The 144,179-nt window shown below is 37.8% G+C and overlaps 2 protein-coding genes across 2 annotated transcripts; both read right to left on the bottom strand.

Moving 5' to 3' along the window:
- Positions 1-48,335: 48,335 nt before the first annotated feature.
- efnb2 (ephrin B2) lies at positions 48,336-82,076 on the bottom strand. Its single transcript, NM_001100239.1, is given in 5 exon segments — positions 48,336-51,819; positions 53,475-53,585; positions 54,169-54,261; positions 64,231-64,511; positions 81,487-82,076. Coding segments are annotated over 5 exon segments (990 nt in total). The 5' UTR covers positions 81,609-82,076; the 3' UTR covers positions 48,336-51,436.
- A 16,563-nt stretch (positions 82,077-98,639) lies between these two features.
- Positions 98,640-112,324, bottom strand: arglu1 (arginine and glutamate rich 1). Its single transcript, NM_203949.1, is given in 4 exon segments — positions 98,640-99,962; positions 100,897-100,980; positions 106,821-107,046; positions 111,924-112,324. Coding segments are annotated over 4 exon segments (798 nt in total). The 5' UTR covers positions 112,247-112,324; the 3' UTR covers positions 98,640-99,797.
- Between the last annotated feature and the right edge of the window lie 31,855 nt (positions 112,325-144,179).

Genomic DNA, 144,179 nt, shown 5'->3' with positions numbered 1-144,179 from the left:
GAAGGTTGGGGGAAAATTAGGAGTGCATTAACATCTAGCTAAAGTGTTAAATAAAAAGTGAAAGCAATTGTAGACCTGCCTCTATGACTCTATGTCTGACAGCAAGGATTTTTGAATGCCTTTATAATGGGTATGGATGTGTTAATAAAAAAGGAATTTAGGTTTCATGTTTAGATTGAAAAGGACTTTTATTTTACAGCTTTTTATATCTGGGTGAAGGGCCCCTTTAAGGGACCATCCACTGAAACCACCTCATGCTTCTGCATTGCTTTGAAGGGTCAAAAATCAAAATGTATTTCTACTTTTATTGTAAGCAAAGCAAAGGAAAATATCACAAGCTACATTATTTATGAGCTGAGCACATAGCTGTAACAGGATCCCTGCAGAGAAGGAACTAAGTAGCAGGTTTAGAAGCTTTTAGGGGTCCAAGAGCAAAAAGGGCCCTGCAAGTATCAGGATCCCAATAGTTTCTGTGTGAAATGGATCATCTTTCCTAAGGTATAAGAGTTGGCACCCTTAAACTGAGTTGTGTAGACCAGTAGTGTATATTACCTTGTTTGCTATACTTGACATGCTTTGCACAGATATTATTAAATTATGGCCCATCCTTTAGCAGTGCAGAAATGTTGCTTCTCTATTAATAAATAAACCTCTCTTGCTTATTTAATAACATTGGAGCAAACCAACTGTTACGCCCTACCTGCTCCCCCCCACCCACAGAAACCAATGAGCTTTGAGCTTGAATCAGTCTCGTCCAGATTAAATAATTTAGATAAATTAAGAATATGTCTAATTCGTTCTAAGGTTTTTTTGCACTATGGAAATGTGAATGTAGGTAAGAAAATCCACATTCAGTTAATTACAGAAAGTAATTAATTCACGTTTCAATGAAGAAATGTAAAAAGTGCCATTTACCTCTCCTCTATGGGATAATGAGAACCTAAGGGGAAAAAAGACCTGCTTTTTCTCACTCAACTTGTTCACATTGTCAAAATGAAGCCTGTCTCTAGGCTTTACTAACACCACCGGGCTTCAGAAATAAGAGGCCTGGTAAATCTTGCAGGATTCATTTCAAACAGGGACAGACAGATCTAATCCACAGGTCACTTGAAACTCCAGATGTGAAGTAGCAGTTTACTTCGCTTGTAAATTGAAACAGCAAATGGATTATGTAGCACCTTATTCACTCTGCCTTCCCTGGAACTAACAACCAACTCACACTAACAAACAAAAGTTGAGTTGCTTGAAACAAGGCCACATCTTAAGGAGCTGTTCTTGAGGCTGACAAGGAATAGAAGCACTGTATATAAGAAACAATTACTGGTCGTGATTAGTAAGCAGGCATGGACGGTTTATTTTTTTTTGCTGCAAACTCTTACAGCCTAAGATGGTAATGGATAAAGTAAACAACAAACGACTGCCCTGCTAATGTTTCATTAGTAAATGTGCTAATGTATATAAGCATATGGTGCCCGTGATCATAGTAGAAGCAATATGTTCTAACTGTGACTGCATGCTTAAAGTGAGAATTGCTGGCAGTAAAAATTAAATAGTATTTGTGGATGTTAATATATGGGCATAACATAATTTTCTTATGGACAGACTGGAAAGAATTGCCGTTCGTCTATCAACTAAGTGAAAAACAGCCCATGGTTAGCTAAAATGTCTGAGTAACTTATAAAAAGAGGACATAGAATGTTTCTTGCAAATCTGCTGACATATTGCTTTATGGTATTTTCAGAACTTCTGTTATTCTGAACCATTGTGTTTTATGGTATGATTTTTCTTTTTTCCGTTGGATCAATATTTTCCCCTCATTGTAGCACCGATCAAAAGACTGAACCCTAAGGTATTTCATATTGAAAGAAATGTATTATTTTGCTGAAGCACTAAGAAAAAAAAATCAAGACTCTTTCCTCGTTTTTCTTTCAAAACCTTTGGGAAAAGTCCCAAACTTAGCTCAGTAACATTTAAGCTGGAAATGTCATGAGGTATTTAAAATAAGATCAATGTGCCCAAGGGAAGAATATTTGTATTCAAGGATACCTCAACACTTTTCTATCATCTCGTTCAGCCTTATTGTCATCTTCAGGTAGATTTCGTTTTAAGATACAGCAAATATTTTCTTTTTTAAAGGAACAGTAATGCATGCTTTCTCTGCCTATAACTACAGGTATGGGACCTGTTATCCAGAAAGCTTAGGACCCACGTTTTTCTGGATTAGGGGTCTTTCTGTAATTTTAATCCCCATACTTTAGGTCTACTAAAAATCAATTAACATTAAATCCAATAAGATTGTTTTGCCTCCAGTAAATATTAATTTTATCTTAGTTGGGATCAAGTAGAAAGTTATATTTTATTATTACATTAATTTTTGAAAATTAGTATTACTTAATTAAAATTGAGTCTATGGTAGATAGCTCTCCCATGATTTTGGAGCTTTCGTGATAATGGGTTTCTAGATAATGGATCCTATATCCGTACAAATAAAATTGTCCTGTGGCAAACATAAATCTTTACTCACCTAATACTGCCTAAAGTGATCTATTCAGCCAGTTTTTGGCCCAGTAAACAGTTCGAGGGGTGTCAGAAACTCCCTTTGGTTTGGTATTACAGGTATAGGATCCCTTATCGGGAAGCCTGTTATCCAGAAAACCCTGAATGATGGCAAGGCAATCTCCTATTGACTCCATTTTAATCAAATAATTCACATTTTTAAAAAATGATTTCCTTTGGAACTTCCAGCTAAAATATAATTAATCCTTGTCAAAGACAAGACAATCCTATTGGGTTTATTTAATGTTTAAATTATTTTTTATTAGAGTTAAAGTGTGAATAGCAAATTACAGAGACTCCTTATCCAGAAAACCTCAGGGCTGGAGAATTCTGGATGACAAGTCCCATACCTGTACATAATGTGGCTGTATGTCTGAATGCATGCATTATAAAGAACATTGCTCCAATTTGACTAAATTCACACTTAGGGGTTGATTTATCAAGTTCGGTCTATAACATTCAAGTTCGAATTTAAGAAAATTGAATAAATTGAAAAAAAAATTGAATAAATAAGCCCCCCCGAGTAAGGTAATTTGACAAAAGAAATTACCCTGACTGTTCACAATTCACATTTAAAAGAATGAGACAGTTTCTGCCTATGGCAGACAGTTGTCTGCAGTAGCAAAACCACAGGTGTGCCATAGCAGTTAGAGTTACAAGAGTTACACATAAATGATATACAGATTTTTACATTGGCTCAAAACCAGAACAGTTGGAATGCAACAGTTTCTATAGAAATAAAAAAAAACCCCAAAAACATTAAACTCACTATTTTAGCATCTCGAACAGCAGCTGGGCACATTAATGAAGTCTGTGCCCCAAACGGCCTGCATTCCAGTTGCTGTGATCCAAAGGGCCCAAGGACCGGATCAGCCCAATATCATCCACCTCAATTGGATCTGCTTTAAAATAAATTGAAGTCTAGGGGTGTTTATTTGCATCAACTTCTGCGCTGACTTTCTGTATACAATACTTTGGATTCTATGGGCTTTTTTGCCCTGCAACCTTTTAAGCACAAAAAACATTAGGGTATATGGGCATTTTGTACTACATTTTTAGGGGAAGAACATATTTTCAGTGATATTTGGCAGTGGTTGAAAATATTAACCAATGGTGAAATTCCGAATTTCATAATGAATCCACACTGTGGGATAATTTCACTCATCATTAAAGACCAGTAAATAGCAAACAAACACTGTATGTGTGTAAATAAATATTTCATGTATTTGTAAGTTATATTCTGGAGTTTACATGTGAACTATACATTCACACAATCTGGCGAATTTATGGAAAATGACTGTATATAAAGCTGAATAGTATAAAAGATTATTGTCATAGATCTTCTCTACAATTTGTCAGTTGTGGTTACCATTTGTCATTCCCATAAGAAAACTATATTGATTTCCTACATTTAACAGACAACCTTTTTATGTGCCAGGCAGGCAGCTTTTAGTACATAAATACAAGACCTGGCATTTTTTCTTGACTTGGGCAGTATTTTTACAGCATATACTTTAAGTATTTATCTTCATGTTGACTAAGGTTTTCCCCACTGATTTTTTAAAATGCAATCTACAAACACCAGGTCTAAATTCCCTATCATTTTGCTATGTAATAACCACAGACTTTGCTCAAAAACGAGGCAGACAAAATAACTGATTATCAGGGTATGTGAACTGTGCTGGATTAGAGACATAACCTTATTTCCCCATAGGTTTCATATAGGGCTGGTTTAATTATGGTTTTTTTTTTAAAATGTTATTTTTCAATAGTAGCTAGGAAATCATTACAGGGAATCCTATCTTCCTTGACATGCCTATTGTACTGCATAGGCTTATGATTTCATTACTCTGGGACATTAAATTGTTCAGAGGACTGAGCTCATTCAACTCTCAGCATGTTGCGTCATGAAACTCTATTGCAGGATTTTGGAGACTTAATTTTCTTCAGTAACCTCTATGACACGGCCTTTTGACTGGCTGGCATTTGCACTGTGTGAGGCTAGAGAACCTCAAAGCTTTTGCTCCAAGGAGTTTTTGTAAAGGCTTCTTTTAGAAGTCAAACTGTGATTCGCAGTTATGAAGAAACTTGAAATCTTTTCTCTTTCAAGCTTTCACACCGTTCTGTACGAGATGATTTCTGTCTGGTTAGTCTTTTCCGGACTGTAACAAAGAAAAGATATCAAAGCAATGTTAGATAAAATGAGAACTTAAGTTAAATGTGAGATAATCCAAAATATTGATAGTGCAACTCAGCGGCAGGCATTGGTAGAAGATTACTGAAAAGTAGCAATTTGCACTAATTTGCACATCTTTAATGTGTGCTGCTCTAAAGTCAGTGTTTTTTTCTTTAGTACTCCAGTTGAATTACAGATCCCAGGATCCTCATGATCTGATAAAATTCAGATGCCTGATAAAAATGCCAGATAAAAATATATGGAGTTGAAATTGGATAAAATGGCTGCCTGAGGCTCACTTTATGCAATTAGGCATAGCTGGCCTTTTGCATCTAGAATTTTTAAAAATACAAACCTTTTTTAACTACAAATCCCACCATAACAAGGTTAGGGACAAATGCTTGCCCCACTACCCCCTCTACCTTCTGGCCTAGAAATAATGGACACCTTTAAAAGTTTAGATGAATGAACTTGGCCAAGCTTTATTAAATACATCACTATGCTTTAAAAAACAATAGCTTATCAATAGGTACAGCATATTATGTAACCAAATAACATTTGTTAACCTAAGTCCCAGGCAATGGTCCTTCATTAGAGCACAAGCACTAAACCAGTCACCACCACAGCGGGTACTCAAAGGGTTTTATGCATGATTACAGAATAAACTACACCACCTGCCAGAGGCCCATTGGCTCTTAGAACTTGAAGGAAACAAATTCCAGACAGAGTGCCACACCTGGCTATCTTCTGCCTGCAAAGACCATTGCCGTGGACCTGGTCACCAGCTATGACATTAACCTCCCCCTTCTCCATCCCCCAACCTGGCCTGTGCCCCATCAATCTCTGCCACAATTGTAACAACTAAAAGTGGCCATACACTATAAGACCCAGTCATTTGGCATTTGACAAGAATAGGACCTATTGTAGAGAGGACCACATCAATGAGCAGATGTAGTTCCCAATCTGATGGCAAAATCAAACCTGCCCAATCGATATCTGGTCAATTTTAGGCCATATAAAGATCAGGTAGGCCATTCGGGGTGCCCATACATGGGCAGATAATTTGCCAAATCGGTCCAAAGGACCCAAATCGGCAGCTTAAATCTGCTTGTGTATGGCCACCATAACACAATCAACTGAATCGACACAATCAATACCAAATTAAAGACAGGAGAACAGGTGGCACTTGTGTTTTTCTTTACTTAAAATGCACTTCCTTACTGTTAAAAGGTCAATTCAAATTCACTCTAATTCTGCCCCCCCCCTTTCTCTGAAACTCTTCTAATCTTAGAGCAAGCTTGCCCCACCCTGTTATATGCCCTAATGCTGCATCCTCAGCTTCAGGATGACTTTCCTTTAATCAGCGATTTATCGCCTTGAACCATCTGGAGTGATGGTTGCTAATGTCTGTCTGAGACCCCCTACTTGTGCTGAGTTATCCCACAGTTTTTACACAGTCTGAATCATAGCTATGCAAACAGGACCTCTGGTTATTCAAACACAAACCAATATTCAGTAGCACAAGTAAAAAAAAAAAAACTTTTGCCCCTTTCCATTGCTACTTTAAACTGATTCTTATAGGCATATACATTTAAAGTTGACTGCAATGTGACCTTCCTATTAGTATGGGCAATCATTTTGTGTCTAATTCTAATATTATGCCATGTGACATATTTTATTTTACCTGCATATAGTCTGCATTATTAAACTAACTAGCAGTACAAATCTATGAGCTGCTGACCTCTGGTGCCTCTAGCATTGTTCAATAATGCAGGTCTGCCCTCTGTTATATCCTTAGCAAAGTGCAAAGACTCATGTACTGAAATGTCATATATTGCCACCATGCCTGCAGTCTTGTTATTCTAGGCCTAAGAGCTCTTAATGTGCGGTTTGGAAACATGGTAAATATCTTGAAAACTTACCATGCATGAATATTCTTTATGCTTTTCTAATCTTTGAACAATTTCACAGTAAAACATTATAAATTAAGGCCAAAGGCCGGCCAAATTTATCATGAAATGGGGGGTAGATTTTAAATAATGCCACATGCTGGTTCACTATCCTTAATAATGAAAAGCATATTTAAAATTTATGAACAAGCAAGCACCTCCTAATTCCCCTTGTGAATAATCTTTATCCAGTCGTCCATGTTTTAACTTGTAAGTTTCAGCTGATGATATCAAGCCAAATAAATAGTCCTGTGAAGGAGGATAATGGCCTTAAGCAATGGTGATTCCCTTTGCATTAGCATGACTCTTCAAAACTGGGTCATTTAATTCAGCGGTGCTTCAGTGAACGCAACAGAAGGGTGAACAGACAACTGTTCAAAGAGATGCAGGCATTAACTATTATGTTGCTAAGTGGTCAGTCAATGTTCTGAAGGCTCCTATACAAAAGTGAGTTATACATGGTCAGTCTACAAAAACGTTACATGCATAAAGAGGATAGCAAGTAAGACAGCAATCATTTAGCAGCAGAAAACCTGAGCCCAGTTAAGAAATGCAACTAAAACCTACAGATTTGTTTGGCTTGATTGGCTCATAAATGATTGAAATACAGCAAATCCATTTTCAATTGTTTGTAACCTAAATTGCATGTACTTTCCATTTCACTTTGCATATATTCATATCATTCCAATTGCAGGCTCTTGGTATTTCTCCATTCAAAACAGCTGGGGATTTTAGTAAGGATTTGATATGAATTGATAATTATCCATCTTTTATTCTCATTTACTTGTCAAAGGAGTGAAAAGGCTGGGCATTTCTGAAGCAATTTACATATATGTAATCAAATGCTTGATTTATTGATAGACTGACTATTTACAATGTGAGTTTTAGGCTTAACCCTTATATATATAGGCTAAAATAGATTTATTGCTCAAGCATGGCAATGCTACCATAAATGAACTCAATTAGGGGAAAAAACTAACTAACTTAGTAGCTAAGTAAATAACTTAGTAACTTAGAAGGTTATTATTTGGGAATGATAGAGATGCTAAAGTGACATATTTCTAAAGACTAAAAAAAGGTTTATGTTTGAATCCGTCATTGACACTGATTAACTTCTAATTTACAGAGCTCTCAATTGACCCCATGTCATGAGGGAGATAATGATCCACTCCAGGTTTTTTGAGACCTTATTTCATGTTATAATAATAATTCAGGCCTAAAAACAACAGGACTGGATCATTATCTCCCTCATGACATGGGGTTGGTTGACAGCCTTGAAGTTATTTTCTGAAGCAAACAGAATTCTACTGCGGCACTACTCAGTGAGATCCAGTATGGTAGCAACTATGCCACATTTCTCCTCTATTTAGGGAGTTTTGGGGTATGTTTGGTTTTCTAGAAGGCAAGGCTATGTAACAAACAGAACTAATGATCCCTGTTGACCTCTTGCACACTTTAAAGTCACTGGCTATTGCAAAGGAAATTCAAGGGAAGGGAATGGAAGAAAAAAAAAGTCACTGTTGAAATCATTGACTGTTGAAAAGTCACAGAAATAAAATGCAATATTCAAATATTTCAATGCTGGAGATATATTTCCCATTAACTTCTTAAGTATCTTGACAGATTTTAGGCACCATTAATTCAAATGTATGATCTTTTGCGATTGTACTTTAAAAACTTTTAAAAAAAATGCATATGACCATGGTTTTTAATAAATCTAAGGGGCACATTTACTAATCCACGAATGCTCCGAATGCATCCGAATGCGTTTTTTTCATAATGATCTGTATTTTTGCAACTTTTTCGTAATTTCCCCGACTTTTCGTCACCTTAGCGAAATGTTCGGATTGATCGAAAGAACGCTCGTTGTGCAACGAACGTTCTTTCGTGCGCAAGTGCACTGATCGAGCCCATGCGGACATGCACTGAAGGATCAAAGTCAGAAAGGTTTTCCCAGCGTTTACGATCGTTCAATATGAAAAATTTGCGATGAAAAGTTGTGAAAAATACTAAAAGGTCGCGACGGCGAGGAAAAAGTTCCAAAATTTTCTTTCCAATCTGAATTTTTGCCGTTTGGGATTCGAATTCGTGGATTAGCAAATGTGCCCCTAAGTGTTTGTTTGTATTTTAACACTAGAGAGGCAGAAAGACAATTATTTCTTCTGTGGAAAACAGGCATCGGCCAAACAAAAGACATTCATGCAAAGGCTAAACTCACATTTAGGAACTGGTGTAGCAAAACAGAAGATAAATATCATTGCTAATGTTACCCATAGCAACCAATAAGAATTATATTTAAACAGTCACCAACAAGTTAGAAAACGAAATCTGATCAGTTGTTGTGGGCAACAGCACCAGTGATCTATCTCAAATGTTAGTAAAACCAACCCTTTAGTCTATTAAAGGAGAATTAAAGCTAAACTAAAGAAGTAAGCTAGAAATGTTGTTCATTAAATTGTTCATTATGTTCTGGGCTTCTGATCCAGTTCAAGGCAACCACAGCCCTTTAGTAGTGAAGATTTGTGCCTCCAAAGATGCCCCCAGTAGCTACCCATTTTATTATCTGCTGATTTAATTCTAACAGAATGGAGAACTTTTTTGGATATTAAAGATGGGGAACTCCTGTGACAACTGTAACATATCTGGATTGTTACTACAAAATGATGCTGAACCTTAAGGCTGGTGTAGTAGGTTCAGTATATAAAATATGGCATTTCTAGCCATATTTATTTTTAGGGTTTAGTTCTCCTTTAAAGTGTTCTGTATTGTTCACCCCTAATATGCTGCAGTCACATGAATAAAGCTGGCTATACACTTAAAGATCCACTCATTTGGCTAGGTAGCCAAATTGATATCAGGATTTTACAGAGGTTCATGACAATCACAGCAAAAAGTCACAGTGAAAAAAATATTTTTCTCCATGACTTTTAAAAATGTATAATGTCAATCAATCATAAACTCGCTACCTACTACCTGTAGTGATGCCATGAAGTCAATGGGACATTACACTGAATTTAATTGTTAATATACTTTTTCTTTGTCATTTCCTTTTTTTTCACAATCACATTTTTTCCCATTCAAGATTAACCCGCTAACCCTGAGATTTTTTGTAAATATTAAAATCCCTACAAAATACGGTTGTGGGAAAAGTCGTGATCGTGGTGTGCACGTTTTTAAACTAGAAAACATAATTTTCAGTAAATATGGCTCTGAATTAAGTCACTAGAATATTTTAGTATTATCTTTCTATATCCTTGTTATTCTCCATTTCTTCTGCTTCAGATTAGATACAAGCTAGCTGAGCTTTATTTTTCTGTAACACTTCACATCATTTCAGCCTGACAATATTCCTTTGGGATAAAACTGACTAAAGTGGTAAATTGCTCATCTACAAGTGATTCTTCATTTTACTTTTACTCCTATTTCTTCTTGACAGCTTGACTCTTATTATGAAACAAATCCTAGGCTAATGCAACAAAGCCTGGCAAATACAAGCACAATTCTAAAGTGTAATAAATGTGCAAAGGATGTGTTTATTTAGGTATATCTATATTTATATAGTGCTATTGTCTATATGGAGCAATGTACATTTTTACAATACAATTATAGTACAAATGGAAGACAAGTACTGCAGTAAATGAAGATAAATACGTAACACTAGACAGTAACAAATATTATGTAGTTAAGAATTACAGGAAGAATGTGTTCCCTGCTCATATAGTATAGTTGTTTTTTTTTTAATTGTGTGCAAAACATTAAGTTGCAGATCAAAAAACTGATATAAGCAACGTCACTATCTATAGGCTAAAACAACACTGGAGTTTTGCTGAATGCAATTATATATACAATATATCTGCAATGTATCCAAACCCCTCTCACTTTGTGGGAATACACCCCATTTACAGCAGCCCCCCGCCCCTGTGTTTGAGGTATACACCTTTCTATTACAGTGCTGTGGAATATGTTGGTGCTTTATAAAAATTAGAATAAAACTTTAAGTAGAAGACATTATGATTCATTTACAACCATTGTAGTTTTTCTACTAGTCAGGTCCCTTTTAAGAGGCTACATAAAGATTTTTAAATTGAGCGCTCTCCTTCTCTTGGTACTTGGCCGTAACAACTACTTTACCATCTCACACTAAAAAACTTACAATAATTCAATCATGTGACCAATTAGCATTTGAGCGGTTTGAAGTTTAATTGAAGCAGCGCTCAGTTGAATAGTGAAACATTTTCAAGAATACTCAGAAAGTCCAGTTGCTTTAGATATATCTCATATAGATAAACTTGCATCTAATTGCAAAACACATACATTATCTTGATAAAAGTGCATTAAAAATAATTATCTTTATCAAACATGGTAAAAACACCTTTAAAACATTTAGGGGCCAATTCACTAAAGGTCGTTAATGCCTATCGCATACTTTTTTGCGTTAAAAAGCATACGATAAATAAGTACCGTTTCAAGTCATTTCGCATGCATTACTACGCATATCGCATGCGCAAAAAAACGCATTATCGCAAAACGTTATTTTTATCGCATCGAGGTAATTATTGCATAGAAATAATGATGCATCCTCCAGTTTTCAGAGAACTGGTAATTTTCAGAATGGTAGTCTTCAGAAAGTAATGGTTACGTGCGTAATATCATGCACTAATATTGAGTGCTGCGTAATATATCGCTTGAAAATCAGTCATCGCCAGATAAATAACGAGAAGAACGTCGCTTCTTAATTATGACAAGTGTCCTTTTAGTGAATCGATCGTTAACTCTAAAAAAATAAGAAGTGATAATATTTTTAACGCATGCCATAAATAGCACTTGTTTTTCGACCTTTAGTGAATCGGCCCCTTAAAGTTTTTCATGTAAAGAACAATAGGCTCACAGGTTAGCAGAGATGGACAAATGATAATGATGAGTTCATACATTGGAGTTAGCAAGTTAATAAATAGATTTTTGCAAAAATGTTTTAGGCAGGATTTACTTCTATGGCCACATAATAAGCAATGCCTCAGTATGTAGTGACAGTCATTAAGAGTGACAAATGTGGTGGTCACTAAAAGGTTAAACATGCTTATCCATAATTAATGGTAACTTTCAACAATCTTACATGTTATAGCTTCACTTTCCCCTTTTGGCTTCTCACCCACTTAATAATTCATTACATCTTCATTTAAATAAAAACCCAACAAAAATAGGTACTAAGTATAATCAGTTTTTGCTTGCAGAAACAAAACATTCCACATTATTAATTGTATTGTACTTTCTTTTACAACAAAGGCACTTAGAGTAGTACTCTTTCATATAATGCTTCCATCCCTGTTGCGGAAGCAAGAATCATATCCATGATTGCACGGCCATGTAATGTTAAGGGATTATGACATTACGTGTTCAGCGCTGTAAATAAAATCAAGTTGAAAACACTCTCCTTCAGGGATTGAAGGAAGCACATTTCCTTGTTATGTGCAGGTTAGCAAATTAATGATAGTTAAAAAAACAAAATTAGGCATTTGGATTAGGCTTTCATTGTTATCATTCTCATCAACAGTGGCATTGTTGAAGCAGACATTTGAAACCAGGCAAATATCTAGTTATATTAAAATACTGATTAATTAAATCAGTATTTAATTGCAATTTTGTTTCTTTGGTGGGGATTATCATATTATAGCTGTAATGTTTCTAAAATTATAAAGGAGTTGACATTGTAAAAAAACTTGTGGATGTTTTCTGTAGGCAAAGCTGCAGTGGATTTTTTAGTCAAATATTATATCTACTGTTATACCAGTGTATTACTAGCGTATTAATACTAGTGTATTTACCTGCCCAGTTTCAGAAATGAATCAAACCATCAATGATATACATATAGTAACTGGAGACCATTCAGATAAAAAGTACATGTTTAAACTGATTACATTAAAAAGGAAATAAATCTTTATCACTAGAATAAGAATAAGGTTTAGATAAAGCCGTTATAAATAAGACAGCAAAACAAGAAATATTGCTAAAAAACATTATTAACTTTTCTCAAACCCCCAAGATCCTAATCACCGCATTAGAAATCTAATAATATATCTTTCTCAGCAGTTTTCATTGCTGAGGGCACCTTGGGCTGCTGATGCGCTTAATTGTTATTTTGTAGCTCTGCTCACTTTATAGAGAACCCGTTTAAGATTGCCAATCCATTTCAAGATACAGCCCCACTAGGCTCAATAAGATGCAAAGCATGATCAGATATGTAAGATAATCTTTTAATATTAAAATGTTTTTCTTCTTTTTTTTTTTTTTAGCTAAAACCCATTATCCTGTCTAAACAGAACAATTTAAAATGCAACAAATTTTGCAATGGTATGAACACAAGAATTAATGAGGCCTGATATCCATATTATAAATCATATTCATCCTATTGTATTTTACATATGGGTATTTCTATTAGGAGGGTTTAACTAGTATTTGAAATAAATACACAATAATTTTTATTGAAGGCCATTGACACTTGATATGGACACTACCATCAGACCTGAACTGGCAATCTGTAGTTTCTGGCAAATGCAAGAGGGGTTGCTGTAAAATGCCACAGTCAATATCTAGTGGGCTGATGGGGGGGCTGTTTGGGTCTTTGTGTACTTGAAATTCCATGGCCTATTTTAAATCGCAGTCCAGACCTGACAGCCAATCTTTGCTCTCTAAAGAGCCATCTAGAAGCAAATTTGACAGCTTTTTATTTCATATACAGAAATGTGGAAATGTACTACAAACCTTCTGTAAGTGGCCATTAGATTGAAATTTAGTATAAATGTTGTTGATAGCTCTTTCACCTGGATATTTCTTAGCATTAGTGTAGCTACACAAAAAAAGTAAATCCTATCGGATTCTATAAACTTACATAAAGTATATGTTTGGCTTTTGCATCCTTACTGGTTTTACTGATTTATTACCAAACCTGTGTAAAAAATATTGTAACCCTTGGCTAAATGAGGCTATTTTCAAGCTAGTGAACAGTAAAACAAGGGTCACACTGGACTCTCTCCACCTACACCTCTCTTGCTGGTGTAAAATAAAGATAGAGAATGACAGAGGTCCTTGCTTAACAAAGTAACAAGAGGATTTATTGTCAAAGGTAAATAACTTAAACAACTCTGTCATGCTATGATCCTAAAAAAGTATGACACAATAAATACAGTTCCTAGATAGATGCATCACCAATGATATTGCTTTAGTAATCAGCCCAGTTGATCTATGGAGCATTTTTCCACATGTAACACAGTGTAAACTGGCATAGCCTGGGTGTATTCTGCATTCTTTAAATTTCACTTGTAGATTTATGGCACTTCATTTTTGTTTATGATCCAAGAGCAAGTAGATCAGTTCACAGCCCCTTGTAGCAACTGGCCCAGAGTTTTATTACTTTTTCCTTATCTGACATGTAAGCCTTGGGCAAGGGTTGGGTTGCTTAGTGTGCTGAAATAAGGCTATTTCTGTGTCTGAGCACTGTTGCCTTGGGGCATTATGGAAGCAATATGTTTAGGGAAACACTTGTTTCTTAGTTATACTTTCCCTTTATGAGGAACAGTCGGTTGGTGTCAGGTATCTTCAATCAACTCTAATAAATCAGGAGTGTGTTCTGCTGTCATAACAAATTAATACTGTGTTGGAAATGTTATCCCATTGAAGCCAACAGCTCACAGACCATCTAGACACCACAATTACTGAAGTCATATTTACATATTAGTCTAGCGCAAGTACAAAACAGTACAGATTGTTTTAATATATGATTAAGTTTCTCAGGCACCATCGCCTGGGGCAACAGCCCTAATTGCACATCCCCACTTGCTTAACTTGATTGTGCTCAGTACTGGGCAAGGGAGGATTCATCATTAATGAAGATTGCACAACTGCATATTAAAAACAGAAAATTGTCTCCAGGGGGTTCTAATTGCCACACAGGTAAAGTGCCAGAGGCAAATTATTTAACATGCCTCATGGCAAAAACACCTTTGCAAATCCAAATTGTATATTGTTGAGGGCTTCAGGTGTGTTTCATAACAGTTCAGTCAATACCATATACTAATGTTGACACTGAATATGAATTCATAGCAACTGAATATATAGACCTATAAAGGAATAGCATCCAAGAATTTACAAATCTATTTCTAGCATTCCATACAATTTACTATTACAATTTACTTTTATTTTACCCCACAAAAAAGGAAGTGGAAGACATTACTCAACCAATAAGAAAGAGCCAGATACAAAGAAGGTTATTAGCGATCTTCTTATGTAGGTAGGCAAGCCCATGGGACAACAAGGAGCTCTGTGGTGATTTGTTGTATTTGGAGCAGGTGTTGCCCTGTGTGAGAAGACTGTTAGAAAGTCACAAAACTCAACAGCCACCATGCCCTAGAGAGAAGGCTTGTTATCTTCACTAAAACCTTAACACCCATTTGCATGGTTTGACCAAGCTGCCTCTGCTTAACACCATAACTACCACCACCATCATTACAAAGAAAATAACATGTATTACTTTAATGAAACAATAGAAAGAAACAACTCATTCTAAGCAGAATATTAAAAAAAACATTAAAAGTGGTTATAATGACAATTTAAATCACAGTCGTTAAGGGTTTATGATGGCAATACTTTGCCTAACTTGTTAACATTCATTTAAGTCCTTGACACTTCATTACTTATTCCCTTAAGTAGAACTCTTTTCTAATTTTAAAAACTGTGTTTTGTAAAGGGAATAATGTGATTTATGAGATTAAAATGCAAGCCACAATCTTCTAAAACACACACTGAAAGAGTAATTTAATCATATAATTTTAACTTGTGGTTACTAAAATCCCATGTCATGTTGTCATGTGCCATCAGTGCACATACACATTATTCCTGGCACTGAAGAAATGAAAGAATAAACTCCCTTATTCAATATCAGCCGTGTTTTGGCCAGTGCAAAATTATATGATCCTACATGAGAGTATTTTGTTACACTTCTAGTGAAAGCTTTGCGATTGGATAAAAGGCCATTTACCAAAAATTATTTTAGAACATTCTTCAAAGTTTCTGTTCCAGGATGAGGGAATGGAGCACAAGGTTCATATGGTAAGAGGGTTTGGAGAAAATGCGCCCTTTATCAAAACACAGGTTAAGGTGTGCTATCTTGCTTTACTAGTTTTCATGCACAATGTTATATTTGGATAGTTAAAACCACCCAGCTCATCATTATTTTTTCACAAGACATTTCCTCCATTTAATGGTCAAAAAGCAATCCTTAAAAATGATTTTACATATATACAAACCCATTTCTCCTACTTTCATCCATCATATGCATAATTTACATGATTTGTTCATTCATATTCACCATCTGGTTTTATGTCTAATCCAAACATGTTTTGGTCCCACCAACATAAACTGCACCTCTGTGTTTTCTGCTCCACATCTTGTATGAAGACTTTCACTAAAATTAATGTGTTTCTGCTGCCCCATTGAATCTGATTTGATTTAAGTATTTTTCAATTATTGCTGCGTTCTGCCTTGGTGCATTTCTGTAAAATATATAATCCCTTACTGTTCTTCAGTCCCAACTGAGCAAATATTAAATCCCTGTCCTGCATGCTTAATTAGCAATACATTTACATGCATGCTGAAGATTGCACTCATTTTTGTGTACTCATGCAGTATGCATCTAAATTAATTGCTAATAAGATATTCAGCATCTGGATTTTTTTTAGCCCTGCAGACCCAACAGGTGCTAAGGGCCTAGTATATGTGTAAAATATATAGTATAATATATTTTTGTCAAAGATGCAAGGGATGTGCATAGCTAAAAATGTTTGTGTAGAGCCTAGTAATTTCTAGCTATTCTACTATTTTACAGCAATAGAGATAGCAACCCCAATTCCATTACTTTATGACTGCAGATAGATCTTGAACAAGCATAGAATCCAAGGCTATTGTGATACTAAAGTTACCTACAGTTAGTATTGATGTTGGTATACAGTATGTGGTTTATGTATGTGAGTGTATAGATGTGTCAATATAGGTTTGTGTGTGCTGGGTTTACTTGGAAGGGTTGAACTTGATGGACTCTGGTCAACCCTATGTAACTCTGTTTCAAGAACATGTTTATTCCTGAAGGTAAATAAAGGTACTAAGTAAACATTTATGAAATGGAAGACAGAGAAGAGCATTGTGTTTATAATAGTTGGCAGGATCCTGAGGGAAGAGTAGATTCTGATGAGAGTGAAGATACGAGTGGTGAAAAGTATGAGTGCTTGGAAAGTTTGATGGCAGGAGCACAAAATGAAAAAATAAGGCAACGCTTGTTGCTTTCTCTTGTTTGTAAGTCTTTTCATTGATATGCCAGGCAATCCAATCATATTCTCAATGAATTGTCTACAATATGATGGTAGGCTGTTGAACTGTGTACAGACCAACTAGATTGCAAGATTTGCAAGCTTAATATTGTTATAGGATCAGAGGCTTTTGTGAATAAGGTGCATGGTACAAAGTACAGGAAACACAAGCACAGGGGATTTTACTTCCAGGTTTCCCTTTGCATGTTACACCTACACATGCAACTTATTGCAGCTAAGGAATTACACCCCAACACTACTTTCAGTTCTGCAAGTAAAGCAGCATGCAACATGACATATAGCCTTATTTACAGTATGATTGCAGTGCAGTATGCAAAGTGCTGGTTTTTTATGCAAATTTGCATTTTCCCCACAATGCAGCAATATCCCAAAAATCCTAAGCACACTTCCTGTTGCAAATTTTCAAACATATGCTATTGCACCTGTACATTTTACAAATAAGGTGTATTAAGGTTAAGGTTAATTAGTGTATAATGCAAGTCTGTGGTTCTTATTGACACATCCTGCTGTAAGAGCCCTGGAATAACTGTCACATTCAGAAGGTGTTAGCTCCAGGGACCCCCAGCACACTTCCACACATTTCAGCAGAAGAGAACAGATACATTGGTGAGTAAGGAGTGTGTTTGGACACATGAACCTTGAATGAATAGCGTGATTACACACACAACCTGTGTGGTAGCAATTTACCTTTACATTTCCGATATGCAGGCTCTTTTCTGTGTCCCTGCTATTATGCTAGAATTCTGGGGGGGGGGATGCTGAAATGTGGGTAAAAAACATGGCATTTTGCATGCATTTTTGTTCCTAGTACATTACAATTGCATTTGTAAATTAGCCCTTTTGAATATATAAACAGGTTTGAATTGAAGCATGCTGATAAAGTCATTTTCTTTGATGAATACTGCACATTGGTGAACATGACTCTCCACACGCTCCCCATCAATAATGCATGTTATAACCAAAATGTTCAAAGCAATAAAAGTCATCTGTCAACGTTAGCATGTAAAAAGAAGGGCGATATTGTTTGTCCATTATTAATGGGTGGTTCACTGTAAGTCATTTCACTTAGAATTAAAGTCTTTGTAATGTGCTAAGACACTGGAACATCTGTGTCACAAATCCTGTAAATCTATGGAAAACGCTCTTAGTTAACAGGCTGCTGCTGAAAAATGTGAAAATGATAATATTCAGAGATCCAGCATTAAAAATAAATCTCATAGATTTGCTTTCTAGAGATAGGAGGGGTCTGAGCAGAGAACAATCAAGGCCATGGATAAGAGGAAAGAATGGTGAGAAGAGATAGGCTGAATAATATTAATGGCTTGTATGAATATGTAGGTAGGCACAGTGCTAAAAAACTGTCTCCGTTAATCAGCATGTGGCTGAGCAGATGATCACTGTGTCTGTGATTGCAGGCTGGTAGCTGCCAAATGCTTGTGATAACTGGTGTAGAAAAAAATATACGAATACTCTTGCATTTCCTATAAAGTGAAAATAGTAGGATTAATATTTATTGATGTTTCTATAAATGGCCAGTAAAACTTATTGGGATTAATCCTTGTTCCTAGGAAGCCTTAGTCATCTGCATACAAGGGGAAGCTGTCATACTGTTCTTTAGTAGAGCCACCAACGACATCTCATCTACACACTTCAATAAATTGCCCCCGTCCCACACACTCACACAAATTCTTAAGAAAAATCACCAACTGTTTGCATGGATTTGCCAAGTGATTACGTTTAGAAAATGCTCAGCAAGAGAAGCTAAATAAATGTTTATTGCTTTTTTTTAGTGTAGAATTGATCAGGGCAATACCCATTATTTATTTTTACAATCTCTCCATTCAAAAGCCTAAATGTGAACACATTTCCTCGTCATCATGATTATTATGGTTGTTATTAGGTAAAGTAACTAAGCCTTTCTTTTAAGTTGGGATATTAACTAAACATGATGCTCATTTCTTGCTTGGGTGTTTTTTACCTTTTTTTTTTGCTAGAACAAATATAATTGTGTATTTATATATACAGGTTGCAGGTACAGCATAGTCCCTGTGAAAAAATTAACAGTAGAATTCAAAATAAATCAGATTAAAGTCAGTGTAGAATTGGCTACATCAGGGATGAATATGACATAGGTGTCTAGCTTCCATATATTGCAATATATGGACAAGCAATTCCTGTTTTGTTTAAATAGGAGGGCATATTTTAAAATAGCACAAGAAAATGTCCTTTTATATATATATAAGGTCTAATACTCTATACATATTATATATTTATAAATATATATTTAGAGAAACAACAAAGAGTAGTGCTACTCACTTTTCAGATGCAAAGTGCCTGGGTGCGCATAGGATAACTTAGTAAAACAAGGCACTCACCACAAAAAAGAGATACAGTTTATTTAAAGCACCCATTCAGTTTTCTTTGAAACCTTTGTCAAGGTAAGAAATGTGTATACAGACATAAAACTTGTACCCCTCCCCTTGAAAGTGGCGCCAAAAGTGAAAAGTTAGTTGCAAAGAAACCAACGGTAGGTAAGAAGAATAAACATTGGTATCAGTAAGGCTGCTAGAATGTGGACATAATACTTTGTACATACTTTGTACTTATATATACAGTACAGTATATCTAGCTCCAAAAAGTTAAACAGGACTTTTGCATAATATTATAACAAACAGGATTCACAGAAGTTAAGAAACAAGAGGCAGAAGACTTAAAGAAATCTGCTCATAGGAGGTCACATCCACACTCAAAACCTATTCTGTACTTATTTAAAAGCAATTTAGTGAAATGGGTGCAGTCTAAAAAACAATGTTAATTAAAAATAATATATCAAACCACAATGACTAATACCTTCAACCATTTGTGATATAAGAGATACTTTTTTTTAAATATATGTGCATGTTTCTCGAAGCAGAGACAAAGTTAATTAACTGCATAATTAACAGTTACATTAAATATAATTTTCCAGAACAAAACAGATCACATAATTCAGAAATGCCAATAAAACTTTGCTTATAGGAGGACAAATAACCTTATGTTTAAACTTGTTTTCATGATACAAGGAAATAATCTTGATAATAATACACAAGATGGCAACTATTTTTGAAACACTATCTCCTCATTAAAATAAATAGTATTTTTAGTACATTAATACACACACACACACACACACATATACATACATACAGGTGTAGGGACCCATAGGGTTAATCTGCTCCTATGGCTTTAAACCCCACCACTTCATTATTTCTGCCGTTACTGGGCAAAGACCCATGTATCAGTTTATAGTTATGCACTTATACCTATTGGTTAGGTTGATCACACCTCTTGCAAACTCATATAGGGGCCGATTCACTAAAGGCAGAAAAAACGAAAATTTATAGCATGCGTTAAAAATATTATCGCTTCTTATATTTTGAGAATTAATGATCGATTCACTAAAAGGACACTTGTCAGAATTAAGAAGCAATGTTATTGTCGTTATTTATCTGGCGATGACATATTTTTAAGCGATATTTTAAACCATGCAATATATTTATGTGTTATTTCATAGCACGTGATATTAGCGCACGTTATCAGGGTGATCACATACTTGAAAAAATCCGACTGCAAACTCCATCTTGTCACCACAGACAATCACCAGCTGCAATGTTGTTTAGTAGCGCCTACTCCTGGGAGGTGTTAAGTTTTACAGTAATTATCGCCACATTTTATGCTTTTAACCCTTCAAATATGTCTGTGAATTATGCGTTAGTATTATTTCTATTCGATAATTACCTCAATGCGATGGAAATAACTCTTTGCAATAATCAGGATTTTTGCACAGGCGATATGAGTAGTAACGCATGAGAAATGACTTTGATGAATCGGTACTTAATTATCAAACACTTTTTAACGCATAAAAGTATGCGTTATGCGTTAACGACCTTTAGTGAATCAACCCCATAGTGTTTAGCAGGAGGGTGTTGCTTCTTCTTTGGCTGCCTCTGTGTCTCAGGAACAGCTCCACTGAGCCTGGGTTTAGAATAGGCCCCGGTAAAGCCTTATTGCCCTAGAGTACCCGTCCTATACTCTAGATAAGTCGGGGACAGGGACCCCTTGAATGAGGATCAGTTAGATAGTTACTCTTGTAAGAGCACTCTATAGGAGAGTGAGATGGAGAGGGTAGGAAGCAAGAGCAGCTCAGCTCAACCAAGGAAAGTAGAAAAGGAAGTACCCTTCCATACAGGCAATGTTGCCTCAGCATAGGGCCACGGTTTAAGACATAGGAGAGGAGGCAGTATCTCAACCCTGTTCTACAGTTGGCTGCAGGACTCTCAAGCTAGGGGTTATCAACCTGAGGACTGAGGTATCTATCCTGACTACTTCCAAAGGGGTGCCAAGCTGACCAGGTGCATTTACCCTGCTCAGACTCTAAAAGGAGGTGGGATAAACCGGTGTGCATTCTCTCTTTGCTGTCCTCAGAGATTACTATCAGTATTCAATCTGTATCTGCATTGAATAACCCTGAATATCCATTTGCCTCTGACAATAAACCTGTCTATAGTTAAACTGCAAGAACCTTCTGGCGTCCATCTTTGCTAAATTGCACTGCACACAGCTACAGTGAGTCATAGTTTCACTACACCCTTGCTCCGCATGGTCTCTTCCATGTAGTGAAGGCCCATCCTGTCTAAGAGAGTCACATGTACCCCATGCTCTAAGCCATACTAGCCTGGGTTTTAACTATTTCATAGCCAAATAGGGGTTACACAGGTATGGGACCTGTTATCCAGAATGCTTGGGACCTGTGGATAAAGGATATTTCTGTAGTTTGCATCTCCATACTTTGTCTGCTAAAAAATCATTTAAATATTCAATAAACCCAATAGGATTGTCTTTTCTCCAATAAGGATCAATTATATCTTAGGTTCAAGTTCAAGGTACTGTTTTATTATTACAGAGAAAAAGGAAATCATTTTCAATAATTAGAATTATTTACCTATAATGGAGTCTATAGGAAATGGCCTTTTTTTCAGTAATTTGAAGCTTTCTGGATAATGGGTTTTCCATACTTGTGTAGATATATAGAGTTAAGTTTGCACTAACTGATGTATCCCAAAGATTAGGCTAGTCTAGCTCCTAGGCTTGCCTTAGCTTGCTTAGATGAACACAAAGCACATTGTGTTTAACTTTGAATGACAAAATTCAAAATCCCAAGGTACGTGTAAATGCAAACGGAGATGTTGTTAATACAAAGGATAAAACATTTATATACAGTTGTAGAAAATCAATACCATTTCCCTCATGTTGCTAAATTCCCAATTACCATCTACAAGGCTGTGTTTCTGTGTTTTATTACTCCATAAACATAGATTGCACTGTATATGTCAAATGTTACCTTGGAAGAAAGCATTTCTTGAGAGTGTTTGTAGCAGTGACATGTTTCTCTTTGATTTTACTTTGCCGAAGCTGAGTTTTCACTGGCAAGTATCATTAGCTTGAGTTGATGGCAAAGAGTATTGATCGGAGTTCTGAGCTCTCTGTGGGTTGTGAGGTCAAATTAATAAATGCTGGCTTTTTTTTAACATTTCCTAAAAATAATGTACATCAGTTGACAATATATCTATAGTAACCTGTTCATAAGTAATAACCAATAAGAACTGGATTGTTTAACTTTTTACTAAACTTCAATAAACTAGAGAGGAGGCAGTGCATCTGTAGTGTCAAAGGAATATGTCTTAGACAGATCTGGTAGGTATTTGCCTGTGGCTTACAAACATAATGCTATATTAGTTTTCAGTTTCTACTGGATAATATCACAATGTTCTCGTTTATTGCTTTGAAGGTAGCATAGCTGGGTATAATGAAAAGAGCTTTATGACACTTACTTTATAACTGCAACAACATTGGTTTAAGCAATTATAATTTTCTGGGACACAGGTTTTGCCTACTAATTTAAATGTGCCGTGTTTTTTACTAATATTCCTTTTTGTGTTTCCCCCACCCCATCCCAGCTGGTGTGATGACCCATAACAATTAACTCATCCTATCAATAAAATATAAGTTCATAGAGATTATTAACCCTTACTAACACAGTATACAACCATTAGGCATAAAGGTTTATATTGACTTTATGGGCCAGTCTACTGAACTGCCCCGCCTATGCCCAGCCCCTAGTCTGGTAATGTTTATGGAAAAGTACAACTAGTACTTAAGTATTAAGTACACTTTTTAGCATTCCCATGAAATCCCAGATCTCTCTCTCTATTACTGTCCTGGCATTGTAAAATCTTCTTGATCTCCGAATGAATTTGCATTAATGCTTTCATATTATTTCTAACACAAAAATCATTAATATGTTAATATTGTACAAGTGCTTTTCAGACATAAATTAGCAAACAGCTTGCACTTGGAGTAACTATTTAAGTACAGATAGGAAATTGTAGATAATGCTATATTGGAGTAAGCACTGAGCCATGAATGATGCCTGCGAGTTACTGTAAAACTGAAAAATCAAGAGTTCTTGTTGTGTCAAATACACAAATTTAAAAATTTATGCAGCAGAGTGTACCTGAAGGTTTTGCAGATCACAAGTTAAAGTGAATAGAGTGTGTAATATCAGTAAACCTTAGAGAGTGTAGTATCAGTAAACTTTAGGTTTCTTAGCCTTTTGTCGCCAAAGCATTTTGCATCTTCATGGGAGGGGAAAACACCTGTCATATGACAGGGCATGGAGGTGCCATTACTTTTGAATGGGGGTGAAATGGCATTCTTTCCCCTGCCATGAAGCTACAATACAACGAACAAACAAATGCTAGAAATCTCTGTCTGCCAATATCTTTAGGCAGTAGTGTTAGTGCATGCATTGGATAACTCACAAACAATAATATTGTTGTAATAAAAAAATATGTAACAATAATATGTAACAACATGTCATAAATAATTAATCACAATAATGCTATGGAACTCATTCTTATTCAGAATTAGCTTCTTATACATTTGTGAATTAGATACCTATGAATGATAATTTTGACCCATTAGCTTTTTACACCAATGTAATAGAAAAGATGTTTTTCACCAAAACCACACACAGACTTCTTATGTGAAATGTTACTTTAGATACAAATTCAATAGTCAACAACCATACTGGGTGGGTACCCAATAATAATATATTTTCTCACTTGCTAAAAAGCCATATCTGATTATTAAGACCTCCTTCCCTCTAATTGGAATGGATACCCTCATGTCTGTTCAGGGCCGGAACTAGGGGTAGGCAGAAGAGGCAGCTGCCTAGGGCGCAACGATTGGGGGTGCCAGACAGGAGCCTCTCCTGCCTACCCCTAGTCCTGCTACTGGTCATTGCCCCCGCCGCTTGATTAGCAGTGGAGGCAATGACCGATCGGATCGCACCCCCCCCCCCTTGCGTTTGCTTTGGCACGCATGCGCCGTTCGGGGAGAGGGGGAGTGGCCGAATGCCTAAGCACACGCAAGGGGGTGGGGGGTGCAGGGGGGGTGGCCGACCGGGTTGCCTAGGGCGCCCGGTCGGCTTGGCCCGCCCCTGTGTCTGTTATATACAACGTTCTGATATTCTTATAATCCAACCTGCACTCAGAATGCTGTGATTTTTTTGTGGGTTGGTTACATCTGGCTATAAAGAGAAGATGCACAAGTATTTCAAGATCTATGGCTGTCAGATGTTATGGTGTGTGTGTGTTTCAAGTGATAATGACAGGTCATAGGATACTGGCAGCGTTTCCCTTTGTAGTCAATATAAAATCAATGTTGTTAATTTCAGCCAGAGTATATTTAACCTTGGTGCTTAAAACATCAGCAGGAGCAGCAGTGGCCAACAATAGCACTTTTCCAATGAAATATGCCTGAGAGCTTCTGTAGAGACCTGGAGGTCATGTTTTGAACCTCTTCTCCCTGCAATGTGGGTTGGAGTATTAAAAATATTTGAACACAGAGAGCCAGGACCTACTTATAACTAACCCTTATAGGACATGTAAAGCCTACATTTTCTTACTATATATATATATATATATATATATATATATAACCTTGGGTTTATAATATAAACCCAAGGGTTTGTCCCTGAGGAAGAGCACAGATTGTGCTCGAAACATTGGAATTTTTTCAATAAAACCACTTTTTCTTTTGTATCAAGTCCCTATGTGTGCGGCACTCTTTCTATTATAGTTTTGTTTTTTGACCTGCACCAAGGGCATTTGGACTTGTATAGGGTGTGCTCCTCCCTGTATACTATATATATATATATATAAGTTGGCCAAATCTCCCCCACCAAAATGGCATTATTTGTACTTCATATATACCTTTGTTTGCTAGCACCATCACATTTTCGTAAAACAAATAGCTTTCACCTGCTGGCTGTTTTCCCTTTAACATAAACAGTGACATCTACATCTGCAAACAGCACATGTGGCTAAAGTTCATGTAATGCAGAATGCAGGCTTGCACATGCAGAACTTACTTTGATAGAAACAAGTCCTGCGTGAATTGAGCACTGTAATTGTTAAGCTAAGCTCAGGAGAGGAGGTTAGGAGAAAAAATAGGAGAAGACAGCTAGAGCAGAGTTTCTATGGAAACTAGCAAGGGGTGCTAGCCTGGAGGGCTTGTTTAGTAATTTGAGCTGAGAAGAGCTGAGCATGCCCACTAGCCAACAGCCAAAGTAAATTCCTGATGGAGAGGGCTGAGCGGGTTATAGTTGGAAAATAATCCAAAGTGATTTGGAGGATGCTGCAGCCTTACTATTAGCCTTTAAACAACTGGTGTGGCAGGTATTTAAAGGTTTCAAAAAGGATGTTCACTGGTTAACATTTCGTTGGGGGGGGTCACATGTCCTTTAATAAGCAAGAGCAATTCAACCCTTCTAGTGCTAAAATGTCCCTAGATTGCTTATTGACTGCACTCTTTTTTTATCCAGAACTGGCCTAGTTGTTTAATAGCATCCCTCAAGGCAGGTTGCAAACCCTAAGCACAGCCACAAAAATCAAGAGCAAATGAATAGTTATTCTGCAAAACAGACCAAAGTTAAATTCTACTGTTAAATACTGTGTAGTTTTCCTATACAAAAACTGTAAATTATGATAAATGCTCACCTTTTTCACGCGGGAGGTCTTGTTTTGAGTAAAAGACATGATTCAATAATTAGTATTGCTCTGATTCAGGAATCTCAGTTCGGGGCTCTCCCACAGAGTTTCTCTGCCTGCAGCCATTTCATAGGAGATTATTATCTGTGTAGTTTCCTGCAGGTGAGCACTTTCAGGAGGGAACTCTACTTACCCCCCCTAAGCCAGATGGGACCAGTTTATACACAGCTGCTTAATCTGCCCATATGGACCCATCATGACAATCCTCTGTCACACATCACTTAAACATTATGACTGAATTATCCAGGTGTAATTATAAGTACAATAAGCTGGAGTTTTCCTTTCAAACTTGAGCAGAAATACAAAGCAGGAATCTCTTTGGACACATTTTGTTTTGGCTTTGGGATCTTTTTAGCCCCCAATAGAGTAGATATAGTGACCATCTTTAATCTCCCAAATTGTTGCAGTAATCATTCACCGCTCCCTCGGCTTCCTCTGTAGCACGTTCTGAGGAAACCCAGTTGCCAAGTGCACAACGATTTATTTACTTTATGTATTTGTTAATTTGTATAATGCAGCGCTTGTGTACACAGAGATTCAAAAGGCAGGAAGTAATGACAGAATTAACGTTAAACAGATTACAGTACAGTTGGAAATGTGATAATTTATTAAACAAATACAGTTCAGCACATGGAAGGCCTGGCTGCAGGTCTTTTGGATTCTATTTTACACATTAATAACTGAACAGCAGCAAGAGCCAGTGGCATAACAGTAGAGGAGTCCCTACCTGAGAGCTGGCAGGCAGTAGGGGCTGCGAGGGGCAGGCTGGCAAGCAGGTCAGTAGGGGTGGGGCCTGGTAGGGGTGGATGTGCACTTCAGGCCCCTCTGAAAAAAAATTCTGCTGGGGGTCTGGCTGCATATAGTTACACCACTAGTAAGTCTAAGTACTGGGACCCTACTTGGTATCACATTTGTAACATGACATGGATTTTAAAACCCCTTGCTAAACATGAAACTATGCCCACTTACCCCATAAAAATATACACTAGACAAAGTCTTTATTGGGATTCAAATGTCACATTAAAAACAGTTCAGTGTATCATTAAATAAGTTATCATTAAATATGATAACCAGTGTATAGATCAGCAAAACATAGCCAACATTACATAATCTGCCAAGCTGACCTGATACCAGCCTCTTCCCCCAAAAATATGCACTTCCCAGGGCATATACCTACCCATGAGGTGCCAGCCCTGCCAGACACCCATTATGTCCACTCAAAACACACCCATTGGGTCACAGCCTTTCCCTGCCGGAATCTGACAGACCAAAATCCCACACAACAGGAAGCTGAGTAACCATGGGAAAGGAAGCGGGTCTGAGGTATCAGTTCCCTACCTCTTCTATCCAACCAGCAATAGGGAATTTCTTAAATCCACCAGTCAGCAAAGGATGGAAAAAATGGAGATGGGAGCAACTTCCTAGCCCTGTTATGCCTCTAATTCCCTATGCTGTTGTGCTGCAGGTCACCAGGACACTATTTAAAATACACATTTACAAAATTCCCACAACTACAGTAACAGAAAATGTATGTATGGCAGAATTAAAAGCAAACTATAGCCCCTGAACATTTCAGGACTGTATAAAATATATCACATAAACAACCCACTGTTTAATAATTAAATGTACTTGTACAGAGTAATTATGTCCCCTCGCAAGCGCCTTTTTTCCAGAGAAAACAACCCCAACCCCAACAACTCCTTTACCAGTTTAGTTGCACATCTCTGCACTCTCTCCAGCTCATTAATATCCTTCTTAAGGACTGGAGCCCAAAACTGCACTGCATACTCAAGGTGAGGCCTTATCAGAGACCTATAAAAAGGTAAAATAATGTTTTTTTCCCACTGTAATGCAGCTTCTTTCTGGAAAAAAGGAGAAAAGGCACAGGTTACAAAGCAGATAACTAATAAGCTCTGTAGAATACAATAGTGTTTTATCTGTTATCTGCTATGTGCCTGTGCCTTTTCTCCTTTGAATGGCTGCCTCCATGGCTACATAGCAGCTTATTTATATAAATTATAGTAGACTTTCTGAAGTAAACACACAGCTAATGATTGTAAGCTCTTTTGGGCAGGGCCCTCTTCACCTCTTGTATCGGTTATTGATTGCTTTATATGTTACTCTGTATGTCCAATGTATGTAACCCACTTATTGTACAGCGCTGCGGAATATGTTGGCGCTTTATAAATAAATGTTAATGTAATGTAATATTACTGTAGCAAACACACCAGTTTTACCAGTGCAGGGCAACAGTGCATTATATTTTCATTACATTAAAGCTCTTTCATTTTTTGGTGTTACTGTTCCTTTAAGGAGTCATTTTGGTGTGACTTTTTTTGGTGTGACTTTTTAGTCATATCAAGTTAACACTGTACCAGACAGTGACAAAACCACAGGTTTGAATGACATTAAGTATTTTTATTTTGAGTCTAACATTAAGGGGCTCATTTTTTTTATTTTAAACTTGAATTTTTTCGAAAAAATGCTGCAAGTCCAAATGGGAAAAATTTGTATTTTTTCTAATTTATAGAACTTTGTGTAATTTCCACGTATTTGTTGCAATGACAATGAAAGTTTCGGAATTCATTCAAGCTTTGGTATTGTGACTTTCTTTTTGCCAGGTTGCAGCTGCAGAGTGCCATTGAGTCCTATGGGAGGCTTCCAAAATCATGCATTGAAGGTTCAAAATCTGAATTCGACAATTCGAGTTCATGTAGAAGTCAATGGCAAAGGTCCCTTCCCTTTCTTTGAAGTTCTTTCTTTTCTTCTTAATTCGATAAAGTCGGGATTTTTCGCTGTGACAATTCATAAGGTCAAGTTTTTTTATGACCTTTTGCAGAGCGACTTTTCCTTGTGACTTTTTTAGTAAATTTTAGACATTTAGGAAAATAAAAAATGAATTGAGTCGAATTTGAAAGTAAAAAAAAAACAAAGAGAAATTATGAAGTTTTTGTAAATCTGGCCCTAAGTTATCAAAAGTACCATCAAGGTAACATCCAAGCTGAACCTATAAATCTAGCACAGCTTAGAGTAGGGATGTGACCTAAAAGAATACACATTCATGTAATTACAAGTACTTATATAAAATGAATATCCACCAGTTATATATAATTAAACTTTCCCTTGTGTGTTACAAATAATTTAATAGTGACTCTTCCCTGTAAATTTTCTTATCAAAGATTTTAACATAGTTGCTGGAGTGTTCAAAATAAATAAAAAATTGTTGTTGTGTGACATTAGTTTGAAAAATATCCCCTATATTTTATAATAAGAAACACTACTATAACAGTATTAATGTTTTTTTACACAACTTAATCCTGGGATTAACCAGTTAGCTATATACCATAAAAGTGTTCCCATTGTGAAACCATATTAAACCAAGTAATGGATGGTAATATCTTCAGAGGGATGCTGGCAGCATGGTTATTTTTACTGTACATACCTTTGCTTGAACACCTCCAAAACCTAATGCAGCACTCAATCTACAGCTTTGTCCCTCTTTCAAGCTGTCCTTTAAGACCCAGCTCTTCAAAAAAGATGTATTCCTGCTACTAAAGATGGCCATACTTGGGCTGATAACAGCTGCCAATTTGGTCCTTCCAGACAGCATTGGCTTGTTGATGCAGTCCTCACGGCGGGCATATCTGGGAAAGGGTGACTAGTTTAAATAGAGAAATAGGGCTTGCACTCAAATAAAGCAATACACGCCAGTGGTAATATCACAATAAAAATATCTTTATAAAGTGTATTCTTTAAGGATCATAACACAGCACAATATTCCTCTTATGTTGAAGTACAATTAATTACATATAATACATACCACCAGATAAGCAAATATGGAAATACAGTTAGAGAGAGAATACCCTGGCAAAAACAATGAGAAAGCCCCAACGTTTTAGCACAAAGCCTTTGTCAAGGGGAATTCTTGGCACCTTGCAGCTAAAGCGGTGTATAAATAGCTTCTTTAATTAGAGCACCAAACATAGAATATTCTCAAATGACGCTCTATGATATGGTGAAACTTAAAATAGCAATGCAAAAATAGTGTATATGAAATAATATAGAGTGGTACAAAGTAGTCAAATACGCTGCTAAAGAACCATATATGATATTCTAAAACCAAGCCGTTTCTTTCTTGTAGTAATTCTGCAGCATCATATAGTCCCCAATACTGTATATTAAATCTGCAAAAGTATAAGATGTAAAAACATATATTACAATTAAAAACACCAGAATCATATATACCTATACATCTCATTACTACAACAGGCTGAGGTCAAAAACCATTAAAAGAACAGAGTCAATTCCCTATCCTCATTTAATCTACTAGGAGATAATGTGTTTAATGTATATATTATATATATATTCATTGCAACTCATGCTGTTTCGAAAGTAACTCCCTATCTCCTCCTTGTTTCGGTGTCATCACTCTTTCAATGCCCATAAATTGTAGTTGGCTTACTTGGGTGACTTGTTTGACAACTTCACCAAACAAGCCGATATGTATAGCCAGATTTACTTCCAGTTCTCCTGTGTAATACTCCTTATATCATTCCATTTTAAAACTCCACAATGATCCATCTCAGTGGACATAGCTTGGTACTGCAACAAATCCATGGATCACGGGTCATGTCTACCCCAAATCCTCTGTAAGGTATGTCAAATTCCAATACCATAAAAGAGTAAATTAAAGGGATGTCCACCTTTGAGTTAACTTTTAGTCTGATGTATAAAGTAATATTCTGAAACAATTTGCAATTGGTCTTCATTTTTTTTATTTGTAGTTTTTTAATTATTTCAGTTTTTGTTCAGCATCTCTCCAGCTTGAAGTTTCAGAGGATATTTGGTTGCTAGGATCTAAATTACCTTAGCAACCAGGGTGTGGTTTAAATGACAGGCTGACATATGAATAGGAAAGGACCTGAATTGAAAAATAAGTAATATAAAGTAACAATAACAATTAAAGGGTAGCTTCACAGAGCCATAGTTTTTGACTCAGGGGTCAGTGACCCCCCATTTGTAGGCTGGAAATAGTTAGAGGAAAAAGGCAAATAGTTCAAAAACTATGAAAAACAAATAACGAAGACTAATCGAAAAGTTGAAGGTGAATCACCCCTTTTAGTGGCTAAAACTCATTGAGGGTGACTTTTATGTAAATGGGGTGCGTACAATTTACAACAGAGTGCATAATGAATACATTCTTGAAATGGTTAACAGCTGTTAATCTTTTATTTAATGTGCCAAAGAATACATATTTTTAATGTATTCCATTAAAAAATTCAAATTATTATATGACTCCCCCAGATCATGCAGCATAATGCTGCTAAAAATATCGAGGGCAACAGTTTAAGTGAAAGTCCATCTCTCTGTAAGAGAATGGCCCAACATAGGCAGGCGAACTCCTCAGGACAAGACTCAGCGGTCTATCTACACCTCAAAGAAAAAGGTCACTCTTTTGAGGACAGTAACGTGCATATTTTGGACCGAGAGGACAGATGGTTCGAAAGAGGTGTGAAAGAGGCCATTTATGCCAGCCTGGAAAAACCATCCCTGAACAGAGGAGGGGGCCTGAGACACCGCTTGTCACCAACATACAATGGCGCGTTGACATCCTTACCCCGGCAGTTTCACAACAGTTCACACTTCCAGTCATGTACTTTGAAGGATTAACACCTTCATCAATGAGAATCTTGGTACCATTGTGATTGGATCATACCTTCTTACACCTGTCAGTTTCAGCTAACACCTAACTGAACAAGTTCAATGGAACCATTGTGATTGGATGTCTGTGACTCTACTACCATCAAGAGTTTAAATACCGGGGAGTTCCCTACCAGTCATTTGAACTGAAGAAGCCACTCGGATGAGGGGTGAAACGTTTTCAAGAAAAGTCCAGTTGTTTTAGACTTAATTCTACTAGATACTGTATATCATGACCTGGATGAATGAGAATCTTCATAGACTTAAGTAAAAGTCATAGAATCAGTAGGGGGTCACAAAGAAAAAGAGGATCATATGTGGGTTCAAAATCTTGACATGCCTATATATAAATTATAACTGCCTGCACAGGGCCCTCTGGCATTTTGTCTTGATTTGTTTCTGTTTGTTGTATTGCTTTTCTGTTTATCAATTAATTACACATCTATGTACAAAAATGGCTCATAAATTGTTAAAAGAGAATAATTCTAATACTTGCTTGAAGAACGTAGATTCGTAATGACTTTTTTTAATTCTACTTGTAGATATAGCCTGCCATGTTTAATTCTTGTCTTCCTATGCTTAACCCTCATTAAAATCTGATGAATTTCAATAAATAATTCTTATAAACAAATTGAAATCAATTTGCTGTTACTTTAACTAAATACTGATTCACATATGCTCACAGTAAGCAGCAACACTGCCAACCCCCTGCCCTTTCTTCTTGGTTTGTTTCTGTTTGTTGCCTTTTTTTCTGCTTCTCAGTGGATTGCTAAGTGAATAAATGGTTCTTTATAAATAATCTACAATAATAATAGTTCACCACTACCCCAGGGGTCACCACTCATCCTGCAATATGTGTTATATAAAGAATTGTTTTCACATGAAATTAAATTCATACATATTTGCATGCCTATAATTATCCCATATTATTCCAGCCCTTATTTATTATATTATTGCAAGTATGTTTTGTCAAAGAAAATATCCCTAAATTTAAGATTCCAATAATGGCTATTTTTATTCCACTTGTAAAGCTGGCCTGACAAGTTCAATCCCTGTTTTGCTATTTTTAAACCTCATTAAAATGTGATGAATTTATCTAATAAACAAATGAATCAATTGCCATTACTTTAACTAACTGCTGGTTCACACACCCTGATGGTATGCTAAGTATAAGCACATTACTCTCCTTCCCGGGGGCCATGTAGCTAATGAGATATGACTATTTTTAAATCTTTCAGTCTGTTGGGTAACAATGGTCTTATTTGCTAAACTGATAATACGTTACAGAGAAATAATGGGAGGAAAAGAAAAGAACTGGTTGGATCACTTCTACATATTACTGTTGTAGTTAGTGCATTAAGTGCAAGTTAGTGTCCAAAATAATGAATCTACAACACTTAATTACAGTTTGTTTCTGACCCATTGTTAGTGCTGTTATCTGGCAGCAACACAGACTTCAGATACTGAACTATCTGGTGTTCTGAGGTAGAGGAACACAGTAGGGGTTATGTGCTAAGTGCAGGGGCATAGCGCAAAGCTCAAAACCATGAGCAAACCACAGTGTTTTTTTGTACTTTTGCACCCTGCCCCACATTCCTGAATGGGGCACACGGTCTTGTGCTTCTAGCTTGAGTACAGTCCTGCCTGCATGGTAGTATGTAGACATCCTCCATCCTGCACCGTTAAAAAATCTGTGCTTTACCTTTGAATACAGCACTGCCTGCATTTGGCAATGCTGTAGTTATAATGGGCAGGCTGTGAGAGTTGTGCAGGGTCCCCTATCCTGCCCCCAAACTTGAGCATTATTCAGGCTATGTCGATATAAAAGCAGTATAGTATTGACCAATATCTGTTTTTCAGCAACAATATGCAATTCTATTAAAAATGTGAATGTCTCTGCCAGCTTAGTAATATCATACTACGACAAAGTGTATTTAAATTAATATCATAACTTTAAAAAAAAGCCTCAGTCACTAGCCTGTATGCTTTAGAGAAGCCAGTATTATGTTTTATTATATGTTTGGAGCTAGCATTAAAATATCTCCTTATTAGCACATGTGGAATCTAGCACCCTTAATCACTGCTACATATCACCCTCCTTCTCAGCTGAGGCCTCACAGGTATGATTGATAAAAAGGGTCTTGTAGCGAAATTATAACTCTCACACACTGTTAGAAGAACTTCTGGACACCAGTGATTCTTAAACAAGAACACCAGATTAACTGGGTAATAAAATAATGGCAAATATGCTAGTTCACTTACGCTGGTAATCAAAATAGATCAGGTAGCATCAATCAGAGACCAAAGAGATGAGTTTCTCACAACCAAAATCCAAATAAAGGTATAAGCAGATTTCTGTGAAGGTTATTGTTACCAGCATGTTTCCAGACCTGGCGTATGAGATCACTTCATGACTGCATGCCAGGCAGTGAAGTGCTACCAGGGTACCTTTTCATTTAGGTCCCTACAACTGGCTGGTATCGCCTAGGAATTATTATCTGCATACTGCATCTTCTTGATGAACCACATTACTTTCAAGGCACCCTGATTATTTCACACTTCTATAGCATGCTATTACAGGAGCTGGACTGTTATTATTAATACACTGGGCCAATAGGAATACATCCCTTCTACAGGGAATTGGTTACCTCCATGGGATTTCCTTCACTGTAGGGGACATCAGGGGGCCCTCCAACTCTTCTCCAACTCTATCTTGGCAACTGTTTGTGGCTTTGTTGAAAGACCAAGCAAGTGGCAATGCCCTGTTTTTACGGAGTATGTTCCTGTCATTCTACAGTTACCATAGCAACACATAACATACAAATTTAAGCGTGACCTTTGGAAAAATCTAAAATTCACATCTCTGTCAGACAGTCATAGTAAGAAAAATACAAAAATGTCAATATAATGACAAACTAGTTCTACTGAGCAGCTATAATCACATTGCTTTGCTTAATATTCATCCAATGCATCTTTAGTTTTGCCATATTATTAAAAACCCTGGGAAATTTTAAATAACAATATGTCATGATCATAAATGCTATTAGCACAATATTTTGCAGGGGGAAGAAATAATAATTAATCACCATGTGCCTCAACTGAACTGACTATGAAGTATTACCAACCATTACCATATAGTTATACCAATACTAGCTGTGCACAGGTTTGATGATTCATATATAGGGGCCAATATCCTAGACTTCTTGAATCATGCCCTTGGTTGAGGTATACGCATATCCCCAAATAAGTGCTGTGAACTAGCTTGACAAAGTATTAATAAAGAAACCAATGAAAATAGATCACACCTTACAAATATGTACAGTACATTTATATCTGAGAGTCAGAATATGCATTCTGTTTCATTCGGGGTAAGGTAGTCAAACAGGCCTGATATCCAAAATGACCGTAGTCAGGCCCGGATTTGTGGAGAGGCCACAAAGGCCCGGGCCTAGGGCGGCAGAAACCTTGGGGCGGCATGCCGCCCCGCCGCACCAAAATTTAAAAAGTTTTGTCCCCATACGGAGCAGTGGGGACTTCTCCCCACTGCTCCGTATGCATGATTTGGGGGGGGCGTGCGACCGGGGGCGGCCTCGGGGCGGCCAATTGGGAAATCCGGCCCTGACCGTAGTACATGAATATTGGTTGGCATGAGCAGGCTACTATACAAGAAGATATATGAATAGTGATGAGTGTAATATTTTGCCAAGCATGGATTTCACATTTTGGAAATTCCACAAACCACCAAATAAATTCACCATGAAAATTTTTGCCACAAAAATGTTGCCACCAAAAACGGCCATAGACCCCAATGTATTCTGCACAGAAAAAGCCGGAAACCAGAAAAAAATTTGCAGTCGAAAACACCCATAGATTCCATTGTATTTTGCACAGAAAAAGTCGACACAAGAAAGTCTCCATGAAAAAATGACCATTGACTTCAATGCGTTTTGTGAATTTTCACAGTATTGCCAATTTTCCCATGGTTTTCTCTGTGAAGCAAAACAGGACAGATTCACTCATCACAAATGCCACAGTGGCAAGTAAATGTCTACACTACATGAGTTGTTTACCAATATACAAAATGTCTCATTGTGTAAATGCTCCACAAAAAAATGCAGTTGACCTTTTGATATCAAAGAATATTGTTGCAAGTACCTGGATTTTTACATCATATGTCTGTTCTAGTGGAGAAATTGATATCTACTAACATATTTTTTCCCCTCTGCATATGATCCTGGGAGAAGTGCTTAGAAGAGCATAGGGGCTGATTTACTAAGACACGAATTCGAATCCGAATTGGAAAAATTCCGATTGGAAAACGAACATTTTGCGACTTTTTCGTATTTTTTGCGATTTTTTCGGCGCCTTTACGACTTTTCAGAAACTGTCGCGACTTTTTCGTTACCAATAAGATTTGCGCGAAAAAACGCGAGTTTTTCGTAGCCATTACGACTTGTGCGAAAAAACGCGAGTTTTTCGTAGCCATTACGATTCGCTCGTATCTTGTCGTATTGAGCGCTCGTAAGCGGCGGACGAAAATTTTAGACTTAGCATGATTTTGGAAGCCTCCCATAGGACTCAATGGCACCCTGCAGCTCCAACCTGGCCCAAGAAAAGTCACCATACTGAAGCTTGAATGAATCCGAATGTTTCGTACTCGGCGCGAAAGCTGCGAAAAAGTCGCGACTTTTCGCGCAAGTTTTAACGCTACGAAAAAATCGCAACATTTTGCGCAACTTTCGGGATGGCTACGAAAAAGGCGCGACTTTTTGCGCAAGTTTTAACGCTACGAAAAAATCGCAACATTTTGCGCAACTTTCGGGATGGCTACGAAAAAGGCACGACAATTTTCCGAAAAATCGCAAAATACCGATCATTACGAAAAAAACGCAATCGGACACATTCAGCCCGTTCGTGGGTAAGTAAATGTGCCCCTTAGTCTTTCCCATATAGACACCTTATAGGCATAGATAAAAATGCAGAATGATAACGCCTTCAGAAAAAACCTGTCAGGTTAGAATAAAAAATTATAGCTTTGAAAAAAGTTTGTATTCCAAAAATACATCTCTAAGGGTAGGAACAAAAATTACCATGCAGCAAATCTATGTTCCAGCAATCAAATGATTTACCAGCACTAGTGACTGGTGCCTTATTCATTCAAGAAGATTTTACAGTTTAGGTGCCTTCAGGATAGCAATTTAGGATAGGCATGCCAAGTCAGTTCTCAAAGGGAGCTCCTGCCCTTCATTGTATGAATCCTATGTAAAATAAAAAATAATTGGAAGAAATAATTTATGTTATGTTACTTCAAAAATGCACATTTGCTGTTTTAGATCAGTAAATAGCAGCAGTTACATAATAGCAGAAAGGGCTTCACTCAGATTTAAATGTTAATGTTCAGCAAATATGTAAGGATGTCTTAGTATCTGTCAGCATTGCCAGACAACTGGATTACAGTGTGGGCTGGAAGCTGCGAAGTGCTGTGTAATGTATTCTAGGCCTTGTGATGGTGAAAATGTGTTTTTACCCTAATAATTCCATTGACAGGATGATAAATTACTTAATAAACTAAACAATCTTTTTGTTAGTGTTCATTAGATGTTGTGTACAAATATGCTGTAACCAAGTAAAAAGTTATTCAGTGAACAAAAGCTATCTATATGCTAAAATATAGTGAAATACTAGCAAAATGAAAACAAATTATGGAAATCAGAAATATTATTTGTACAAATATCCATGGACATGAAAGCCTTAATTTGACTGGCTTAGGGGCAATTAGTGCTTTTTGGATCTGTGACCCAGGCATTAATACACATTAAAAATGTGCCATGTGAATAAGCCATTGTACGGACACTGCTATAATGAAGGGGATAAAATATATTTAAAAACTACCTAACATAAATAGTTTAATATAATGCATATTTCATGCATTAACGAGAAACTGTTACAGTTCATAATATTGTTCCATTTCATAAATGTGCCATCTTAAATGACAATATTATCCTAATAGTAAATAACTGAAACCTTGCTTCTTTTGACTTCCTTAATTCTTTTTTTCACTCTGCTTTCCTAGTGTCACTGAAGTTTACTCTTTTGTGGAGAAACATCCATGGAGAATATACCATAATTAAACCCCATTAAGGAGCGCTCTCTGCACCCCATTCTTGGCATACAAAAGGCCGCCTCAAACAGGCAAGGGGCCCAGGTGCGCCCTCTATATAGGAAGGAAGGCACAAAAGTGATCCCAAGCGAGAAACAATAAATATAATCTAATCTATTAGATCTAGACTGGACCACAGGGCTAAAAAAAAATGTTTCTATTCCCAAGAACATCATGGTGGAACATAAGGACTAACTATATGGCTCAGTCCCAGCCAGGGCTCTATCTGCTAGTCATTTAGGATAAGGTTTAGGAAAAACATGTATTTGGAAGTAGTTTGAACCAATTGGAAAGTGTATATGCACTGCACAATAGGTTCAAGCTTTCTGAGCAAGGCACAGGTTTTGTAATTTGGTCAGTGATTCCAATAGTGCCTTTTTAGCTCAGCTTCACCTCTAGGCTATGGAGCTGCAAGGCAATTGGACACTAAATAGCTAATGTAATTTCCAGGACACTACCAGTACTTTTTACCTAGTCCTGCCCCACCCTCTAGCTATAGGCTCCAAGGTATTCCCAGGCCATCTTTACTAATGTGTTGGTTGTTCCACCCCAACCTGCTGGCAGGGGCAAATCAATTACACCTTGGTTCAAAGAAAACTGCTGTAAATAATTAGAATGATGTCTTTTTAGGAATGTTGGACTAGATTGCACAGGAAATTGATTATTTATTAGAGAGCTAGAAAAGCAACTTAAGAAGGATACAAGTTGAAGATAGAAGATAATGATTCTGTCTGCAAAACCAATCAGCTTAAAGCAGATATTGGCAATATGGTGTAAGCAGAACATTTTTGGATGTAATAGTTATTCATTTGTCTAATGACAGAATTTTTGCATACAGCAGGTCCTGCTTAATCTAAAGGAATGCTAAACCTTAAATGTTTATTTTTTCCTTGTACAGTATTTAAATTTAGCATCTTAATGAATAATCATGCCATGCTTGCTTTGTTCTTCTTCTCTTTCATGGAAGAGATTCTGAGGCATATTTCTGCATTTCCAGCTGCCAGCTTGCATGGCCACACACTTTCTGTTTACCCTCATAGCCTTCCTGTAAACCAACTGTCCTGAATGATGTGTCTACATTAGCCAATCCCAAATAAATTGAACATAATCCACTACTTACTGTTTGCCAAGCAAAAAACACAGTGTGATCCCCACAAGATGTTTGACATCTTAAACTAGAACATTGCTGGAAAAGATTATGACCCCTGTAGATGACCCAGACAGGTGGTCTGGGAAAATAATAATTAAATATCTTTATTAATCCCTTAGTGCTCTAGCACTTGTGCCAGGGGATTTCATAAATTACTTCTAATGACACTTAAATAGTGCTAGTGTCTATTGCTATTTTGCAAGGGCACATGGCATTAGAAATGCTCTTCATTTAAAAAAAAAAAAATCCAGAAATGTTGCCATAGTGACTGCCTAGATGGTGGGCTAAATTCAGTTGATATTGCCATGTAAGGTGGCCATACAAAAGCAGATTTTAGAGGCGAATTTAGGTCCTTCAGACCGATTCTGCAGCTTATCTGCCTGTGTATGGGAACCCCCTACAGGCCTACCCAACCGATATCTGGCCTTAAATTGGCCAGATCTCGATTGGGCAGGTTTGATTTTCCTGTCGGACTGGGGACCCCATCGGCTCATTGATGTGTTCCTCAGTGTGAAGGCCATATACTCACCATTTTAATTTGATCCTTCGACCCTAGAGTTAAAACTGGGGGTATATGGGCTGTCAGACCAAGGAAGGCATCAATTAAATTAGCTCGATATCGCCCACCTTAGATGGGTATATTGGGAGATGATGCACTTGTGTGACCTCGCCCATCGAGCGGGTCTTACTGTGTATGGCCACATTAAGTTGGGTCTGTGTTGATATTAACATGGGAGGCCATCAAGAATGACCCAGTAATTAGCAGACAATAATGAGACTTATATTGGCAGCATCTGTGAAACAGTGCCACACAAAGCCATAATATAAAATGAAAATGTCAGAATGTTCCCTTGGTTTCTAAGCAGTAACCTTTTCAGTCAGACAGGGTAATGTAATCATTTTACTCAGCAAGGAAATGAGTGCAAAAATGCTTTGAATCCATACATGGTCAATATTACATCCCTTTAATCTTGGTATAAATAGTGGCCAGCAATATGAATGCCATTGTAAATGTGAATAATATGAAAACATGAACATAAATTAATTATAATAAGAGTAACATTGATAAATGATGTTTTACCAAACAATTACAATAAAAATGGTAATAAAAAGTATTGATCTAGAAACATTTTTACTACTGTTTCCTTGGAATGGTTTGGCTTCAACACCGATTATATATGATTATGTGTCCAAAGTAAGAAATGTACCATCCATCAATATTAAGCTTATTATAATTCAATTTTGATTGAATTTTGCTCACATTTGGTACCTAGCATAGACAAAGACTTTCCTAACATTCCTTTGCTTATGTCAGGTAAACACCACAACATCACCTCAGCAGCTCATGTTTTACTTTAAATGGACATCCCATTGATTTACCAGATGTAATATCTGGTTATTTATTAAATTATCATGACATTTTTTCCCATTTTCACTACTCCTATCTGCAGATGAGCAAATTGATTTAGATAAATGAGGATTTGGACCAAGTTATGATGATGCCTACCATTTTTTGCTTACCAATGTTGTAGGTAGAAGTAGCATTGTGAGTGCCGCATCTTACAACATGCTTTTACAACATGTTTTAAATGAAAAATTTGTTGTATAATGAAATATTTTTTTCATCATACCTGCTATGTGAGTGTCAAATACAAAGCAAAACTCCCATTTGCTATTAACTACTCCACTGATTTAACCCCCCCTATGGGATGCATTTCTTATTCTCATGTTTAATGGGTAAGAACTTTCTGTAAAACACAATACTTGTTTCTAAATGAAGCTTTGCAGCTACATAATGCAACTGATGGACCAGACCAATTTGACTTGTTTTTGTTCAAACCCCCCATGGAGGTCCAACCAACCAGGGACCCCTTAGCACACATCAGGGCTATCAGTCATTTAGCCATACTTCCAAGAATATGAAGGATATAAGATACATTTTTGCCTTAATTTCTCACTATTTTATATTTAAGCTGTCTTTTATGTGCATCTAGGAGATCAAATAGGCATTCTCTACAAATCTTATCCAAACTCTTCACCCCACCCCTCGGCACTGTTCAAAGCATACCTCTGGGAACTAACCCCACACTTTGAAAACCACTGGCCTAAAGGATAAATAGTATGTTCCTACTTTCCACAGTTACTCTGTTGGTAATGCCATTTTAACATGAGACATAAAAGCTAGCAATTCATGATAATTTAGTGAGGTCACCAGAAAAGAGGATCTTTGCACAAATCAAACACCCAAGTCATTGTCAAAGTCACATAGTGTTAGATCCTGATTCGAAATGGATAGAAACAGGGGTACCTTTTTGTGCCTCCCAAAGGAAGATGAGAACTGAATTAGCGGTCAATATCTGTGTGGGGCCACATTATTGTGAGATTTAATTAGACATTACTCAAGAAAAGTATCTAATTAGCTACCTCACCTATTGTATGGTCCTGTCTATTTTCATGTCTGTTACACCAAATTCAATTCAGTGAGAAAAAATTTTATCATGTGTAAACTCATGGACAAGATTCAATTTGAGATTCAATTCAGAAACACTCATCTCAATGTTTATCTTGTGAAAACTCTACTGAAGTTTATGGGAAAAAAAGAAAATTAATTAGGATAAAAGTTTTTTCTCCTCAAATCACTTCCATAAGTTTTTATGTGATAAACCATGAGATATTTTTTTTCTCACTGAATTAAATGTCCCATTCTGTCCAATGATAAAATGAAACAGTAGTCCTAACTGCCATCATATAGTATATCAATTACATGCACCCATTTGTTAGATTGACAGAGATGAATTCCAATTCTAAAACCATGTTTTCCTGCATTCTTTCAAAAGTGTTTCTTCCTGTAATACACATGTTATTTTTTTTATCTAAGTGGTCTCTGCCATTATCTAGTCAAAAGCTAGGAAGAGAGTGGTTAGATTGGGGATAATCAGATTACTAAGTAGTGTCATTTTTAGTCAATTAAAGTGGATAGCCTGAGTACACAAAGCTTCAGGCATTTTAATTAACTGTTGGACAGCTGGCTCAGACTCTGCAACAGATGGTAATTTCTGTGGTATACACATTGGTCCGGTCCTCCAATGAAAGGTGCAATAAGATGTGTTACAGGATTCATGACACTGTGCTCCAGGCTTAAGCATCCTGAGTCTGGGGAGAAGGCTTTAGAGTGGTTATACCGAATAGTGCTCTTATTGTGTGGTCTTTATTTTTCATACAAGATCTACGCTTGTTAATGCATTATGGAAAAATACTTAGACTTTAATATCCATAAGTCCTGATTATGTTTACAAATTTACATTCATTAGAGTTTTTATAGCATTTTTACAGGTGCTTTAAAAACTCATGTTGTTTCACCTGGACTGATTACAACTGTGATTGTGCATACAGACGGCTGACACTGGATCAATTATTCATTAATGGCATTTTAAAGTGATTCATAAGGACACAGAATTTGTGAAAAGAAGACAAAATGTATTTGTGCAGAGAAGTGGACATTTCTGACACTACTGCTGGGCTTATCCTATTTAAATACCATATGCACACTGCATACCTTGTACTGTATATATAAAGCATACAAAGAAGAAGTAAACACTGCTACAACAAAGAAACAATTATATGTAATTGTTTCCTAAATAATGAAAATAGTAAAATTGACATAAATTGCACTAACATTGAATTACACTGGCACATGTATGGCACTAAGAGGTGATTCTAGGTCCCATACAGCACAATATAACAGTACAAATGTGTGTTTTGTGCTTCTTGGGTACATGAAATTCTAATTGTTTTGGAAAGACATTCAGCAGAACGCAGTCTGCGAGAAAGCTGGTGGAATGAGAAGTAGGAGGAAAATCTGTGATCAGGGACAGCCAAGTGTGTTGCCTGGAACAGAGCGAAAACAACATGTTTGTTAAATAGAGAATATGCATAAATGTGGGCAGCTCAGTTTCATTTTTACAAGGAATTCAATGCTTTTTGTTAAGCTTCATTAGAACGCCTAATTATTAAGGGAAAGACAAAGGCTGAAACCGGCAAATTTCAGCAATGATATGTGCTACCTCAGTATACCTCCTGCTTGTAACGTGGGCCAATGCTGGTTCAGTTGTTGGTGTTATGTAACAGCATACGGTGGCTGCAAATTGCCCATTCTTGTGATATTCTAAACAATGTGGCAAATTATATTGCTTTCATATTAAAAAATTACAGTTGATGTGTAATATTTAGGAGATCAAAAGTGATTTTGGAAAAATGTTTACATGTTAAAAAGTCAATATCAGACAATCTGAGAGTGTAATCAGTTGGTGATTGCTTTCTCTTACGAAGCAGCAGTTCTGTTATGCTTCATGACTGAAATTCTTTATAGCAGAACATTCAGAACACAGTGGCCTGCAATCCAATCTCAAAGTCACATTTACGTCAATGTATAATTCTGATACCGTAGGGTGCAGACACACAGAGGTACTAGTAGCGTATATTTTCTCACCTGCAATATACATTGTTTCTGGTGGAAAAAGTATTTTCTGGAGATTGGTCACCTGTGGTAGAGCTGATTTATGTGCCATCAGCCATAAATCAGCATATGTTCATGAACAGATAACTGAGCAGATAACCCTTACCTAAATCAATGCAAATATGTTATTTCTCGAGAATTTTAGCATACATACACGGCAAATATTGATTGTAAAATCTCAAAACTCTGTATGTTTTACATAACTATGATTTACACTCATTACAATTTACTGAGGGATGATAAATCAGTACCTTAGATTGAAAGACCTGGTTGGTTGCTAATGGCCATTGCACTTGTTCAATTTAATACCTATGTTAATAAATTATCCCTATAAAGTACTATGCCTTGTACCTGAACTGAGATATAAGATACTGCTGGCATCAAATATATTTAAATATCATGAACATCATGTGCGGCTGTATCCTTATAAAATGATAAAGTGCCCCAGCAGCAAGTGTTAGAACTTATATTTACTTTTCCCTAGATGCTTATTAATCCACATGCTAGCAGTAGAGTAGTAAGCTTTTTCTCTACATAGTAAAGCTGCGTGTCATACTAGGTACTCACCCACACTCAGAGCTCCAAATTGCTATTAATAATAGCATTGAAAAATAGCATATTATTATGTGGGATTGCATTTTCCAAAGGGAGGGTTTATTTTCTATGAATTAATGCTATAAATAGGTAATTATAATGTTGAAAATGATTTCTCCATTTTTCTCTATTTATACAGTAATGTTAATACTAGTACTAATGTATCCTCCATAGCTTCAATAAAAAGGGTCCCTCACTTTGAAGTGTATAGCATGTGCTCCTACTAGATTTAAGACTTAATAAATGGCAGTAAAATTGTTCTTGTTAATAAGGCATATTCTATTTACAGTAAATATTTGAACTCAAAACTTCTGCCCTTTGAACAAAGACTTTTTTTCCTAAACTCAGCCTTGCCTACCTGCTGATTTTCAGTTCATAATAGCAACAGTAAAATTCACATTTTGTCCTTGTTTGATAATTAATAGAGTCATGTCATCAGGAATGACAAAAATGCAAGTGCCTATTTGCTTGTGTCACAAGATAGTCTGTAGTGATGAGCAATTGCTCTTCTTGAAATCTGCTCCATAATTGCTGTCTACAGCAGAGTTTGATCCCTGTGGCACATTTAGAGTGTGCATCACATTTCTGAATAACATAGACCAGCCCTTCCAATTCTGCAATGGTATTACGGGGTGGTATCACACAGAGTCCGGGGATTTCAGTAATTTGTTTTAACCATCAGACAAGCTGCTGTTCAATAATAATTTGCTGCTTACATATCTACATATCACTTACATATCTTTGTTTTTAAGCATTACATTGCCAATTATATCTTACAACAATGAAATTTAAATTTTAAGAGATGTCAGGAATTAATGTTGCAATGCAATACTGCATTTGCAACAAAATTCTCTATAGAGGTTGTGTTTTTATGCGCAGGAGCAATATAAATGATTTTGTGCTAATGTGCCCAATATCAGAGTTATTCTATGAGGATGGCTAAAAACTGCACATTTTTCTGGAGCCATATTAAAATAACACAAGGTCACGATGGAGGGGGCTAAACAAGTCGTAGAGCAGGGGTCAAGGGTATGTTTGTTTAAGAAGTGAGATCTTAGTACAAACCTGAACCGCCATGTGTAATAAAAGGCACAAAGTTTGCACAGATGCAATAACCCATAGCAACCAATAAAATGTTTAGTTTTAATCAGGTGACCAGGAAATGCTGCCTGCTGATTGGTCGCCATAGTGATTAGAATTGAAGTACACTTTGTACCTTATTTTGCATAGCCTCTTAAGTGTTTTTCTATTTTTTATTCCCCCTCCCACCCCCTGTAGTTCAGAATAATCTGGGGTTAGTAAGCTGTTTTTGGGCAATGAGCCTCAAGATGTATACAGTATGTATGAAGATTTTCATTCACTTAAGTTATGATATATAGGGGCTGATTTACTAAGACACGATTTCGAATCCGAATTGGAAAAATTCCGATTGGAAACGAACATTTTGCGACTTTTTCGTATTTTTTGCGATTTTTTCGGCGTCTTTACGAAAGTTGCGCAAAGTCGCGATTTTTTCGTAGCGTTAACACTTGCGCGCAAAGTCGCGCCTTTTTCGTAGCGTTAAAACTTAAAAGGCGCAACGTTTCGCGCAAGTTTTAACGCTATGAAAAAATCGCGACTTTGCGCAACTTTCGTAAAGACGCCGAAAAACTCGCGTTTTTACGCAAAAATCGTAAAGACGCCGAAAAAATCGCAAAAAATACGAAAAAGTCGCGAAATTACCGATCATTACGAAAAAAACGCAATCGGACGCATTCGGCCCGTTCGTGGGTTAGTAAATGTGCCCCATAGTATCTAGTAGTGATAAATCTAATGCAATGAGACCTGTTGAGTAATCTTGAAAACAATTTGATTTGCTTGTTAAATTAATCTTAAGGGTAGGCATTCCCAGCATTTTAATCCCCTAAAGGGACAGTATATGCCTCCTTTCTACATGAGCTCAAAGAATAGGACTTGTACTGAGCATACTTTTGTCTATTGTTTAAATTAAGAAATCCCTATGGTTTATGTTATTTCAAACACTAAACAGAACATAAGAGCTGTAAATACTAATACCAGTTCACTAAGAAGCCCCTGATCATGAGCTACTCAAAAGCTGTTGCTTAAGGTGGCCATACACGTCCCAATTACAATCTCTCCTGCAACCATTTTACCCTTGGTACAGGACCAAACCGTCAGATATGGAGGTAGAAACAATAGGGATTCTTCAACTGATGATTCAGCCCTAAATGCAGATTTTGCTTGGTCGACTTCAACGTCGCCAAATCAAAAACTTTTGTCCTGCACGATCAATGAGAGGACTGATATCTGAAGCTTTTGCGATATCGGTCGTCTCGTCAATCCACCATACACACATCGAATATCGGTGTGTATATGGCCAGCTTTAGAGTGAAAACAGCCCAACTTTCAAATGAGTTCTTTATAATGGCAAGTAAATAGGAAATATGGCAAAATGTAATTTCAACTATTTACTGTGTTCAATTTTAGCAAAGGTTTTGGGCATATTGTCCCTTTAAGGGTAATACAGTCCCAGCATCCAATCACAATGATCCCACTGAACATATTCTGCTAGCTGAAACTTATATATGATCCAGTCACGATGCTTAACTACAACTGAAACACATGATGCAATTGTAAATGCTTAAAGAACATCCCAGTAGGAAGGTGAAGGTCTCTCTGTAGGTCACTGATTTTTTACAGGCACCATTCACAACAAAGTGGGACAAATAAATATTAACCTAGAGAGGGGGCCACATGGATCAGGACAATTGTGTTTTATGAGTACACTTCAGAGCCCTCTTGAATGAACAGTTAGTGGTTCAATACTGTTGCAAGTATAATATATATATTTCCTGATTCTATAATCACAAGCTAAGCCTTGTGTATCTTGTGTTTATCATCAGTGCGGTATTGCAGAAAAAGTAAATGTTTTGGAGCCAAACCCCACCTTCACTTTCCACAAAGAACACCATGTTACAATTACAACTTGAGGTAACATGCCTCAAGTTGCATTGTTCCTTTAGGGCAGAGACTTGCAAATTCTCTTTAGCTCAGACTCTCATTTTGGGTCTAACAATTGGTAAAGGGGCCTCTTAGCAATTAATAATATTACAGATAAATGAAATAATTGCTGTATCAGGCAATAAGTCATATTTGTCTAGGACAGCAGTTACATTAATTTCTTACTAGCCTTCAAGGTGGGTTTGAGTACGTAGGGTTAACTGGACTCTTTCCCACGTCAGCCAAAGCTGGACCACTTAGCCGTTGTTTTGAACCTCAGTAGGGGGCCGGCCCCCCACCTAACTAATCTCACTTACAAAGTTCTATAATTATTAATACCAAAATATAATTACATCACATGTTCAAGGGTGTTGAAATTTTCAGAGTTAAAGCATCTGGAAAATGCAGCGCTGACTCTTCATGGAGTACCCCCAGGGAATAATGAATAACAAGCCAACAACCCAGCTTTTAGGTTTCCTTGAAAAATATATGCTGGTGGAATATTTCATGTTAGTATCACTTTTATACAGAATGAAGACAAGCTCCTGTGTACAGATGACACAGCAATCTTAACAGATTATCCAGGCTTGATCCTACTTTCTCCTACTGGTTCCTAGGACCAGCTTGTATTTAATTATGTACATTTTCCCTGTGAAATGTAGGAATTGATGCTATCAATCTGCTTTAATTTAATAACTGATTACCTATTATACCACATGTCTGGGTCCGTATTATTACTAAATGATGATGAAATATTGTGTTTTAGCATACTAGTTGATGATCGCTATATAGGTAGACCAGACACAATAGCTTGGGTGTGAGGGTTGGGCTTTGTACACTCAACAGATAAAAGATGGCTTAAGAGTTGATAAACACGACGCAGTAAGACCAGGATTTAAAAAAAAAAAAAAAACAATTTTACACATTCAGGATATAAATGCTAAGTCAAATTAATGATTTGCACATGTTATTTAATGCAATACCAAAAATCAGTCTTGAGGCATAATTTCCATAGGAAAAAATATTTTATTTTTTTAAGAACAAATTCAGACGTGGAATGTGAAATTTTAGAGCTTTGTTGTCTGGGTGGGAACTGGTAGAGAGGCTAAATACAATGTGAAACTAAAGCAAAACTGTAAACCTAGGAAAGGCTATTAAAAAAGGAAACAAATATTTATAAACTCAGGCATAATACTGTGTTACTTACAAAATTGGACAAAAAATTATTTTAAATAAATATTCATGGTACACAATTACGGCACATATATGCAGCAATTTGGCAACCTTTTTTTACCTTTTCTTTCTAGTTACAGTGCAAAGGGGAATGACACTGCCTTCAGACAAGCGATAGCTAAATACATAGCAAAAAATTCATTTTATACAAAACATTTTGCTTAGACTTTGTAAAAAAATCCAACATTGCTCTATGTACACAATCTGGTTAAGAAAATCCATATTCTGTCTTTTTTCCAGGTGTATGTTTTTTTCTATATTAATATTTTAAAAAGGTGAATAAGGCTACGGACACACCCCAAATTCAGACAGACACGGTTCAATATATTTACAGCATCTTCACTTTGACATATTGGTGCAAATTCCTAAGTCAGGTGACTAAGGATCAGATGATCTATCAAGCAAGGCATTTACAGAAAAGTTCCAAACCTGAAACAACTTCTAAATTAAAAAGGAAACCATTTTGAAGATTGTCATTCGGCTTCAGACACAAAACAGACACACAAAGTGATCAGACAGTGGTTGTAGGTTGCTTATTATCAATGGATCTGAAATTCACAGCTTTAATTCAAAAGAACACTCACAACTAAATGTAAAGAAACGAGAGCATTGTCCTTGTCGTAGTGTTGAGGCACACTGCCTTAGACATGGAAAAGGTTAAAAACACTGCCAAAATGTTCTTGCAGGAACTAAAAGGAAATATGCACATAATTTAAAGTGTTTTCCTGCAGCTAAAAAAAAAAAATCAGCCAAATATGTATTTCTATATTCTGTAGATGTTAAAGGGTTGATTGACCACTCAAACCTTTTTTAAGAAGGAAAAAAAGGAAAGAAAACAGATGAAGCAATCGTTCCTATGAAAGTTCATTTTTGAAGGTGCTCTTACAGGCTCAAGAACCTTAAAATGCTGTTGCTAATTTTTTTTTCTTTCCAATTCAGACTGAAGTGTTACCATAGAAACAGGACTGTGTTGATAATATCTATTTTGCATAGCACATAAATGTAGGAGACAAAGAGGAATAGAAGAAATAGAAAAAAAAGATATTGCGCTGTCTAACCTGCTGAATTTTTATAATATCATTGCGTTAAGGCTAAAGGAAATCATAAAGCAAAAAATAAATGCCAGCAGATCCTCTTGTCATTGTTAAATAGATGATGCAGTAACACAGATTTCCTGCTCTTAGGGGCTTGCACTTCCTAGTCTGCTCTTGAAAGAGACGCCTTTAGAAGGCTTTGTTATTTTTGAGTTTTTTCTCACTATTGTATTTCTTTTGGAAAACTCTTGTTTGTTCCCCCCAGAAGCAATGCCTAATTGTTTTCTATAAGGACAATTGTAAAAGCCTATTTAACTGCTGCTAAAATGGATTTAACCTCTCTTCTTGAAGGGGCAGGCTGTGCAATTTTAATATTATATATTAGTAAAATATTTTACTATATATCCCCTGTGTGCTATACACCTATTAAATAAGTCATTTTTCTTTACTGTTCTCCATTACTAATAATTTATTTTATTCCTAAGAACTGTAAAACATTTGCCATATGTGCTTTTCACAGAAACATAGCACCAGTGGACATGTCAGCTTCTTCCGTATGTATGCCACACTTCTCTGGGAGATCATTACCACAAAGAAAACGTGTCCAAAGATGTTTTTACTGCATTAAAGCCACATAAAGTGGTTTAATCACAAAAGCTTTACGCCTTTTTTAGAAAGATCTGTGAAATGAACGTCTTTCTCCTTTGACCTTCAGCTCCTTGAACTTGTAGGTCAGATTTGGCTTTCTGCTCTTCTCATGAAAGCTTTCCTGGTCTGATGAATAATCAGTATAGCACCTGAGTCTGCCAATGAAATCAGTCACAGACTAGGAGTTTTATTCAGCTTCCATACATTTATTGCCAATGCTACTACTTGCAAGCACATAGTGTTCATGACTTGACTTTGTCCTTCTCTACCTACCTATGCACATCTCTGTCAGTACTTCTGTGTTATGGAATTCAGGACTCTCCTTTTTGATCAAAATGAATTCCTTGTTTTGCAGCCTTACTGCACAGTATATTCCTCTGCATCTCCCTTGCCACACTCCAAAACTGATACCCCCAAAGTGCTCTGCTGCCTAAAATATTTTCTTTAAGCTTTATTTCAGAGGCAGTGGCATTTAACTGCATTCAGCAGTTTATCTTATAGACTCCTGGACTTGCTGACAGTGTAACTTCTTGCTGGAAGGTTCTGTATTAGCAAATACAATTTCCATAATATATTACCCATTCAAGTGTGACTGCAGTAGAAATGGATGGAGTAAGAGACTCCAAAGGTTAATATGCCATTAGAGAAGAGGTGGAATAAAATGAAACCTTTTGTGAAGGAAGGTGATATTCAAGACGAGATGAAAATGAAACAGTGATGGACTAAAACTCTTTCAGTCTTAGACGCACAGGCCTTTGTGACAAATCCAGTATACACCGAGAAAGCTAGAAATATCGAATCTGAAAATTGCATTTCAAGATAATCCTAAAGCATCTATAATATGCTTAAATTATTAAGGTCCTTGAAAAACTCCATATTCACCTGGCTTTTGTATATGCCTGAATGCCTAGTGCACATGGCTTAAAGGAGGATGAACATGACTAGTGTATAGCTATCAGAATGGGTAAAATCGTAACAAGTCTTCCAGCTTCAGTGAATACTTTTGTCTTAACTTTAGGAACCATTAGGTTCCATATGCAATCCAGCTTAAGAAGGCGCTCTCTGAAAAAGGTTTTCTCTTAGGCCCTTTTTCCATTCAAGTCCATTTTTACGCATAATGAGCCACTTAAAACCCATCAGAAAGCAATGGACCTTTGCATGTCCTGTATGTCAAAAGGTACCACGGAATTCCTCAGACTTTGTAGTAAATATTTGCTGGGCTCTGAGGTGGCATCTCCTGGACAATGTAAACAGGATGTCCATAATCCCCACTTACTTTCTCATAATGTGGGCAGAAAACACCCTCTGCAGTCCTTAAAGGAATAATAATGTCACTTGGCTCTGAACCATTGTTATTGCCACTGCGTTTTGGAGTGGCTAATGTACTGAGTGATAAAGTTGTTGTGTGCTGGGGTGAATGCTTTCTGTGTCTTCTTCTGTATTTCAACAACAGCACCACAAGAGTGATTATGATGACAATGAAGATGATGCACCCTGAAGCAATCCCCGCAAATAAGGCCACCTCGGATCCCAAGATACTTGAGTGTCCAGCATTGTGTCCCTCTGTGCTAGAGCCTAGAAGGAAAAGAGACAGAAGAAGAAATAATTTACAAACTGGCCAAGCCAAAGCCTACATTCTTTAGGCATTCAAAGCATAAAATGGTTTTGCCTTTAATTTATTCACTTTTTAAAGTCTTGTAAAATATAGAGACAAAGCTGGGAAATGCACAATGTGAAAACACTGGTGTGCCCTGAAGTCTGGAGAATCACAGGTTTAATATATTTAATCAGTTGTTGGCTATGTTATGAGGAAATTACAGATGCCGCCAACAGTTTCAAATTACCATATCTTGTTAATTTATATTGATGTTTAACACTTTTAATACCAAATCTGCATTACTAGCCACCTGCTATAGTTTATGATATATTTCCTACAATATATTCTAATTGTGGTTAATACCATTTGCAGGGTTTATCAGAGCAGTAAAGGAATCAATCTACATTTATGAAAGCCAGAATTCATTTGGGCAACATAGTAGAAATATTAATGAATCAGCTTATTTAATACACAATTAGCTAAACAAATGACTCAACATCTGTCAGGCAATAAAAAGTGTCACATTGAGCAGTCTAATATTCAGTGCTCTCAGCACATTAGTAATTGATTAGAATAATAAGCACATACATCATCATGAAAGCAGTGGGAAACATTAAAATAACTAGTGTTTTTAATTGTCGATGACTCCTCCCAGTTTTCCCTACAGTGCCTCTGGCAAGAGTGTTCCTTAATATGCCTGTTTAGAATGATTTAGCATGTTAAAACATGCCTTAACGAAGGAAGGGTTTAATCTGCCAATGTTACTAATACATATATTGCCATCATTTAACATATTGACTGTAAGCTCTTGGTAGTGGAAGTCTCTTCCCTAATATTATCTCTTCTCATTAACCTGCTGTTTAAACCTGATAAGAAAACTTACTATTTAAACATTAATATAAAAGTAGAGAGGGAATAGCTGCTTTTTTTTTTTGCAAACGGGTAAGAAGGAACGTGCATTGCTTGAGGTTGGGAAACTAAAAAGAAAGTGCTAAAATTAATGGAATTTTCACATAAAATATTTAAAATTTGGGAGATTCAGTTGGACAATTTTAAGAGTTAGGGGATAGAAGTCTCCTGGTCCATATTAAATTCTTACAGTGACAACAGGCACCACTACGGTTGCATCTTTCTATCAGCAATTATCTTTAAGGCAAACCAGAATAGCAGTTCTCCTTACCAACATGCATAAGTACTTAAGCTTAAATAATTATGGGGCGAAATAACAGGTAGACTTCACCTTTAAGTTGCAGTAATAATGGCCCATACAGGACACAGAAAGTTTGATTTCTTAAGAATATTTTTGCCAACACTGCACGTACAATCTCTAAACAATATATAGTACAAGCTCCCAAGATAGTTTCTACTACAGAACTTCCTCCTATTATTTTAAAATCCCTGTCTCAGAGACTGGCTAACATTTACAAATATGGTTACGGTTGTATTTTCTTTTCTTGCAGGAAACACTATTAAAACATTTTGGCAGAAACTCTTGTTCACACGCAAGAGTAAAAAAAAAGGCTTTTTCTATGTAACTAGCCTTTGTAGCACAAATAAAATCAATGATAAATAAAACAAAAGAAGAAAAATTGAAATAGAACTGGTAGCTATAAAGAGTTAACTATATATGTACCTTTAGGGCCATTGACATGTGGACTAGTGGTTGAACTCTTTCCATTGGTACCAGATTCTTGATCTGGGCGTCTTGTTGAAGACGAGCCTTGATGGATATGAAAGTCGGGATCTAAAAATCAAAATAATGTATACATTTAAGAAAGAAGTCATAACATAGTGGCATTTCAGGTGACATATTATGAGAGGACAACTGTCCCTTTAAGTAATCATGCTCTTCAAGTTGTTTTTAGAGGTTAAGATTGTAAGACCATCTGCAGAAACTATAGGGATTCTCACAGTTGGCAACCAAAGCTTTGCAGATGACATTTCAATTTTGACTGAGTAAGTTGATTGGCTTGCTAAACAACATTATAATTAGAAATAAATCTTATCCCTGACACATTCATCTGGATGTCAAGACAAAGTTATTAAATCAGCAACTGGTAACAACTGTTTAGAAAAATAGTTGAGCTCCATGTGTTTGTGAGGCAAGTCATAGCACAAATCAACAATGCAAAGGAACACCCTAGGATTTAATTTTGCCCTTGTATTAGGTAAGTTATCAAATATTGTGTGAGGCTACACAATATTGGGGGCCTCTGGTCTATTCTAGCTATAGTTTGAACAGTATTTATCCTAATGTATGTAAAGAATGCGAAAAACAAATGTGATACATAATAAACTGGTTTTGTTTTAAATATTTTTGCTCATACCTTGTCCAACTTTCATGAGGATTTTCATGGCTTTTGTTACACATACTCCTCCTTCTTGATTATCCACACCCTCTAAAGAGCCATTTGATGTAGCTGCAAAAAAAAAAAGAACACAAAAGTAAACATGATGTTTGTGTTAAAATACAAACATTCATTAGGCTGAAAAGAGAATGTTTAGGTTTTCAAGATTTTGTGTTGGTCACACACAGATATGTTATATTTTGTTCCCAAGGCCCACAAATTATAATCTAGAGAGTCGAGTATCCCTAAGGCAATTTCTGGTTTAGAGTATTTGTTCAGAATACAGCAATTTATATTGTTATACAAATAAGATCAGGAAATTACAAGGATGGTGTAATGTATCAGCTAATTGTTGTCATTAACAATACTTAGCTGTTCCTTGTCAAGCTGTGAGTGCAACATTTTATCATAACTTTGCTATGTAATGCCTTCCTGGATGACAGAGTATGATTATGTTTTTGCAGTTACTATAATGCATCAAGCATATATTTTATTAAAGGTCGGACAAATCTCTGTTTTTCCTTCTTACAGTGCATAATCGGCCTCTGGTTGAGTGCAGCATTACAAATGTGTCCTTGGTATAATGTCAGTTTGAAAGCTTTAAGAATAGAACTGTGGGTTGCATTTTGATCTGAACAATTGCTTGTTTCAGAATGAAGACCTTTATGCAGCATCCACAAATTGTTTTCGTTTCCAGCTGTATAACTATGGAACCTTTGCACCACCCATCCATCTATTGTACATAGGCCCTGTTTCTATCAACGTAAATCCCTCTGATGATATACTGAACTACCCCCAGAGTATTTAAAGTTTTTTTTATCTCAATATTGCACCCCCAATCACAATGTCAAAACTATTTTTTTATCCAGAGCCTTAAAATAATGACAGTAATCTAATCTAGGAGTACATCTGGCAGCATCACACTGTAGCACAAGCCTCACAAAATAATGGAGACATAGTAGTTTTTTTTCTTCCCTTTACAGAAACAAAAATCAATACAAAGCTGCAGACCAAGACATAAATCAAATGTGTCTGTGATAAAAGTGTTTTTTTACAACCTATTTGCCAATGTAAGGGAAGCAAGATAGAGGAGAGCCTACACAGAAAAACTAAGCACAGATCTGAAGGATATGCTAAAATGTCTTTTTTATTTTTAATCAAAGCTGCAGGGAGTCACTTATCTCTATCAACCTGTATTTTTCTAAAAATTTGACTGCCGCTGTTCTCCATTCATGCTACATAGCAATGTTTCCTGGCACAAACAGCACAAAGGGTTAAGATGACAAGGAGCATTTTGATTTGGCCCTTTGATAGAATGTAACGTACATATAGAGTAACTGGTTACTAAACAGCCAGGGTGTAATTTGAACAAGAAGCAGCACAAAATAGAATGCCAATGTAAATCTATCTCAAACCAGCAAACCTCATTTTAAGAGTAACCACATGTTAAGGCTCCTGCACAGAAATACTGTGTTCAAATAAGACTCCTGCTTTTTTTAACACATATTTTTATTATTTGTATACTAGTGAGCATCGCCCTGTTTGAGAAGACATTTGCTTTGTAGAATAACCCTCCTTCCTCTAATAGCTAAGGGCATTTCACAGCTTATCTCCAACACAAAGAGTTATCTGGTAACTCAGCAATAGGCCACAGCCACATTACACCCTTAATTAAAACTGACTACTTGTAGCAGCCTCTATAGGGAAATTCAGAATAACAGCAATTTAGAAGAATTCCTCTGTTGCCTATGCAGAAAGCACACAAAAAGCCTTTTTTATTAAGCAAACACATGAAATGACTTAAAGCCTTTTCCAATATTGAAGGGGTATTCTCTGTGGCCATTTTGTGTTCTTGGCATCTGACAATGACATTTAAAGTAAAACCTCCAAAATGTCTAGTAGCATCACCATAGTAACTACCAAAGGCAAATTTGATTAAGAAGGCAACTGGCCGTTTATAAGATCCAGTCATTAGAATATCCTTTATCAAACTGTTCCGACTTAAGAAAAAGCATTATGTCGAAAGGTCTATAAGCCACTTAGGGTAGATTTACTAAAATTTGAACATGAATCCTGATGGGTTCCCAACAGTTCCAATATCACATTTATTAAAACTTCTGATTGTCAAAGTATTTACATTTGTTTGTCAGAATGTGTTCAACACTTTTAAAACACTTGAACTCCATTCTGCACTGTGATGTTCGAGTCCCCGAAACCGAAAACTTAATGCATCAATATGTGATACAATTTGAAGCCTACAGTAAGGGTAGCCAGCTGTGGTTCCCAGTCAAAAGGCATTTCTTTCCATCTGCATTTTCCCCCAAGTTGAAAAACCAAAATATTTGTACAGATTTCTAAAGAACACATTTTTGATACATTAAATGACATGGATTTCCTAAAGTCTAAGAGGGCATTAATATTATCATTGCGTTTGTTTTTACAGCAGCTATACCCAAAAACCATAAAAAGACAATATGCAAGTAGAAATGGAATATGCCATTTAAAAAGCCTTAGGCAGAAAGCTGTTCCTGCTTAGGAGCATTTGTTCTAATTATTTTTATCATTTGCTCTTGGCTTTTGTTGTCCAATGAACAACATGCTACTAATTCTTTCACTAGGCATCTTAATTATTCTGTTACATTCTTAGTACTTGCAAATGAAACTGCTTCTATTGAACATGCCAATCAAGTTTTTTCTTTTTTAAAATAATATACAAGGAATGTAAGTAGGCATGTTGCATGGCTACTGAAGTTACAACACTTTGTATATTGTATGTAGCTTTGCTAGTTTAGTACAGGACAACCAGTGCCGACAGCTCTTACAAAGTACAGTAAACTGAGAAGAGTATAACTCAGGGCAAGGGCAATAATGAATACATGAATACATCCAGAGAAGGTATGTTCACAAATAGAGCAATGATTTTGTAAGAGGGAAAAAACTGGCTATTCCATGCGATTAATCTAATCCGTGCAGGTTAAATAATATGCCATATGCCAACAAACAGTAAAAGCAAAAAGAACTTGCTATATGATCTAGTAATACTAGGCTTGGTATTTTCATTTGGCGATTAAAACCAGCATGTGCATCTGTTAAATCAGCAGGTAAAAATGAATTAATCAATTATACAGTCAAGTTTTTTTTATTTCTAAATAATGTATTTGGGGTGGAAAGCTTTGCTATCTTAGTTCCATTATAACATTGGAGTATATTATTTAGTTTATCATTATGTCCGTGCCGAACAGTCAAGTTCATTCATGCCAGAAGATCATGCATTGATCGGTTCGTGTCTGCAGATGGAATGGACATCAATATATTTATCTGCAGGCACATCCCAGATTATCAGGCTGGCCTTTCCAGTATGAGATATAATAGGAAAGGACAGGGAATGAGAGAAGGGGAAGATATTCATGATATGATTTACAGCAGCTTCAGTGGTAGAACTGTTACATCTACTTTTTTCCACTTTTTAACTTTATATTATAGAATGTAAAAACCAGCCCATTACATAAATGATTTGCTATTGGTGTTAATTCAATTTCAGTTTTTTTTTTAATTTTAATGGCATATTTTCCTTGATTAAGAAAAGAAGCAATAATGTTCAAACAAGCTAAAATAAAAACCTGAATAAAAAAAGCCCACTATGCAGACAGGAAGACTTGTTTAGTGCATGAAATACTTAAGCCAGAATGGAAAAAAACACACATTCAGCATTTGAAACAGAAGCAGCAAGCAGAAGCTGTTTCTGGCTATGATTTTTATATAGTCCCCATGGAGGCAAAGTAATATTACATTTTAATATGTCTTCATTTGATCGTTATTATGCTGACTCCCAGGAGACAAAGCTGCTGCACAGATCCTGGCTGGTTTCAGCCTATCAAGATAGTAACATTACACTAATCAGACAGAGCATTAGGGCTGGCTGGATCTGAGCCTATATATACACATTCAGTTGCATTGGTTTAATATATAAATAAACAACCTTCTACCAAAAGAGAAATACATATTCTAGCCTTTTATAGTCAGTTGGTGCAACACAACAACGTATACACTTAAAGTGTTGGTTACCTGGATATTTCATAGATAAGAAAGGAACACCTGGGTTTCACTTATCAAAAGTGAAAGCCTTTGGACTCAAGCATGAACAAACCATCTTTAATACTAGCTGTAAAGTAAAGCTGTGCTTGATCTAATGTCCATTTCATAGGATTATCAAGCTCGCAGCTCTTTTATCATAGAAAATCCTTTGGCAGAAGGAATATGCAAGTACTCTGGCTGCACCCATTCGTCTGCTGCCTCTTAGCAGCAGTACAGATTGCACTGAAATTTGCAGATATTAACAAGACAAATAACTGGATTTATGAATATGTCAATACCTTCAGAAGTATATGATTGTCTAGAATCTGTTAAAATAACACATTGTGTGTATTTTTTACACAAATACAATTATTTACAGAGAAAGAAGAAGGTGGTCTAAGCATTATAGGTAAAAATCAAGTCCATATGTCATACATTAAAGAGACTTAAACCAGAAAAATCCTCATGTAATATTAGCTCACATTCCAAAATCTCCTTGGAGCTCTGTGTACTCCTTGACTTCCTTAACTCACAAAAGGGGGTACATGATCTGAAAGTGTTATTAACAAGCATTCCACATCTAAACTTCCTTATCCTGTATCCATCCCTACCAGAAATTGTAGCTAAGGTATTTTACAGAACAAAGCACAGTGTTCCTCAACATCAGGGAAGGGGGTAGATTTCCCACAACTGGAGAATGACTACACTGTCTGAGATATATATTTACATGAGGAGACAAATGTAAAGGACTTTAAATATCTATGGGTGCAATGTAATAAAAGGTGCAAAGTTACAGGTCTACGAACAGCAGCCAATCAACACCACTAATTTAGCCAAGATAAGGTTTACACCGTCTTGAAACCCAGGACCCATAAATGCACGGTGGGCTAACTCTGCACATGCATGGTGAACACGCATCAAAAATATTTTTAGGACAAAATATCCAAATACAAGTTTCATCAGAAAACTTTAAGATTTATTCCATTAGAAAATGTTTATGAACGGACTTCTAAGAAGTGGCACTCGGTCTTTACTGGCCAGTGCTTATTTTCTATCTCACTCTAGAACTTTTTTAATAAAGTATAAATCACATTTCCTATTATGTTAAGAAGTCAGTGGAGCGTCAAACTTTATCTCTCACTGCATCGAGAGGAATTCTTGCACTGAGACAAAAGCCTAGTGGGAGCTTATGAATATTCCACCATGCAGCCATATCCCTCCCATCATTAACTGTAATTGGAGCTGTATTCTATGAAGCCTTCTCTATGAAAGAAATACAGAAAACGCTGCAGAATGTTCCTCTCCCCTTCCCTTTCGTAATAACCATTTCTGAGAGCAGCACAAGCACGGCTGTAATTATTTTTTATATAGTGGCCTTTCAATATCTACCAGGAGCACTTTAGACCAGGGCGTCTTGATTTAATGAGCGCAGATTTCACAGGCCATGGCTGTCTTTGTAAAGTGCAGTTACTTGCCATCCTTGCCGATAGCAACGAAAAAGAAAAAAGAGAGACAATGACACAAGTACCTACCCAGGCCAGTGCCCAATACGCCTGAATTCTCTCAAAAAGATCAAATGGGTCTGGCAGTAATAAACTGTGTCTCTCCTTCTGCACTCAAGGCAGAGAAGGGAGGTGTTTCCCTGTTTAAACACAATATTCAGTTGAGAGATGAAAGAAAAAAAAATGTCTTATTGCCATAGTGATCTGGTGTCTCTCTTGCCTTCAAGACTTACATTATAGTCAGTGTCATCCTTCTAATTTATTATATGTAAACACATGCTAAAAAGCACTGCTGCAGTGTTCATTCCTGGTGCAGAATTTTAGCAGTGATCATTTCCAACTGTGTTTTGCTGAGTGGTGTGGTCTAAAATGTGCAGGGACAGACTAGAGATTTTTCAGTCACAAGGTCACACTAACAAACAAGCCACTTCCTTGGAAAGGGGCAGAAAATTATATTTTCAATGAGGAGCTTGTTCATCTGCAGCGAATGTCCTGGGATGTGAAAAGCATGCAGTATATTGCAGTGTTGGCTTCTTAAAACCCAGTCAGGCTTCTGTGTTTTATAGATTAGCGTGCAACCGTTATGCAGTGCTCCTTTTGGCTGCTTTTTTTTCCACCTAAATCCTTGCAGCAGTTTTAAATAAATCTAATGGAAAATGTAATATTCAGCAAGCTAAGCAACGTGGTACCTTAACTCAAAGGCAGGACAGGAGTCTTGAAAAATCTGAACCAAAAACACATCCTATTTGTAATTACTTTCCATTATATTTAATTTCCATAGCTTGTGCCTTAGCTGATTCATTTTCCTTAAAGGGGAAGTGTTCCTTTTAATATGTTATAGAATAAACTGTGTACTAAGCAACTCTCCATTTTTTGTAGAATTGTCCTAAAATGATTATCCTTCCTACTGAAACTTTAAATGCTATTTGGTTGTTAGGGTCACTGACCACAACAACCATAAAAAGAGTTTGACTATAAGCTTTCTTTTATTATAATATCAAAAGTGATGTCTGTTTGTTAGGGTTTTTTAGTCCTTTGCAACCAGTCAGTAAATATCAATTCTAAGCCTGAGAAATGCATATCAAATAATGGAAAAAGTATAAAATAGAATATGACTGGCTTTACCATACTAAAAGTTGATTTCAAGGTGAAATACTCCTTTAAACAGCTTAAATAACATGTAACCCACAGCAGGAGGCAAAAAGGTTTAAATAACCAATGGCACATGAATAAAATAGAGCATTCCATGTGCATATTTGCTTGGTAGGAAATGCACTATTGCATTAAATGTCGTGCCCTTCTGCAACTGGTATTGAACCATTTTATTCCTAATAAACACTGCCTTGTTTTCCTTATATTCCCTTTTGGAACAGTAATTAATCAGTCAGATTGTTTCGGTCTATAAACCATTTTCTCCACACATCATGTGTGCCCTTAGCAATTTAAACTGATCACTGAATTCTGTGGCCATCCAAGGCTCACGGTAAGAAAAAAGACACACGCTTGCTCTACTGGCACTAATTGCATCCAATGATATTAATGACCCAGTAATTGCTGTACAAGTGGCACTGAAGTGGAAAACATCATTTTGAGGCAGAGTTCATCTCTTGGTGGTGAGGTTTCACTTATGACTGAGTTAATGCCAGCTGACAGTTTGGAATATAACACTGGAGATGAGAAAATGCTCCACTCTCATGGTATAATAGCTTAGATGGAAGTGACGCCATTTGCTTTGGCCGAAGGGTGGCCTAATGGCAACCCCAATACTAAATCGCCATCAGACTGTGCCCTGACAATGAACCGCATTCCTTGAAGGGGAGCTGCACTATGCAACAGCAATCTAGTGCAATTTTCTACATGCTTAATTTAATGAAAGAATTTTAGCTGATGGGCTACATCAAAGGGTTCTCTCCATTCTACAGAGACCCAACCCACCACCATGACTGAAGGCTGCTGTAAAACTCCCTACAGCATATTTCCTTGGCTCATTTACTTAAAGATATAATATATGCGTATATGTGCAAGAATCTAATCATCTTTCAAGTTCTAAGTTGTTCTTATATTATAAATAAATTGGCTTGTGTTATTTATAGCATATTACATTTTCATACGCTAAAGCAAGCTCAGGCCAGGTAAGTGGCCAAGTAATCCATACATCTAGTTATCATATAGATTTACCAACACAATGATCAGATTTACAATATCTATCCACCTGACCCAGCTTACATGGTCAGACAAGGAAAGTAAAACACGGCGACTGAAGGACCAATCCAATATTTTCCCGCTGTGTGCTGTAAAATGCCCTCTACTATTCTGATATATTTTTCTCAAAATGGTGCCAGACACATGCAGAAAATATCACTATGTCGCAGCCTAAGGGTGGTAATAATTCAAGGCATATCCATGTTTTAATCAATTGTGGGGTCTGAATTGCCTTAAACAATTACAAAGAATAATATCCCATCCTGCAACTTTCTCATGCCTTGCCATGACTCATATTAGTGCCAATTTTTTATGACATGGCCTCAGATTAAAATAGTTCCCTTACATGCAGTCCTTGGTGACAAATGGCAATGGGATTCCATGCCACAGCAGCCTTGTAATTCTTAGGTAAGCTAAACCCATGTGCATAGCCAAGGTAATGGCTTGCAATATGAGTGAAGGTCATTAATCTTCTATATCCATATTCTCTTAAAAGATTTGTGTGGTCTGGGATGGATATCAAAATAGACCATGACTCCATTAGCAAGCATAAGCCTGAGGCATCAATACATATTTAAACACATGCGGGCCTCAACATTTTCAAAACATTATTCAGCCTATTGTATATTTATATTTCATTAATAGGAACTGAGTGGTATTCTGTGAAGTTAAAACATATATATATATATATATATCTCATCATTAATGGTAACATTAGAATAGGAATATTGTTACAAGCTTATGGGATATGAGTCAACTGTCCTGAAAGATGGATTAATGGTTTTACTAATATGCTAAGAATCTTCATGCACAGCCGAGTGCATGTGTATATGTATATCAAAAAAATTATAAATTATAAAAATAATAGCAAACTGAACAAATCTTATTAATTACTAACATGTGGCCTTAGAAGTGTTGTTGGACTATGTTGGACTAAAACTCCCATCATTACCTGACAGTCTGCCAGCTTTCTGCAACTTGTAGCTCAACAAAGCTAGAGGGTTGCAGTTTGGTCATCCCTGTTTTAGATCAGTTTTAATCTCACTGAAGTTTTGCATGGATAAAATCTGACCTAGCTGTCTGTGTCCGACCTAAGGTCAGCTTGTAGCCGCTGGTTAGGGAATTAGATTGTTTGCAGCAAAGCACATGAGCAATTAATTAGGATTTGTTACTTAAAAATGAAAGGGAGGGGGGGAAAGTCAGTACCAAGCGTACATATTTGAGTTTGTACATGTCAAAGTAAATGATCATCTAACTGTAAAGTAACTAATGAGGTCCGCATGCAAGTGGAAGGGTTTTAGCAGAGTGTTTCCTGAGGCATTTCTGTACCCACTTCGCAGGTCATAAAAGAGGTTAGCAAGCTGAAAAATGATTATATTTCTTGATAGTCTGGGTAGTACTTTTAAAACTCGTAGCAACTGGGCTTTGAGGTCTGAGGAATGAAAGTGAGTTTCTAAGTTTGGAGGCTTTGATCAGATCTCAGCCAGCAAAGCCATTAATGCAGCAAATAGCTGTGTATAGAATGTATATTTCATAGCTCCCGATGCCTTTTTTCACTTTAACTTAATTTCTTCACCTGGATACAATTCTGATACCGCTGCCTATTCCAGAAGGCCCTTCCATTAGATCCAGACACTTTTCAGTTGAAATGGATTTCATATGTCAGTATTTTTCTCAGTGTGTGAGAAGTACTATATTTATTTAAAAAAAAAAAAACTCCTGTGGATCAAGCGGATATAGCATACCACTCCCTGCTATCTCCAAAGAACAGGGCAACCCACTGGCCCCAGATATATGCATCAGAAAAAAGTATTAACTCACAATGGCCCATATATTTACCTCTTTTCTGGGATGGGCCTGCAAATATTGTGTTTATATTGTATTGTGTTTATAGAAAGGGGATATGGTATTGGTGACCAACTATATAAGTGCACAGTGCTGTCTAACCTACAGCCTCCCCACATCCACCGATTGTTGAAAGTTGTATGAAGATGTTGTGTTTCAATAAGAATTGAGGGGCTTGCATAACAAAAAATGGGGCCCCACAGACAATATTTTGCCTCTGGCCCCCAAACACCAAGGTTTCAGCTCAAGTAACCAGTTAATGTTGAATGCTTAAAGTTCAGCAAAACAAGCAAACATTGAAATTAATCCTATGAGAACTATTCAGGTGAACACACCCCTTAAATACAGAGCCTTAATCGTACCAGAACTTAAAACCTCACCAGAGGCATAAAAAGAAAATAAATGAGGCTATACGTACATATGATGTAATAGTCTTTGTCTCTTTGGAATTCCAGTCCCCAGAGATTTGGGCTAAACTCTTGAAACTTGATAGTAAATTTCACATCCTGATCTGGCTTAGCACAGTTGAGCAAAGGTGTTTTGTCTTTTATACTGCAGCTGTCCGCTTGCTCTTTATCCACCAAGTAGATTTTATAATACTCATATTGGCTTGTAGATTTGGAGTCCACTTTTGGGCAAATGATGTCCAGTTTATCTCCTATCTTTGGGTACAGGATCAGCCCTTGTCCAGGAAGAAACCTATAATAAAAATACACATTGTAAGTTACTCAAGTAAAACAGTTCAACTATGGATTTTATGACAGTCAAACATAATGAAAATGGAGTGTGACAGATTTAGGACATGTTTACCATGAAGGAATGTTTATAGGAAATGGTCAGTCAGTAGCTCCCATATGTTGAGCGGTAGTACTGGTAATCCTCAATTGCCACTACTGGCTAATGAAGGATAATGGGAATTGTACTAAACACCAACAGGGTTATGGTGGTTAGCAATAACACAGATCATGATGCTAGAACTGGGAAAGTTGTATTTTCATCCATACTCAAACAAATTTATATCATCCCCTAGGACAGAAACTATCTGAAGTCCAGAAGGCACATTTACGCTTATGGCAGGATTTTAAGCAAATTATTTTTTTTAATTAAGGCTCTTTTTCAACTGTAAAAGACATTGATCCACAGCAGGATCTTGGAGAATGCACAACATTAATTCACTTAAAGAATTATCACAAAGTGGAAGACAAAAGATGAAAGCAAAGACACAACTGGCAGGTGACTGGACGACAGAGGAAAAAAACAGGTACTTACTCATTGCACCCAATCTTATTAAATGAATCAATTTATTGAGGCAATCCAGGTTTTATTTATTTTACAAGCAAGTTGCCATTAAAGAAGGTAGTATATAAATGTCACAGTTCGCATTTAATCAATTTCTAACTTGACAGTTCAGAATTGTTTCATTCCTACAGCCTACACAAGACCTTTTTTAATTGCAACCCATGGCCTAAGCTATTCTTAAAATGGATATCTACCCTGTTTCTTAGTAGGCATTATCTTATATTCATGCTGCCGCAAAGGGGCAGTAGATTAGGAGAGCATAGTTATTTGTGCAGTAATTATTCCCCCATATATTTTCTTTAATGGGTGGGTAATGTCATCTTGCTTTTGCACTTTCCATAAATGCCAGAAGAAAGGTTACCTCTAGTGGTCAAATGGATATATGCAGAGCAGGGCATTCTCTGGACACTGCCATTTTACTATACTGTATGGAGAATTAAAGCAATAATCATTGCTTAGAATACTGTACATTTTCCCAGTAAAAAAAAAAAAACGACGGAAAATGCTAAGCATGGTAAATGTAAAATTCATACCCTTAGCACCTTTCACATACAGATTTCTATTAATAACCTTGTCAAGTCTTTACATTGCTTATGTCTATTTTGAACCAGGAAAATCATCTTCTTAATGCATGGATTGCCATGACAAGCAAAAGATTCAGGCACCAAGGACTTTACACTGTATCATAAAACACATGGAGCCCTCAAAGCTGTGCTTAACAGTATGCTAAGGGTATAAATATGCACAGAAACACGCAACTGCACACTGTTGCATAACTCATTTTATATAAAATTGACAACTATGATTTCTTAAATTTCGCTTATTTATAAAGCGCCCAACATTTTTCACAATATGGTACAACAGGGGAATAATGCAACACAAGATATTGCAATTTACAAGTGCAAATCCCTATAAACTATTAACAATCTTACAAAGCTAGTCGCAGAACTAATTTAAAAATGTTACCTATGCGGCATATTTATAAAAGTGCACATTGACATACACCAGGCATGGGCATTTTAATACCATGGTCTGCCATGTAAAACCATCTTTTTATAGCCGAGTGTAAAAATTCTGGCATAAATAGTAAGTATAAAAAAAGATGCATAAAAACATTAGGTTCTGCTGCTTTTTTTTTACACAGTAATTTAAATCACTTTATATGCCTGAAACTTTTTGCAGCCTGAATGTGTTTGATAAGGCATTATGTGTTATTCTGGCTTAACAAAATACACACATGTAAAATACATACATAATACATAATATAAACAATACAACAAATTACATACATGTAATTTCATGTAATCTAATTACGGTGCATAATAGTAATTTATGTGTGCTTTAATTGTGCAATATGGCTTTTAAAATTCTGTTGCTAACTTTTTCCATGTCAGGGTCCCTTTGATCTTGTACCGTGTTGTCTGTAAACACAGGCATAGATCAAAGGGTTGCCCTGATCCATTGAATCTACTGTTTCGCTATGGTGGTACTTTTATGTCAAAGCTGAAGGTTTTTTAGTATGTGCACTAAAAAGGGTTAAAATATCCTTTTGGGGTGAAATGAGGAAGCAAGTTGGACACACTTTTTTTCCAAGGTGTCAACAATGAATTTTCTTCTTACGGGGAATTAGGGCTTTGTTTACCTTGGTAAACCAAATACATATTTTACACTAATCTCAGTTACAGAGCTAAGCAGTTTTTGCATAAACAGTTTACAGTAACAGTTTATGTTTTACAAGGGCCTATAGGGAGTATATATTTCATAGTCCATAAATGCTTCCTTCCATACAATGACACAAACTACTACAGATAATGTTAAACCCGACCTGTAACTTTCTCTAGGACATGTGCCATGTAAAATGAGCCCCTTGACCTGCTCGAAACACAATACAGGCACAGCCATTTATCTGTTATGCTATGGTAACTCAATAACTGAAAGTTGCATGTCCTTTCATGTGAGTGCAGGTTGTTTTAAGCATTACTAGCCATTTAATTGTAAACAGAAAGTGGTTGGAATAGCCACAACATTAGCAGCACGCAGATAAGTGGTTCTTTCTAGCCTGGATGCTTACTGCAATAAGTCCTTAAGCCTACTGAACAGAGAAGCATCCCTGGATCCAAGCTTCTCTATGTATTGCTTAAGGCGGTATGCCTGGGGGAAATCGAAACAGGAGTATTCTAATCAACATCTTTTGCAAAGCAGAAACATTAAACACAGCACTTAGAAACCTCTACTCATTTGTAAGCAGCCATGCCTGCAGACTCATTAAAATATTAAAGGCTAAAAACAAAGCTTAAAGTCAGAAATCCCTACAAATTTAACTCAAGAAGACCACGGTTATGTTTATTAATTGAAAGATCAGGTTCAGGCCTGTTGTCAGCAGAACAGCCATGTTTGACCTGGAAAAATATAAATAACAGTCAGGTATATTTTATTGTCTTTGTCATATGCTAACAAAGAAAGCGTCATAATAAACAGGCTCTCTCATCATACCTGCATTTATACACATGTACTGTACGTGGAAGATGCCTATGAATAGACATCTATCATTGAAATGCAAGGAGAAATTGAGCTGCAAACAGTGGGACAGATCACAAACTTTACAAGCATGCCACACACACTGGCCATAATGTGCCCCTACTGTTTACAATAGCTTGAGATGATGGTTGTTAGCCACAAGTAGATTACCAACACACTTTTGTGATATAAAATTAAACGATTCCCTTAATGTGTACCTTCCTTCCAAACAACTGCTATTCTTTCAAATGTTTTCTATGACTGCAAGCCTTTTCCATTTACCTTACCTCAAAAACTCCAGAATGCTTTTCATGGCTATACAGAGTATATTTCTCTGCACAGCTCAGTAAATGCCAACTTTGCATGTATCAGTTTAACAAATAGCACAATACAATCTATTCAACATCAAATGCAGTCTCATTCCCAGTATGACTAGGTTTTGTTTTTACACATAAACATAAAGAGTATTAATATTCTAAAATAATAAACTTACATTTCATTGGATGACCATAGAGTTTGGCCAATCAGTGGTACTAGTTACTCAATCAGTGGTACTAGTTACTCACACTAATGCCAAGTTTTGGAAGGGGAGTAACCCCTTTGCAGCAACATATATGATATTAACATTCCTTAGTCATAATATGGCCCCAATCAACTCAAGGGTGGGGATTATAATGAAGGAACCTCCCAACTGATAACCGAACTGACTAATATATTTGCATTTCTCTATCAGGTAAAATTATAGAGGTTAAATACAAACATGAATGCAGTAAGTGAGCCAAGATATAATAAAATATGCAAAGAGGTCAACAGCTCAGTGATGCCCCCTTAGGATTTGGAATCAATGCATTTGAAGGCTGTTAGCCTCCTCTCATGGGTGGACAAATACTAAAAATACTGCAGAGAAAGGTTTGCTTTTAATATTCTAGAAAGTTCTTTTATTTGCCCAACTTCCAACTGCAGGAAGGAAGGGAAGTAGTAGCTCACAAAATATGCAAAGGTGCTGAGTATAACATTCTAGTAAAAAGGTTATTTAATAGCATTTGGTTCACATATTAAAAATAAATATATAAAAACAAAAACTGGCAGTAACAAGAAAATGTTTTCCCCACTGAATACAGAAGGCAGGCAACAAACCAGTCGAGTGAGTTCCTCTGTGACTTGTTCCAGCACATTGCTGTGAAGTCTGGAGGTAATAAAGTTACAATCTAATATCCTCTTATTTACTAAATGGTAAATTATGCTGACATAGGTAGTGGGGGCTGATTTTTGCCTTGGTGACCTCAAATTCTATTTGACAAAAGAATATGCTGCTGGGTAGGGTATTATTTGATCCTTAATCAATTTCCCTCAACCATCTCACAATTACTATGGAGGAAAAAATAATATCACATTTCACAGCCTACAGCAATGCACAATTGAACTTCAGCTCATATGTAAGCGGACTCCCTTTGATATATTTATTGCTGTTAACCCATACCTGTAGACCCTTTGCAGAGCCAAATAAAACTGGGTTCCAACCCACTAAAATTGATAAACTAATTCCTCTTACATTAAGGTGGATTAAAAGGGAAAGTAAACCCTATGTTTCAATAGTATTTATTATCAATATAACACAAATGCATAAAATATTTTTCCCTGTATATTTGCATTAATACATAAATGTGATTATCATCTCCTTGGCAGATATTTTCTCTGTAGTAAACAACAACAGCCCTCCAAATGGTTATAAATATATTGCTTTTTAGGGACAAATATATAAGCAATATGATATTAGCAAATGTGTATAGATGCAAATGTAATGGGCACACTGAGGACTAATTTCCCATATTTTACTAGTGATATATGAAAATATAAAAAACATATAAAACCGTATTGTATATTTTTTCCTTTAAACCTTATTTCTATAAAAATGTCATGCAGTAATTTGTGCTGTTTTTCTCCTGACAGACACAAATGCCAATCCCCCTTCCCATTCTTTATTTAGAGATCTGTAACCTTTAGTATGTAAGCTATAACAGGAAGCAAAAACCTACAGAGATGGATTCGCCAGTCTGCTGAAAAAACAAGCATGCTACATTATACAGTACATTATATACTTTAGCAAACTAACTCCTATCCAGACAGTATAATGTTTTATTTCAGGATACATTGTAAACAAGAAGTAATGCTCAAATCATATTATTCATTACTACTTTATTGTATGCCATATTTGAAGAATGGGGTCCTTGGAACTAAAGGTTTAGTGGCTTTTGGCGGATGCTGGGAATTACAGCTGCAATTTAAGTAAAGCAGTGCTCTCACTAATGATAATAATATTAATGATAAAACATGACCTTGGGAGGAAAAAATGCCTCTTGGTGTCTGATGAGGAATAACTGAATGAAACTATCAGTGCCTCTAACAGAACATACTGGAATGTTTTCTTTGGTTAACCAAGACCAGCTGGCACCTGTTAAACAACTGGCTGTACGTAAACACCATAAATCAAAAGATAAAATTTACTGACAGAAGAGGAGGAACAGAATAGTATATCATTTGGCTTCACCAAACTGCCTAATCAGAAGCCCTAATCAGTTCTCCACCCAATATTACACTGGGGTTAGCTGTCAATTCCACCCCAAATTACATACCCTGGTTCCCAGAATCCCTGCTTTAGCAGACTGGTAGAGGGAGGTGCCTGTCGTATTGGTGTTCAAGCAAGGCGTTGGTCAAACAAACAATGACACAGCCTTTTAAAGCTAATTTCACATTTCATCTATTACCTGAGACTTGGAGAGCATTTTTCTTATATACAAATCATACATCTGTGTTGCCCCCTTTTGAATACATAAACACAGTCTTGACATGCTCTGCCTATGGCAAATTGTATGACAGCCATTAGTATACAAATGCATATGAGGTATGTTAAGTTGCATGAAAGAAATATAATGATGGCTGCAGGAATATAAATAAAGACAGGGGCCACAACTTTTTAACCGTACACTTTTGCAATCTGCCCCCCTTTTCTTCTACATAAATGTAGGGGAGATTGTGTTTCTGACTATTTTTCTAATACGTTTTGCTTTACCAGAAAATGCGCTGTTTGGCTTAACCCTGCATTTGAACATTGTCCCCATAAAAGATAATTATATAGCATTATCGGACTAATAACTGGGGCATTGATAATCAGGGCATTAAGTATTACAGTGTGTAAAAGCCTTGTGTCAAGAAAATATTTGGCACCCTTTACACCCAAAGAAACACTACAATTCTACAGGACATATTTATTAAAATGTAAGTTTAGCACTTGATACATAAAAACTCGCCAAATGTTCTATTTATTCCTATGGCATTTTTAGAAGAATATTCATCAAATTGTGAACTCTTACTTTCACCCATATGCTTCTAAAAATTCCATAGGAATGAATAGAATGTGGGAGAGTTTTTATGCATTAAGCCCTAAACTCACATTTTGATAAATCTGCCCCCAAGAGTAAGCTTGTAATTGTATGAAGGTGTAATTCACATACAGCTGCAACAAACCAAAGTCCATTGTTATGGCTATAAGCCATCTGTAATGCCCTGAAACCCTAGTATCTGAAGCAAAATAAAGCACTTTTTAGAAAAATATCATTACATTGCTCATTTATAACCTCACAACATAATTACATTTAACCACAAAGCCTAATTAATACTATTCAGATTCACTTGATATAAAGATGATGTGAAAATGGGTGTATAAAAAGATCACAAAAGGTCACAAAAATAAGGTATAAACGTATAAAGTGCACTTTCTTAGTCTACTGAATACAGGTAAGTGAGCTAAGCTTTATGTTCTGTTTAAAAAGCACCTGAATTATATGTAAACATTAAAGTAAAGTTGGCCCCACATAAAATGTATAAATAAAGGCAGCTGGCAAATGGTGCCCATATCAATAAAGCGTGAATGACCAACTGAATAGCATACCCCAAAGTGAGATGCTTTCTCATGTCTGTTAAAATGCCTGTCTGTCTCTCTGTGACTTCATATAGAGTTGTTCATCATACAGAGAGTGGTTCCCCAACATTATCAGCATCTAGGATAACATTAGTGAAGTCAGAAGCGAGCAGTACATGTGTGTGTTGCACATCTACAGAAGTGCAATGTCAAATGCAACGTTAATATCCAGTTAGGCCCAGCTGAACATATCTATAGGCAAGCAGCCAGAACTCTAGTATGAGAAGAAATAGGTCTGGACATGACTGGAAGCCTTTCTCAACAGTGACAGACTGAAAGTTGGCAGAACTCCCGAATCAAAAATAAAATGACATTTAATTGTGACTAGACGTAAGAAAAATAAGACATCTTTTTTTACACAGCTCAGTTGCCCACCTAAGCCTAAACTAGACTGACTGCTGACCTCATTGCTTTAGATATGTGAATGAAAACCCGGCTCACAGTGAGAAAGTGATTAAAACCCCTTCCAGAGACATCACAAGACCTACCGCTATTACATATTCAGTCTCCAAATCTTTACAGATCTACATTAGCTGCAACTTTGTGTGCCAAAAATAAAATCTTGTTTCCATTCCTACTTAGTGTCACTTTTAATAAAATGTACATTTGCATTATGCATGTTACCAGTGCTTCAATTTTTTTTCCAACCAGCATTGCTTTCCATCTGGCCTCATTGTCATATTCTGTCCTCTAGCCGTCTCCCCCTTAATATTCTCTCTAGACAGCTGTGTGGCCCTCTGTTCTTTGTATGACATCATACTTTGTATCATGACACTTTTCAAAATTAAAGGAGGTCATTAATCTAAAAAATGACAAATTTTGAATTTGATCCCACATTAGCCAAGAATCTCTGTCGAAGACCAATACATGATTATCTGCTTGATAACAGATATATATTTTTGCAAGATCCAAACTGCAAAAATGGAGTTAAGTGGTGAAATCTTTGAAAGGCAAAATAGTTGAGGTCCACTATATTTAATAATATTATATTTGATATATAAAAATCAGGGATAGGCACCAATGGTATACAGTCGCATAATCTGTGTGCATAATTAAATCTGATAGAGGATGCTGGGAATTGTATTTCTGCAGTTGGTGGAGTCAAACTGGTTGTCTGGCCCTGATTTACATTTGTAAATGCAAAAAGTCATACAAATAACCCAGGTAATCTGTGGCTCACAATAATCAAAACCCCTTTATCTATCAAGCAAATATCTTAATTACTTATTCACCATAAAAGTGTGTGTGGGGGGGGGTTAAATTAAAAAGTTTTGTTTTTTTTAACTAATATTCTCTGCATATATGCATAATCTCATGCAAGGATTAAGGAAATATTCATTATGGCCATTCATTTCCTAAATGTTCCAAGGCTGATTGAAATCATACGTCTTTTCCTCTCTCTCACTTGTTAAGTATCTCATCTCCATTTTTCTTCTTTGCTTCAAAACGCAAGAATGTTGTTTTACTAGCTGCCAAATCTAGTGCACTGTAAGAATCTTTAAATTAACACAGACAAGCGAATAGCAATGCAACAGCCTGCCTGTGATTTTCCGTGGGCAAAACATAAATAGGATTACCTAGACTTGCACTAAAAGACCAGCATACTGAAAAGCTTTCATTCTGCGGACCTACTGTGGTGCTCAACCAATTTCAGGCATTCTTATGGAACTTACAACATTTGTGATAGTGAACATGCCAGATGAACTCGGCTAAATATATAAGGAGCTGCAGGAAATGAGGGTTGCCTTTTAAGTGCAGTAACCCTTTTTATCCTAATAATAATAAGCGTGGGGCCAATGTAATTCGACTTTCCCTTTTGTCATGCACAAGGCTGCATTTCAAAAGCAAAAGAGGCTGTAAACTTGCTGGACACTCATCAGAATGGTCTTTCCTCCATACTCCATAAATACTTCAGCTGAATGCCGTCTTGCTAAACACTTGGGCTTGCAAAGCAGTTGAATGCAAGCAGCTTGCAACTTAACAATTTAGCAGTTAACTTTAGTGTTCTATGGACAATGATGGCTTAGTTAATTGTGCATATAAATACAAAGCCACCTCTAGCCATTTTGAAAACAGATTTTATATATATATATATATATATATATAATTTTTTTTATTTATTTTTTTTCCATTTGTAGGTATTTTGCTAAAATCTGAGAGTAGCATTAGGACAAAGTAAAGTAAAACTCAGGTATCTGTGCTCGAATCCCCACGAACAAAGAAAGATGTAAAAACCTGGAAAGTTCTCCAAACCACCCTGCCAAGAAACATGATTTAATGAAATCATCTGAGACGCAGTTAATCAAAAAAGTGTGTTTGGGATTATTCGTGCAGACAGAACAGTTACTGTTGGCTTCTGTGTTTTCTCTTAGTCTGAGCTATCTTTCCATCATAAAGAATTCTGTTCTCCTAGCACACAAGCAGTCAAGTCATAAAACAAATATTCTTTATTTGTCCTGCACCTGTAAAACTACAGCACAGCATGGCGTTTAAAGAACTCTTTAGTGTCATTCCTTCTTGTAGCTTGTGTCTACGGTGACAAAGTACAGGGAAGAAACAAAAGTGAAACAGCTTTGTCTTTCTCATTTTAAAGGGCTGTTTTCAGCTGAGGAGCAAATGTCAGGAAATCAGCTTTCTTTTTTTGCTTTTTTACTGCTTAACTGCATGACAAAGGCAATGGCTGTAAACCAATAAATACTTGATATGCTATCATAGAAAATCCTTCCCTCTGTTTAAATTCCATTTACATTACAATACAATTATTAGAATTATAAGACTTTTTATAACAAGAACGCTAGAGGGCAATTATCAACTTCTACCCAGGTAAAATAAAGACAAGATGGCATTTTATGACTGATTGCCCCAGGATTGTGTCTGTTTGTGTGTTGGTGTACACTGAAGACAAAGGTAGTTTAGCAATTTTACAGCAAAGTGAAACAAATGAGAGTTCCAATGCTGTTGCCTGTGTGACACAGATGTCACTATTAGTGCAGGTGTTTGTGGCAAATGTGCTGGGGTAAAAGTGATGCATCTCCAGGAGGGCAATGTGTTATGTCAGGTGGCGAGCACAACAGCAAGCTGCATTATTTGCAAAAAAAGTGCTTGTGAACCAATACAACAAAGTTAAAAACCAAATCCAGTGTTTTCCATGCAGTGAGTAGACTGACTACTCATTTTACCATATTTTTGGATTTGGTTATATATAAAATAAGACACATAAATACAGTATGGTGCTGCTAATACACATATAAAATGAATATTAGAGGAAAAGCCACATTAATGTGAGAAATATCAGTATATGTTTTCATATATGAGATCATTATGGAGGCTTGCACTGTAAGCAGTATTACCCTCTCCAAGTTGTGCTTCTAAGTTTTGTGCACTGCCACCATTAATATCCAACAGCTTGAGGCAGGGCCTATAGTTCTGACATCCATTTGAGAAGCGTGTCACTTCTAACATCAGGCTAATCTACATGTTGCCATGGCAGCACCCTTTCTGTGCCTTTACCTTTTTAGGCAACTGTATGGATTTAGTGTATTTTTTTCATGGACGGAACAAAAATGGTGGTGTTATTGCCACACAATCAGATTACTCCTGTTAGTTTCTCTATGGCCTTTCCCCCCCTCACTTCAATCAAAAGGGATCAGTTTCTTTAGAGCCTGTCGTCAATTTACATTACCTCTGTGTAGATCGAGCAGGGTTTGTAATCCCCTTATTAACTATGACCATGGATTGATTTGCCTCGAAATAAAAGCAAATTGTCTCGGCTTTGTTTTTAAATGGAAACTACAAAATGGATTACTAAAGAAATTTTCAGATTTCACACAGCTTGTATGGAGCTGAATTTAAAATGAGAACGAAGCAAGTCAAATAGGAAAGCTGTGTGAACGCTTTGCATTTTCCACCATGAGAGAGGGAGCCGAATTGCTTAGGCCTTTGTCTTCTTGTGCTTTGGGTGAACAATGAAGCCACAGGAGTTTCCAGGCTGTGCTTATGGTGAGGTGACCATTTGCTGTTCCCCCGTTTGCTTTTCATATACCATATGGGTAAAATCATTCAAAAGATGTGAGGGGTGAAAAGGACAGAGGCTTGTTGCTCTGCATATCTAAATCGAAATGCATTAAACAGCTGAACACACCCATTTCTCGTCTCCCACGTAACCGCACAAAGAAATAGCACACAAGCGAGTACACTAAAATTCATGACAGATGACCTGTAAAACAGGTTTGCTTAATGTCAGCCACTACGGAAGGAAAAGATTAGGCCCTTATGAACAGCAGACTGACTCAAGGAATGTTTCTTCCCATTTACAAAGGGGCAGTTGTAACTCACACCATGCCTACTTAACAGTAGTAATGCCTACCGAACACTGACTAGATTTGAGTATACTTGTGCACCCCTTTCTGTTCCCAGAGCCTTCAAACACTACTTTTAAAAGTGATGTGAGTTAGTAGCTCACAGTTTTATAAATTATTGCTTTGCTCTATAATAATTTTAATTGACTTAAGGGTCTATGCAATCAAGAGTGGAAGCGGGTTATGGTTTTCTCTTTTAGCAATGAACAGGTGGCAGATACGTTTCATTTGAACAAAATGTTATTAGGATTTGCAATTGTTTTTGTCAGGACATTTAAGACTAACACTATGGGGGCTTACATACTACTACAGAAGGCCCAGCAGAGGTTGGAAGCGGGGCAGGAATACAAAGGGCCCAGTAGAGAACCTAAATGATGACCACTTTCAATACACGTGTGCAAAACAGATCATGTTGTAGTTAGGCCACTTTGAGGTAAGAAGTGTTAAGTAGGCCAACTGCTATTTAAAGGTGCTTAAACTAACACTTGTTTAGACATGTTACACGCAACAGGTTGTAAAAGAATTTAATAGCCAAATAAAAAGTAAATTACTATTCAGGTAAAAGTAAAAGCCTTAGTACCAGGAGTAAAAGAAAAGGAGGCCCAGGGCAAGGTGTGAAGGCTGGGACCCAACTTCAGAGAAACAACTTAAATCAGGTTATGTCTAACCTGCAACCCCACAGCAGCTGTTGCAGTAAAACACACAGCAACCTAAGATTTCACAGGTCTCTAATCAATATCACGGCTTTCTACACTTTTACACCTTATAGTAAGGGGCGCAGATATAAGAAACAGGATTCTCAAAAATATAAGCAGATTACCAAAAAAACAAAAAGGACAGGGCAGACTGATAAAAGATGTGCAATGTGATTCAATGTTTAAAATGCATCCCTAATTATCCATGTACAAATCCAAGCACTGTTAAAAGTAAGATAAGTAAACTGATATACCATGAGAGCAATAAAGGTGCCTGGGCCCAGTATTCTTGATATTACATCAAGGAAAAAAAAATTAACTGACATAAATGGAATGCCAGCTTTCCTATCTGCAAAGGCCTGTAAGCTCTGTTACTTATACTTAATATGTGTTTTATTATTTGGCCACTGGCTACAATTCCAATACATTCTGAATATGGTATCAAATGTATTCCATTGCTAACACTTTTTCCCAAACAAATGTAACATTTCTCTTCTTTAAACATCCTTTGGTGCTTGTATATTTTAGTATTTGGTTTGATGTGACTAGAATTGTACGGATGCATTTTCTATTGCTCTTAAATAGCAAATAAGGGAGAATGCAGACGAGCACGTTCACAGCGAGCTTTCTATGTCAGAACCTATGGCTAATTTCATATATCTTTGAGTTAATTGAGGCATTTGGAGTTTTCAGGCCAGCTGTGCTGCAACTGCCATTGCTGAACTATTAAATACAATATAGCATTCAGCCTTTCCCATAATATTCCACTGTGAACAGAATGGAATATAGCCAAGAGCAGAAAAAGTGTGATGCCAATATGCTGTCTACCAGCGATGTCCAAAATATTGGTTTCCAGCTGTTAAGCTGCAGCTCCCAGCGGCCTTTCTGGGAGATTTAGAGAAATCATGCTTTGACCCTCTTATATGATTTAGGAAAATAAGTGATTTATTTAATATATGCTTCACTGCCTGTGATCCTTACCAATAAGAGTAGGTGTGCTCAGCTATGGTGGCGCTTTAACTTCAGTCAATATTTGTATGTCATTTATATGTTCAATGTACAGCACAGTGGAATATGTTGGCACTTTACAAACATGTGTTAATAATAATAATCTATGACTGACACTACATAGAAGAGACAAAGGGTTGACAAAATAAACACAGTGCCTTCAACCTGTCCTGCCACCACAATATAAAGCCAATTACTGCTCCAAACAAAGTGCTGTACCTGAGCTGGTTTACAGATAACAGGCTTGAGATAATTACTATAGATAATGTAACAATTAAACCCCAGATGAACCATAGAAGAGGGATAAGACAAATCAGTAGATCTAAACCGTGTCCCCTTCTAAGTATACAGCATGTCAGTAATTTACCTGAGCTAATGCCCCCCACCCCCATGCAGGTGTGGAAGTCTCGAGAACAGCAACAATTTCTGCCTTTGTTTGCATTTGCCCACAAAGTTTCAGCCTTGGCTGGGCCTTGATTTAGATGCAAGAGCACAGCCCAGTGATTTTAGCATTGGGCCTGAGCTGTGTGATTGTAAGGGTTAAAATGGCCATCCCATGGGGAAAGGGTCCTTGAATAAATTCTTGTCTAGGGCACTTTTCCAGAAACTGAGATATGGTTACTACAGCAGGCACTTTGTTCAAGGGCTGGCTCAGCCGTCCCTTGGAACCAGGACCATTACCTTCAGTTTATCATCCTGACAAAATGTAAAGAATGAGCAGAGTAAAAACACTAACAATTCATCCCCTGGTGATTTCTCCATTCTTTCCCTTCTATATTAAAACTGACAAGATTAACCTAAATGCAAACTGCCGAGCACAGTTCAAGGGGCTATTCACAGACCACTGAATGTACATTTGTTTACTTACAAAACTAGGCCCCTAAAAAACAATGCACAGCAGGCGGGGGCACCGAGAGCGGCTTTCAACAGATTTACAACCTTAGCATATTTTGCAATATTAAACTACTACATTGCCTTGAACATCCAGGTTAAAAAAAAAAATTAAAACAGACATTTTATATTTTTCTTAAATTTTCAATAAATAAAATCAATCTAACAAAAAAATTCTACGGGCCTAAATATATATATATATTTTTTTTATTTATTTATTTTTTCTCCTAGGTGAACAGAATGAAAGGTCACACATATTTATAACTGCGTTGCTTTTGCTGTTACCCAGAATGCTTTTCTTCTGCCTCCATATCACTATAAGGTAGCTGTGTTCTGATTTCATCCTAATTTTATAGTTAGCGGCCTAAAAAAATTAACTTTACGTTTATTTTTTTTCCCCTTGGGTCAAGTGCAGTGCAATTTATCTGTAATACTGGTTTCAAGGGCTGTACTCTAAAAGAAGCAAAGAGCAGGCACTCTATAGTCTAATTATATGGGACTGTGAGGACTTCATGAATAGAGTTATTATCCTGCTATTCCCTATAGTGATATTTATATGTTTAATGTTGCACTGAAAATCATGGTGGAAATTAAAATTTGATGCTAAAAGCTATGACATTCATATTTCATTAGTGACTCTTAAGTTGAAAAAAATGTATTTCCATAATGAAGTGGGAGATGTATTCATAAAGGTTCCGACTAATGAAAATCCATGATGCTTTTCATGTTCCTAACTGATTTTATAGCTGAAATAGCACATTGTGTCTCCTGGGTAAAATTCCTGGATCATTAAGTACAAATAAAAATAAAACCAGCAGGGCGGGCGTCTGTTTTATGGGAAAAAGGCAACACTGCTATGGTCAGTCAAGTAGGGGCATCAATCCTAAGGCAGACTGTAATACAACTCCAAAGGCTGTGTTGGGACTGTGGCAATTGTTGTGCAACAATAGCGGTTAGAGAAATGACGTTAAGTCACAAAAAGGTAGGGAGAAAGATGCCACCTGCAATTGTTAGACAAAAGATGTGGGTTTTATTTTGCAAGAAAAAAAAGGGGAAGAAAATCCAAAGTGCGATGATATGATCAAATGACTAGATTAAATAGGCTGGAACTGAAGGACTGGGAAGGCTGAGTGCATAATCAAGTTGTGTGCATTGAAAGAGTGACCTCTGTGGGCCTGAAATGATCATGATTTTAGATCCACCATTTACTTTCATTCAGCAAGTGAAGCTTTTTGAAAGCAGTGCCTCTGAACCCACTACAGTGGTAGACCTGCCAGGACCCTCAACATGTGCACAGAGAATGGGCCCAAATGCACAGCAATAGATAAACACTTTGCATCTTCCCTTCCATGAATAAGCAGTGATTTAGAGTACAGCTTGGGTAGTTAGCTGTGAATGCAGAGCAATGTGCTGCTGTCCAGACTGGGGACAGCTATTTGGCTCTCTTTTGCTTATTATGAGTATTCCCTGTTTCATGGAAAGCATCAGAAAACGATGGCAATGCTTGCATTTGAGCTACCTGAGGAGAGAAACTGCTTTACAACTACTGGGTGACATTGGCAAGCAGTGCTGCAGCAGCCACAGGGCACATATTATCTACAGACACTGCTTAGTACCATGCTCAACCATTTACCCTTCTGGCAGATACCATAAGCCACAAAGAAATTAATGAATATAATTTTCATTGAAAGGCTTAATAATATAGTAAAGCATTTGATATTCACAAGCCTCTCTTCATAGTTGTATGTGACATTCTCATTAACCTACATGAAATAATGCATCTCTGCCTCAGAAAAAGCTTTGGGTAGAGCATTTCAGATGGCATAGATAGTACATGTATAAAATATCTGAACCAATACATTCTAGGGGTGCTGTGAGATTCCCATGACCCACTATTCGGGGTGGGAGCAGGGCTAGAGTTAACATGTATTTATGGATTCGTATTTTACTCTGAACCACCTGCTCTGCCATACTGGAATGGCATGGTTGTTACAGTTGCACACCCTTCTGTACACACTGCCCGCTCAATGGTAACAATCCCACGGGAGTAAAAAGAGATATATGGGCAGTTATAGTTATAGCACATATAGCGATAATAAACAGCAGCACTGTAAGAGTAGGACAGTCGTAAGTAAGGCTGCTACAGGGGCGCATTTATTTCTATAGCACCGGCATAGTGGGCAGCGCTATACTATGATAGAAAATAGAAGAGTACAAACAACTGCAACACCAAGCAACAAAGGGCCTGCTCGTATGAGCTTACAATTCAAGGGAAAGGGCCCATGCTCAAAAACGTGCCAACCTGCTCCTACAAGTCGCAACCTGCTTCTATATGGTAGCTCCATACGAGCATTTAGTGGACACACATAATCCTTCGGGACTGAAAGCTAATTGCAATAAATAGTAGCTCCCTACATTTCAGCGATCGGCAGCGTCCCCTAGACTCCAGAATCCTGCCAGCCTTGTGGCAATACCAGCCCAACCGGCTAGTTTATCCAGTAGCTGACTGAGCGCAATCATTTGCTCCCAGCACCCACAGAACAATGGGAGTACCTTGTACTGGGGTGACCCGGACACGTCACTGTTCCCGGGGCGCCCATGGGACACTAAGTTATCTTACTGGGGGTATCAAAAGGCGGGTACCCCGGGTTCTAGAGGGCTCTAAGGTCAGCCATTCCTTGTCAGTACAGGGGTATCTAAACTGCCGAGTACGGCCCTCCAGCTGCTGTTGAACTTCAACTCAGTCGGGAGCCCCGTTTAATCCCCCCAGTACTAAAGAGCGGCGGGTAGATTGTCCCTGCATGGCTATGGGGCACACATCCCAATAATACTTGGTTTTATCGCACAGAGTACTGGGCTACAGTGTCGCACTGTGTTTGTATTCGGCCCACACACTGACACAAAGAGTAAAAGAGATAGGGACTTACCTGGCATTGGACGAGTTCCAGTATATAGGATCCAGCACTGTGGACCAGGAGATCGCAGTCCTGAGCAAGAGAATACAAACTCCTAGGCTGTACTTCCACACCGAGTCCCCGCTCAGTGCCATGATCTGGGCGCCCCCCGAACCAATCACTGACCAAACGCAACGTTTCGGCTCCAGTCAAAGCGGATCCGCTGACAGCAAAGAGTCCAACCAGCGGGGAATATCCAACTCCCTGAGTGTGGGTGACTGAGTCAGGAGGAACCCCTGGCTGCGCTGTGCCAACAAATCAACTCCAAACGGCAAACTCCTGCTCAGATGCACTGTATCCTAAGGTACCAAAGGGGGCCACACTGGTAGCAAGGGGACCCGTCATCCGGCAACCCTTACTGCTCGGTGCCTGTGATCCTAAGCCAAAGAGCCCGCAACGTGCACTGCATTAATCCAGCTCCAGACAGTCCCAGTGTATCCTATAGGTGCCGGCAGATAAAAGCTGGTGCAGATTCCTGTTTGCCTGCCAGTGGCTGCTGGGAACGACGGTATGTGGCACTGCTGCTCCGGGCACAGGACTAATGAACTCAGCTCCAGATCCTCGCACTGCTTCTTACTAAACCCAAGTCATCTCTCTGAGCACAGTGCTTAAGCCATATAAACTCAGCCCGCCCTCTCCCGCACGTCCCTCTCATTGGACGAGATGCTGAAGAGCGCACCGGATAGGTGGCGCTTCACGTCAATCGATTGCTAAGGCAGAGCGCGTCTGCTCTATGGCATCGTATTGTGTGTGACAGGTACAGACCTCCCATACAATAAAACATGAACTCATCGGTGGCTATTAATATTCATTAGGTGACCCCGTGACCCTCGCAGCTCCTACCTGTACCCTACGTGCAACATAGACAAACTCCACTTTGTTTTATGGCTTCTCTTTCAGGCATGTTCATTTTTAGAAAACTGAAACTTTAAAGCCAAACCTATGTATAAACCTTTGCGGCGATATCATTAATCTAAAAGAATCCTTTTTGTAGCGGTAATTATTTTACAAATACCACATTTTAAGTTACATACGTATTTTTACTTAGTAACAATGTACTTTTCAACGTTAATGATTATTGCAAAAATCTAGGCATTGAATAGTTAAACAAAAAGATGATTTCTGTTTTAAAAAAATCTCTTAATAAATAGAAGCCCTAGGCTACATAAGTTCTACAAATTTAATTGCGATAGATATATGATATATGTATGAAAAAGAGCCATAGCCGAAGCTCCTGGAACATAGTAACCGGTGTGACCTCCCTATCAGCCTCCAGGGACTGGACGGAGAGATTTGCCACTTCGGGCTATAAACTTTTATTTAGTCAGAAAATAGTCATCCCTGGGGAGCAGAGAGTAAATAGGTTAAAATGAAATCTGTATCCTCCGCAGTGCAGGGGGGTCCTGGTGGGAGTAAATCAAATATACACTTACACAGCAAACCATCTCTTTCCAGAGCCCAGCTGTGTATAGTCTAGTAATGGATATATTATGGTAGGTGGGGGAGATCTAATGTAACTACTGTCTAATTATACAACCCAACTGTTTATATGGAGCTAGAGAGTTATTATTGGTGTATTTGGCCTTCTCTATAGCTTTCTGCGGTGCCTTGTATTGTGTCAGGGCTCTGTTGAGAGAGAAGGGAAAACTAAGTGTAACACCTATTGTGGGTCCCTACATAAGTAACAAAAACTAGTTTATAGTTGGAATGAGCAGCCACTGCCTATAAGGCCCCAAACTAGCAAAGGGAGTCCCTATGGCATATGCCACATTACTACTTGTACAGGACATAAACTCCATAGAGCCTAGGTAGCACCTTTGTATCTCATGCCCCCTGTCCCTGCTTGTGATGTAGGTGCCAGAGCCTGTTTGTGTACAAATAAGACACCGCAAAGAGAAATAAATAGAAGAGTAATAAATACAAGCTCCCAAAGGCGCACAGTGCGCTGTACACGGGGCACTATAACTAACACCAAACCTCGAAGTAGCAGAGAGCTGCTGTTCCAACTAGCAAAGCATTCATTGCAACCCATGGGGCGGGCAAGGGGTTAATGGATATCTGTCAGACAGAGATAATTGTACAGCACCGTATCTCTTGTGCTTAACAGGATAATGCACCTCTATGTTACAGACAACAGATCAAACTTATCTGTGCCAGACATCAGAATAATGTATATCAGTATGTGTACATGTGTAGCCTGCCTGTGGCAGACAACGGGTTAATGTACTCAGTCACCAGGCTGAATGTGTATCTTAGGGTTATTGTATATCTGTGGCAGACAGCAGGTAAATGCATATCAGTGACAGACAAAGGGTTAATGTCTGTGGCAGACAGCAGGTTAATGCCTACTAGTGGCAGACAAGAGGTTAATGGCCATCAGTGTGGCAGACATCTATTTAGAAGGGATTTGTCCATATCTGCCTGCCTCTCCACGTTGGCCAGTCTCCAGCCCCCACCGTCGCCCCTGGAGGCTGTTTGGCTTGCTCACTACAGTGCAATAATGGTCTGTACACCATCACACATGCCAGTGTCACATTTTGCAACAAGCAAAGAGGTGATAAAAAAAAACCCTAACCCAGATGATGACTGGGCCCCTTAAGTGCTTTGCAGCACGTCTGGCAAGTAATCTTGCTTGGCTAAGAGAGGGCGATAAGCCACGAATATGTTGGGATCCACTTCATTAGTGGCCCCAGGAACAACTCCCCTTAATTCTACAAGGTACAGAGAGTCCCTCAGCACAGTAAAGTGGCATATACAAGTCCAGCTAGGGCACCATGCATGCACTACGCACTGCCGCAGTAGGGAGCATATAAACTTATACTTCTGGTTTTCCCAGGCTTAGAGAGTGGGGTGGATGAGAAGGGGATGGTTTTACTAACGTTCCAGTCTGCAGCTGCAGGTTCTATGCTAAGCAGCCTGGCGCCGCTCTATTTCCCACGGAGTCACAGCGCCCACTAGCGGCAGCGCTCCACTAGCATGAAGAACTCCGCTTGGCCCTACAACTCCCTTGCTAACCTTAAGAGGCTTTGACATTTTTAAATTAATTCAACAAGGTTTGCCACTGTAATTGTGCCCTAATGTAGTTTTCTATATACGCTGTTATATCGGAGATAACCGTAAGCATACACCTAGGTCGGGGGATTCGACATTTAGAAATGTGTTTTGTTACAGGAGTCACACAGTATTATTGTAATGAGTCAGAACTAGAGAAGCTGGGATTTATAAAATGTATACGTTTGTATGACTGACTACCCGAGTGCGCTTGGTGAGTTAAATAGGGGGCTATATACTATTGTCTGTGTATAGAAACACAAATCCCTGTCTATCAATAGAGGCACCAATGTGACTTCTGCGAGTGAGTCAGGCGCACTTTGCTCCATTTCCACCCCCATGCGAAAGTGACTTGTGCCGTGAATGACAAGTGTTTGCTAAACCTGCCGAATCAGTGACACAAAAGACACAGTGAAATGATGAAATGATTAGTTTCCAACCCAAATTTAATAGAGAGGAGGGGACTATAAAAATCCATGGACCCATTTGGGCAGACATGCCTGAGCCCTCTTCTCCGTACACATGTGTTGGGATTAAAATGCTATTTGTAACCCAGCGACCTAATGCCAGCCACGATCTGATTGTTATCCCACCTATTCAATCAGGGAGGAGGATAATGTGTATTTTTCTTATTCTCATAAGCTGTGAGGCCCCCAGATTGTCCTGATCACATTTCCAGCTTTCCCTTCCCTAAATGCGGTTTCTTATCTCAGAAATGTGTTTTGCGCCATCAAAGAGAAAAAAAAGCAGTTTGTCTTTCACACTCCATTTTCAAAAGGTCTCTTTTCTAGCAAACTATTAATTTAATTTGCAGTTTCACAAAGGTCGTGGATCAGGTTTTCATCAGAAGAAAAGAGTCTGGCTGCCCAGGATGGGATCAAATCACATTAAGTAGCAGACAGACAGGGTTTCTGCTGGACAGATATCCATCAAGTGGTATACACAAACCAAGGAATATCCAAACACAAATCTCCCCCCAGACCATGAGGTATGGGCAATGACATGATCCTACAGGAGGGGACTGATACATATCTGTGAGAACCATCCATGCCTGTTATTACACAACCTAATTGCAAGTCCTCGGTGGCACAGGCCCTTTGTGATTTGGGAAAAATATCTGTGAAATCCACGCAATTCCTGTCTTCTTTCTTATTTGTTTTCGTTTTAAATAGCGCCCGTTGTGATAGATGAGTGAGGGAGGGTGTGAGTCAGTGCTGACCTCTGTCTGCTGCATCCTTGTTTGGAATAAAACAAAGGAAACGGGAATCCTTGTCCTGGCTCCAAATAGAACCGAACTGCTAAAAATACAACAGCAAACAATTGCTCTGATAAACATACCTTGGGAGAAAGCAAGAAGGAAGATGCATTGCAAATACTGCACATTTTGAAACATAATTGCAGTGTGTGTGTGTATATACAGTCACACACACATATATGCATATATATATAGATGTATTTGTCCTATTTATTAAGCTATGTGTATATGTGTATATATACATATATATGTATAATTTTTTTCTTATTTATTTAGGTTTATATGAAGTTATTCGGTTGGATCTGCCAGACTGCTGCAATAGTGCAAATGACGGATTCACATGGAATGAGCGATCTGTATACCTTACTAGATCCCTAGTGCTAAAGCTGTCACTTTCTCTCCCATTAATTGTAATATTCCCTGCTAGCAGTGTAAATGTCCAGCCCGGGAGTCATGTTAAAGCAGAGCAGACGCCTCTTTATACAAACACTTCTCCCAGAACCCAGTGCTGCTGCTCTGCTTCTCTCCCAGGCTCGCCTCCGATTCAAGTCGAACTAGCAACTGTCTGTGCGATAAGTGTAGATTGGATATTAGTCCATATTAAAATCATATTCCCCTAGTGGAAAAAAAAACTTAAAACTATGTATTAAAAGTAAAACCTGTTGGATGTTTTTTTTTTATCCAAGTTGTCTATCTTTGTAAAAGATTTTTTACAGACGTCAAACTCAGTTGTAGCGCGATACAAAGTTATTATTAGTAACAATGTATAGTTCCACATACGACCTAGTGCTGATAAAAAGTTATTACAATTAACGGAACGTTTCGGGCGGATGTAAACTCTCCCTGTTGCTGTTATTGCCGCTAGCGATTTGATGGCAATATACAATATACATATTTAATAATATCTGCCTATACATTACCCGAAGTATCTCTCTGCCGTCTATTTAGCACGGTAGTTATCGATCGATCTACAGCGCCTCGCCGGGCGATTTATAATAAAAACGCTTACAATTGAACCCAATTACATTTTTATCCCACGAATCCCAGAGTTTGTAAACATTCCAGAGAGAGATAAAATATCGCTGTGTAGTTCGGAATGGTACAAATATTTACTCTGTAAGATTTATGGGTGGAATCCCACGCCAGACACCCCCCCACATCACCACACACAAAATGCTGGTTCTGCAGTCAGTGCGCAGGAAAGGTTTCCGGGAAGGCTCGCCCGGTTTAGCAATAACGACAATGACAAGTAAAAAGTACAAAGGAACACTTGAATGGGCCCCTAGAACCCCCACACTAAGCCCCGGCTCACCAGAAAGCCGCCATGTAACCAGTAACATCAAAGCTTGCTGATAAAGTCCTGATAATAGCATGTATTCTGTGCTGGGGTGCGCACAATGCCCCTGTCTGTTATACCATTTCAGTTCTGTATATTATGGTAAACAAATGTGCAAGCTGAAAAAAATGAACATTCATTTATATACATTAACTATAGAAAAACAGCGTTCACAAGATTGTAGATATATAGAAGTTTATTAAGAACGACCAACGTTTCGGTCAGCTCCAAGACGTTTAGGCATCTAAGCACTATTTCTCTTAATAACCATGTTTTTTGTTTAGAAAATCATAAATAAAGTCACCGTCGTGCCTAGTTTGATAGGACAAATATCCAGACATCCAGATAAGGTCTGGGCTTTTAGCCTTTCTGAGTTATTTGTCATCATTATGACCCTGCAGAACTGCTGTCGCTGGCTGCTCTCACTTTAACAACTTCTCTTCAATCGAAGAAAAAAAAAAATAAACAAATAAATGCAAACAAAAAAAGTAAAAAAAAATATGACATTAAAAGAAAGAAAAGCTGGAAAGCTCCCAAACATCTTGCTGGCTCCGGTTTTGCTCCTGTGGCTTTGCGATTGCTGGGAGTGCAAAGCTGCCTCTAACCTGCACTTTATTTATGTGCTTTCTAAAATACAGGGGTGTTTTTTCCAGTAGCATAAAAAAAGTTTTTGACACTTTAAAGTCACTTATTATTTAGCCATAACACTTAAGCGTTTGTGAGTGGGTTTAGTTACTGAGAGATTTATATTCATTGTGGAGAAGGGGGGTGCTGTAGCCTATACCGATCAGTTTCATACTGTACTTTCCTCTTAAGAGTTTGTGTGTATTAAGCATTTGTGGTTCCTGTAAGGTGATACCTGGAGATTATCAGGATATTGTAGTATGCAGGTCTCAGACACATGTGAGAAAGTGTACCTAATATATGGCTTTACCTGTGCCCCTTGGAACATAGCAGGTTACAATTACAGCTGGAAAGAGAGAAATTTTTGATATATATATATATATATATATATGTGTGTGTGTGTTTGTGTTTCTCTTTCACACATGCTGTAAAACTGTTAAAACATGAATGAAAGAAATAATTGTTTCTAAACAAAACATTTTCCCCCAATCACTCTCCTTCCCACCTGGACATATTTAACTTTACACATGGACTGTTAATTGTCTAACCTATTGTTATCCTTATTTATGATGACAGCTGATTCATTGGTGTTTTGTCCACATCCCTGTTCCCTATGATAAACATGAGATAATCACTGATGTTACAACTGTGCAAACAGTAAGTAATTAGAAGACAGACTCTGTGGTCAGTGAGTGAAGGACAGGCTGTTGGGCAGGCATCTCAGGCAGGTCCACTACAGTGTAGATGGGATAAAGTACAAAAGGGGAAACTGTCAGTTATGTCTACACAATCTGTGTTTTTTTTAAATAAGCAACAATATTAACTGTAAAATACACTTAACTTCCAGAGGAACTAGATGCGGTTTCCAGAGGAAGTCAGACCTGGTAATTTAAAAGCCAGACCTGCTTTAAAATGTTATAAAACAGAAATATTTTTACAGTAGACACAGTTAATAACTATTCTTAAAACTGAAAGTTGTAGGTCTGCATATCCAGCTTTCAATTTCATGTCTACAGTATCTATCTATCTATCTATCTATCTATCTATCTATCTATCTATCTATCTATCTATCTATCTATCTATCTATCTATCTATCTATCTATCTATCTATCTATCTATCTATCTATCTATCTATCTATCTATCTATCTATCTATCTATCTATCTATCTATCTATCTATCATCTATCTATCTATCTATCTATCTATCTATCTATCTATCTATCTATCTATCTATCTATCTATCTATCTATCTATCTATCTATCTATCTATCTATCTATCTATCTATCTATCTATCTATCTATCTATCTATATCTATCTATCTATCTATCTATCTATCTATCTATCTATCTATCTATCTATCTATCTATCTATCTATCTATCTATCTATCTATCTATCTATCTATCTATCTATCTATCTATCTATCTATCTATCTATCTATCTATCTATCTATCTATCTATCTATCTATCTATCTATCTATCTATCTATCTATCTATCTATCTATCTATCTATCTATCTATCTATCTATCTATCTATCTATATCTATCTATCTATCTATCTATCTATCTATCTATCTATCTATCTATCTATCTATCTATCTATCTATCTATCTATCTATCTATCTATCTATCTATCTATCTTGATCAATCATATCTATTGTGATACTAATATCTACAGTCTATCTATCTATCTATCACTATCTATCTATCTATCTATCTATCTATCTATCTATCTATCTATCTATCTATCTATCTATCTATCTATCTATCTATCTATCTATCTATCTATCTATCTATCTATCTATCTATCTATCTATCTATCTATCTATCTATCTATCTATCTCTATCTATCTATCTATCTATCTATCTATCTATCTATCTATCTATCTATCTATCTATCTATCTATCTATCTATCTATCTATCTATCTATATCTATCTATCTATCTATCTATCTATCTATCTATCTATCTATCTATCTATCTATCTATCTATCTATCTATCTATCTATCTATTTATCTATCTATTGTGATACTAATATCTACAGTCTATCTATCGGATCTCAATAACCCTCTATGTAACTATGTAACTATGTAACTATCTACAGTATCTATCTATCTATCTATATCTACTGTATCTATCTATCTATCTATCTATATCTAAAGCTATCTTTAACCTATGTTTTTGATAAAGTTTTGTCTAAGGCTTTGAAAAATGGTACTGCTCAAGTTATGAAAGGCTTTGTGTGACACTTCTGATCAAGGGTACATGGGTGAGAAATGTTGGGTATTATAAAGCACTAATATGTTTCCATTTTCACCAAATACTGTGCTGTACAGTACAATTTTTCAATCAGTTTAATTTTTTTCATACAGTTATTTTAAATTTTTTACATTCATCCCGGCACTTTATTCCAAGGGCAATGTGTATGTCTGCACTGTAAATTAATGGAATATAGTGCATTATTATTCTGTCATTGGAATTACAGCTATATGTCAGTTAAGGGCTCTGGCACACGGGGGAGATTAGTCGCCCGCGATTAACTCCCTGTTCGCGGGCGACTAATCTCCCCGAGTTGCCTACCCCTGCCATCCCACCGGCGAACATGTAAGTCGCCGGCGGGATGGCAGACGCGGCGGGGCGATTTGCGGAAATCGCCGAAAAAGCCTCGCGAGTGCAGGCATTGTTTCTATCACTTTGGTGTATACTTTGGGTGCCTGTCTTATCATAGACCACTACAACTGACAGGACAGGGTACAGCTGAACTGGGTACACAGTCACTTCTTCCACAACTCCATGGCTGGTGAGTTCCAATTTATGTAAACCAAAATGATAACACACTTTATTTTGATGGCTCCAATTTCTATGCCAAGTGGCATTTTTTATTTTATTAAAGAGACAGTTTTAAAAAGAAATGACAAAGCCCTAAAACATGCAACATGTTCAATAGTTTGAAATTTGGAAACATTGGCATGATATTTTTATCTAAAAATACCTGTAGGTTAGGCCTTTTTAGGCACTACTTATAAAAGTGTATAATCTAATCTAAGGCTCTATTGAACACAAAAGATGGAGTGGGGCTTTGTATAGACAACAGATAAAAGATAGCTGAACTCAGCAAAGCTGATAAAAACACAGTACAATAAAAAAACAAGACTTCTACTTCAAAGAAAGAATGTCTTAAGGCAAATGCCACACAGGGCAGATTCTCAGTTTGCAGATAATAACAGGCCCAGAATCCATCCCTGTGCTTCAAAAATCTGATTACTGTGTCTGCACCCGGAGCCATTGGATCAGCCTGGGTGCAGGAACAATAAGCGTAATTTACCACAAAACCTCTTTTGCATATGCTGAATTGTGCTGAATTCCGCTTAGGGCTCTGGCACACGGGGAGATTAGTCGCCCGCGGCAAAACTCCCTGTTCGCGGGCGACTAATCTCCCCGAGTTGCCCACCCCTGCCATCCCACCGGCAAACATGTAAGTCGCCGGCGGGATGGCAGACGCGGCGGGGCGATTTCAGGAAATCGCCGAAAAAGACGTGTCTCTTCTGTGCGGGCACATCAGATTTTTGAAGCGTAGGGGGGGATTCTTGACATGTTGATAAGTGCAGTCCCTCCGCTGACATTGGCCTTCTCCACAGAGAATGGATTTAGGCACTGAAATGCATATTCGTGTGTTAAGGTGAATACTGTGAGTGCTGTTCTTCTGCATATGTAACATTCTAAACTACTAAAGGATTAACCTAAGGGCAGTATTTGTGGATGCCTTGTGGCCACTATCACCACAATTGTCACTTTGCTGAAGGGTGGTAAATGTGATGCGTTAAGGCAAGGAGAAAGGGCCTCATATGAATAATCAACTTTTAGAATAGATAATGAAGAGGCAAAAACACTGAAGTAAATATTTGTGAATATTACATAATATTATTTTTAAAAAATCAAAAAGCAAGTCTATGTACAAATGGAACAAGATAAGTTTTCCCTTGAGCATTATTGAAGTCATGGAAAGCCAAATCTGTGTGTACCAGCAGATAGCTGGTAGATCCTGAGACACCTCAATGGCTAGGGGGTAATCAGGTAGTGCACTTGACTAAATAATATCGAAAGGGTCACAAAACCCATTGGAAAAATAAGGTTATTGCCACACAGGGCTTATTCAAGCATTTCGGTGGTGACATCTGATCCGGGTGCTCTAGGGCCAAACAATCGTATCAATCCAATATCACACACCTCAGGGTGGGCATAACAGGGAAAGATTGTTATCGGCTCAGCTTTATTCCTATCTTGTATTATACAATAGAGCAAATATCTGTCCTAACATTAAAAAGTGGTAACTATGTGATATATATTTAATATCCTAGTATGTATATAGCAATGACGCATTTTCACAGGGCATCTACAGAGATTACTTGTCATTCACATCTATCCCTGCTGCAGTGGAACTTACAATCTAAGGTCCCTAGCACATTCACTCATAGCAGGGTCAGGGGCCAGTAAACCTGTCTGTATGTTTTTGGTGCATGGGAAGAAACCCACACAGACACAGGGACAACATACTTCCAGACAGCGGCCTGGCTGGAATCAAACTCCCCCAGTGCTGCAAGGCAGCGATGCTACTCACTCAGCCACCATGCAACTGGGCCAGCTTGTCTTACACACTATACTTACTGCCTTAAATGAACATAACCACAGTCACATTCCCCATAGAGCTTAGTTATATTCATGTCATTTGTACCCATATTAAGGGCTCTGGCACACGGGGAGATTAGTCGCCCGCGACAAAACTCCCTGTTCGCGGGCGACTAATCTCCCCGAGTTTGCCTTCCCCCTGCCATCCCACCGGCGAAAATGTAGTTTGCCGGTGGGATGGCACACGCGGCGGCGTGATTTCGCACAAAATGCGCCGAAGTTGCCATCGCGAGCTTTACGGCGGTTTTGCGCAAAAATTCGCGCCGCTGCGTGTGCCATGCCCCCGGCGACTTACCATTTTCGCCGGTGGGATGGCAGGGGAAGGCAACTCGGGGAGATTAGTCGCCCGCGAACAGGGAGTTTTGTCGCGGGCGACTAATCTCCCCGTGTGCCAGAGCCCTAACTCATTTATTTTAGTATTCCCTCATTTCACATTATTCGAAAATGCACTACCTGTCCCCCGAAAACATGGAATTGGCATTGTATGCAAAGTTTCACAATACAGGCACTGTTAAAAAATGTTTATTTATTGCTGAAAAAGTACCCATGCTTTCTGCGTTGGAGAAAGGAAGAACAAAAAGACAAATGGTCGGGGGGGGGTGGGGGGGGGCTTAAAATCTGGATACAAAAGAGTGAGATGGGATTTACCCTTATTAAGGTGGTGATGGGGGGTGGGAAGCAGGGAATGCCTTCTCATGCAAGTGATTTCTGTAAATACAGTTACTGCTTCAAAGCCCTGTGAGAGAGCCTGGGAAGACTATTGACTTTGCTAAGTTGAGCTGCTAACTTCTGCTCACTGGCAGATTATTGAGTAATCATGAGGAAAACGACTTACATCAAAGAGAACAATAAATTAACTGTCTCTTTGCTTGTTTATCAATTAACCGGAAAATATATCTGTAAAGAGTTTGAGTAATTTATTGTTCAGCTAAGAAGCCTGTGATGCTATTTACATTAGTCAGGTATCTAAGAAATGCACAGATGTGCTGGCTGAACGCCTGGCAAAAACCAAAACATTGCAACTATGGGTGAAGACACACTGAGCTACATGTCGTGGCTGCTAAAATAGACAATGCTGATCACTTACTGATAATTGTCTCTATGTGTGTATTAGCAGAGGCAGTTCTCAGTATTGTCTATGGCAGGGTATTTTCTGGCATTTAATAGCCGTGACAAGTAGCTGTTACTAAGTAGCTCCGTGTGTTTTCACCCTAAAGGTGGCCATAGACAAGTAGATTTAAGCTGCTGATTTGGCCCCTTCAGACCAATTGGGTAGCACATCTGTCTTTGTATGAGTCCTTCTGATGGGAACGGAAATTTGCCCAAAAATTGGGAAGGTATTGAGGACTGCATGTGCACGTTGATGCAGTTTTTGATCCAACTGCCTAAATAGCGGTAATTATGATCCAATCATTTAGCCTGAGGGCCAAATGATCAGATCAGCCCAATATTGCCCACCACAAGGATTTTTAATTATTTTATACAATAGAACATGTAGAACTAAACTAGTTTAATTTCAACCTGTAACAAATGTCACATCCAGGTACACTTAGGAAGCCATACAAGGGGCCAATTCAATATGATTGCACCATTATTTGGCCCATGTGGTGCATCTACTAGAACAGTGATCCCCAACCACTCGCTTGTGAGCAACAACCCCTAAAGTGTTGTTTACAGTGCCCTCAAAGCAGGCACTTATTTTTGATTTCCCAGCTTATTTTCAGTTACATAAACACTTGGTGTCATGCCAAACAGAGCCTTCTGTAGGCTACCCATCCACATAGAGGCTACCAAATGGTCAATCATAGCTCTTGCCATATTTCTCCATAATATTAAGAAACAGTGATGGCAGCTTATAGAGAGAGGGGCAGGGACTTTTTATAGTTAAGGTTTTTAAAATTCAAAGCTCAAATGAAAGGTTGCTATTACAAATCTGCTTTATGTTGGTGGCGGCAAAACAAAAATATCTTTCTAATTTGCATGGGTCTAGTTTACGGTTTTTGCAATTTACAGCCTGTAAGAATGAGGAGTTTTTAACCAGGTACAGATTTGTTTTAGCTTCCATTGCTAAATCAAATCAGATGAGCCTTGATTTTATTTTGTCTTCAAAGAGGTGTGGTTGAGCATGGTTATTTCATAAGCTGCTTTCCAGGAGCAGGAACAGGAGGCCAAATGAGTGAATCAAATACAAGCAAGATGGGGTAGGAAGCAACTTTCCACACATGATAAGTGGAACAAATATTTATTAATACAGGAATAATGGAAAGGAGAGGCAGGAATGCAGTGAGTGGAAACAGAACATAATCTATGTCTATATCAATGCACCCCTCTCTGTATGTTATACTTAGGAAAATATTACTCCTACTGAAAAATATAAGGACATTAGAAATCACCAGAGAGTTTCATTATCATGAAAAGCCATAGGACTGCAGGTTTATATTTTGCAGTTGCCCATATTTTTTATATTATGCATGTGTTTTAATGAGAAATGCGGCATACCTAACAATACTAAGCTCTAAATATAACTGATAGCATAATAACTGATATTTTACAGGCCTCTTGTGATTTATATAAGAAGTAATGTAACATATAAGGATATTAGTCACCGAGCAGTTCCATGACCATAAAAAGGAACAAGGCTGCATGCTTTTCTATAGATAATAGAACTCTGGTGTCAGGAAAAGTGTTGTAAAAACACTGCATGGTAATGGCGAAAGCCAGTGCAAAGGAGCCATGATGTGAGATATAACATTTGGTGCTGGTTAGCTGGTATTTTTCTGTAGAGAAAATACTAGAATGCCAGCAAAAAAAATGAGCTGAGTGAGGAATAGTTTAAGCTTGAAAGTAGTTTTCCCAGTGTGGCAGCCATTTTGGTTAACTGGAAAACTACCATTGGTTTTGGAAAGGAAGAGCACGGGGGAGGGAAAAGGTGAATGAGATGAAGAGAAGTGAACAGAGGGTAGAGAAAGTGGCAGAATGTCAGAGGGAATGGAACTAGAGAAAATGTGGAAAGTAGGGAGGGGGAAGTCTTCACACTTTTGAGCCAATGCCCATCCATTGTGAATGCCAGTGGATGAGATACCTACACAGGAATCATGGCAAACCACTGCAGTTGGGGATGCCTGCACTACACATCACACTGGTGGAAATTTAAGTGTCATCGTCAGACATGTCTGGCTACCAGGGGCATAAATATACAGGAAGTTGGGGGCGGGGGGGGGGGCCACAGGAGGTACAGTGGGGAACTGACTAGTAAGGAGTTTCAATAAATGTTTATTCCCAAAGTTTAGGGTGCCAGTAAAATGATACTGATGATAGTTATACAACTACTAGCTACAAAGATCAAGTTGCTCCAAAAGGAGGCACAATTGAGGTGTAAGGGGATTGCAAAACATCATACAAGTGGCACTAAGCAAGAGCAGAGGATGAACAAACAGGCTAATGTCACATACAGTGTTTAGGCCACCACTGTCACTAGACCATGGTCAAAACACCTCTCACTGGTTATCGCTGCATCTCATAGTGTAGAGAAACATGCTATGTGACGGGCATGTAGATGTGACAGGCAGACATCTGCTCAAAACACCCACAGCATACAGAGCTATGCCTTGGCTTTTCTAAACTTGCGTTTTTCTTTTCACAAATGGAGAAAAGCCAATGGACTCCCATCCACTTCTGCATCTCTATACGTTGGCCTGGGCGCAGACACACAGCAAAACAAAGCATAGTTTCACATTCTCACGTTAATATTCACTCCATCTGTCTGTACACAGAATGCCATGCCTGTCAGTGCAGACGCAATGGTGGATGGGAGCAATCACATTTTCTCCACCTGCAAAGATCCAGCTCTGTGTGCCATCAGCCCTTATTGATAGCTATAAAATTCAGGTTACACTGGTATGTACTCAAGGAGTTTACTAAGGCAAATGTAAGCTAACATCACCGCTAAAACAGACAGCTTAGAAATTCTTATTCATTATACATAGTTGAGCCCCTGTAAGATAAAAGCAAAAATGCGTTTACCTTTTTACCTTCAAAACCAGTTTAAAGCTATAGATCATGTGTCAAACTCTATGACACATGCGCAGTGGGGGGGGGGGGGTGGGGGGGCAAATTGGGTAATATATAGTGTTAGCTGCTGCTGCCGCCGCCGCCACAGGGACAGATGGGGGGGGGCAATATGGCTGCTGGCACAGGTACATGGGGCAATAATATGGCTGCTTGTTACCAAAAAAAGATGCCAGGTGTCCAGCTCTGATAAAATGATATAAGAGCAAAAACAACTGAATTTTAGTGTGTTCAATAAATGTTTAACCTGTCTGGCCCGCGACCTAAGTGTGTTTTGAATTTTGGCCCCCTGTGCAATTGAGTTTGACACCCCTGTTATAGATTTTTTTTTATTTTAAAAAACTTCTAGTCTGCTTCTTGACAACTCATTTAAGGCTGTTAAACATACAGTCTAACTTAGACTCTGTACTTTTAGGTTATTGTTTGCTCTCTGGCCCCACAGCTTGCAGAAAAGGCAATTCTAAATGTAACACCCTTGTTTTTGTAACAGTTTTTATAAATTGCATTACTCACAGAGATAGTGTCCCCACTACAAGGGTATTAGAAGGTAACAGCTCTAGCCTTACACTGTATCCCTACACTGGTTATATTGAGACTTGGGTATCTTAACCAATATAAAATATAAGGGTAATATCAATTTTGTGGTGCATGTGGATTTATATAGGTGTTATGTGTATGAATTTGGCACATTACATCATTTCTATAGATTTAATGAGAAACAGCAAATACTTTTACAGTGGCTGCTGTGGGGGGTAAACAGAAACAAATGGCAGTGAGGTGAGATTTTGCCAGTGCAGTAACACAGCTATTCGCTACATAAGGCAGAAAGTAAAGCACTTATTTACTGTACAGTAGTATGGAATACATTTACCGCCCCCCCATAATTCTATGCAGATGTGGCCCTTCCAGAGAACTGAGCATTTTCTTTTATTAGGTAAAAAACACATTTGAGTTTGCATCCCCTTGATTATTTGCTCCCTGGAAAGTATTCTTAGCAAATTGCTGTGTGCAGTTGTCAACTTATTTGCATTATAAATAGCTGAGCGTAATAAAGAGCGTAGACACCTTCTGCTCAAAACACCCAATGGGTGGGCATACCAAAGCTTTCTAAAAAGGGGACCCTATGGCTTACTTCCCAAGAAAAAGACCGTAGTTTGTTTTGATGAGAGATTCTACACATCTACCCTAAAGCTTTGTATTGTATAGAAATATCTTTTTAAGCAGCGCTCCATCTTTTTATAGCGATTTGTGCATAATGAAAGAAAACACAACTTTTTAATAAACAAATTAAAAATGTTAACTGTGTATGTAATTGTTATCGAAAGCAGTATGCTTGGTTGTTTACATTCGCCACACTCCTGGATCAGAATCAAAACAATGCCAGCTGATATTTCTATACAATACAAAGCTTGAGGGTTGCAGTTTTGTCATTTTTTATTGGCATTGGCTCTATACCTCTAACTGAAGTAGATCCTTTTAAACTTTAGGGCAATAATGCACAGTGCTACTTAAGCTGGCCATACACGCACCGATAATATCGTACGAAACCTCGTTTCGTACGATATTCGGTGCGTGTATGGCAAGTCGACCGATATCGCAGGAAGCTGCCGATATCGGTCGACTCGCCGATCGGGCCAGTTAAAAGATTTTGATCGGGCGCCATAGAAGGCGCCTGACCAAAATCTGCCTTCAGGGCTGAATCGGCAGAAGGAGGTAGAAATCCAATTGTTTCTGCATCCTTATCTGCCTGTTTCAGCCCTGAAGGTTAGTGGCGGATCTGATGATCTTTCGTGCGACCATCGTCAGATCGCCACGTGTGTGGCCCCCTTTACAGCTAGCTACTTGCTCAGTATTGCCCATGGCAGAGTATTTTCTGGCGCTTTGTAGCTGACACAAGTAGCAACGTGTGTTATAGCCCTTACAGTTAAAGCAGGTTAGCTCATAGTAAAACTAAAAGTAAAACTACGCCAAAACAAAAATTTTTATATTAAAGCAATCATCTCTCTTATGGATTGTCTTTCTGCGAAACAGACTCACACTAATTTAAAAAACATGTTTCTTGGACAAAATAACGTATCAGTGCAGCATAACCAAAAAAAAAAAAAGGCGGACTAAAAAAAAAAGTTTATTTAACAGGTTTTCAGGGCATGAACACTTAAATCTTTTTGCAGAAATGTAAACAAGAGCACAATCATTTTTTGCATGAATGAAAACATATGTATGGCAGTATTGTGGAAGGAATTGGAATTGTTAAACATTTGCATTGATAGGACCGTTATTTTATAGTTCCAGCAATGTCTGCTCTTCATTTTGAGAAACATTTGTTAAGTTCCAAAACGCTACTTCTACTGGAGATGATGAATTTACTTGATTGCAGCTACATGCGTCTTTATGTTATAATTAGAAGGCGTTAGGTATTCAGGCATTTGTCTAAGGCAGTTAAGCCAACCAGCTGTTTAAACACGATACCGCAGCTGTAAAATAGGGCTCGGCCAGCAGAAGACTAACATTCACATAACAGCAAGCTTTTTCTTATAAAAAAAGAAATGATTAAATATGCATACACCTATGGGTTTTCTTGGGAAAGTGCCGGATAAAGCAAGAAGTCTAAATACCAATCCATAATAGATACCTTAAAATATTCACAACATACGTGAAGCATTTAAGACTTTATTCAGCAAATTGGTGTATTTACATTATGGGGAAAAGCTGCATGAGTCAATGTCATTAAAAACAATTTTGAACAGACAATACTGAACTACAGAGGATTTAAATTAGAATTTTGTTACACATCTGTATCCTTACCTGTACCGGAACATCAAGAGCAAGAGATATAGCATCATGGGGACAATGACTCTTTAATACACTACAGAGCATTGACAATACTGTGGTAGGTTTAAAGATGTCTAATACCATCTTATGTTTCTTTCAAATGTCATTAAAAAACAAAAAGGAAAGAAAATGATAGTAGGGTTAGTTAAAACCTTAACAGATCATACTGACTCATTAACAGTTAACTAGCCAATTCAGAACTGGCAATCAACTATTTCTGTAAGAAAAAACCATGTATGATCGGTTAAGGATTTGACGTCAGCTGAAGAAAAATTATATTAAAAAAATATGGAATTTAGAGCACAGCCCCTTTTAGAACAAAATAACATCCAGTAGTAAAAAAAACAAAACAAACAGGGAAAAAAAGGGGGGACACTTCAACATGAAGCTACCATACAGTCTTGATTTGGTGAGAAATGTTCTGTTAGCCATTTAATCTGGGCTTTTCAATGAGAAAGACAATTTTGGTCTTGATTTTCCCTTGCCCAGTATGATTTTTTGCTCTTCTTTTTGTTGTCGTTGCCTTTCTTGCTCTAGTTTCATCCTCTCCTCATGAATTTTCCTTTGCTCTTCAACAATTTTCAATTGCTCCTCAGCCTGAAAGAAAAACATAGGGTAAAAAACTTGAATATTGGAAAGCAAATGTTTATAGACAGATTTAAAAAAAAAAAAAAAAAAAAAAAAAGTGGTAAGTATGCACAAGGTATAAAGATTTACAGAACGTGTGCAATAAATAGGCAATAGTAAGATGAAAAAAAAAATCTTTCTTTCTGAATCACTAGCACAATTAATGTGCCAAATGCTCATAATTCACAACTTGAAGTATTTTCCTTCATTAAAGTTAATATATTTCTTAACTACTTTCCAATATACACCAGTAAAATGCTCAATATTGTTAACCTTATTTGCAAAATGAATTGATTGCTATTGTCAATCTTCTGGCTTTCACTACAGGAGTGCAGAGAATGTAAACAGCCAAGACAGATATCACTTTCAGTGGCTTTAAATACATTTATACATAGCATTGCAAGCATTGATACAAATAAAAACCATCAAAAATTTGTAATTAAGCATTATCTAATCCTCATGTTGATTTCACTAGTTTCAGAGCTGCCATGTAGTAATTATCTGAATTATTAACTAATCAGTTTTATATTGGGTCCCTAAGCTCAGTAAGTGACAGCAGAACAGAGCATGTCCAGTGAATCCGGAAAAAAAATAACATGGGAAGCTACTGGGGGCATCTTCGGAGGCACTGATCTTCCCTACTTAAAGGTTGTATGGTTGTCTTGGTCTGATACAGAAGCCCAAAACATAAGCTTTAGTTAGACAGGTCATCATTATGCATAATAGCTAAGCAGCAAATTTCTATTTTACACATATTAAACATCATATTCATCTGCAAGGCTTTAGCTTGTATAATTATATATATATATATATATATATATATATATATATATATATATATATATATATACACACACACAGATGAAAAAGGGAAGGAAGGATGACAAAACAAAAATAATCTCACCAGTTTTGCCTGAGCATCAGCAATTTTACGGTTATTCTCTTCAAGTATTCGCTCTAACTCCTCACGTTTTGCTCTTTCTTCTTCCTAAATGGAGGATGCAATAAAATGTGAGAAAAACATAATACCCAGGGTGTCATCTTCCTCTAATCTGCCTCAACTCATCTTGGGATTTAAGGGGCAGCTCAAGGGCCACCATTTCAAAAATTGCATTCACAGACACCATCTAGATCTAAATTCTTCTTAACCCTCCCAATCAAAAACACCAATCGCTTAAACCCTCCCTAGCCATCCTAACATTAAAAGCTTTATTTTAAGTCACACATAACAAGGACAACTACAAAACTGGGAAGCATTTATCAAAATTAAAAAGAAAAACGGAAAGATAAAGATAAAGGGAATAGTTTTTCTCACCAATAACGTATACCTACGTATTCTTTACCTATACTCCTTTAATCAGCATTAAAAGTTGAATATTTACTGTCTTGTCCAGTGTCCTGCAGAGTGTGCTCCTCAGCTGCCATACGCGCCAGCTTCCTCTTTAAAATGATTTGTACTGTTAGCTTGGCAACACCTGCCATCAGCAGCTCAACCAATTATAAGAAACATACAAGGAAGGCTGAGCTGAGGAATGCAGACGTTTATCGTAAAAGGGAACAAAAATATGTAATTCATCATTCCTAAGGCAAACAATTCATAAGAAACATACATTTATTGTTAGTCAAAAACACAGCTAAAGACCAATTTAAAGGCACTAAGGGGACTTAAATTTTTTTTTTTTTTTATCAGTTTAAAGGTGCAATCCATTAAGTCAAGGCTGTCCTATGGGTCAGATGTGGCCCTGTGAAAGATTTTTATGGCCTCAAATATGCTCAAGGACTTGATGAACATCAACATATGAATATAATCTAGCCCTTACAATAAAGGCATAATAAACAACCGGTCAGTTTTACTCATAAAAGGTTTAACAGCACCACATTAAGTGTAATCCAAAATCATCTTTGATTTAAAATTTATCATACATACTCTACGGTGGATTACCAAAAGCTGTTACATTTACATCCTAACAAGGCTTTTTTAGCATATGCATCTTTAAATTAAAACGTAAAACTCAGAAACTTTTGGATTGTATGATAGAAAAGCCTAAAAAAAACCCAATACGTTTAAAAAATTCAATAAACTATAAAACATAACTACAGATGCTAAAATAAGGGACGCTCTCTAAAACAAAAGGAGGTTTAATTTACTGAAATTTATGCCCTAATGAACAATGTACTATAGTTATGGCACACAGGGAGGAAAAACACGCAAAAGATTCAGTGCAGATAAGAAAAGTTGATTGAAAGGGGCAGTTTACACCAGCATACATTTTAGCTAAAAATTATAAAGATGCCTCTCCTGTTTTTAAATTTGAATTCGTGTTTTTTTAAATGTTATTTATTCCCGAACACCCTCCTTTCACACTAAACAGTTAATAAGGATATAATGAGCTCTGAATTTATAGGTTTCTGCTTTCAAAATAAAAAATGCCATACACAGGCTAATTTGTGGACTGGTAAGTGGTTTGCTAGCTTCTATTCTGCAAACAGTGACTTGGTAGAACCAACAAGTAGTTTCAATTTGTTGTTTCAAGTAAGAATGACAGATATTTCACAATTAAAATAGGCAAAAGGGATGCTCAGCACAAATTCTATTAAATGAACTCCTGTTGTAAAAGGGTGTATACTGCCCCTTTAAGATGCATCATTTTCAATACAGCTGCACAAAAATAACCTCATTAACAACTAAAATGTTTTCAGGGTGTGTCTGCTTAAATAGACAATGAACATTTAGGACAGCGAGACAGTATTTTGGTTTTTGGGGTATTTAATTTAAAACAGAAATGTGTTCTATCCTTCAATACACACAAATCTACTTAGAAAAGTAAACTTATTAGTAGAGATACCATTATCTCAAACCATCATACTGGGTGGTAGGGAGTAATGAAGTGATCCCTGCTCAAATACGTTAGTCTTACTCAGTACAACAAACTGTATTTGTTTATAATGCATTCTAAAATATTAAAGGTCACTTTAGCCTTAATTTCTTTCTCATGAAAACTGAACAGGAAAAGTATCTCTGATTGGATAGTTTCAGGTCATAGCTCTGGATTGCCTAGGCCAGTGCTGTCCAACTGATGACCCATGGACTCCCTTGTGTGACCCCCCATCTATCTGGCTTGTGGGACTGCGGGACGGGGTTTCGTACGATATTATCGGTGCGTGTATGGCCAGCTTTAGAGTGGTCCTGGTCAGTTACTTGAATGGTTCTGATGTCTCCTTGCAGGTTTCCCTGTCTCCCGCCCTACTCTACCCTGCCTGTGTGAGCCATACTTTCCCTCCTCTATGCTGCCTGTTTTCAAAACGCATCAGTTGAAGGGGACCTGTCACCCACACATAAAAAGCTGTATAATAAAAGTCCTTTAAAAATTAAACATGAAACCAAAGTTTTTTTTTTTAAATCACCCATACCTCTTATAAATGAATTTAAAAATCTGAGCTGTCAATCATACATTGCCAGCCCTGCTTCTATGCCCCAGGCATAGAGGTGGGGGCAGGCAGTATATGATTGAAAGCTCAGATTCTGAAATACTATTACTTTAACTTTCCATTCAGCACTACCTAGATACATGGCAAATGCATAAGATTTTGGGGTAATACAAAGCTTTGCCTTAATAACAGTGATTACAAAATGGCGCTGGCCTGCTGGCTGTGACTGTAAATTCCAAGACTGAAGGGAACAATAATAATGCATATAGTTTAAGTTTATTTTGCTCTACTCACATGAAAGAAAAGGATTTGGAATTATTTCTTAGAGTGACAGGTCCCCTTTAATGGAGCTTCTCCAGCACAATCCTGCATTGAAATCAGTTTTTTTTAAAAGCACAAATATTTTTTTATATTTAATTTTTTAATTTCATATGGGGCTTGCCATATTCTTCATTTCCCAGGGTGCCACAGCCAGCCATGTGACTTGTGCTCTGATGAATTTAAGTCACTTTACTGCTGTGCTGAAAGTCGGAGTGATATCACCCCCCTCCCAGCAGCCAATCAGCAGAACAATGGGAAGTTAGCAAGATAGCAGCTACCTGACACCTATATTGCTAAAAGTGGTAGATAGGAGATAGCACTCAATAGTAAAAAATGTGTAGCACTGACTCCTGAAATCTCAGAATCTGGCACAAATACACTGAGATGACTGCCTACACACCAATATTACTATAAAAGAAAGGAAAAAAAAAAAAAAACACACATTCATTGCCAAAAGAATAAAATTTGATATGGTAAAATTAATTATTTTCTAAGTAAACAGTGTAAATTAGAAATACAAATTACAATATAAAAATCATGACAGAATACCTTTAAATGTTCTTGTGGTGGGTATGGTTTAAAAAAAGGTAGTGGTCAACACTGGTATCCATTATCAGGCCTCAACCATGTAGGTCAGAAAAATTACGACCCTTGGTACCACAGAAGTTGTACAGCACTGGTCTAGGCAAAAGCAAAGCCTAGAGATATCTCTGCCATAAGGAGTTTCATTTATAGCTGTGTTCAGCTAACTGTTTCCACACATTGTGGCTCATTTATAATCACTGAGCAAATTTGCTCCTGGGTAGTTACCTATAGTTTTTTTTTCAGCCAGCTGCAGGCTGAACAATTGGTTGCCATCAGTTACTGCACAGGTGCAAATTTCCGCAGCTTTCAGAAATTATATAAAAAATGTACAGAATTCTAGTTGGTAAAAATCAAGGAAAAAAAAAAACATTTGCCTAATTTTTTTTAATGCTTCGTATTGTAAATATTAAGTTGTCCCTGAGCTATAATTAGTCTTCAGCTTTTAAAGAAACAAAATCCCCCCAAAATTAGCACAGCACTCAGATCCCCAAGCTCATACCAAGATCTACATCTGTCTGAAACATGAGGATTCCCATATGCCGTTTACATTACACTAAGAGTATATCAATTAACAGAGTAAGCTTTAGTCTTTATTTTCCTTTGTCATGGGGATAATACCACTTTCAGAACAACACCTGTACTGTGCAGCTCACTATCTGGCTTATGGCAGAGTAGCACTTGGTTTAATTGACTGTAGGAGTCAAGATTTTGGGATGTACTCAGTACCACAGAAGGTGGCCAAGTGATACAAATGTGATGGCCACATGTCACCAGTTGAAGTAGTACACAATGCTTTCACTGTTCTCATCTTTGGGATTATTTATGAATGAACTTTCTCAAAGAGAAAAGTTTAAAACTCTACTCTACATGTCTAACTTTGTGCCTTGCAGCTCACCAAGCTTCTCAGTGCTGCCGTTTAAAATTTCTTAGTGTCTACTCAGTTCTGAATCCAGTCACAGAAGTCCTGATATGAATCTGGGTGCTGAGAAATCATAAGAGGGTAGCTGGCTCAGAGGCTTAAATACATAATGAAACATATAAATAGGGATTGCAAGACATGCAGACTGAGCAGACCCAATAAATACTTAAGATTTGCACCATTTGTTTATAGTGGTCTTTGCCACATCGTTATGCTGGCAGAACAGGTGCCACATCTACAGATTAATAAGCAACCTAAAAAAATAACAGGCATTTTATCAAGTTTTTGTTCAGAATATTTTGCACATAAAGATTCACCCATGACAAAGAAAAAATACAAAAATGCAGGCAACAGATGTAAACCATCTATTATATGATTTACACCGAGAAGAACTGCATGATTTGTGGCTTAGGTGGCTGTGTGTTAGCGACAGCTTCTCCTGTCAGAATATATTTACTTATATCTGAACACTAAACCACTATCTGTGGTGAAAACTTCTATCAAATTAAACATGCTTAAACTGGTCAGAACATAATCTGTTTAGAATATGATTGTATTCTAACCCCAACTATATACTGAGAGAAAAAAAAAAAAAGAAAAATAGGCCTGCACCTTGTAAACTGACAAAAATAAATTATATATATATATATATATATATATATGTTTTTTGTACCAGTGCCAGCTTGAAGAACATTCTGGCTGTACAATAATCAAAAGAGGTTACGGTGTTGAGTAACCATTATAAAATTCAGTATTCAGTAGCCAATTACTCTTAGGGAAATTTTTCTGCATTGGCTCCATCTGCTGAAATGAAATATTTTAAATGAGGGCAACATATCTTCATGGAAATCTAGGAGAAAAGGAAGTTATGACTAGGTTCCCAGATCTGTTAATGATAATCTGAACAAAAGAAAAAAATGTTATTCTAAGGATAATAAGCAAATTGAATGTGTTAGTAGGTTCCCCAGATCCAGAAAAGTAGCTGTTCCCGTTCGGAATAACATTTTTCATGGATTTCATACAGTAACCCATAGGCCAGATGCAGAAAACTGTTTAACCCTTTAACCTCCATTGGCCACTTCGGCAACACAATGCATTTTTTTTATTTATTCAAATACAATGTGAAAATGTAAATAATTCAATATTCAGGTGCTTCTGTTGGGAGTAAAAGGGTTAAAAAAGCTTGGCTCATTAGTTACAGGAGCAACTGTAAAAAAAAAAAAAATAAAAAACCCTTGTTCTGGGCACAAACTATTAATTCTACAGCCATGGCAAAAGTTTCAAGACTTTTTCTAACAATGTAAATAATGGTTTCTAGGTTGAATGAAACCCTCTGCAAGCATTGTTACCAAAAGGTCCCACTATTCTTTCTACAAAGCATCTACAACAAAAACAGTTATTTTCTTTTACTGTAATTAAGCACTCACTGCTGCAAATATGTCTAGCACAGCAAAAAAAAAAACAAAAAAAAAAAACATAGTATTCCTTCTGTCAAACAGCACCACAGAAAAAAAAAGATAAAAAAGGAAAGTTTTGCCATGGACTGCACTACTTTCCAAACGACCGAGCGTTACCTCTCTGGCTTTTTGTGCAGCTAGCTCGGCCTGCCTCTGTCGCTCGAGTTCTTCGAGCAACTGCTTTTCCATGATGCGCTTAGCTTCCTCAACCCTGCGTAGAACCTCTCGCTCTATTTCATCTTTCCTCTTCTCTAACTCTTCCTCGACACGCTTGGCAACTAATTCTTCCACCCTCCGTGCCGTCTCCTCTTCTATGAGTTTTTCTTCAATTTCTTGCTGGCGACTACCAAGGGGAAGAGAAATATAAAAATCAGTCAATTCTCAAACAATAAAAAAACTGTTCCAAATCATGGGTGGGTCATCTCCCATAGACTCAATTTTAATCAAATTATTAACATTTTAATACTTTCCTGTTACTCTAATAATAAAATTGTACCTCGTACTTGATCCCAACTAAGATATTATTAATCTTTATTGGAAACAAAATAATCCTAATGGGTTTATTCACTGCTTAAAAATAGAAGACTTAAAATATGTAGATCCAAATTAGAGAAAGACCCCTTCTCTGGAAAATCCTAGGTCCCAAGCGAAAAAGTCATTTTTTTTAAAGGAGAAGGAAAGGCTAAGTCACTTGGGGGTGCTAAAATATTAGGCACCCCCAAGTGTCTTTAATCGCTTACCTTGTACCCCAGGCTGGTGCCCCTGTTAGGAGAAAACACCACCAGCCCGGGGTACCTGGAGCGATGCGCTTCTTCCTTCCGGCTTTGTTTCACTGCGACTACACAATAGGCGCATGCACAGTAGAGTGAAAAGCCGACTTTTCTGTTAAAGTTCGGCTTTTCACTCTACTGCGCATGCGCGTGTGAGCGATACAGGAAGGAGGAAGCGCTGCAGGTACACCAGGCTGGTGCTGTTCTCTCTGTACAGGGGCACCAGCCCAGGGTACAAGGTAAGCGATTCAAGTCACTTGGGGGTGCCTAACATTTTGGCACCCCCAAGTGACTTTGTCTTTCCTTTAAGCAAATTATACCAAGCAAGCTATCAGCAGAAAATATATAAACACTGCTTTATTAGCCATTCAGTATATATGAATAGCCAGACCAAAAAAAGTATTTATCCTCAAATCTCACCATAATTAAACTTCAAGGTGGGCTACCAGGATTACACAGAATAGCAAACGGGCAAGCCTCTTTTCTACGGCTATGCACATGTAAAATAAAAGAATGTTACTACTTTCCATACAAAGAAAGGGTCCATTACAGATGCTGTCCATTACAAATTTGGTGGTGACAGGTGGAACACTACTTAGAAACCACGAAGCAAGCATTTCTGTACAGTGGTCCACCTAAAACAGCAGAGAGCTTTCGATTTCCCTGTTTCCCAGCCTCACCTGAATTAGTGGCGTGTGGCCCGGCTGGAAACCCGTGTGTCAAGCAGGTTTGGGCCGATACTTGCACAAAATTTAATTCACAAAAGTAGTAGGTACATGTTTAAACTGCAACTTATTTTATTCACACGTTTTAGGCGTACCACACAAAAGTGTTTGCACAACATTTCGGGTAACAGGTGAGCTCAGGCTAAACTCTGCCTTCCACCCTTGACCTTACTGTGCCCAGCTTCTGCCCCCCAGCAGCCTCTATTTGCAGGCGAGTGCCTGCCCTGACCACTTTGTGAGATCAGAGATGGGATGAGTCGGGTACATGTCTATAAAGGCGCACATCACAGACACGAACAGATTAACTGTCGAAAAATGGGTACTGAGCTATACTGTTGATTGTAATAACTGGAAATACAGAGTTGGTTTATTTTTATTTACATAGATGTTTATTTTCTGACTTATCAGCTTCATATTGAAGCATGTGTGTTAATTCATATTAGTGTTGGGTAGATTTGCATTTGTAAAATGCAGGTGCCAATGGGACATTTAGCACACTCTATTCTGCTTTGGAAATGCCAGCCTTCACAGGCGACAGGTGGTTGCCATTCAATTAAAATGACAGGCATTTCTGTCAGGGGAAATAAACCAGTGTATAAAATACTTAGAAGTGCCATGGGCCTGAAACTCTGAGTAACAACACAATGCCACCAGCACGCTATTATAGTTTAGCACCTGAACTATCAATGTCCCTAATATCAGAGCTAATAGTTTTGATAAAAGCTTGAGAAAAATGACTACTTCTGGCACTTTGGCAACACCTTTATTAGTAGCCCAAATATATGTTGTCCACAACAGCCTTCATAATCTTGAATAGAAATCGTCTGAAAAGCACTCATGTAGGGCTTTGACTGCCTGACAAGTCATAGCCAATATGAGTGCCTGTCAGGCAAATGGAAGGCTGTTTTGGGTACATGGCGCAGTTATCTAGTTAAAATGTAGCTTTAAAAGATAAGGAAACCCCAACTAACTACAAAAGGCGTGCGCCAACGTTTACCCACCAGTAAAAACAATCAAAAGTTTTTTCCCCAAGCTGGTGCTCCTTTTCACAAAAAAGCTTGCCTTTCCCAGATGTCCGTAGAACAAGATACAAAAATGTTACTCTACTGCTCATGAGTATACACGGGAAGATTAGTTTGTTTGGCGAGGTTGCCAAGTGAGCGGATCTTCTTCCAATTCCACTGGGTGTGAGCACCATTGGGTATATGTAACCGAAAAACTCTGCAGAATATAATGGCGCTTTATCTGTTGTGTAACCTGTGCCTTTTCTTCTTTGAATGGCTGCCCCCATTACTACACAGCAGCTTTATTTATACAAACTATAGCAGTCTTTCAAAGGCAAACACGCCAGTTGCACCAGTGCAGGACAGCAGTGCATTATAATTACCTTGATACACTTTCATTTTTTGCTGTTACTGTTCCTTTAATATCAGCACATGACACTGGAACATGGCTTCTGAGGGTAAGGAAGGCCAAAAGCTTTGTATAATGCAAAAAAAATGCAGCTATAGTGTTGGGCTTTTCTGTGTGAGCAAGCCCAGGATCCCCAGCTTTTCTGTGTGAGCAAGCCCAGGATCCCCAGCTTTTCTGTGTGAGCAAGCCCAGGATCCCCAGCTTTTCTGTGTGAGCAAGCCCAGGATCCCCAGCTTTTCTGTGTAGCCCAGGATCCCCAGATTTGCTGTGTGAGCAAGCCCAGGATCCCCAGCTTTTCTGTGTGAGCAAGCCCAGGATCCCCAGCTTTTCTGTGTGAGCAAGCCCAGGATCCCCAGCTTTGCTGTGTGAGCAAGCCCAGGATCCCCAGCTTTTCTGTGTGAGCAAGCCCAGGATCCCCAGCTTTTCTGTGTGAGCAAGCCCAGGATCCCCAGCTTTTCTGTGTGAGCAAGCCCAGGATCCCCAGCTTTTCTGTGTGAGCAAGCCCAGGATCCCCAGCTTTTCTGTGTGAGCAAGCCCAGGATCCCCAGCTTTGCTGTGTGAGCAAGCCCAGGATCCCCAGATTTTCTGTGTAAGTCCAGGATCCCCAGATTTGCTGTGTGAGCAAGCCCAGGATCCCCAGCTTTTCTGTGTGAGCAAGCCCAGGATCCCCAGCTTTTCTGTGTGGATTTTGTGCAGCAGGTGTGAGCAAGCCCAGGATCCCCAGCTTTTCTGTGTGAGCAAGCCCAGGATCCCCAGCTTTTCTGTGTGAGCAAGCCCAGGATCCCCAGCTTTTCTGTGTGAGCAAGCCCAGGATCCCCAGCTTTTCTGTGTGAGCAAGCCCAGGATCCCCAGCTTTTCTGTGTGAGCAAGCCCAGGATCCCCAGCTTTGCTGTGTGAGCAAGCCCAGGATCCCCAGCTTTTCTGTGTGAGCAAGCCCAGGATCCCCAGCTTTTCTGTGTGAGCAAGCCCAGGATCCCCAGCTTTTCTGTGTGAGCAAGCCCAGGATCCCAGCTTTTCTGTGTGAGCAAGCCCAGGATCCCCAGCTTTTGTGTGAGCAAGCCCAGGATCCCCAGCTTTTCTGTGTGAGCAAGCCCAGGATCCCCAGCTTTTCTGTGTGAGCAAGCCCAGGGTCCCCAGCTTTTCTGTGTGAGCAAGCCCAGGGTCCCCAGCTTTTCTGTGTGAGCCAAGCCCAGGGTCCCCAGCTTTTCTGTGTGAGCAAGCCCAGGGTCCCCAGCTTTTCTGTGTGAGCAAGCCCAGGGTCCCCAGCTTTTCTGTGTGAGCAAGCCCAGGGTCCCCAGCTTTTCTGTGTGAGCAAGCCCAGGGTCCCCAGCTTTTCTGTGTGAGCAAGCCCAGGTCCCCAGCTTTTCTGTGTGAGCAAGCCCAGGGTCCCAGCTTTTCTGTGTGAGCAAGCCCAGGGTCCCCAGCTTTTCTGTGTGAGCAAGCCCAGGATCCCCAGCTTTTCTGTGTGAAGCCCCAGGGTCCCCAGCTTTTCTGTGTGAGCACCAGGATCCCCAGCTTTTCTGTGTGAGCCCAGGGTCCCCAGCTTTTCTGTGTGAGCCCAGGGTCCCCAGCTTTTCTGTGTGAGCCCAGGGTCCCCAGCTTTTCTGTGTGAGCCCAGGGTCCCCAGCTTTCTGTGTGAGCCCAGGGTCCCCAGCTTTTCTGTGTGAGCCCAGGGTCCCCAGCTTTTCTGTGTGAGCCCAGGGTCCCCAGCTTTTCTGTGTGAGCCCAGGGTCCCCAGCTTTTCTGTGTGAGCCCAGGGTCCCCAGCTTTTCTGTGTGAGCCCAGGGTCCCCAGCTTTTCTGTGTGAGCCCAGGGTCCCCAGCTTTTCTGTGTGAGCCCAGGGTCCCCAGCTTTTCTGTGTGAGCCCAGGGTCCCCAGCTTTTCTGTGTGAGCCCAGGGTCCCCAGCTTTTCTGTGTGAGCCCAGGGTCCCCAGCTTTTCTGTGTGAGCCCAGGGTCCCCAGCTTTTCTGTGTGAGCCCAGGGTCCCCAGCTTTTCTGTGTGAGCCCAGGGTCCCCAGCTTTTCTGTGTGAGCCCAGGATCCCCAGCTTTTCTGTGTGAGCCCAGGATCCCCAGCTAGGGCTGCCACATCAGCTCTTACCGGAGACACGCTGCTGGCAGCACTCCTACATTGGTGACATAACAATGCACTACTACACAGGAACCAAAGCAGCGTGTTGGAACACAGCTGTAAAGCAATGATAGGTCTGGCAGCTGCTGGGCCTCGGATACCGCACAGGCCCAGGCCTACGAGCCCATGCACTTTCCTACCCCACACAAGCAGCCCAGCCCCCACGGCCCGCCGCATACTCACATCCTACGCTGCCTCTCGTACTCCGCTTTCTTCTCCTCGTCCTCCCGCTTTTGTTTCTCGTCCAGGCTGCTTCTCTTGCTCACCGTGCGCCCGAATATATCGATTCTGTCGGGCGGTGAGGCCGCTCTCTCTCTCTCCCTTCGAGAGGCAGTGTTTGAGCGCGACCGAGAGCGCGATTCCCGGCGCCGGTTCCTCTTACTCTCTCTTGACTTCGAGCGTTTTCTAACTCGCTCCTTCTCCCGGGAGCGGCTCCGCTTTTTGTTGTGTTTGCCGCTTTTGGCATGTTTTGAGCGAGAAGAGCTCCGGCTCCGCGAACGGCCCATGACACAAGGGAAAAGGCAACCGATTTGTCTTGCGGCCTGGACGCCACAACCTGCGGACGAGGACAAGATGGCGGAAGCTCCTGCCCTACGCCACTTAGCTCCTGACCCACAATGCAGTCTACTAACCATATGCGCATGCGTCAAAAGCGCAGCAGAGGCCAAAAAGTGCTGTGAGCGAGTTTTTTTCCCGAGATGCCACTGCAGTAGCACAAAATCCAACTTAATCCGCAGCGTTCCAAAGGCTCAGTACCAAAATCGATTTCATACAGAAATTGATGTTAAACTGAGTTTCCTTTATATTATCCATATCTTTTGGCATCATTAACTCATATAAATGTACAAAGACACTAATAACCTGTTAGATTTATTCAGTCTTAAGAAAGATTTAAAATCTGAGGTACTAATGTGCTCATTTGTTGTCAGGTTGTTGCTTTCTTATTAAGCAGGGGTTCCTAACCTTCTTTTACCTGTGAGCCACATTCTAATGTAAAAAGAGTTGGGCATAGGGTTAGGGCGGGGGTAGGCAATTACTTCGATCCCCCATGGATTGCTGGTGGACCGCGATGAAGCCGGGGATGCGGAAGTGCTGCGTGAATGCGTAGTATGCTGCGTCACGTACGTACGCATTCACGCTGCCCTTCCGCATTCCCCGGTCATCAGTCTGGCAACCCCTGGGTTAGGGTTTCAAGGGGCTGTTTGGGTCAAAAATCCTTCTGCTCTGTTTTCAGCATTTAGAAAACTGGTCAGAAACCCTCTACATTGCGTTTGGCAGATGCAATAACATCATGGGGCCCATTCATGAAACCACTTTTTTTTAAACAAAAAATCCAATTTTTAAAAATTTTTTAGAACTTTTTGTAATGACCACGATAATATCGTTAAAATAGTACTTTTTCGTGATTTTCGTTAACTTCCACGAAAAAGTAGCATTTTTCGCAAAGATTATGACCATTTCAGAATTCATTCAAGCTTTGGTATCGTGACTATCTTTTGGCCAGGTTGGAGCTGCAGAGTGCCATTGAGTCCTATGGAAGGGTTTCAAAATCATGCATTCAAGTTTCAAAGCCAGAAAGTTTTTTGCACCATTTACAAAACTTCATGACTTTCGTATTGCAACCATAATATTTTTGTACAACCAAGAAAAGAATTTTCGAGCAATTTTTGCACATCCGAAATTATCGTGGTTACTCAGAATTTTTTCCAAGTGCCGCTGCCGTCATCACACGCCCTCTTTGTCCAGGTATATAACCCAACAAAGTGGCAACCCTAGTTGGGAGCAACACAAACATGAGAGTAAACTAAGGAAGCACTTCTTTATAGAAAATTTGTTCAGTAGGTTTCCAGGAAAATTTAGTGGCTTTCTGGTAGAGATCCAATTTACTCTACCAACTAGCCAGTAGTTTGAATAAGGCACTGAAATATGAATAGGAGAGGGTCCAAATACAAGTAATAGAAAATAGTAAATTTGTAGCTTCACAGAGCAATGATTCTTTTGCTTGCTAAAGTCTAGAACTCCCACTTGAAAACTGGATAGAGGGAGAAGAAGATGACAAATAAAATATAAAAAAATATGTGGCTGAAAAACATTTTGATAAAGTCACACATTGATAATATTTTTTAAAGCTATAAAATCAGAATGGAAGGATTCACCACAAAGATGCAAATTTAAGTGGACACTTCCTCCACTTTTATTTGCTAGTGACAGGAAGATACTGCCCAGGAGATAGGAAAGAATTGTTATAGAGATACAGTAAAACTAAGTGATAAACCACATATGGTAACAGAGGAGCAAAGCAGGTCACACACTGACCAATTATGTGTGTTCTCTGATCGGCCTACAGGCCCATGGTACAGAGCACATATGAAGGGCTACATGGCATGGCTGCCTTTCTGTTCTGATCATTTGTACATGAACACAAACATTCAGCTTAGCAGGAAGTGAAGAGGAACTGAGGCTCCTGTTTACTTACACATCTATTGATGCACTGGCCAGTATGGTGAATTGGTAGATGAAATATGCCCAATTCCCAAACTGACTGATCTCAATAGCATGGTTTGGCTGGCCAACATACACCCCCAGATATGATTGGTTTTGTATGATCGGCCAGCTTAAGGCAATTTGAAACTACTGAAAGGGTAAAACTGCAATGACTTGGCAGAATGGCAGAAAAAGTTGTTGATTTTCATCAGTCTCGCAAAAAAACAACAACAAAACCTCTCTATTCTGTTTCAGAAGTTTATGCCTACTGGCTGGTTTATATCTCTTAGTAATGCATTTGGGACCTACATGCAATGTAGTATCAGAGACTTCCGGCCTGCCCACACTGCCTCCTTAAAGGGACAAATGTATTTTTTTAGTTTGTAATGGTGTGTAGGCAGCCATCTCAGTGCATTGTGCCTGAGTCTGAGCTTTAAGAAAGAGCCAGCACTACACATTAGAAATGCTTTCCGATAACCTATTGTTTTTTCTAATCCCATGTAACTGGTGGAGTGCCAAGGCAGACTTGGATTTCTTACTATTGAGTGCTATTCTAATACCTACTGGGAGCTGGCTTTCACATGGCTGTGGCACCCTGGGAAATAAATAATATGCTTAGCCCCATCTCAAAATTAAAATTGCAAAATGCCAGAGTGCACACCTCATCAAAACAACAATAATAGTAGAGGTGCAGAACACTGGAGAAAACCGATTCAGCAACTCCAAAAATCACAAAAGCACAAAAGTATCTGCACACTCAAAAGAAGTAAGTACAAAAAAAAAATGTATTAATTACAAAAACATAGAGAAACATAGAAAATAAAGCCCAACGCATTTCAACCCAATAAAGGGTCTTCATCAGGGGCAAAAAATTTAAAAAAGGGACAGAAAGACAACATACTCACAGCAAAATTTATACCCTTGCCTCTTTAACCAGGATTTCGAGCCATTTTTGCACACTGCAGAGCACGCCTAGCGTACTTCTGCTTACACGCCTCACGTCCAAACACAGCTGAAAAGCGGAGGTACGCGTCTACACATGTGCGAAAAGCTATACGATTGTGCTCGGAACACAATGCATTCCACAAAATTGCCAAAGCAAAATCTACTAAAAACATCATTAAACATGTACCAAACACATAACATATACAGAAAAAAGGATGCTAATCAGAAACAAATGTAAAAGCACTTTTCTCATAGCTTCAGGTTGCTAGGGCTCCCATAGTAACCATCATCTTAATGAAGATATGTATCGAGTCTAACAAATGATTGCACATCGCAAGGAGCTTTCTGAAAAATAAATTATTGATATAAGAAATTTTGTCAAAAACCAGAAGCATAATCTGTGTCTAAGAAAAGTACAAAAAAAACAAAGACAAACTCATAGTTACAAAAAATCACAGGAGGAAAATCAATGTACCCATATTGAGCATCCTTCAATTGAGTCTTATATCATGTACAGTACTGATCAGCAGGTTCCATCCCTAAAACAGAATACATAATATATACATATCATCTAATGTGTAAAAAACGAGACAGGTTTAATAGATCATTAACTGTACTCAGATGAAAAATCCATTCTGCTTCCTTTCTAAGCAACAACGTATTTCTATCTATACCTCCCCCAACAAAGTGGACCTGTTCAATCCCCATCATTATTAGGGAGGAAACGTTGCGTTGATGTTATATGCAGTGTTGGTCCAACGATGTAGTTTACTTCCCCGCTTTAATAACACTCCTATGTTTTAGAAATCTATCCTTTAGCTTTTGTATCGTTTTACCCACGTAGTATAACCCACATGGGCATACTATAATATACACCACATAAATTGACTGGCATGTAATCATTTGGCGTATATTAAATCTCTTAAAAGAACGTGGATGAGCAAACGAAACGCCTACTATCATGCTATTGGAGACTGAGCAATTAAAACAGCGAAAATTTCCTGGTTTAGGTTTATTTAAAAAATGTGAAGTAGTGTAATGCAATTTGTTATCCGCCTTGACCAATAGGTCCCCAATATTTTTACCTCTCTTGTAGGCAAACATAGGGACCTCACCACATAATGTGCCAAGGATTGCATCATCCTGCAAATAATGCCAGTGTTTGGAAACAATATGCTTGATGAAGCCACTGGCTGTCGTATAACTCGTGACAAAAACTTGTCAATCCGAGTCAGACTTTGTCACCGTAGTCTTGTCCATTACCTTATGTCGTACCTCATTAACAATATCATCCGAATAACCCCTCTCTTAAAACCTATCCACCATAGTCTGAAGAGAGGCTTCAAGTTGAACGGGTTCAGACTCAATCTGTGTAACCCTAGATAATTGAGACAAAGGTAAGGCACGAATCAGTGATGGGGGGTGAAAACTAGTGGCATGCAACAGTGTGTTCCGATCAGTAGGTCTATGGTAAATACCTGTAGTCAACTTTCCATTATCACATTTCACCAAAATGTCCAAAAAGGTTATTGAAGTCTGGATACAGGAAACCGTAAAACAAATCATAGAGGGGATTTCATTTAGATAATTTACAAATGAAATTAAGTCTGATTCCGTCCCCTGCCAAAGGATGAACAGATCATCTATATAGCGGTAATAAGAAATAATCTTAGACCAGTATATAGAACTGTAGATATATCTAGCCTCATAATTCGCCATGAATAAATTTCCGTAAGAGGGAGCTACATTGCTTCCCATGGCGGCCCCTTGTAGTTGGCACTAAAATCTACCTGCATAACTGAAGTAGTTGTGATCCAGAATAAAGCATAACAAGTCATATACAAAAGGTAAATCGAACATGTCAAAATTAAATCTTAAAAAATCTGTTTGCATTTTTGAAAAAAAGATTTCAATGGAGAATTCAGTTGGATAAGCTCTATTAACTGATGGGTTTTGAAAAAACATGTTTTCCCATGATAGTATTACTATAAATACAAGTTGCAATGCAGTCACACATAAGACTAGAGGCTGCCGCATTATGTGTAAGCTGCTCCATTTAAAATATGATGCAGCACATTTATACTAGTTTTAGTGCAATTTCATCCACTCTCTGTAAACAAAATGAAAATAGATTTGAACAAAAAGTGGTTCGTTATGTGATGCCAATATCCCATTACCATTTTTTCAGTATAAAATTGTATAGAACATCAAAGCCATTTGTTTCTTTAAATGCACTCCACTGATGGCTTTCAGGGTATAATAATATCTTTTGGAATGGATTGCTGTAAGAAAAAAAGCTGCATGTTCCTATTTTAATCAACAAACTCTCAACATGCGATATGGGTATCCTAAAATAAAACACCAGCATGGTTGAGTTAACATCCAATGTAGGCATAAATTAAAAGCCTTTTAATTACCTATGTAATTGTCACTTGCAATTGTCAATTTTCCTAACTTGCACCTAATTTCTGGCGTTGAAGGCAGAAAATTCCATACAGTTTAATTATTTCCTGAAGTCCTAATTTCCTTTCTCTGATCATTGGTGTCACCCTGCAATAGATTAAAATATTGCCTCTGTTCTGACTGTAGACTTGAATACATATTATCGAGATCATATTGGAGCACACTAAATGATTTGAAGCATAGTTTTGCTTATTTTCATTTAACAGATTTAATTCTTAACGCCCCATAATTCTGACAATGTCATAATAAACGACAGGCTTGTCAGTTCTCCTTGTGAAAGGCTAATTATAAAGTCTGGCTATGGCATAGAAAAGAAAGTAACAGGTCCCAATGCTTTCATCTTTATTTGCACAGGCACATGATGGTTTTTAAAGCCAAACCTTGCTCACAAATCCCTGCATTGTGCCTGGATTAATATTCCATGCCAAAAGTATTGCCATGCCAAACGTATTTTGTTCTCCTAATTAAAGCTGCTTTTCTTATTAGCTCCTACTCTTATAAAAAAAAATTTGCTTCTGAAAATTAAAATGATTTTGGTAAAGAATGTGAATTTGGAAGGATGTCTTCCTTTAGGAGATGACCAAGATAAAAGCTGAATTCATTTAGGGACAGATTAATGAAATAAGAGGTTGTTTTCAGCCCATATAATACAGTTGGCCTTAACAAGAAAGAAACTTTTTTGAAATACACTGCATGTGAAAAAAATGAAATTTGTCTTTGTAAGGGTCAAATTATTATGATAAGTATACATTTATTGTAACTCATATGCCAGCTCAGTTTAATACAGGTATGGGATCCGTTATCCGGAACCCGTTATCCAGAAAGCTCCGAATTACGAAAAGCCTGTCTCCCATAGACTCCATTTTAATCAAATAATTCAGATTTTTAAAATGTATTTCCTTTTTCTCTGTAGTAATAAAACAGAACATTGTATTTGATCCCAACTAAGATATAAATATCCTTATTGGATGCAAATCAGTCCTATTGGGTTTAATTAATGTTTTATTGTTTTGTAGACTTTATTGTTTTGTAGACTTATGGTATGGAGATCCAAATTATGGAAAGATCCCTTATCCAGAATACCCTTGGTCCTGATCATTCTGGATAATGGGTCCTATACCTGTACTTACATTAACTCCCATATGTAATTAAAGGAACTAAGTTTGCCCAGGAGCATAACCCATAGCAACCAATAAGAAGTAAATGCTACCTGCTAGTTGGTTGCTATGGGTTACTGCTCCTGGGCAAATTTAATGCCTTTAATTATATAACCCCATTTGTCCTTTAAGGGCTCTGGTACACGGGGAGATTAGTCGCCCGCGGCAAAACTCCCTGCTCGCGGGCGACTAATCTCCCCGAGTTGCCTTCCCCCTGCCATCCCACCGGCGAACATGTAAGTCGCCGGCGGGATGGCAGACGCGGCGGGGCGATTTCGGGAAATCGCCAAAAAAGCCTTGCGAGTCTTTTTCGGCGATTTGCGCGAAATCGCGCCGCCGCGTCTGCCATCCCGCCGGCGACTTACATGTTCGCCGGTGGGATGGCAGGGGGAAGGCAACTCGGGGAGATTAGTCGCCCGCAAGCAGGGAGTTTTGCCGCGGGCGACTAATCTCCCCGTGTACCAGAGCCCTAAAGAGTAAATTTAATACAGGTTAAACAATGAAAACATTTTATATGAGATAACAAAGTGCAAAGTCAGACACAAATCCCCAATTTTCTTTTAGACAATGCACATTTGTTTTCCCATAATTGTTAATATCTTCAAAAATTGTGTGTACCCTGGTTGCAATTTAGCAACATGGGCGCCAATTAGCTGCGTAAGTACTTCTTACTGAATTACTGGGCAACTGGGCAAATTACCAGCACACAGAATCACAGTTTTACTTTAGCATGCAATTCGCTAGGTAATAGTCAGTAGTGTGTGTAGGTGCAACGCATAAAGCTGGGATCCACAACCTTTTTTACCCGTGAGCCACATTCAAATGTAAAAATAGTTGGAGAGCAACACAAGCATGAAAAGTGTTCCTGGAGTTAGAATAGGGGCTCTGATTGGCGATTTGGCAGCCCCTATGTGGACTGACAGCCTACAGGAGGCTCTGTTTGGCAGTAAACCTGGCTTTTATGCAACCAAAACTTGCCCAAAAGCCAGGCATTTAAAAATAAGCATCTGCTTTGAGGCCACTGGGAGCAACATCCAAGAGACTAGTGAGCAACATGTTGCTCACGAGCCACTGGTTGGGGATCACTGCACTAAAGAAATCCTGGAAGCACCGTCACCTCAAGGCAGGTTTAATTCCAGGGCTCCAATTTGTCCCTGTGCTTTTTTTTTTTCTTGTAATACTATAACAGTACCTTGTACATGATCCAAATTAAGATACAGTTAATCCTTATTGGTGGCAAAACAGTCCTCCCGGGTTTACCTAATTATTTTATGATTTTAAGTAGACTTGAGGCTTTAAAGGACCCACAGAGAAGTTCAGTTGCCCGCAATAGATCTCTGCTTTTGTACTACAATATTTCCACATAACCCTGTTATGAGGAAAGGTGGTGACTTGAATCTAATTTTATTAATAGCCCTTGAAATTCTATTGATACATTTTGTACTGATTACAACTACCTGGACTGAGAGAAACCAAACTAAAAACTATAGACATTGTTACTTGGAGTAGTGGCAAATGCAGAGTATGTGGAAGTAAGGGAGTGTAATACATTGAATGTACATAAAAGAATGGCTTACAAGTCCTGTAACTTTGGCATTATGACAATATATTTAGGTTTTATATAAGTTATACCTACTGCCTATTGCAAATGCACACAAGTCAGTTCTATACAATTTATGAGAAACTAGGTGAATGATGAAGTGAGTTTTACATTGTTTATAGATGTACTATCTTGCTTTATCTTCTTGTCCTCATGCCTGTTTGTTGCTTGTCATCATTTCTTATCTGCTCATCTAGACAAAACTGCATTTAAGTGGGTTGGATACAAGGAGTTGCAAGAATGCGTGTTATCTGATCATCACTGGGGAAGCTATTAGTCTCACACTGTTTTTCTTCTTGGTGCACTGGGAGCTGGTATTGGTCATTAAGCACAATGACAATCTTTCTTTTGCCTTATTATTTTCACCTAGCCGTTGGCAACAGATGAGTTAAATCTTGCTTTTCTATTAACAATTCTCTGTTACTTGTATACAATTCTTCCTTGTCTTATCTCTGAGCTGCAATCTATCATTATCCCTTAACTTTCTCACATCTAAAACGTACTGTATTTTACTCACTGCCCCATACTTCTCAAATTCTCCTGCTGCAAAGGTTCACTGAACATCACCTCCTCCCATCTTTAAGTCTCATCAGAAAATCAGTTGCTTCAATTAAGGACTAAAGGTGGCCATACACGGACCGATTTTTTACTTACAAACGACCGATTCCCGAACGATCCGATGCTATCGTTAAGTTATCGTATAGTTGGTGGTGTACGAACGATCGTCGGCCCACTAAACGAGCCGACATTATCGTCCCCAAAATCGATCGGCCAGGTTTAAAAATTTTGGTCGTTTAACGATAAAATCTGCCAGTTGGTGTGAGTGTCAGACATTTGTCTTTCAACGACTGTTCTCTGCGCATGTCACGATTGCCAGCAGCGGAAGTCAACGACATTCGATTGTACGTAGATGTACGATCGTACGTATTTTACGATAATGATGCGACAAAATCTTTCCCGAATTATCGTTGCCCGTGGATGGCATATCGTATGGGAACTCGATCGCCATATGATCGTTTGTCGATATAATCGTTCATCGCACAACGAGCGAAATCGCCTCGTGTATGGCCACCTTAAGGGAAAAATATAGTTCAGCAGTTACCAACTATTTTTAAACACTAGATCCAAATAAGAATTAATAATTAATATTGTATCTTAATTCTTTAGCTGGGATAAAGAAAACATTGTAATGTATAACTAAATTCTAAATTTAGAAGAGAGGTTGGTCTGTAGCTTCCTGGGTCCACTGGATTTTTCACTTTTTTATGCATAAGGGGGAAATATTCTCTACCAGTGGTATTGAGTCGATAACTTCTAAGAAATTTGGGCCATAATAATTTACAAGTTTTTTTTAATAATGTAATCTTTGGAATGTTGGAATGTAGGACATAGTTTCTAAACTGTCTTTTAGAAGGGGTGTTGCTGTTGGATGTTGGATTAAAAAAATTAATGAGCTGGAGAGAGGTGCAACTAAACTGCTAAAGGGGATGGAAGATTTAAACAATGAGGTTAGACTTTCGAGGTTGGGGTTGTTTTCTCTGGATAAAAGGCGCTTGCAAGGGAACATCACCAGAGCCCTTTAAATTAGAAAAACGGAGCATCCATTTGAAGCAGTGTAGGTGGTTTTTCACAATGAGGACAGTGAGGTTGGGGAATGCTTTTCTTAAAGGAGAAGGAAAGGCAAAGTCACTTGGGGGGTGCCAAAATGTTAGGCACCCCAAAGTGACTTTAATCACTTAAAGTCACTTGGTGCCCCTGTACGGAGAAAACAGCACCAGCCTGGGGTACCTGGAGCGCACCGCTTCCTCCTTCCTGCTTCCCTTTCCGAAAATGCCAGTGGTCAGCGCATGCGCATGTGCAGTAGAGTGAAAAGCCGACTTTTCTGTTAAAGTTCAGCTTTTCACTCTTCTGCGCATGCGCGCCGCAGGGAACCAGGAAGGAGGAAGCGATCCCTGCAACCCTGGGCTGGTGCTGTTCTCTCCAAGCAGCGGCACCAGCCCGGGGTAAAAGGTAGGCGATTAAAGTCACTTGGGGGTGCCTAACATTTTGGCACCCCCAAGTGACTTTGCCTTTCTTTCTCCTTTAAGGTGGCAATTTGCTATCGTTAAATCCGCCACTAAAACGTTCAGGGCTGAAACGGCAGATAAGGAGGTAGAAACAATAGGATTTCTACCTCCTTCTGCTGATTCAGCCCTGACGGCAGATTTTGCTCAGGCACCTTCTATGGCGCCCGATCAAAATCTTCTAACCTGGCCGTTCCGCGAGTCGACCGATATCAGCCGCCTCCTGCGATATCGGTTGACTCGCCGACTTGCCATACACGCACCGAATATCGTACGAAACGAGGTATCGTATGATATTATCGGTGCGTGTATGGCCAGCTTTAGTGATGTTGTAATGGCAGATTCTGTTAATGCCTTTAAGAGGGGCCTGGATGAGTTCTTAAGCATAATATCCAAGGCTATTGTGATACTAATATCTACAGTTAACATTAATGTTTGTATATATACCTGTAGTTTATGTATGTGAGTGTATATTATTATTATTAACATTTATTTATAAAGCGCCAACATATTCCGCAGAGCTGTACAATAAGTGGGTTTCATATATTGGACATACAGAGTAACATATAAAGCAATCAATAACCGATACAAGAGGTGAAGAGAGCCCTGCCCAAAAGAGCTTACAATCTACAAGTATAGATAGGTAAGTATTGGTTTGTGAGTGCTGGGTTTACTTGGAAGGGTTTAACTTGATGGACTCTGTTCTTTTTTTAACTCTATGTAACTATGTTGTGGGTTGTTTTTGATATACAGACTATTTGGCTGTTGGTGTTTTATAATTTGGCTATGTGGTCCCTTAATTTATTTTCAAGTGCATTCTAGAGAAATAATGCCAAATGACATACACAAAGCCATAATAGGGGGTCATAAGCTTTGGGGCGACCATCCAGCTGACTATACAACACCAGTTACATAAACCAAACAGAAAAGAACATGAGCGAAATCAGAGCCAGGATGCCAAAGCGCACATACAAGACCCCACGGTCTCTACCATAGCAGCACTGTGTGGGCAAGGAGGCTGGCGGGGATGGACTGTTTGCGCTGGAAACCTTTATCTAGAGCAGGGATCCGCAACCTTTTTTACCTGTGAGCCACACTCAAATGTAAAAAGTGTTGGGGAGCAACACAAACATGGAAAATGTTCATGAATGTGCCAAATAAGGGTTGTGATTAGCTATTTGGTAGCTCATATGTGGACTAGCAGCCTAAATGAGGTTCTGTTTGGCAGTACAGCTGGTTTTTACACAACCAAAACTTGCCTTCAAGTCAGGAAAATAAACACTGCTTTGAGGCCACTGGGAGCAACATCCAAGGGGGTAGAGAGCAACAAGTTGCTCATGAACCACTGGTTTGGGATCGCAGATCTAGAAGATATTTTTTTGTGGAAGAAGGGGGGATGCAGCTCACCAAAGTTATGCTACTGCAAACAAGCCCAGAATGCTTATTACAGCACCCCACAACACAGATACACAGATCTATTAAGGCCTGTACTGCTTTAAAGGTAATGTTTATATAGTGTGAAGGTTTTACTGTTGGTTTCACCAGTGCAGATTAAGTTCTAAGGAATCTCTTACAACTATCCCGGTGAGATCCTGAGTTCAGGACAAAATGATATATAGGTTAGTCTGTTAGAAGTCCAGACAATGCTAATGTACCCTATGAATTCAAGGTAAAAGTAGGATGAATAGGAATAACACCACACCATAAGGCTGTATTATCTTATATTAAGTTTCATAGTCAGGGCAAAAGTGGAGCAGTGCAAACCACTGCTGAAGAAAGTAAACAGCTAGAAAGGTGAAGGAGAAAGACTGTCTGTTGGGTTGTTTTCTCCTTGTATGTAGCTTAATGATCCATCCACCAAGGTAACATGTGAGAAGATTTATCAACATGCTGTGTAATATGAAAATTTGCTAAAAAATGGTGTAAAAAGCTGTCTAAAATAAATGGAGAAGTTTGCCGCCTGAACACCAGATTTTACGCTGTTATTTTACATAAGCTCCGGCACCATTCTGTACATGGCGAAGCCTAATGAACTTTGTCTCGGTTTTTTACACAGCATAATCAATCTGCCCCTTGAATTTCCAAGATCTATTGATTGCAAATAACTCAAATAGAAAAATTAGCTATATAAAAGCTTGAGAGCTCACGTAGAAGTCAATGGATATCATATTTTTATGCTATTTTTCAATTTGAGTTTTTGAGATGAATCATCAAAACTAATTTTAGTGAACTTTTGGGAAATTTCTTGAAAATTCATGTTTTTAAGTGATTATATTTTCAGGTTTTCTAAATTTTAATACATCTGCCTCTTATGGACTCCTGGTAAGAAAAGGCTCAGTCTCTTAGAATTTAATTATTATGGCTCCTGAAGTCTGGTGTTTCATATGCAATTACAGTTGATCTGGCTGCTAAAATATAAAACTTTATGTGAGCACTTGCAGGAGCACCTATGGCCACTCACTATTGTGCAGTATTTATACTTTGTGCATGGGCAAGTAGTTCTAAGCTTTCTGTTACACTGCACAATTTAATCTGTGAATGTGAGTGTTTTGTGCTGATGTAAGCACTCCCATCCAATTTTGTATGTTAGAAATCAGATTAACTGTAATCACATATAAGGCTAGTGTGCAGAGGGCTGAAAGGCAGGTTATTTGGAAGGGAGTGTAGGGTCAAATATAACAGATAAAAACAATCATCAGGTGCTGCTGGATAACACAGAGCACCTGTATATTAACCTTTGGGAAAAGAGTCAAGTGTAGAAAGGTCAAGTATGCTGTGATGATGAAAACAAATTCCTTGTTAACTTATATATTAACTTTTAGTTCCTGATTAGCGTGTGTTCTATTCTGTTCTGGATTTATGTTATTTCAGGTTTGGTGACCATTACTGATTGGCCTCAACCATTAGTGCTCCTAGAATTAACAATGTCAAAGTGGAAACAAAAGGTAGTGAAAGAAAACAGGCGACCAAATGAGAACTAATTCACTCAGTATTGGACCATTTTTTCCTTTTATGTTGCAAAGAATGGCCATAGATTGGTTAGAAGCATGGCCATTTCAGTTATAAAGTGGTCAAGTGGGACCACATGGCCAGTTGTTGTTTTTTAAACATTTTAATGCACAAATTAAAAACATTTTATTTTCTGCATGTACATGTATTTATTTTTTTATATCCAAATTTACCTTCTGAAGGTAAAGAATACTTCAGTCCTTGATGTGGAATTGAGCATCCCCTTTGCTCAGCATATTTAAGAGTCTGTCTCTTGGATGATAACTCGGATGATATATTTAGCTTTGAAACACTCAACACTTATTATGATATAGAATAGCCATTTTTCATTAGGTTTTAATCTAATAACCAAAACAAATTCACCAGTAAACAGGTCCAGACTGAGTTTCAAAATGGGCCCTGGCATTTCAGGTCACAGAGGCCCAAACAGCCACCCACAGGTCCAATAAATAGAATGTCCAGTTCTAGTCTGCCAAAAGGAACCATACCAAATATGTTATTTTGTCTAAAAGAGGTTCTTAAATGCTTTACTAGTGTCCTGGAAACATACCCCTGTATGTAATAAAAGGTGCCAATGAGACATTTTTTTCTTAAATAAGTTACTAGTAAATGCTGTCTGGTGATTGGTTGATAAAGGTGATTAGACTTATTGCTAAATCTTCACCTTTTATTACATAATCTTTTTTATTTTTTCAGTGAAGTAACAATCAAGTTAACTTGACTGAGCTCTGAGTTCTGCTCTTTTTTCCATTTGGACTTAATCATTCTCTGTTGGCAGTTTGCTTGCACTCATAAGAAGAAATGATTGGACATACTGAGAAGTGGGATTAGGGTTAGTGAAAAAGAATCGAAAACAAAATTCTAGAAAGATGCACATTAGATGTCTTAATGTATTTAGGCAATATAGACAGTGTGTGGTACAGCAAAGTACCATTCTAGCGTGAGCATTTGAAATAACACAATTACTTTAAATTTACTCCCCAGTAAAATTATGTTCTCATCTAACAGTTTCCAATTTAAATGATTTTCTTGTTATATGAAAGGAAAAAAATCAAATAAATAGAGGATTATCAACTTATTTTCTAACGTTGCAGATGTTGAATGGAGAAGAATGGAAGCATATTGTCCTTGCCGTAAGCTAATTTTATATCTCTATAAGTTGTCTGTCTAAAAGAAAAACAGTCTGTTACTGTAGTGTTTGTAGTAAACCAAGGATGAACAGTTAATATCCTAAGATTGATAGTAGTTATTACACTAGACTGCTTCATAAAATTGCTCTTGGAAGCCACACGCCTGATTTTACAGTGAAATGCATGCCATAAGTTCATGTGGTCACATGCCTTTAATAGAGTTGCTAGAAGATATGGTTCTACAATAAATGAACACTCCCAAACAATAATTTTACTACATTACTAAGGAATGTCTCTCAGCTCTTACTGAGAAATGCATTAAACCAAATTAAAAAACATTAGAATTATAGGGAACAATGATAGGAAGTCATTTTGTTGTTGGCAACAAAGGGGCATTAAACATTAAAACATTAAACATTAAAAAAAATCTTGTTTTTAGGAACCTACTGGATAAAAATACTTTTTCAAGACTCAGATGCATGGTAACACTATATACAGACTGTGAGAGAAGAAAAGACATTCAGCTGTTGCAGTACCTGAATGTTTTTGTTTTTAGTCATATATAACTGGCTCTTCCTTGACTATATCAATAATATGTTCTTGAACCTTCTTTCATCTATATTTTAGAGGTTTACCCTTATACATGGTCATGGTTATGGTCTGATTCATGCAGGGACATTTTTATTAACATTGGAGACAAACATCACTGGTGATGTTGCCTATAGCAACCAATCAGCAATTAGATATGTACAGTCACGTACAAGTTAGAAAACAAAAGCAAAGATCTGATTGGTTGCTACTACTACCAGGGATGTTGACTTACTACCTGCAATAAATATGCCCCTAAGTGTATGAGAAGTCCTGGGAGGTAACAATACCTTCTTGAAAACCCTCTCATAGGTTCTTATTTATTCTTTTGCCATGAAAGATCTAATTTTGTACCCACTGGGCCCCTTCAGGTCCTGAGGCTCTAGACATTTACAAATTCTTCATCCCACTGACACTTGCAATTGAAAAATTAGTTTCTGGTTTTATAACGTCTCATTTAGGATGCTTGATTCAAATGATGCTTAACTGATATGCTCACCATTGTATCTAATATGTCACATGATAAGTGGATCAGTAAGGGCAAAGCACTTTTATGTAGCGGAAACTTCATGTATAAAATCATTTTTTTCACAATCACAAACTTTCTGTGATCCCTTTGCATTATATTCTTTGTCAAGCAATATTTAAACTTGTGTAACTAAATTTTTATGAGGCAATGACTAGAATAAAGCTGTTTAAATTCTTTCCTCAACAAAGGTTTGCAGCAAATTATGCTTGGTGTGACCCTCTGTGTTCTAACCCACAAATTAAACCTGGTACAATTTTCCAGGTTGCATTAAAAGTAAATGACCCTGGTGATTCGAAAAAAATGCGTCCAGAAAAGAGCAGTATTATGCTCATTAAAATCTACATTAATTGTAGCTAAAGAGCAGCCATGCAAAGAGAAAACAGAGGGTTTAAAGAAGCAAAATGTAATTCATAATAATATGAATATGCATAAATATATTTAAATGCCTTCAGTGGGGATATACCAAGCTAGCCCACGAAGATAATACGCAGAGTTATAAAGCCTGTTGAATGTGTAAATCACAAAATCATGTACAATTTTGTTACACAATATTGGCAATATTGCACTCATAAGAGCATTTAAAACATGTACCATCTTTAACATAAAGATCTTTCAGGCCAGCACTCTACATGTTCTGGGTGATATTAATTTAAAGGGCATTCTGCAAACCAGCAATGATTTCTGCACATTGCTGAAACATATGTGGTCAGAGTACTTAGAGTATCATTTTTAAGGTTTGTTATATTATTCCTTTGACATATAAAAACCAGTCAGAGATTTAATTAGGGCATTCATTTATCATACATTTTCTTATGTGCCTCTACTTCTGTGATCATGATGCTATAAAATACTCATAATAGATGGCTGATATTTAAAAAGCTTCTCTTCAAAATATCCATGTACATTAAGCGGCCCATTCATCAAAATCCGAATGAGTACGAATAAGAAAAATTTGTATTTTTTCTAACTTTTAGAACTTGGCATATTTTCTACGATATTTTCGTTAAAATGTGCCATGTGGTATGAGACACAGTAGGAAGGAGGTCCCTGCCCCGTAGAGCTTACAATCTGAGTGGTTGGGTAACATACAGGCACAAACTGGAAGGTAAGAGTGCATCAGGTATGGACATTTGCCCTCTCTTTTTTTCTTTGCCATTGGGTCCTATGGAAGGCTTCCAAAATCATGCACTGAAGGATTAAAGTCAGAAAGGTCTTCAAGACGTTTATGATCGTTCAGAAACAAAAATTTAGTAACTTTCGGATCGCACCACAATATTTACGTACAACCACAATACGAATTTTTGCACAATTAACGCACATCAGAAATTATTGTATTTACTCCAAATCTTTGCCATTCGTACTTTTAAACATTCGAAATTTGGACTTTGATAAATGTGCCCATAAAAGTTACCTATAGGTAATGTAATGGACTACTCCTGCCAATATTGCAGCCCCCTTATAAAGGAACATGGGGAATAAATAGGTAATGTAAAAGCATCAGGCAAATACTTTTTTTCTGATATTTAAAAGCATCAGGGAAAATTATAAATAGCATGGAAAGAAAATGTTATAAAAAAAAAGGTCTAATTTCTGGTGTCAGTGTATCTGTATGTCTCCCATCTGTCCATGGCCTTATTGGAGTTAATAAAGACTCAGTTTTTGCTCAACATATTATGTGAAAATCCTTTCCTATAGTAACTCAGTTTACACTGTGTCACAGACTCGAAGAAATATGGAATATTATTATATATGAATCTTCACTGCCATAAAGCAATTGACTCTTGCAGTAAACTTTGCATAAGGTGCTTTTTATAACCCTTTAGTGATATATTCTTAAAGTAGATGTTTTTGGCATACCTTTCATTACTGGCTGAAACATTTGCAACATAGCAAATTATTTTCAAAAGCAATAGTCAGCACAATTTACTTCTGCATTTGCCCTTAACATTTCACCACCAAAGATGTGTTGCGCATTGCAGTGTGCTTATGGTCACTCTGGCAGCAGAGATCTTATATCACTTTATCTCTTCACCCATGCAGCACTTCCATGAGTAATGGTCATGTCCCATCTAGAAATGCTCATGCAGACAGACTAAGGTTACTTTTAATGTTACAGGCCTAATATTTGCAACAGCATTAACCTGTCAGTGAAAGCTGATTGATAATGTTATAACTGGCAGAGCAAGAGCATTTTCTTTCCATTGTTTTCCAAATGATGAATTACAGTTATTTTATAGAGTGTGTAGTCATAGCTGTTTCCTTGGTTCAATTGCATTAACTTCCTTGCCATATTGTCTGAAGCCTCCAGACATTGGATTGTAATCTGATGGCTTCCCTAGCATATGGGAAGCTGTAAACTTTGTAGGCATTTTGTAAACAGCTTCAGCTAATGCATTTTTGTTCTTTCCCACACAGTGATGTTTTTTTTACACAAGCCTATAGAATATTAATTTGAATGCAATATAGGTTTTTATTGCTGGTGAGTGATAAAGGCTGCACAGGGAAGTGATTTCTTGAAATTCTGTATAAACAACTATTTGTGTGGGGGATTAAAGGCAAAAATATATGTATTTGCCAAGTCAGGTAAACAACAGCAGTTTTGTATGAATCAAACAAAAGTACCAAAGAATTTTAAGATCTTCTATGCAACTGTAGTTCTGGGACTTGGCTGATGAGAAGGTCTGATTAGAAGCACCCAAAATCTGTTTAAAAACATACACTAGAGCCCCTTCTAGCCTATAGAGAGCAGCAGATCAACCCTGTTAGTTTTAGCAGAGTAGCTTTAAAGGGATACTGACACTAAAAAAAAACTTTTCAAAATATTAATGTACATTGTAATTGTTATTTGAAGTTCCTAAACCTGACTGTTCCTTCTCAGCCTGCCAGTTATAGCTTCTAATGCTAACAGACTCCTGCTGCATAAATCTGGCCGCCCCCTCATAGAGGAACATGGGGGATCAGATAGGTAATGTAAAAGCATTAGCCAAATACTTTTATGGCAAAATTGTTGATCGCATGCAGAGACAATGTTATTATATATTTTTAAAAAAGTTTAATTTCAGGTGTCAGTATCTCTTTAATATATGCACTTGTGTTTACATTGCAAGCAGCATATCATATTGCACTGGCATGTCTGTCATTTTCATTCATAAAATAAACAATGTTTACTCCATGTATGGTACAATAAATTTGCTAGAACATTCCTAAACAACAATGGAAGCAACTTTACAGTCTGCTGTGAGAGGAAGGAGATGTGCATTCCCATCTCCATCCCTTCAGATTACAGAAATTCTCAACCACGGCCCCTACAGATGCTGAAGAGTAAAACACTTTTCTTGAACTCTACTGAAAAAGCATCACACTTCCCTTTGCAGGTAGTGGCTCTTTCTACACTCTCATAGTAAGCCAGCTTGTAGGATGCGGTTACTATTTGTGAATTACAAATTACCTAAAATTACCTAAAATAAACAGCGCCTGCATTAAAATAAAAATAAACCATTGCATTCTTATTTTTTCCCTTATAAGTTAAGTATATATTTTTTATATAAGCAATATTTCTGAGTAAAAATAAGAACACACACTGCATGTGTTGATTTGTTTCTCATCATCATTGCCACTGCCAAAATATGCTGATGCATTACCAGACCTAATACCAAATTACTGGTAAAATAGTGAAATTCACATGCATTTATTTATCCACAAATTATATATTTCATACTTGATATATACAGAGAGCACAGTAATAATAACTTACTGAAGGCACATACAGGAAAATAACAGTATATGCATAAAGGATGTACATATAGGGGCAGATTTATCAAATCACGAGTTCGAATCCTGAATGGGAAAAATTCGGATTGGAAACAAATTTGGTGATCCGAAAGTCACGAAATTTTCGTACCGAACAATTGTAAACAGTGGTAAAACCTTTCCGATTTTGTCGTGCGAGCATATGAAAACGTCGTGCAGCGTAAGAAAAAGTTGTGCGGACGCCCGAAAAATTCGGTGAAAATACGCTCGGAGCGTTTGAATGAACGCTCCGAGAGTTCGTGCTTTTGTAAATGTGCCCCATAGTGTATACATATAAAAATACACATACAACTAAAACTTGTGTGTAAAGAATTCCCCTAGATATACAAATCATATTATATTTTCCAAATAAATGACTTTGACTATAACTTGCAAATGTATAATTTTAAATACTGACACCCGAGCTTGCAGCAGAGTATAATATAAAGAGCAGTTATCTAGTTTTCAAGTCTGATATTATAATCAGAGCTGGATAAATTCAATTCACCACCATGTCTTGGCATGTTGGCAGTTCTTTATGGGGAGAAAATGTATTTTGATAAGCTCTAATAGCTAATGCAATGTGATATAACTTGCTCAGTGTCAAATAATAGGATTCTAGTATGCAAAAATAAAGAAAACACTTAAACAGATGAGTTATAAAATATTGATAGAAGGTATTCTGCCTATTTGTGTCTCCTGAGTTAATTAAGCAATATGGGTCAAACGCATTTATGTTACAATATGCATTAATTATATGTAAGCTCAGGTACCCAAAACTAACTGGTGTGACCGGTGAAAAACTCTTTAGTAGGTGATGGTTGAGGCAAGCAAGGGTGGAGCTAAAGTAAAGAACTACTGTTTTTCCAGATCTCTTAAGTGTAACAGTACCTAAAGTAATGTTGTAAGCATGGAGGTCTGAGGAAAAAACCATTATAAATTAGAGGCAGTTGTGGACAATGGCCCCCTAATTAATAACATATGAAAGCCATTAAACCTCATTAAAGACCAGTCTCCTCTTATTGTGCAATATAGTAAAAAAATAATAAATACAATTAAAATGAGACAAATATGGCTTCCTCAAGGTAGTGGCCATCCATTTTGTCTTAGGGGCAGATTTATCAAAGTACGATTTTCGTACCTTTAAAAAGCATGATACAAAAAAATTATATTAAATACAATTTTTTTGTATTGTGCTTTTTAAAGTACAAAAAAAATTTGTATATGCTAGTTTTTTGTATCTGACGATCGTAAACGGCAAGAAAAGATTTCTGACTTTGATTCTTCCGTGCAGGATTTTGGAAGCCTCCCATACGACACAATAGCACTCTGCAGCTACAACCTGGCCAAAGGAAAGTCACAATACGACAGCTTGAATGAATCCGAAGCTTTCATACTCGTTGCGACAATACGATTTTGTCGCGTAATTTTTGACGTACAGTATGAAAAAGTCGCGCAAATTAGCGAAAAAGTTGGCGAAAATATGCAAGGTATGTAAGATTTTTTTGTATTCAGTTGTTCTTCTTCTGCCACTTCTGGCAAATAGCATTCATTTCCGCTGAGATAATACAACTGTTGTAGTATTAACCTAAAAATAATGAAAAAAAATATGCTGTATAGGTTAAAAGACCAGTTTTTTATTTTTTCAATAACATCTATCAAAAGTAGATAACAGGAAACTCAAGATTTACTACTTAAATGCTAATTAAATTATAACACGTACAGTACATCAAGGATTTATTGCTGGACAGGGACACAGCTTTAAAGGAACAGTTCAGTGTAAAAATGAAACTGGTAAAATGGATAGACTGCACAAAATAAAAAATATCTGCAATATAGTAGTTAGACAAAAGTGTCATCTATAAAGGCTGGAGTGGACAGATGTCTAACAGAATAGCCAGAACTTTACTTCCTGCTTTCAGCTCTCTAACCTCTTAGTTAGTCAGTGACTTTAGGGGGGGCACATGGGACATAACTGTTTGTGAGCACCCAGGTCAGATTCACATGCAAACCAACTGAACAGTTATGTCCCATATGCACCCCACCAACCTTCAAGTCACTGATTGGTTACTGGCTGCAAAGAGAGCTGCAAAGGAGGAATTACAGTTCTGGCTATTATGTTAGACATCTGCCCGCTCCAGCCCTTATAGATTACATTTTTTGGTAACTAACTATATTGAAAACCTTTTTTTTTTTTTTCTTGCACAGTCTATCTATTTTACCCAGTTACATTTATACACTGAACTGCTCCTTTAAGACTTCCCAGGCCATCTGAGTGATTATTGATGTCATACACAGTGTCATACACAATGTCATACACAGTCTGATTCTGCTTATCTGTACTAGAGCCAAGGTGCCTCTTGCACCTACTTTGGTACATGATAAGCACAGAGAAGGGGGTGCTGGTCGCAAAGGAATTTTGTAATTACAATGACCAGCTGATATGTAAAGGGCTTCCTTTCAGTCTTGCACAGCAGAGGTGCAATTTACTGACTGGCCAAAACCTTTGGTATGTGCCTCAAAACTATCTTCCTTTATGCAGAAAGAATACTTATACTGGAAATTTATAGAAAGAATATTATGCTGTGGGTAAAACAACATGAAAATGTGCTTAAATTGATTATGTTGAAGATATTATAAAAAAGGTCTTTCTAATGGCAAAGTGATATTTCATAGTTCAGGGGCTCATATTAAACTGTCTTAAGCTATTTTTCCCAATATTTTCAAAAAATATTTCAAACATTTAATTGCTGCAACAAAAAATATAAGATAAAAAAAATTACGACAATGAAAAATTTTTTTAGTAACCAAAATTAATAAAATGAGAAAGACCAAAAAAAAGGGACGTAGGCCGACTAAATGTATAAATTTGCAAATTAAAGGACTATTTAACAACTGAAAAATGGCAAGTAAAAATGTAGCTGTGATTAGAATGTATAGAAAGTTGTATCCAAAATGAAGGTCTCAGCTAACTATTGCAGCAGGGGAGAGATAATAGCCTTTCATTGAAAGTAATTGGCGCTCCAGATCACTGAGCCGGGCTTAAAAAAAAATGCTACTGATGAGGTCTGCAGCAGTTAACAAGGTCTCCTATAAAGCCCAATTAAACAAAGCAGCATATCATAAAGGTGAAAAAATGACTGCCATCAACCAGCTTGTTCTTAGGCCAATAATAATGTCTTCTGCTCTTTTTAGAGAGTATACTGGCTCTGTCTTTGGATTGCAAAGTAAACTGTTGTGTTATACAGAGCACTACAAGGGCAAAACTGAGCTTTTTGTCTCTTAAATATAAAATAACAATTCAGCTTAGAAAACTCAAATGTTTTCCAGACATTGTTTATGGATTGTGCTGATTTATGGACACAGTCTGTAAGACATGGCCCAGTTATTGATAGATAGCGTTGGGATGTATTTCATTGGAGGCAAATAAATCTTCCTAATTGCACCTCTAACTGTTTAAAAGTTACTTCCATTCTGTGTTAAATAAAACACTTTTGCACTTCATGTAAGGAAACGAAAAAGCCACGCTACAAGCATTTTAATGAATAAGCACTGAGCATAACTTAGCTATATACAAGAAAAGTCTTCTATTAAAGTAAACCTTAACTGAATCCAACATGTTCTTCCACTTTTAAAAACATATGCAAGAAAATATGTTTACATGATATAGGAGTTGACAGGCACTGCAAATTAAAGAGTAACTAAAGGATACTGTATATTTTTATGTTTGTGCATAACTGTATATTAATAAAATTTACAGAATTCTGCATAAAGTGGAGCCAGCTGGCCATAGAATTAAAACCAGTCACCATTTGTCTAGCATATAATTCATTTTTTAAAACATAATTGAGCCAAAGTTCACCATGTATGTCACCATGTATACATCAGATGTACATTAGTTCCTAAGACAGAAGTCTCCATAACCGTGGCTCAGCAACTTTTGCCTTGCAGCGATTGGGTTGTGCATTTTCGTTGTCTGCATGGGATTCCTCCCAGTACTCCCAATTCCTCCTACACTCCAGAAACATACAGGCAAGTTAGAGGGCTCATTATGAAACTGACCCTACTGTGTTAAGTAAATATAATAGGGACTTTAGATTGTTAGCTCCAGTAGGGCAGGACCTGATGAGAATAATGTGTAAACTCTGTAATTTGCTGTGTAAATATGTCAGTGCTGTATAAATAAAGGATAATTAAAATAACATTGAAAATGGAAGGCAGAGACAATCACTCCAGAATCATATGAGCATAAGTTATTCCTGAGGGCATGTAGGAATTTATACTGAAATGTTCATAATTTGACTATATGACAAAAACACTTATAAGCTGAGTATTCTGTTTTAAAAACTGGTGGGAGCACAGTTGGTGGCCTAGGGACTATCTTAGCCTGGGCACTATCTGCAAGCAGTGTGTCCGTTCCCTCTGAGTCTGTGTGAGATTTCTCCTGGCATTGTAGTTTCTTCCCACACTCCAGAAAAAAACCACAGGCAGTTTAATTGAATTCTGAAGAAATTGATCCTTGTGTGTGTTGTGTGAATGTAATAGGGACTTTAGATCGTATGCTCAGCTTAGGCAGGGATTTATGTGAATGATAAACAACCACAGTAAGTAGCTGTGTAAAATATATTGTCCCTATATAAATAAAGAAAGATAAATAGATTCCATACTGTAATAACAACTCCATGCATACTTTTCCCATGAACTGGACTTCTAAAGCACTGTATGTGCAGTCATACTTTAAATCTGCACATACAGAATCATTTTTACATTACCATGCCTGTATCCTTTTGAGCAGAACTACCCTGACCACTAGTAGCAATGATCCTGTGCTTCTTTCTGCTAAAGACACCTCTGGGTGTGCATGGGTAATTGGAATGGAACAGAATATAGGAATGAGGAGCTGCTTGCTTCACTTAAATTAAAAGTACTTTGGGTAGCTCAAATTTTATTTACTAAGATCTGGTGTATTTGATATCGAATACTTCAAAGCTGTGCAGTATGCAGAAACTTTATTTGTCCTTTAATGTTTCAGTTTAATGTCATGTTAAATTGTGTATGCTGTCAAAATGTTTCATGGTGTGTTAGTACGGGGCCACTATTGGGGGGAGCAGTGAGGGCCCAATGGCAGAGGGGCTCTCTGAAATGGAATGGTGTGATTCACAGGCAGGTTTTTTTTTCATTGTGGCCTGGTTTTTTCATAAAAACTGGATCTTCATAACTTAAGGATTAATTATATCTTAGGTGGGATCAAGTACAAGTTACTGTTTTATTATTACAGAGAAAAAGGAAATATGTGTTTACATTTTGAATTATTTGATTAAAATAATGGAATATGGGATATGGCCTTTTCATAATTTGGAGCTTTCTGGATAACTGGTTTTCAGAAAACAGATCCCATGCTTATGCTTGGGATGATTATTATACACATTCAAAAACAAATCTCTCCCAGCTATGTGGTACAGCTTGTTATCTGTGGCCTGGTAAAGGAGAAAATAAATACCTTTGTATATACAGGAAAGGAAGAAAGTAAAAAAGTTAAATATTACCAAAACAGACAATGAGTAATGGGTTTAACACATTACACTGATGAACTGCTAGAATGTACAGTAAATGTTGAGATGGTGATACTACTTAGGCCCTTGATTCAGGCATGGTATATACAGTGGCTGCCTCATTGTACACTGCACATCTCCTAAAGATTTGGTGGTCACACCTGGGGAAGTCATATATCCCAAAATTATAATGCAGAAATGAAGGCAATTATCCCTTTTCTCTACAAAGCAAAGCCTCAAAAGTTCTGGATCAATGTAATATGATCAAATGATTTAATTTAAGTGATAGATCCCCAAATCATTTTGGATCAGTTGGCATCTATATGGATCCTTGCATGGACACTGCTATGAACCAATGTAAATTTTAATCCCCTGCAAACCATGTATAAAAATTATATATCTTGAGTGAAGGGCCAGTTCAAGCCAGTACTGAATTATCTGTATGCATACATAATTTTCTGTGCATTCCACAATTTTTTGTTGTGTCCTTGTGTTGCGTGTTTTCCCAAGTTCCCAGCTTATTGGCATTAGTGCTAGGGACAACCTATAGGGCCCAGCAGCTGTCCTAGGATCTGTAAAGTCAAGGGATGTCAGGAGCACACAGTGGGAAAGGCATGGGACGGCCAAGCAAACAAGGCATATTTATTATGCTGTGTAAAAAATGGCGTTAAACTGGCGTACAGATGGCGATCTTCGCTTATTTTACATAGCTTTTTATGCCGTTTTTTTGTGAATTAGATTTACACTGCATAGTAAATATGCCCCTTAATGTCAATTTAGCTGAAACATTGTAGAGAGAAGCGAAATTCCAATAGAATTAATTAAGAAATAGACAGTCTTAGCATTGTCTGCTTACAATCAACTACTGCTAAGCACCTTCCATCAGCTCAGTTGGTGAGAGATTCTGAGAGTTGCAGTTCCATGGCAGCTACCTCTCTGTAGGCTGCCCCTGAACTAAATTAATACATAACCACTTCTGCTGTTTATTGTACATTTAGGCTGCACTTACATTTTGTATGGAAAACCCATTAGGGACCTACCTATTTATTCCTGCACCTGAACCCTGCCTTTCATTATTTAAAGACTAGACATAACATGAATGATTGCTTTGAAATGATAGTCCTTTTTCTGACACAGTTCCTAAGTTCATATGAAAGCTTTCTTTCTCTTTGTACATTTTTAAGCTTACATGCCAGCAATAACTTACTCCTTGGCATTTGCCTGCCCCGACCTTTGAATACTTCACACAATATTTATTCAGATAGCATTAGGTCAATTAACACTGCATGAATAACCATAGCAGGCCTGGCAAATGATGGATGTCTCAGGGCTCACTATTCAACAGAGTCATTACAGAAATTATGTTTGGGTTATTGTGTGACTATGAAGAGACACATCTGCTCAAATTAGTTTCCGAGCTGTCATATTAGGAGGTATTAATTTAAATGATTTTATCACTAAATCCCAGCGTTTATATGCACAGAATCTTTGTTGCAATAAAAAATATTAGTTTATATCTGTTTATGCACAGATTCCACCTGTATTTTTGTTGTTATTGCTGTATACAGATACAAGTGTGCTTGCCAAGTATTTGTATGTACAGAATGTATAAATTGTACACAGTGCTATACAAGCCTTAACACAAACAGGGCTAGGCATGTGACTTTGCTCTGACAAACTTCAGTCACACTTTACTGCTGAGCTGCATCTTGTAGGGATATCACCCCCCTCCTCCCTCCTCCCCCCCCCCAGCAGCTGATCAGCAGAGCAATGGGATGGTAGCAAGATAGCAGCTACCTAACACCTGTGGTAGATATCAGAATAGCATGCAATAGGAAAAAATATAGGTCTGGCTTGGGACAGTTACATGGGAGTAGGAGAACCACTAGGTTATATGAAAGCAGTTCTAATGTGTAGCACTGGCTCTTTCTGAAAGCTCACAATCAGGCACAATGCACTGAGATGGCTGCATACACACCAATATAACAGCTAAAAAATACATTTGTTGGTTCAAGAATAATATTTACAAATAGTAGAGTGAATAATTTGTTATGTAAACAGTGTAATTTAAAAATAAAAAGTACCCCATAAAAATCATGACAGAATACCTTTAAGGAATTGAGTGGCAAGTTACACCTGTGTTGGGTAAACTGGCTCTTTCTAAAGGCAGCACCTTGCTATAGACAGCATGTTTGTCAGATAAAGTAATGAGAAATAGCTTGTCTACAAAGAGAGGTTTTTGATCTTAGGAAAAGACTTGAAGATCACTTGGTCATATATATAAGGGCTCTGGCACACGAGGAGATTTGTCGCCGGCGATTTTTAAAAGAGCGATTTGGCGACAAGACGAGTGACAAGACGCCAATGCTAAATCAATGGAAATCGCCAGCGTCAAAACATACGAGGCTACTTCAAATCGCCTGCTGTTTCAAATCGCACACAGACCCTTTTCTGAGCGACTTGAGTAAACATGAGGGGGGTTAACTGTTGAGTGTACCATGGGTAGCAGATCACCTGGAGCTCAACTCGCATGAAATATCTTCGTGGGTATTTTCGTGGCGACTTGTCACCAAAGCGCCAGGGGGAAAAAACGCATGCGACAAATCTCCTCGTGTGCCAGAGCCCTGAAGGACATTCCCAAAATTGACAGTAGTTTTTTTAAAGGACAATGAAAGGTTAATATAAATTAAAAGTAAGTCTAAAGGCATTTTTTTAAGTACTTACTGCATATCTAAATTCCCAGATCCCTGCTTGCTTCTCTGAGATATGGTGCTGGCAGCCTAAAGCAGTGTGAAGACTACAGTGACATCACTGAAATCTCTCTTCCCTTCCTGTAGCCTGCCAGCGGCAGCCTTCCTATTCTCTGGGCATGTGTGTAACTTGATCCTGTCTCCTGTTCTGAGCTACACATGCCCACCAGCCAATCAGAAGCAGATCTGGCAGAGGGAAAGAAAGGGAGAATACCTTTTTAGAGATGGCTGCCTGTTCTAGAAAATGTGAAGTAAGTGTGACTGAGTAAATATTTGATTAGGTGAGCCAAAAGTGTGGCGTTTTTACTAAACAATAGGAGGACTATTGGGCAGTATGCTTTTTAAATTTTGACTTGCATTCTCCTTTAACCCCCTTTTTGTTACAGAAAAAAGTAGGTTGATTGAGTGATTGCTAATTTGCTTCTTTTATCTACCGAATATAGTAATGGTTTTCTGCTAGCTATGCTATTTTTTTGGGGGGGGGGATGTATAAAAAGAAATCACAAATATTACGTTTCACATATAATGTTAAAATGCAGGCATCTAATGGATCATGGCATTTCTAAAAATCTCTGTCACACTGCAGATTTTACTAAATAATAATGGTTAGCATAAAAACAAGTTTATCTCTGCTATTCCCATAAGTGCTGCTGAATTCTGCTTAAGCATTCAGTGCCAAAGGAGCTGCCTCGTGCTATTCTGCAGAGTGGATAAGAATGATACAAATGAATTGTTTCAGACTGTATATATTATCCTTCTGACAAACTCTAAAACAAAAATCTGTTTTTGCAATCAGTCTTTTATGAAGGGAATGCAAAATGTGCCAACACAGGAAAGAAATATGTAGTTCTGCCAGGCTAAATAGACAGTTTTCAGCTTCATACTCATGGAATGTCTTAAAATATGGTACCTGTACTTTACTGAAACTTAACTGCTTTTGGTAACAACATTTAGCATTTCTTGTAAAGTAAAAGAGTGATTTCAGTTTTGTAAAGAAATGTATGTATGTTTTTAAAAACAGAATGAAAGACCCTAAAATCTGTGCAAAAATAGAAAGGAAAAAAACATCTAAAATATATATATATATATGTGTGTTTAAATGCAACTTTACTACATAAACTTTATTATTTATATATTACCTTTTTATAATATCTAATTGTTAGATAGAGAGGTTCAAGATTGGGAACGTCTGTAAACTAATGTTCTGTTCTTCAAATGTTGGTGCTATATATATATATATATATATATATATATGTATCTCAAAGAAAATAAATATTTATTTCACATACTACTTGTGTCCAATGTTTCGGACCACATTAGGACCTTTATCAAGGTCAGTTTTTTTTTTAAAAAATAAAACAGTACCTTTTACTTGATCCCAGCTAAGATATCATAAATCCACATTGGTGGCAAAGCAATCCTTTTTGGTTTATTTAATATTTATATTTTTTAGTAGAATTAAGGTATGGAGATCCAAATTATGAAAGGTCTCTATATCCAAAAAACCCCAGGCCCCAAGCATTCTGGATAATTGGTCCCATACTTCTATTAATAACTGCTTACACACATTTTTTTCACCACAAGGCAATGTAACGCTAAACTTGGGTTGGCCTGTGTGCCAAGATTTCTAGCACAGTGTGCACACTACATCACAGAGCAAGATTTTTTTCCCCAAAATATGAAAACAATGGGATTTCTGAAATACATTAAAAACAGCCAGCAGTCACATAGCACACTGGTCTGCTAAATTAAGCTGGCAGTCTAAAACTAGTGGACAGAAATATACAAAAATTTACATTGTACTTTTTTGTGCTCTTTTGAAACTGAAAATTACATGTCATTGCAGCTGATGCCTTTGTTGCCACCAGCTACTGAGATGTCTTGCATAAGGTGACTATCCTGGTAGCATGCCATATATATGTAAGAAAGAATCATGGTTTAAAAACAGAGCAAGGATTAGTCATGGGTCCAACCGCTGGTTAGTTGACTTAGCAGTTTGACCTAATGGAGGCAAAGAGGGCACAGCAGTGTGGCTGCTCGCACTGTAAACCCTTATTAAATGCACCCATTATTTTTGCCCTGTATACTAAAAATGCACTTATGAGGCAGACTTTACCTACGTAATAATAATTCCTAACGGCAAGTCAGAAACACGGTGCTGAATAAACTGAACATATTTGGTGAATGTCCTAGACTTGAGCCTACAGGCAAACTAAAAGATGAAACAGAGGATGAAAAATAACACACTGCAGATAGTGAGAAAGCAACAAAGGTGTCTGTCAGAAAATCAATACATTTAAGGAAGAGAAAGGAGCTGAAAGTACTTATTAGTGTCTGTGTAAAAGAACCCAGTAAACTGCTAAGAGAATAAAAGGAAAATGTTCACAGTAAAAAAAAAGTGACTATAACTGAGTGAAAAGCTACATAAAAATGAAACAACATGAATTACAAATCGCTTGGGCTGAAGAATAGAGCGTCGGCTTTATCTTTCAATTCATTTAAAGCATGTCATTCTGATGTGTCACTCTGTTCCTTGTTAGGTAAAGGGAGTTTATATACTTGAATAATATAAAGGTAGTCTCCCTGCTGAGGGGATTGTGTATATAGGCTGAACAAATGCGGAGCTATATGGCATAAGCAGCATTTGCCTTGAAGGCAAGTTCCAGTGAAACAAAGTGAAAATGTAATGGAATTTGTGAATGATTTAAGAATTACAAACATATTCAGCTTTCATTTCAAGATTATTCATCTTATGCCTTTGCTTTGAGTGTTCTGATAGCTTTTCTGTTTTATGTTTGGATATGTACCCACACATCTGTGCAACTTTATAAAAGGAAATATTGATTCATAATTTTAGCATCCCCCATGGAGCACTTCTCCTACCCTATCTTCTACTGCCGGATCTGATTCTCAGCATGAGATGGTTCATTGCCAGTCACCGAAGTATGAAGACAGGGTAGGAGAAAGGTTCATCCTAAATGGAGCTTACATATGGCCTTCATGTATTTTTAAACACAAGGGCTCATTTACTATCACTGGGCACAACACTGCTCACATTCACAGATTGCGCTTACATGTTCTCCACTTTAAAATATGTGGATTTGCTCATGCACATACTTGGTCTCTTATAGAGCTTGGGTCAATGTGGAACACAAGGCCTCAAACATGCAGTATGTACAGGGTTCCATTTGCACGTTTTGCCTGTAGGCAGAATCACATCAATTTGTATGCAGACTGCATCCATGACAATATATTCTTAGTAAAGCCTACATTGCCACCAGTGTTGCCTGTACTTTATTTATAAAGCAGAGGCAAATTTTATGTTTGGTTCACACATAAGGTACAAGTATCAACATCCAAAAATGATGCAGTACCTATAATTATGTAATATTATTATTATGTTAGGAGTATGCTCCCCTATACTTCACCCCTAAAAACACAAACTGAAATTATTGAGTAAAATCTGTAGCTGGAATTAGTCTGTACAAAACTGTAGTACAAGAATCAATGTTTAGACAGAGCACAATAGCAACATGAATAGACATGTAAATGCCCATGTCTTTTGTCTGTAGCCCCCAGCATGGTTTCTCTAATAAGACACTGTAAACATTGCTTTTTTTTCTAAATTCTGAATTCTGCTTACTTTTTAATTGAACTTGTTGAAATTCCTAGGAATTCAGAACATTTTAGTGAATATTCACTTAAATCTACTGTTATTAGTGAATGAACATACAGTACAAGTGCTTTTTAGCCCAAAAATGCTTGTGTACCATAAATGGTAGCTTTCGGAGGCACAGGAGGAGCACTTTTTTGAGCCAACTGAAATATGCTGGACAGGTTCCATGTCAACCATAAGCCTAAAATATAATTTTATTTTTTTATTTAAATACATAATACATTATTAAATGTGGTGAAGCATAGGAAAAAGAAACTTGTACATAGAACCTATGCTTCAATTACATTATCTGGCACCCCCCCCCCTTGATGCTGTTGCTGAAAAACTGTTTTTGCTTTTTTAACCCCCCATTACCTATCACATGGGGGAGGAAGGGGCCTAGCATTACTAGGTGAGGACCCCCATAATTCTTTCTTCTTGCAGTAAAATGTGTGCCTTGTCCAAAGAGACACAAAGAGACTTTCATTATTAACTGACAGGGATGCTATGGAGCACAGAAACTTCTCAGTCACAGCCTTTTGATCCTGACAGCAACAGAGAAGGAATGGAAATTCAGACAACCTGTGTTGACCCATTGGTGCACAGAGAAATTTTGGGTGGTTCAGTCCCCACAACTTTTAGCAGCTTGGTAGGTGGGGCCAAAACACTTAAAAATAAAGCTGGCCATACACGTGGCGATCTGATGATGTTTCGTGCGACCATCG

The sequence above is a fragment of the Xenopus tropicalis genome, chromosome 2 (assembly GCF_000004195.4).
Source record: "Xenopus tropicalis strain Nigerian chromosome 2, UCB_Xtro_10.0, whole genome shotgun sequence".
Classification (NCBI taxonomy): Eukaryota; Metazoa; Chordata; class Amphibia; order Anura; family Pipidae; genus Xenopus; species Xenopus tropicalis.
This window is presented reverse-complemented; position numbering and strand designations above follow the sequence as displayed.